Source organism: Python bivittatus, unplaced genomic scaffold, assembly GCF_059951505.1.
Source record: "Python bivittatus isolate LINGU-HERP-01145 unplaced genomic scaffold, Pbiv_v1 ctg000530_np1212, whole genome shotgun sequence".
In the NCBI taxonomy this organism is placed as follows: Eukaryota; Metazoa; Chordata; class Lepidosauria; order Squamata; family Pythonidae; genus Python; species Python bivittatus.
The window spans coordinates 7,007,531-7,143,148 of record NW_028277085.1 but is presented as its reverse complement, the minus strand read 5'-3'; the positions used below and the strand labels follow the sequence as shown (position 1 = coordinate 7,143,148).

At 42.2% G+C, this 135,618-nt stretch overlaps 3 protein-coding genes and 1 long non-coding RNA gene across 10 annotated transcripts; 1 reads left to right on the top strand and 3 right to left on the bottom strand.

The window, feature by feature from the left end:
* Window positions 1-47,976: 47,976 nt before the first annotated feature.
* BCL2L10 (BCL2 like 10) lies at window positions 47,977-57,030 on the bottom strand. The gene is made up of 2 exons (XM_088148532.1): window positions 56,483-57,030; window positions 47,977-49,133 (listed from the first exon to the last, which is right to left on the bottom strand). The coding sequence occupies exons 1-2, from the start codon at window positions 56,885-56,887 to the stop codon at window positions 49,002-49,004; spliced, it is 537 nt and encodes a 178-aa protein (XP_088004658.1). The 5' UTR covers window positions 56,888-57,030; the 3' UTR covers window positions 47,977-49,001.
* Window positions 57,031-62,177: 5,147 nt separating this feature from the next.
* Window positions 62,178-81,604, bottom strand: GNB5 (G protein subunit beta 5). Of its 2 annotated transcripts, none has more exons than XM_088148530.1 (11): window positions 80,827-81,604; window positions 77,014-77,150; window positions 75,536-75,577; window positions 73,833-73,909; window positions 72,640-72,772; window positions 70,370-70,513; window positions 69,476-69,567; window positions 69,065-69,113; window positions 67,212-67,308; window positions 65,919-66,085; window positions 62,178-64,786 (listed from the first exon to the last, which is right to left on the bottom strand). In XM_088148530.1, exons 1-11 carry the CDS (start codon window positions 81,086-81,088, stop codon window positions 64,775-64,777), a joined length of 1,212 nt encoding a protein of 403 aa, XP_088004656.1. In that variant the 5' UTR covers window positions 81,089-81,604; the 3' UTR covers window positions 62,178-64,774. The 2 variants fall into 2 exon arrangements, with proteins under 2 accessions (XP_088004656.1, XP_025032414.1); XM_025176646.2 differs by lacking the exon at window positions 80,827-81,604 and adding an exon at window positions 78,302-80,090.
* A 127-nt stretch (window positions 81,605-81,731) lies between these two features.
* Window positions 81,732-92,058, top strand: LOC148214789 (uncharacterized). Of its 3 annotated transcripts, XR_015797490.1 has the most exons (5): window positions 81,732-82,326; window positions 83,931-84,006; window positions 84,171-84,257; window positions 87,021-87,106; window positions 88,729-88,845. It is a non-coding gene; the product is annotated as an uncharacterized LOC148214789 (long non-coding RNA). The 3 variants fall into 3 exon arrangements; XR_015797492.1 differs by lacking the exons at window positions 87,021-87,106; window positions 88,729-88,845 and adding an exon at window positions 91,515-92,058; XR_015797491.1 differs by lacking the exon at window positions 87,021-87,106 and having other exon boundaries at window positions 88,729-88,867.
* MYO5C (myosin VC) lies at window positions 84,276-131,545 on the bottom strand. 4 transcript variants are annotated; one of them, XM_088148526.1, is made up of 41 exons: window positions 131,287-131,538; window positions 123,364-123,474; window positions 122,263-122,428; window positions 122,029-122,173; window positions 120,676-120,832; window positions 120,461-120,604; window positions 119,245-119,326; window positions 118,223-118,330; window positions 117,865-117,971; window positions 116,452-116,717; window positions 115,731-115,812; window positions 114,713-114,853; window positions 113,730-113,855; window positions 113,099-113,182; window positions 111,954-112,088; window positions 110,384-110,481; window positions 109,329-109,415; window positions 109,132-109,243; window positions 108,140-108,351; window positions 107,767-107,932; window positions 106,211-106,357; window positions 104,985-105,149; window positions 104,727-104,820; window positions 104,003-104,066; window positions 103,021-103,201; window positions 102,319-102,412; window positions 101,565-101,628; window positions 101,375-101,455; window positions 98,244-98,424; window positions 97,825-97,918; window positions 96,804-96,867; window positions 96,081-96,243; window positions 95,510-95,597; window positions 94,262-94,360; window positions 92,940-93,094; window positions 92,053-92,142; window positions 90,506-90,656; window positions 88,735-89,017; window positions 87,812-87,986; window positions 86,898-86,978; window positions 84,276-86,639 (listed from the first exon to the last, which is right to left on the bottom strand). In XM_088148526.1, exons 1-41 carry the CDS (start codon window positions 131,311-131,313, stop codon window positions 86,487-86,489), a joined length of 5,223 nt encoding a protein of 1,740 aa, XP_088004652.1. In that variant the 5' UTR covers window positions 131,314-131,538; the 3' UTR covers window positions 84,276-86,486. The 4 variants fall into 4 exon arrangements, with proteins under 4 accessions (XP_088004652.1, XP_088004653.1, XP_088004654.1 ...); XM_088148527.1 differs by lacking the exon at window positions 92,053-92,142 and having other exon boundaries at window positions 131,287-131,539; XM_088148528.1 differs by lacking the exons at window positions 88,735-89,017; window positions 90,506-90,656; window positions 92,053-92,142 and having other exon boundaries at window positions 86,504-86,639; window positions 131,287-131,543.
* Between the last annotated feature and the right edge of the window lie 4,073 nt (window positions 131,546-135,618).

Here is a 135,618-nt window from a genome sequence, read left to right as displayed (position 1 = left end):
TAAGATGTTTGGCTAGATCTTGTCGCTTCCTGGGAGAACACCCAGAAATCTTTGATGTGGGGATGGGGGGGGGGGACAGGGGCTACTTTCTGGCACCAAGAGGAAAAGCACATCCAGATGTCTGTTTTGAAAACACGAGAGTGACAGAATCACATCTGAAAAAGGCCTTCCTCTGTCGTTTACTTTAGGGTGTTTTTTTTTAATTCCCATCTATGAATACACAAATGGTAACTGGGTGCCTACATTTTGTTTATTTTCTCCGCCTGAAGGTAACAGCATTGTTACGGATTGCATGCAAGCATAATTTACTGCTGTGACAAACTCCCATTTATGTATTTTGGCAATATATAGTTGCAGTCTAGGTTTGCAGTTCCAGTTAATTTATTGTATCGCTGGGGTGGGGACCTACTCCATGCTTCGGGAATTTTTATGAGCAAAGGAAATCTAAACGGTAATGGAATCACTGCACAACAATGCGAGGGGTTAGTTTCTCACCAGCCTCATGCCCCACCATTGGGGTGGTCTTTGCTGGGAGTGAAAAGTGAAATGTCACCCAGGCCAATCATGAAAGCCAGTTCGGTGCAGTGGTTAAGACACCAGGCTGGAAACTGGGAGACCTTGAGTTCTAGTCCTGCCTTAGGCACAAAGTCAGCTGGGTGACTTTGGGCTGGTCCCTCCTCTCAGCCCTAGGAAGCAGGCAAGGGCAAACCACTTCCAAAATTTTGCCAAGGAAACTTCAAGGACTTGTCCAAGCAGTCACCAGGAGTCGAGACTGACTCAGTGGCACCCCTTTCCCCCAAAAAAGTCCAATCAAGAACTTTCAGAACTATAAACCATGGTATTGATAGATGCAGTGCACTCCTTTAACCAGCAAGGAAGTTCTCTCGCCTTAGTTTCCTTTGAAACAAGATAATCAGTGGTTAATTTAGGGCTACCAGATCCCGGTGACCTCCAGATGGTTATCTATTGTTATCAAAAACCAACCCTTTGCTGCCACCCCGTGGTGGTCTCAGGTTGGCAATCCAGAACTGGTAACTTTATTTAGCGCAATATGGCTGTCTTAGTGTGCTTACCCATGGTTAATTTAATCACATTTTACTCAAGTAGCTTTGTTTTCTGGGCTCGTACAACACTGAGCCATAGATTAACAATATGGGCTTGATTTATACAACCAGATAAGTTAAAATGTGCTTGGCTAGTTTGTGGCTTACGGAATGACCCTGGATCAGTCTCTCTCTCTCTCAGCCTTTTTTACTCTGTCATGAACTCTTGGGAAGAAAGGTGATAGCAATTCAACATAAATGGAAATAACAAATAAAATAAATAAATATATTTTCCAAAGAAAAAGCAGAGGTTGGTGGTGGCTTCAGGGAGAAGCTGCGTCCCGTTTGAGTCCACAGGACTTAAAACGCTTTCAGCTGAGTGCAAAGTCACCACGATAGATATTCTTACACAGCTTAACCTCTCTACTAGTTTTCCACACAGGCAGCCAAGCTGAACTCCATTTGGTTAATAGATTATCTTAAAGAAATGCATATGAAGGGAAGATGATTCATTTACCATAGCATGGGAAAAGGCTTCAGGCAATTTTAAGACATGTCCACTGACAAGATTTAAATGGCCTGGAAAACTGTCACCCAACAGCTGTGTTGAGTCCCAAAACCTTTTGGGTTTGTTTTTTTTTGACACTCCTGGAACTCTTTCTGAAGCTATTGCTGGCATTCAGATGTGCAGTTTTTTTGCTCTTCTGAGGCAGGGAAGACATAAAAATGGTTATGTGACTCCTCAAAGAAAGAACATCCTCCCCAAAGCAATGAGAAAATATTAGCAGGAGAAGCAACCAAGCGGGAGAAGGGTTTGTACAGCTATTTCAGTGTTACCAGCTGATTCTCTTGGACACATCACTGCCCTCGGTAAACTCTGGAAAGTGCCAAATCCTGATGTCACAGGTTGACTGAGGTCATCTTCATACAACCTTTAACTTTTGAATGAAAACAGCCTGAACCACACCCCAAGAAATGACAGGGGAGTAATTTCTGATTAGCCAGTCTCGGTACAAGTTCAGGAGTTAACCCAGTTTTGATGAACAAGACAAGGAGTGTGCATTTATTTAACAGAGCTATGGGCACAATCCTCTTAACTGGATCAGTTAAAGATTTAATGGCTGCATTCAGAAAACATGTTGAGCTTGGTTCCTGTTAACCTGGGTTTGGGGGGTGTGTGTGTGACTGTTGTGTTGTGTAAGCTTCCATTTCCTCAATGTGTTGACAAATGTGGGAAAAGGATTAATTTGGCAACTGAGTTGTGTGTGTGTGGTATGAAGCTACCCAGTGTGTCCCATCTGATAAGTAGGTTGGAGGCCACACACATATATACACACATGCACAGATCAGACATTTTTAGAAGGCATAAACAATCTCCCACACACAGACACACACACAATCTCTGATTTTTCAAGGAGCTGCAGACTCAAACTCACTCAAGTTTGCAGAGCAAAAGCTCTAGCAATGTTTACAAATTTTATCAATCTCTGTCCATGTTCAAGACCAGATTTATCCAAGCAGCAGAGCATACGGTCAGCCCAAACCAGACTTTAAGAGGAAATCCTCTATACATCACCTCCACTTGGTTTTATTTAAGGCTACACACACACACACTCGATCTTAGCCAAAAGCGATTTTTAAGGTGATCATAAATGGGCTGCAAACATCTGAATGACCATTAGGTGGCGTCAAACAGATGCAGAAAGCTAATCCTTAGGCGCCCTCTGGTGGATGGCTAGAGTTTTCAGCCCAGCAGCGATGCCCTATTTATCTCTTTTTTGCCCATACGAAGCAGACAGGTATGTGAAACCTCCAAATTCATGTGGGATTCAGCCTCTTGTCAACTCTACAGAGAGGAAAAGCCCTACAGAGCCCACGTTTAGATAGAAGCCTCTAGTGAGTATTCATTTTGCCCTTAACATAATTCTGTTCCTCTGTTCTCTTGGAGGGAAGGCGGGGGGCTCTGCTTTAAAAGATTCAGGCAAGGGCGACCCCTGCTGTGAAATGGTTGAAAAGCACCCCTCTGTACCAATTCAGAAGTAAGGCCATGGCATTCAAGGAGACCTGCTCCCTGGGGTGAATCTGAACTCTGCATGTAAGTTGCTCTTCAAATACAGACAGCAGCAGGTCAGCTGGGATCATGCAACCGTCTAAACCCAGGACAATAAAGCTGAATTCCTGGGCTCCCCTAATAAGCAGGACCCAAAGAAATAAACCACTTTATGTCTTAAGAATGGGATTATCTGAGTCCCATCATGGCTGGATTCCCCATAACCCTGAACCCCGGACTACTCAACCCATTTTATCCAAGTTTAAAAAGTCGCGTGGAGCTAGCCATCAAGACCAAAGCAGATGCAATGAGAGCTGACCGAAATTAGAAGCTGCTGATTTTCGGACAATGTGACATAATTTCATCTATTAAATCTTGCACCTTACAGCAGCAATAGATAATGCTAGTTGTTTAAACAGAGCTTGCTCTCCAGACATAGTGGATGCATTTTTAATCAAACCATCCTTTGCCAGAAGGAGCAAAATATTTGTCTGAGTTTATCCCTTTCTACACACTGCAAACTATCTTAATGCCATTTTTGTCTGTCGCAGGGGGGTCTGCAACAGACAAAAGGCCTGCCCCTTTTTCTGTGTGCGGTGCTTGCCATCTTGGCTTTTTTGACCCTCCCCCTGCAGACACCCCTGCTCCCTTGATTTCTTTCAACTAACTTGGTAGCTTAGTAAATGAGGAGGCATGAAAAAAATCCAGAATTCTGAAAATACTTTCAGGATTTGCATCAATTTGTTTATTACCCTGAGTGACCAGATTGGTCCGACCCATCAGTTCCAAGGTGTTTTTTTTTTTTTAATTATCTAAGTTTTACAGAAAGAAATAGAAAAAATACAAAATGCCACGATTGAAATTGAATGGACACAGGCCAGGGCAATTCGTAATCCCTGCCCACTGCAAACGGAGGAGCTCGCTTATTTTAACACCTAGCTATGGGAAGGGAAAGTCAAAACATTTGGGAGACACCAGGTTGGGGACAGCAGGCCAGCCCAGACTGTGGCCTTTCCAAGTGGGATGCTGTGAAGTCGTTGTGGAGTTTTTTATTTCTGTGTCTTGCCACAAGAGGGCAAACATGGACATCAAAAGATGCAGGTCTCTAAATATGTTGGAGGAACATCTCTGCAGTGGAAGGAAAGAAAATACTTGAGAAGGAAAAGAAAGCATATCCAAAGCATGGGAAATCCATATTAATATGCTTTTAAAGCTGATTATTCAAGGATGACAGGTAGAAGGACTAGGTTTGTGACCTGTGATAAGCCCCCTTTGGTATAACCACGATTTACTGAATCAGCCACAGTGCTTGGGTTGGGTTCAGACCAAGGATTAGCTGAATGCATGCAACAGCATTAGATTTCCACTACATTGATTAGCCATGGTTTATTGGATAAATCACAATGGCCGGGTTCATGCAAACAGCCAAGTTCTTGCAATAACCTCACATTTCTAGCCCTACCAGCTCCATGGGAGCCAGAGATTTAGAAATCTCTTCACCCCCTTTTGATCCTCACCAGCATCAGCTGTGAATGCAAACCCTACATCTTGATGCATGGCTACAGCAGGTCTTATTCTAATCTGTGCAAAGCCTGATCTTGAGAAAGTCATGTCAGCTTGTCTTTGAAGCGAAACAGAGCGATCTTTTCATGGGACTCCAACTTAAACAGATAAGTACTATGAAACACCCTAATGATGGGAACACAGCAAGACTTGTTTGAGTGCCATAATTATGGCCGATTCTGGAGCACGGGATGGGGGAATGTTTACATTGCGGATAATGTATGTAGCCACACACCTGGCCTCACAGTTCAAACACTTGTGCTATTGAAAACAAACTTTGGGGCAGCAATGTTAGGGGGGTAGCAGAGCTTAGCACCAAAGGCAGATTGGAGTCCCTGCTTCCCCCCCGCCCGGCCAAAAATGCCAGTCACTCAGCCCTGCTTTGCAAACTAAAGGTAAAACACACCCTGTTCTGTGCAGATCAGAGCAGAACTAGAAAGTCACAAAGGATGGTTGAGGACTGGAAACATAGGAAGAGAGATTGAGGGAAATGGGGGAGTTTGGGAAGAGAAGCTCAAGGAAAGGGTTTTTGCGGGGAAGAGAAGCCTTTGAGGCAGTTTTGACTCCTGGCGACTGCCTGGACTAGTCCCTGCAGTTTTCTTGGCAAGATTTCGGAAGTGGCTTGCCATTCTTTCCTTCCCAGGGCTGAGAGAGAGTGACTGGCCCAAGGTCAGTTTGGCAGTGAAAAGAGAGGTGGAAGTCTCCCTTTCATTAAACCTCAGTTTAAGCAGAGTCTGGATGGGGCAAAGATGCTTTGGTTTAAATTCCTGAATAAAGGCTTGGGCCTGGGATCCTCAATGGGCCCTCCTGAATCAAGGATTCTATGAAATCTAGATTGGGTGACTAGCAAAGGGGCTTCTGAGGGCCTTTGGTCAGAATAGATGGCTTGTTGATGTTGACATGACAAGGAGACATCACATAGTGTTCAAAAATTGTTTAAACAGTATTGGGTCTATGTGAGTGTCTTTCCTCCAGGACTTCAGGATGACATGAATATTACCCCTGTTCACAACATCCCGGTGAGTGAGGGTTAGTGGCCAGGATCAGACCATGCAATGTACCATCATGTGGTTTGCTTGGCTTCCGCAAGGTGTATTGGGTGAATGCTACCCTTGTGATTAGTCAACTGGGATCTCTGGCTTATGTGTGAACCTGACCATTGTGGTTTATCCCATAAACCATGTTAATGCACTGTGGGAACCAGGTCAGTGACTGCCCAAAGTGAGTTTCACAGTAGATGGAGGAACTTCAGTCTACCCTATGCTAATTAAATGATGTGGTAGGACCTACATGGTTAGGTTTCTTGGATTTATATTTTAAATGCATATAATGTGTAAGTGTCTACAGTGACTGCCCAAGTAATGAAAGAGTAACTCCACAGGAAGGCAACTTGAAGCTGTGGAGTAACAGCTACTCCAGCTTGCGAGAATAAGGACACATTGGAATTCCAGAAGCGAGCTGCCATGAATGCTTACTGGTTCTGCAGAGTGGAAAAGAAATCTGGAGAGAGGAGAAATCCCCATCCTTGTATTGCCCATCTAAACTGCACCCCCCGCCCCAAATCAGTGCTTTCCTTTTCAACAGAAAGGGTTTAATTGCACACATCTGCATGTAAACACTTAGCTCAGCAGAGAGCAGGAACAGTGGGAAATCACTCCCTTTGTCAAAACATTGGAAGGCATCATCTGTCCCATAAGAATGACTGGCAGTCAGTTTAAGAAAGACGAAAGAAGCTCTTTCTTCCCGCTGTGTGCAATCAACTGATGGAATTTGTTTGCAAAAGTGGCAGTTGTGATCACTCTTCATTTAGATGTTTGTGTTTGGGGAACATAGACAGGAAGGGTCTTGGGCATCTTAAAGACCAAGTGATAGATACCACATGAAGCGGTCCAGAATGAATGTATCTCCACATTCAGAAGTGGCCTGTATTGGCAGAGGCTGGGAGTCTGCAGGGGGTCACCTGTTGGGGGGCAGGTGGCCACACACACATTAGGACACCATCACACAAATGTGTATCATTTTCATGAGGACATTATCAGATGTGTAATTCTATTGTGGCTTGGACCAGATGCCTTTGAAATGGGATGACAAGCTACATCAGCTTCCCCCAGTGGGCTGACTCTAGCTGGGCCCAGTTGCAATGCCCCCCACCTCTGAATTCTGGTTCTAATCCAACCCACAAGGTACTGTATTAACAACCACTTCAGAGACATTCACCTTGCCGTGGCTATAATAGGATGGTACCCAACCCTGCCACCATACAAAATTCCTATTGTAACAAACGTCCAAACCAACATGTTTAGCAAGCAGTAATATTCCTTGTAATGAAACAAGCATTGTGCAGTGCAAGGAAGGTTGATTTCAGCTTGTAGTGTAAGGCTTCATATTGTCTTCTGCTCAAGGTAAACAAAGCTATTTTGCTCTATAAGAAAAGTTCCAGGTCAGGTGTGTTGGTTAAACATTTGGTGCTATTAAAGTCAACTCCCTTGTTCAGCCATGATAGTTGGACATGGACAAAATGATTTGTTCATTTTTGTGGGGTGGGGGCTAAATGCCAACACAAAGCTAAGTCAAACCTCCAGGCTATTTACCATCCCATGGCTGCTTAAGAAGGCCTCACGAGTTCACACAAAGTTTGATATTAATCATTCACAGGTCCAATCCAAGAGACGCCAAAGTTCTAGGAATGACCAAGTACCTACAGAATAATTGAACAATGAACCAGGTGCACAGATTATTGGAAAAAGAACAATGCTATTTCTCCACTGGCCTGCTTCATACAACATGAAAACGCAATCTTTGGTTTGACCTGACAAGTCATCCAGACCTAGAGCAAGGGTCCAAGTTGAGAATTTAAGTCTGAAGTTAGTTTTGGACCCAGATAGGCTGCTTATTCTGAAATTATCCACCTGTGTCTGACCTCCAGATTGGAAGATGGGATGCTAGAGTGGCTACAAAACGCGGCATTTCTAAGCGCAGAGTCTCTTCTGTCCCCTTATTTTCACTTTTTGCACTTATGTTGGAGAAGGCAATGAGGGCATAAGCAACAGGGAAGTTCAACCTTCTTCATCTTCTCCATAGTGGTTTGGAACACTAACTTGGGCACTGTTTTCTAAAAAAAATACTACTAAAAAAGTAAATAAGGGAAAAGTTGGCTGGACAACCAGCCAGCCATTGCAAAGTTGACTGTGGTATTGGCCAAAGTGGCTATTAACCCTAAGTAAGGACTAGGTTCCATTTGCTGAATCATATGGCGTGAGCCAGCCACCCACATGGCTGAGCATGGTAAGTGCTCTCTTTGTTCCTTGCCCCTGTTTCATCTCATAACCAAAATACTGTATTTCAGCATTGAACTCTCTTTGTGCCAAAGTTCGGGGCCATTTTTGAAGACGTGCTGGGCTGACTTGTGGACAAGTTGAGACACGTATTGCTTAATGTCTTGCGAAAAGCAGATCAGCTGGCACTGGACTGTTGACCTGTTTGCCCAACACCATAACTGCCCTCCAGGTCAGAGTTGACTCCTGCGTTTTTCCAAAACAGTCTTCCCCTTGTCCAGGAAGTAAGGGAGAAAGAAAGAGAAGGTCAGTCCGAATTCAGTTTGACTGAAAATCACTTTTTTCCACAACTATATCCCTCCCACAAAAATTGAAAGCATGAACTCTGTATTTATTAGCTATTTTTAATGCCATTTACTTAGGTTACAATCATCATTGACAATTTTTATTCTTTTAATATAACAAGGAGAGAAACAAAGAAAAGAAGAAGAAAACATTAAAAAAGGAAAAAGGAAACAGAATAAAAAAAAGCAAACATATTACAGCAAAACACTGTTCTAACATGACATAACAGCATTATTTTCGTGAGCTGCCAAAGCTGTGTTCCAAGATGTGTGGTTATACAAATCTTAACAATAATAAAGATGATGACGATGACGATGATGATGATGATGATGATGTAAAGTATAATAAAATAAAATAAAATAATAATAGTGTTTGTTACTCCCAAATGTCCATTAAATGCAACGGTATGTAGGCACAGAGATTTATGTCATATGTGTGTGGATGTCATGACACAAATTAGATTTATACATTACACAAATGGTGTAAACGATGTCATTTGTGAAATGTGCGTCAATATGCAAATGACATACATTGACCTAAATGATGTAAATCATCTCTGCTCATAAAATTAAGGTAAAATTAATGTAAATTCAACAGCCTTCTCCAGATTCTTTCCGAGTTGTAACTATAAAGGTGAGCATTTAACAGTGCTCACATATCTGAAAGGCTGAGAAGCACATTACTAACTTGGATTACCATTACTACTAATAGTAGCACCACTACCGCCATCATCTTTTATATTTCTGTTAACTATAATAAGGTATGGTTGGGTTCAAAAAGATCTGTAGGGTTGGTTTCCAATGCTTCTGTCTTCCTCAGTCGAGCACCTTCCAAATGGGTTGAAACCACAACTCGCCAAAATTCCAAGCCACGGTGGGCAACGGGGTCTACAAGTTCTGGCACCGAACTCAAGGACCACTAGAGGGGGCCAATTCCGGGAAAGCGGTGCGAAAGGACAGCTGTCTGCAGGGTCTCCGGCCCATCCACTTGGGGTGGGAGGGGTCCCACCAAGCACCTGCTCTGCAGGCTACTTTCCAAGTTCCCACCTAGTTTTCTCCACTCTGTCTGGCTTGTAATCTGGAGAGCCCCCATAAGTGACTTTAGGCCAAGCTGAGCTAACACTTCAGCAGAAGGACGTTTCTGGGGCTCCTAGGACGCCGTTCTGTTTTTTCAGGTGAAAGCAGCTCTCCAGTTCCCATGAAGCTCAAGGCTTCAGGAGCGAACGGAGAGTTGCTCTCCAGAGCCAAGACATGCATGTTCTGTCTCGGCTACCCGGAGATTGTTGCCCAGACATTTTTTTTTTCTCGCTTATCCTTTTAAGTGCCTGCTCTTTGATGAGGCCGGGATGAGATCAGAACAAATGGTAAAGCTGCAGCGCGAGCAACTTGCTCAGCTGCTGCTAGACAAATGCAGGCTTCCATTATCTCATTCAAAGGCCAGCAGGGAAGCCAATGTGTTTGCTTCCTTCCTTCCTTCCTTCCTTCCACAAATCTCTCTTGTCATCATTTGGCCTATAATAACCTTCCACTTGAACTCTGGCTTCAAAACTGGCAATGCCGAAGAGCCGCTGAATTCTTGCACAGAGCGAAGGGTAACTCCCCAAGCATCATTCATGTTTCTTTCGGGGGGAGGGAAGGGGAGGATCTGTCAGCACTATGTGCCTTTGCAACCAGCAATGTTGCCCAGCCCTTCCCAAAATAATCACGTTGCTTTGACAAGCAAAAGTAGCTTCAGAAGGGTGGGATGTGCACAAGGTGATATTTGGACAGGAACCTCCTCTTGCTGGTTTCCAGATGCAATTCAAGGTGCTGGTTATCCCAAAGTCTTTCATGGCACAGGGCCAGGTTATCTGGGGTGAGCCTGTCTTTAAAGGGTTTGTTTGAGTGATAAATTTGCGAGAGGCCTCCAAGGCAAGGCATTTTGATCTTTTTGTCTTTTGCTTTTAATCCTGATGTTAGCCACCCAGAGTAACATTTGTGAGTTGGACAACCATATAAATTAGATGGGTGGGTGGGTGAGTGGGTGGAGCCCTGTGCTGCCTTTTGGATAGATGTATAACTTTCACTCTTTGGGTGAAAGCTCCAGAGAATTCACTTCTTTTGTATCAGCCCCAGAGGTAGACCAAATCCGAAAATCAGCTCAAAGGAAGACTAGAACTCTACTTGAAGGAAATAGAGTATAACAGAACCTTGCTAGTTTAACTGTGCTTTTCCTCCCCTCCCTCTTCTACCCCAGTGTTAGGTATGGGCCAAGTTGAGTCTCTTCTTAATACTATCTCCATTCACAGAATTTAAGAAATGCTTCTGCCTTTTTTGCTTACAGAATAGTTTCTGAAGATTTGCTTCAAGGCTGCCTCTCTAGCCCTCTCCATTTCGTCACTGGAGTCCAAACAGCCTCTAAAGACAAATATCATTGTCTTGTCATCATGCATTCCAGGGGTATGAAAGTATCAGCCTCCACGGAAGGATTCAGTACAATCCTTCTAACAGCTTTAAATTGCAGGTTGGGTATCTAAGTGGGTTCTGGATTGAACTGGTTGGGAATGGAATGTGCATAGCTTCTATCAGTTCAACAGGTCACTTGACCTTCCAGGGATCACAGATCCAAAATAGTCAAGGCCAAGATGAAGGAAGTTGATGGAGCCAGGAAGTTTGATTTGATTTTTTTATTTATCTGTTATTTGATTATATGAACTTTTCCCCCTTAAGTCACTTTAAAAGTCACAATTTAATTGGAGCCTTAGAAGACTCTATGGGAATAGAAAATCCACCGCTGCTGAATCAGGTTAGCAATGAAGCAATGGCACTAGTAGCTGCACATGACAAGGACAAAAAGTGCTCAATGGGTGACATTCTGGTAATCAGCCTAAAGCAAACAGAAATTAACAGCTTCTCTGTACTGCCTGACTGAAGTCCTCTGTCCTTCTGGAATGGAAATATCTTATCTCCCATGCAAGACAGTCCTGCTGACGATACTTTCTGCAGTTTATATTTTACCTTGGAATTATGGAGAAATTATTTACCCTTCTCTTTTAAAAAATGTTGACCTTATATTTTCCATAATGAAATATTAATCTGGGTTTCGGTATCATAATTTCAAATAAGAACCTAAGAAACCATCTTGTATCAAGCCAAACCCAGCAGACAGTGGAATGAAGTTAAGAGCTGGATTGCTTTTTTTTTAAGGCCTACCTACATTTACTCTTCATTTATCTATCTATCTATCTATCTATCTATCTATCTATCTATCTATCTATCTATCTATCTATCTATCTATCTATCTAATCTATCTATCTGTCTGTCTGTCTGTCTGTCTGTCTGTCTGTCTGTCTGTCTGTCTCTGTCTGTCTGTCTGTCTATCTATCTATCTATCTATCTATCTATCTATCTATCTATCTATCTATCATTTCAGTCACCTATTTGATTTTTCTCTTTCATTTCATGCACTGGCCAGACCTTTGTTCCTCTATTTCTATTCTGTGTCTGCAGCTCCAAGATTTCAAAAGTATGTCAGTATTACGTGTCAATCTATGAAGTACATAAATAAAATAAACTGGTTTTCATTAGTGCAATTCCAAAAGGCTGTTTTGCAAAAACAATTAGGATCTCTGGCTGGAAAAACGCTTAAAAGGCTATACTTCCAAACTCCAAAGAGAATATTCACAATAACTAAACAGAACTTCAAATTCTAATGTGGGCTTCTTCTGAACACAGTTCCACAAATCTTCCTATTAGAATATTTTAATAAGAATACATCTTTCCTCCCAGTGACTTACAAAGGTTCTTGACAATGTCCCTATGATAGGAACATGCTTAGAACATTGACTAGAGTAGGGGAGATTCAAGTTCAAAGGGTTATTCAACAATGAAGCCCATCAAGTAATTTTGACCATTCCCATTTCCCAGCCCCATCTATCTGACAAGGTTGTTGTGAGAATGAAATAAAGGGGAAAGAGAATCAGGTATATCATCTTAAATTTGGGAGGGACAATTGGATACCAATGTAATAAATAAGAGCCTCCATAAACTGTAAGTCAAAAACTGCCTTCTCCAACCTGTTGCTCTGCAACTTGGCTGAAACTGCAGGAGGTTGAAGTCCACCCTATCTGGAGGGCATCCGGATGGAGAAAGCTGTTGTCCTGAGGGTTTAGATGCTAAAAAAAGGCACAGGGAGGAACACGTCAACAAGTACATCCAAGCCATTTCTATCATCACCAGCACTTAGGGATTAAATATCACATTTAAAGGCCAGGAGATACAGCCAGATGCTAAGCTACTTTATCTTGGTGCCGTGCATCTGAATGGAGGTTGACCTTTCCTGGTCACCTGTTTCAAACAACATTAGAAGCGGGCAATAAACAACTTCAACACTGCCATCTTTCCCAAGGAAAGACATGAGAAAACACATGGGTCTTGGGTCCTGCTTCCCTTGCATCAGGCCAGGTGAAGACATACATGTGCTTTAGATCATGAATGCTTTGCAGGCACCGCAGTCTGACTGTTGCTATTAGTTCTGGGTTGGCCAACTTCTTCTAAGGCAGCGTTGAAGCCATTGCCTGAAAGATGCAGAAAGACAGTTTTGCTTCTTTGTTTTCATGCGTTTCACCTTCTGAGCGCAGATCTTCCTATACGGGTTCTTGCTGACATACAGGAGTAGATTAATGAGAAATACAGAAATTCCTCATAGCTAAGGAACCTGACCATTTTGAGCCCTCTCAAAAATATTGCAGAGAAAACAAGGGGGTAAATGGCAATTGTCCTACCTCCTTTTCTGCAACTATGTGAAATCCTCTTTGTTAACTATGGATGCACGGACGCATATCCCTCAGCTTTGCTTTCCTGTCTGGTTTGCAGGAGCAAATGTCCTATCCAGAGGGTTTCTTCTCTGGGTTTTTAATTAAAAATCCAAGGGGAAAAAGTCTCAGACGCATTCAAGGGTGAAGATCTATGCTATTTATTAAACCTGGATGGTGCAGGCAGTTCATGTTGAGCCTAGGGGACCAGAAAGCTGAAGTTCACACTCCACTGTGGAAGTTCATTAGGTGACAAGTCAATTGCTCTCGCTCACAGGATTGTTGTGCGGATAAAAGCAGAAGAGAGGACTATGTATGCTACCTTTAGACCCCGGGGGAATCAATACATTAAATCAGTGTTTCTCAATCTTGGCAACTTGAAGATGTATGGACTTCAACTCCCAGAATTCCCCAGCTAGCATGGAGTTGAAGTCCACACATCTTCAAGTCGCCAAGGTTGAGAAACACTGCATTAAATAAATAAAATACAATGAGGAAAAGCACCATTCTCCCCTATTTCCAGGGGTGTCCCTAAAGTGTGGTCAAAAAGGTCAAGATGGTAGCTGTGAAAATGTGATCAAACCTCCACCCACTTTTATGTACATCGCCCAGACATAAATACAGGCAGAGGTTCAACTGCACTCTTGTAGCCACCATCTTGACTGTTTTGACCACACCCTGCAGACACCTCTGCCTATTTCAGCCATTGTATCTTTCTCTACAATCCGTGTTTTATTTATAATTTATGTATGTATGTATGTATTTAATCACATTTGTATAGCCACCCATCTCCCTTAAGTGACTCTGGGCAGCGTACATTGTAACAACCCAACCATATAAAACTGTTAAAACAACCAATTTAAATTAAAATAAAAACAAGATAAAAACTAATAAAAAACAAAACATATGGTAGGGAAACATACAGAGGGTGCATTCCATTAATTGTCATATAACCATCTAACAAGGTCCACCCTACCACGGGATCCCCAATCTAGTCCACAAAGCCATGTTTTAAGGCCTTCCTGAAGGCCAACAGGGTTGGGGCCAACCTCACCTCAGGGGGAGTGATGTTCTGCAGGCCAGGGGCTACGGCAGGAAAGACTTTCTTCCTAGGTCCCGCCCGATGACATTCCCTAGCTGATGGGACCCCCAACATGCCTCTCCTGCCGGACCTGAAGGGACAGGTAGATGTAACTGGTGAGAGGTGGTTCCCTCAAATATCCAGCTTTCCTCCTTCAAATACAAAACATGATATCTAAAATATGTCTGTATTGTGTCCTAATATTTCTTCCACTCCCTGTGTCCAAATAATCTGGTTAAAGCAATGTCTTGGCAGGATGCCTTTCAAATATTGACAGACCCCTCCGAGCTGAAGTGCAAGTTCATCAGCCCGATGACATCACATACTTTATTGCAAGACAAGTGGGCAAGGCCAGCGTCCCTCTAGAAAATAAAACCCCCATCTTGGCACGATGACTCATAATTGCTTGTTGCATGCTCCAGGACTACAAGGCTGGGTGCATTTTCACTTTCCATTTTCATGCCATGCCCATCATTCATCCGTTCCCTTCATTCACTGTTCATTCATCAGATTTCTCATTGCAAAATCAGGACTGATTCATGCCAAGAATGTTGGGATTAAAACATGCTGCAGGAGGTGTGAGCCATGCCACTGCAGGAGCCGGTGACAAGGTGACATCCCCAAAAGCTCTAATTTTCTATCTGCCTAACATGAACAGCCAGAGGACCCTGGAAAAAGGCCGTCAACAATCAAATTCATATCAAAGCGAGCAGGCCTTAAAACACAACCGGCTTTCTGTTCGCTGGGATCATACATGAGACATCTCCAGTGCAATTTGTTTGGGCTCTCCTGACCTGCTGGCTTTCCTTGCACCTTGCCATTCTTCAAGGAAGAGCGTCTTGCAGAGAGGAAGCGGGCACTGCAAGCCAATACCATGTAATGTGCCTTCCTGTGTACTTTCCACAGATGTGGACTTCCAATTCCCAGAATTCTCAGCAACGGCCATAGTGGCTAAGGAACTGGAAGTCCAATTGAGTTGGAGTTGGGTTTATCCATTTGGAGGGCACACAAGATAGGAAACGCTGCCTTAATAGGAGGCAGATGGAGACTGCCATTTTCCACTGAAATGTTAATTCTATTGGACAGCTTGACGCTGAAGTTTTGGTAGCAGTTTTTTTGGTGGGATTCCCAACTTCAAGAGGACCATCTCAGATTACCTGGCTATCTCAACAGCACTAAAAGCTGCCGTTTCCCCAAATGCCTCAGAGTATCTGAAATGGACCCTTCCCTCCCTTGCATCTAATCATGCCATAAACATGTCCAGCAATTTCTCTAGGGACCTCCTGACATGGTCTTCATCAGATCCCTAACCCTTCCTGAAGGGCAGCCTTTCATCAGCCTTAGCTATTGGTTTCAAAACAATTGTTTCCTTTTTTCTCAACACAGGTTTTGCTGTGATATCATCTGGTGTACTTCATTCATTCCATTGGTGGAGGCTACCCCTAAGAGGCGGGAACAGCTAGCAACTATTGGCCACTTCATGCTGGGACAGACAGCAGCTGTTTGGCCCCTGAGCACTGCCCTACAGGTCTATTCTGCTTTGGTCAGCACCTGAATTTGGTCTTTCTCTTTCTCCTTCTGCTGCTCCATAGCACAATATTCCCTGCACCTGTCAGTCATTGTTTGGGCTGTTTTTGAAGGTGGGTTTAGCTCTCTTCTGAAATATCGCAATGTCACAAAGGTTCCTGATCATCAGCAGAGAGTCAGGCTTCCTTCAAACACACCTTTACAAAATATCTGCATGAAACCAGGACATGCTTTGAGAATTGGTTAAACCTGTTGGCCTACCCATTTGTCAAAACCTGTCTCTTCCCCTCCCCACCCCTATTCCTGTTAAGGACAGTGATTAGCGGAGGCTGGCTTGCTGGCTGGTGAAGTTTGTTGTGATGGAAAGGAAACAAGGCAGGGGAATCACCCAATCCATGGCTTAAAAGTGACTATTCCTGTAAATAAGGACAGCACTATCTTCAGGAATCATGGGGTAGTGATCACTGTTTGTGGTGGGTGGGGGGAGAGTAGGTTTTATGCTAGCAACATTTTCTGTTAGCTCTCTAATTCAGCCATGAAACGTCTTCGGGACCAATGGAGAGATGAAAATGGAAGCTCCTGGATCACGGGGGCCAAAGCATCCTCCACCCCCTCCTGGGCTCCTGCAGTCTCTCTGGGGTACCAGACATGGAAGGCAAGCTTGCTGAAAGCTATGCTTTTCCTCTGTGAACAATCATGGAGGAAGCAGAGTACGCAGTTGGTCAAACTGAAAATATCCCAAGAAATTTAGAGGAATTAAAATGTTGCTTACATTAGAGAAAAAGTGGAAATGGAAAGCAGAAGAAAGATGAGATGAGGAATACCAAAAAGAAGAACTTTATAGACCAACAATTGACTGGCAATTTAGATCACAGTGTGAAATTTCCTGCTCGGTATTCATTGCATTTTCTTGGCATGGCAGTGTTTCACAAAAAATGCCTCATTTTCATAATTACACCATTCCATTTATTCGTTCCTTAAGTTATTGTTACTCAGCCCATAGCTGCTATTCCAACGTAACTGTCTCTCTCTATTGCCTCCCCTTAGTCTTTCTGATGATTTCCCTTTTCCTCAATAAAATTGGCATGTGTGCATTCCTCTATGAGGCGTGCATTGTGAGTAACTGGAAGGCTGGTGATTTACATCTGCATACAATTCAGACCAGAGGCTCTCCTGCCACAATCATGGATTAATGCAAACACAATGATTGGATCTATCTTGGTTTTACCAAACACTGCTTCTTGATTTAACACATGAATTCAAGGCAATATTCCTATTAACTAGATGCAGGGAAGCTATAACCTCTCTGATGTTGCTGAACTACAACTTCCAGCAGCCTTAGCCAACATAATCAGTGTTCCTGACCCCTCCTGCAAGCCATTCCTCCTACAAATTTTGCAACTTGAGAAAATCAGAGAATCGCTGAATTGGAAAAGGTTATTTAGGCTATGAAGCCCAACTACCTGCTCAGGGATCCAAATTATACCTTCCCTAATTTGAGGCCCCACAGATCTTTTGGGCTTCAACTCACATCATCCCTCAGCCATGTTGACTGTGAATGGTAAAAGTTGAACCCTTCACAACTTGGTTATTCCAAACACCCATGGTCTTCATCCATAACTGAGCCTGCCTTGATTCCCAAAAGTCATTGGTATAAGAAGATCTCTAGGGTGTCTGTATCTTCACTTGAGTTATTTGCAACAAATGAAACCAGCCCCACATGTACCATAACCTCTACTTAACATTACATGGCAGCCTAGAGAGAAACATAGATTAACTTTGAAATAGGAGCAGCTGCTTTTAAAATAACCTTACTTCAGTTATTCTCTATTTGAGAAAAACAGCTAAGAAGAATCTTATGATGTTTTGTCTCTGCCAGAACTCTGGAGCACATTTGACTATGAGAACATACATTGCTACATCTTGGGGGTTGCAGGGAGGGGGGGAATCTGTTTCAGCAAGAGTAGCATTTAAGAAAGGAATTAAAAAAAAACTTGAAGTGCATGCAGCAAAAAATATCAATGCTAGCAAAGGCACGTCATATATTTAGTCAGAGTCACAAGACCCAAAAAAAATACAGTGAGAAGTAGCCAGAAATTCCTTGAAGAAGAGGAAATTTGGCAGAACTTACTCCTAACCCAATCTACAATGATTGTTCAGAATGTTGTTTTCTTCTTAAAAATCAGCCATGGCCCTTGCTTTTATATATGAGGGTCCTGAGCAAGCCAATTCAAAAAGGACATTTCTCTGTGAGGAATAAGATTGTCACCTAGTGAAAGAAAGCTTGGCCAGTTGAAAAAATAAATAAATGACAAGCCTATGAATTTTAGTTGTTGTGAAGAGTGTTTTTGAATGCAAGCTAAAAACAACGTGCAGGTATCAAGCAGGAAGGATTAGAGTGCTGGGTGGGACAGGATTGGAGACAGACTTGGAACCTCGTGCTCTTCTGGGATGAATCTAAAATTACATTCAGCCATGAAACTATTCAGATGATCACTTCAGGAGAACATTGGTAGATGAGAAGAGAAGATAGTTGAAGGCCATAAGACATAGATGAGTGTGCCATCACCTTCTGATCCATCCATTACACATCCATTGGCATTGTTGGTGCTAAATATCATATCCTTTCACAAAACCTCACTCATCTATGACTTTGTCAGAGATGAGGGAGTCAACTTGGTATTCATTACTAAGTAATTGGTACAGCCCTGATATTCCGGTGAAATGAGCTTCCTTTTGAACAAAGGATGTTGCAACTAGTGACTTGAAATGAATAATGATTTTGGTGTATCCTAGTGCCAGTGATATGGGGTCTGTGGATGGAGAACTGTTGTGTCAAGGCAGCAAATGCTTAGGAAATGGCAACATCTCACTGCCTTCAGCTTGGTATGGTCTATGTTCTCACTGGAGGAAATTCTTGACAGATTCCACCTTACATTCCTGGGATTCCACCAAAAGGGTGCCTTAGCAGGACCCCAAATGCAGAACTGCCCATTTGCTATCCTTAGGTGTTTTGAAGTCCAGGGAGATTTGCCACCATGGAGAACACAAAAACAGGAGGAAACGCAAGCAATATATTCTGTTTCATTTTTGCAAAATGTGGGGAAGGGATATCTGTTTAGGCACACTCTTAAGGAAGTGAGGTAAGGCACTCAGTTATTGGCTGGGCACTGATTGTCAGTTTTCTACCCATGTTCAGTTCATCTGGTTTTTCAGTGTAACTTTGGGGTGGTGGGGGAAGGATGAAGTCATCAGAAGCCATTGTGGTCCAGGGAAGAATTTGGTAGCGCTTTTTCTGACTAACAAATATTATTAGAAGGCTTTAAATAAAAACGTGTTAGTCAGAAAAGGTGCTACCTAACACTTTCCAGTTTCTTGCAGCCATAAACTAACCCAGTTCTCCTCCAAGAACGCAGCCTGTCACTGTAGTGATCTTGCTCATCATAAACATCTCCAGACTGAGACAGACTAAGTCTCCTATCCCTGATTACATCAACATTTTCAAGTGGCAAACGTTGCTGGAAAAAAAAAATCAGTAACACAGTTTTGAGACAGGAAACATGAAAACAGCAAAGTAAGCCATAAAATTGGCTTAGTGCATTTTAAAAGGCATACACAAAGAAAACACTGCTTACACAACATTAAAAACGGGAGTGTATTGGGGGGGATGTTTTCTTTTTAAAAAATCTAGCTGGAATTGAGAGAAAGGGCACTTGCCTAAGCATACGTGAGAAAAGATCCTAACTAGGGTGCTGAAATTTTTGGGGTTTCAAGATACTTCTTGCTTTATCATGAAACTAGAACTCATGGACCTTCCAGAGGAATGACTGTTCAAACAATTTACATTTATGATGTAAATTCACCTGTATTTCAGGGTAAGATGCTCTCAACTGGCACTGTTCCTCTATAAATCATCAATATTTGCTATAAATCACACAACTAGCTTGGATGTGAAACCTGCCTGCTTTGTACATGAATCAAACTTTGCATTACAGCGGACAAAAAAAGCTGGGAAATTGAAACATCTCCTCCATTTAAACCAAGCCCATTTCTATTAAGAGGGGCCAAAATTCCTTTGTTGGATGTTCAGAAGCTCTACTGGGTTTTTCACAGTCTCCTTGCTACACAGCCAAAGTGAGGCAACATAATACTGTTAGCTGCCCAGAGTTACGTACTTGAGATGGGCGGCCATATACATCTACTGAATAAATAAATAAACATAGCTGGCACTCTTACAAGTGGTAGGTTTGGGATAGAGGGAAGGCGGCTACAGATTTGTAGGAGCACTTAGCTCAAGACTTGGTCAAAGTGAAGGATCTCCTCATAGATCGCAGCCTACAGAACAGAAGCTCGACCTTCTGCACCAAACACGATTTCAGCACATTCCTATTCTCCTAACAAGCATTAATGATCAATGACCAAGGACATTTGGGTCCCACTCAAGGGCACCTGTCAAACCCCTTAGAGCATGGCACAGCCAAGAAAGCAAGAATCAAAGATGCTTCAATGATCAGTTTGAATGTAAGGATTAGAGGTAAGGTACAAAATCTTGGAAACTGTGATAGGAACCTCCAACCTGTCTTTATTAGGTCAATTCATTAAGTGAAGCTCATCAAGGTGCAGTCTCCTTCAAAGTTGTGAATCTCTTATGCCCAGGATTTCTACAACCTGGACTGAGCTGCTGTTTATTAAATAAATCACTCATAAACTCCTCTCCTATCAGTTGATTGTTCATATCTAAAGGTTCTTCTGCTTCTTTCTCAGCCTCTCACAGTAAGGCTCGTGGCAGGAGGGACTCATGACCATTTGCTGCCTGAGACATGAGCCAATATGGTGTCCCTCTTCCATTCTATGTGCAGAAACCATCTCACATGATGGCTGATACTTCAACATACTTTCCACCATATCAGACAGCAAACGATTAGCTTAGGAAACCCAATATAAGTCCCCCATCACTGTTGCTCCAGCATCTTCTGCTTCTACATTGACTATATATTCCATACATATCTTCTCATTTCGCCTAGCCTATATTACAGGCTCATAGCAGAGATAAAAAGAGGAGACAGGACAACGTGCAGATTGAGACAGGATAGATGAGTAATTTCATCATCATATAATTAATCTGCCTCGCCAGTATGCATGGCTGGCTTATTTCTACTGAAATGACAACAATAAAAGCATGGAACCAGCCTGCAAGTGATACCAATCTCATTGTAGATTTGTCCTTGAGATAAAATTACCCAGACTGATATTGATTTTGGAGTGTTGAAAGATCAAGCCAATTCGGTCATCCCATTTCTGCAAATCAATGCTTTTCTCCTAGTGACTCTAACCCCTTCCCCCAAACCTGGACTTCAACAACAGTCCAATAAAACCTCTTTTAACCAGAATTTCCATTAGTTGTTACTCCATCCCTGTCTGAACAAGCCTTAAACTGCAAATAAGTCACGTTTACAAACACCCATATTTACCTTCACGTTCTTTCTAACAGCTTCTTGGGTTTTCTTCCCCCCTCCCCGCCCCCCTTGTTTCTGCTGTATTTTCTCTTTTCTTTTTGTGCTAAACATCTCTTGGGTAAGGCTTCCCCCCACCCTCAGGAAAATAAGCCTGTCAAATGCCAAAACTTCATAATTCAAAACTGAATCAATCCTTTGAGGGGGAAAAAAAACAGAGAAACAGGTTTGGGGGAAAATGTTTTAAATGCTTCAATACAGAGGAGTTTTGCAAGATAGGTGTGTTGGCTGTGCTGCGATGTTCACGCCACCAATTATATGTCTTTATACGAAGTCATCAACCTCATTCCTATTTCTTTCTGACTCTGTATTATTCTTTGTATTATTTTAAGGAATGAAAGGCCGTGAACCACCCTGCCTCCCAGCCCTGTGGAAGACAGATCTGTGACCTGTCATAGATGAATAACTTTAATTTACCCTTACACATTTTGGTTATTGTTTTATCCAGCACAGCACAACACTCAGAGGAACTTCCCCAGAGTTCTCCAAATCTGCCTCAAGAATTGGAAGACTATTATGGGGGAGCAGCAGTTGATCACTCTGATGATATATCTATGTCTGTCTGTTTATCCATCTATCTATAATTACATCGCACGGGGGCAGGCGTTTTATATTAAAACAAAATGAGCTTCGCTTTTTTTTAAGGAAAAAGAATAAGGTTCAGTTCTATTGTTTTCCTTCTCTTTTCTTTTGAAAAGTGGTGGGTAACTCAGCTCTACAGCCTGCTATCAACTTTCAGAGAAGCCATCTCTGGTGGCTTTCAGGAAACCAAAAAGAAATGGGGAACATCAGCAGCATCTATGTGGGGGGTCAAAAGAGGCAAAATGGCAGTTGTGACATCACAATCGAAACCCCATTTCTTTGTACATGCCTGTGATGTCAACACATGTACAAAAGGGACAGAGCTTCACCCATGCTGTGGCCACCACTTGCCTCCTTTGGCACCTACATGAATTCCGCTGGAAACACATAATGTTGCAAGTGCTGCTTAACCACAGATCCTAATATTCATGCTTACTAACCATGTTGTCTAGGATTGCAGTTCAAGATACCCATTATTTTCCCTAAAACACACGATATTAAGCAAACACGAGAAACCGACACTGCAGGCGTCTCTTCGTTGATGGTGATTCTCTGCTCCCTCTGCCTGTGTGGAAAAATAAATATTTTTCCGATATCCGATTAAACAACAATTCTCGCTTTATTGATCTTCTGACACTGTCATGATCCCCAGTGCCCAGAACGGTCCTGCGTCAAAACCTGGAGGATGTTTGCAAAGACTGATAATTATAGGGTGTGCTGTGTGGCATTTTCTTACTCATATCCTTCGCCTTACTAAGGAAAAAAAAACACACTTATTTTAACCCAGCACTTGGTGTTTAATTCAGTCTGCAACCTGGAGGGGTGGTGCTGTGCTCAAATTTATTTTTATTTCTTAATTGCACAGCTTTTATAGCACCTGCTGTAGACTCAGTTGAGGATCAAGGGATGCTCTGTGGCCAGTCACGGTGACGACAGCGCCGGTGCCTTTCCTGTTTCACATGTGATAATGTGCGCACATTAACACACACCCACTTAGACTGGAAAGTGGACATTACACTCGTGTGGCTGCATAGCAGACTGATCCAAGGCCACATCTCCTCAATCTCGTTCTCCTTAGCCAAGGCCACTGCGTTCGTCCCATCTCAGCTGATTTATAACAGAAAGCCACACACCTTTAGCCAGAAGTGTGGCTCCCCGCCTTGAGTTCATACAACACATTTAACCAGAGTACTGGAGCTCATTTTCCACATTTGCACAAGACACTGAACTATACACGGAATCATGAAAAAACCTTAAGCATGCTTTGCAGCTCCAGCTTCTAAGTATGTTGTGCAAACACAACTCTTTTGCTCAGTGTAGGGTCATTTCTAGGAACGTATGCATTAGAAGGGTCATCTCAAGTCAAGAGTAACAAATTTCCTGCAGGCAGCGTCACACTTTTTTCTTTTTCTTTTAATATGACGATGATGCTAAAGCTGCAGGGTTTATGCAAGTGGTGTCTAAAAGGTTGAGTTCAGAATTTGAAGACATTTTTATTATCTGGTCTTTTGGATTTCACACATCTCCAAATTTTGCAATGCAGTTCTTGGCCAAAACCTGCATGGAAAAAGTGCACATTAGGGAATGATCCATGCAAAGACCCGTAGGCTTGGAAAACTGCCAGAAATGGCTATAATTGGGTAGGGGAAAATACCACCCCTGTGAATTCTCATGCAATGTTGTTTTTTAAGGGGCATTTGTAAGGAAATTGGCAAAGGAGATTGCAACTGTTTGTAGCACTTGGCCCACTTTATGTCACATGCAACTCGGGATCCTGTCCTGTTGCCAACATTGTCAGCTGTGACTGAGTATATCCATGGTGCATAGAATCAAGGACAGGTAAAACTGACCATTTTTACATCCAACTTCAAAGGTTTTTAGTCCAATCCTGTGCTGTACAACAAGGATGTACAACTTTTTCCAAGCTGAAGGCTGCCCTTGGCCGGAGTAGCAAGGCAGTAACTGAATGGGGCCAGGAGAAAAACAAAATGTAATTTTCCATGACTATTAAATAGTTTAGGTACAATTCTCCCATACCACATTAAATATTACCACTTGCAATTAACTTTTGGAGGTCTCTTGGGGCTGCACTGAGGTTTGGGGGGGCTGGATTTGGCCTTGGGATCTCCTGTGGTTTTCCTCTGATCTTAGAAAGCTAAACTTCGGCCCATTTCTTCCGATAATATTGATACCCTTGGGAAAAAGTACAGATGCTCAGTAGGATTTGTTCCTCCAATAAACATGTTTCTAAGAGAGCTACAAAGTCCAAGAAAATCATTAATACTGATACTAATCTGTGCAACTTCCTGGCCTTGCAGCTCCCTCATGGAGAGCACCAGGAGGTGAACACAAGCAGAAAAAAAAATTGTGTACAAATTAGGACCGAAACAAAATGCAAACAAAATACAGCGATAGCAAGGAAGGACTCAGCCCACTCCAGGCAGGAGATGTCTAGAACTTTTCTTGTCCAGAGGCCCTCCTGAAACCACAAAGTTAGCATTGGCTTAAAAAGTCCCCAGAGCTCGTGAAGGCAGCCTTGATGCTAACAAGTAGGCCATTGAAACAGAAAGGGAGCTCATGGCTCATGTTGGTTTCACAGAAATATAATACAGAGTGTTGCTCCTTTGCTTGCCCTGTCCACTGCAAAGATGGAATTGCTGTCCTGCATAGTAAGTTGTAATAAAAAGAACTGCATGCAGGGAACCTGTTTTTCAGTGTGATTTGTAACCATTGCATTCATGCATTGAAGATGATGGAAGAGTTAGGTGCCCCACCATTAACCACAGTTGCATAAGCACCTTAAGGCCCTAACTTGGTTTGCCCACTGAGGCAATGCACAGGTGAGTTGTCCATAGTTTTCCCAGTGGGAAGAAGCTGGGACAGATTATTTTTAGAAACACTGGTGTGAGACGCATGAAATAACACTAGTGATGTCACCTTGTAAGATGTGGCACTTCTAAAGGGTGTCACCTTCCTGTCACCATTTGTCACCAAGTCATCTAAGATCATAGACCAGTTGTTTCAGAAAAAGGAAGCTTAACTCGGTGTTAAGAAGCCAATCTTCATTACATTCTCTTCTTTCCATCTCCCCTTCCCACTGTGGGATAGTGATTCTGTTCCGCAGCTGTTGGCACCTCTAAGCAGGAGAGAGATAGATTTCAGTATGGGATGAAACCATCCCCCAATATTCCTTCTCAATCCTGCAGGCACATTGCTGAGAGGTTGAGTTATTTTAGGGCTGCAGGGGTCCTGCTATGGGAAATCCGGTAAAAGGATACAAAGAGGTGGAGAAGAGATCTTTATGGGGAAACTGAAGAGATTGTTCAGTTCATGTAAAATGATGGGGGGGCTCCCCTACCCAAATGTTGCTTGTTTGTTGGCTCAACTTTGTATGCCACTGACTCCTTGCAACGCTAGGTGGGCTACAACCTATATAAAAACACCATTAAAAATAAATAAAATTATTAAATACCCTCCTTAGGTATTTAATCTTCTTACCCAAATGTCATCTGAAAGAGGACTACCTTAATCACTTTTTTAAGGATCATAACGATAAGGACCTCTGGGGCATGGTGTTCCAGAGGGTGGTGGTTGCTCTTAAGAATATGGTTCTCTGAATCCCACCTCTCTTAATTTCTTTTGGGGCAGGCACCCAAAGTATTCTCTCCCTACTAGACCATGGAGGACAGGCAGATTCTACTAGAAGATGGTTCCAAGGCCATGGTTTAGTTGTACCTTAGGGAATAAGCTGCAGTGGCTGGCATCACACAATATATAGAACATGGTTTATAATCTATAAGAAGTGGGTTTCCATATCACATTCTAAGCCAAACTCAAGCAATCCAAAGTACATCTTAGATCAGCCTTCCCAGAGGTATTTGGACCATAGCTCTCAGGATCCATAGCCAGCTTACCCCAAGGATGTCATAGGAAGCCTGAGAGCTGTAGTCCCAATACATCTGGAGGGTCCCTGTGGCTAGGGAAAGTGATGTGTGAACTGAGATTTCGTATCATGTCATGCAGGCTTAGAGTTCTGGCATTTGAAGTCTGGAGAGTGGAACTGCCAAACAGCTGAAAAATAAGGAGGAGAAAGTTACAAGGGTTAAGGAGTTATTCCGCAACAACAAAGAGGGCCCCATCAGTGGAGAAATATAACAGATGAAGCAGGGATGCAGGGTTCCCCCACCCACCCAATTTTGTCATACTACATTGAGTGCTGTTCTCCAGATCAATGAACCAGAGGTCCACTGGATGTTTCCAGAGCTAGATTTGCAAAGTGTTTGTTTATTCTAGAAATGATCGTCTGGAAGCTTCGGAAAAGTCCAGAAATGCAGCAGCCAAAACTCTGAGTCACAGGCTACACACAGACAGGTTTTGCAAACAGCAGGCTCCCTTATGCTGTAGCAATTCTGTGCATACAGTACATGAATGGCAATCATGTAAGTTACAAGCAAAGATCAGATGTTGGGAAAGCATAGGAGATCTCCCTAAAGTCTTGTTTGATGCATACATTGTGGAAGAGATTGGTACTGTTCAATTACCTTTAGCAAGAAGTTCAACAAATTGGATAAGACTTACTTCCATCCCGGAATTTATGGAAAAAAGAAATCAAAGTATCCTGAAACCTAGACCAGTGCAGACAGTTGGGGCATGACAGAAGCAAGGCCTACAGGAGCCTGAAGGACCAAGTTGTCAAGCGCAGTAGAGTCTACAAATGCAGGCCTGCTTTGACATCAGCACAGGTGAAACAGTGGCAGGAAGAGAGGTAGAAAAGGAGAGAAGATAGAAGAAGAGGAGACAGCAGCAGGAGAAGAATGAGCAGGTTCATATAATCTCTCACCAGACACTCTTGATTCATCTAAACCATCTTGATAGAACCCAAGAAGGCATTTTTGTGGTCTGATGAAAAGGAACCAAAATCAGGTTACTTAAATACATAGAATTAGTACTTGAAGACCACAATCTTATGCAGGCTTTTGTAAAAGTAAGCCTTCCTGCTCATAATGGAAAATTGTGCATAATCAAGACAGAGAAATGAGGTGTGAGACATCACCACAATTCAATGGGCTGATATACTCAACGAATCTTTCTGACAGTTTGCCCATTGGTTGTGTAAAAAAAAAGAGAGAGAAAAAGATGATATTTGTTAATCAAGAAGACTCTGAACTCTGTTCTATAACTGTCTCGTTGGCCAAGCATAAAGCCACTGTTGTTTACAATGCTGGTAAAAGCTGTATTTTTCCAGATGAATGTAAGAGAGGTATTTTTAGCTGCTCCCTATTTTATAAAGCCACTTCTTTGCACAAGGTGAACCACAACATTATTCCGTTTCCTGCATTCTGCACCTAAGCCACTGTCTGCCCAAATCAGCCAAGAATATGAATGAGGTCTAAAACAGAGAAGAACGTTAGTTTCTTTAGTATCACCAGTAATTGCCACAAGACAATTCGGTGCAATGTAGATAAAGGTCTACTTTTAAGAAATTCCATTCTATTGGACCCAGATGTAAGCAGGTTTAAGAGTGAACCCACACAAAATCAATAGGATTTACGTATTTGTTAAATTCCACTGGTTTCACTAGGTCTTGGGTGTGACTTGATCTGCCTCTAATGCAGTGTTTCTCAACCTTGGCAACTTCAACTCCCAGAATTCCCCAGCCAGCAAGCTTATCATCTCATAAGATCTCAGCTTATATGATATCCTTCACTAACCTTCACACACACACACACACACTTTGCATACATGTTAAAACCCTGCCTCAATTTTTTTGGCTGCCGGCAGAAAAATAGAAAAAAGAGGTAGCCCAAGTTTCTTTGACAAAGCTAGGAAAAAATGCATTAAAAATATATTATTTATGCTTTGAAATGCTTATATTAGGGTAATTAAAAAAAAAAAGCTTACATCAGGGATACTTATGTGGGAAAACATATGTTAAGGCAAAAACTGCATGTTAGGGAAAGTTGCAAACAACAAGCAGATTTGGGGGGACAGATTTTTTAAAAGTTCATGCAAAGAAACCCAGTCAAAATGTACCTTTCTAGCACAGGCAGGAAATGTGGAGTCCTTGGGGTTCTCTGAGCTTGGTTGTTTTCTTGCAGACGTTTTGTTACCCAGCTAGGTAACATCTTCAGTGCTAGAAGTGTGCAAACCCCACTCTCTTGTAGCACTGAAGATGTTACCTAGCCGGGTAACGAAACGTCTGCAAGAAAATAACCAAGTTCAGAGATCCCCAAGGACTCCACAGTTCAACCCTGAGCTACACATATTCTCTTCTATTGGTACAGGCAGGAAAACAATTTAGACTCATATCGATGAATGAAATCATGAACTATTATTGCTAAGAAATTGCCAGCCAGCATCTGCATTTCTGTCAGTTTGTGGTATCTTTTTGAAGGTGCCGAGGTCACAACTGTGACCTCATCTGCACACTTGGATTCGATGTCATCATCTTTTACCACGTCAAATCACCGTTGGATTCTCAATGAGGGTTACCAACCCACATACCAGCTAAGTTAAAACTAAGGTGCAGGTTTCTACAAGTGAAAAGATAACCGCAAACAGAAAATTTGTTTCTGTACAACCTTTGTTTACCCAGAGAAAAATTTCCTTGGTGAAAGAATGCGTTCCCATTGTATTCATTTGTATGAAGTCCTGCGTGCAAGAGTGAGATTTTAATTGTCCCAGCAACCAAGTCCTTTTAACAATTGCATCTGATATTTTTAAAGTTCTTTTCACTTTTTCCACGCAGGCTCCAGGTTGAATAGAGTTCCAGAAAGAACACCGAGCCTCAACACTTTGTCCACAACACTCATTGTGTTGGAAAAGGTTAGCGCGTTCAAAAATAAAAGTGAAATCCTAAACAAATTCCTGAGATTAAAATAGTATACGTTTTTTGCAATGCTGATGCTAATCGGAAGCTGGACAGGAAATCTCAATCGTTCCACAATGGATTAGTGGCTACTGAACAAGTTTAATGACATTTCAACTTGGCAGAGAAAGAGAGAAAAAAAAACCCTAACCAGCTTATGTTGTTATATTTAGAGGTGGAAAAACTTGATATAATAGGTTTTGTTTTGAAGTTCCAGAATTTTACATAAACTAATGGAAACATTCAGCCCAGCCAAAGATATGTGACTATATAAGTTTTTATTTGTGGGAATTTCCGCTGAGCAAAATAGCTATCTTATGTGTACCAATCTGGAAACATCATCAGATGTACTGTAATAAGACTTATTTATAAGCACGCGTAGGTTCTATCATTTGCAGGTGTTACTTCTGAGTAGCATCTATAGGCATTCAGACAATATGACACATGGAGTGGAACAAGAAGATCTCGTCCAACCATCTCCTTCACTCACATTCCAAGGAACATCTGCACTTGGCAAAAAGAGTGGACGAATCAATCCTCATGAGGATGCCTCATTTTTTGTGATTGGCACTTTGAGATATAATTCATTCTGTATCGTTTTCTTCTTTTCAAGAGAGCAGGCTTTTATAAAAGATCCTTCTGGGCAAGACAGACAGGAAACCATGATTTTAAAAATAATCTGAACCATAATCATCATCGCGAGGGCTGCCAAGTCCACAATAATGGAATGGAAAATACTATGGCTACACAATGCAATAGGAAAATTGACTGCCCAGCTATCAAATTCTATGCCAGGAAGGATGCCCCGAGTCACCCATCCCATAGCATGGCAAAGATATCAGATGGTCAGGTCTGGAGACCTTAGACTTGCTGAACTGTTTTTCCAGGCTATTCTCTTCCACTGAACTAGATTAGCAGGAGAAGAAAAGATTGGTGTTGAACTACACTTAGATCACGCCACACATCAGGTAACGCTACATAGCAATATAGCAATTGTGCCAAAAATACCCTTCAAAACAGTACTTCTATTAGATCACTTTAATTTCTGGACTTAATAGTCTTAAGAGAGCCCCACTTTGGACTTCATGGTCTCACAGGGAAGCTACTGAGATGAGAATGTGTATTATTTCTATTGGGGTGGGCCCTAATTTGCTACGTGAGCCCTTGATTTCTGCTGTCAAGTCCTGCCTAATGGCATCACTTGGAAACCCATTTGATGAAGAAGATTGGAGACCTTCCCTCATTGTGGAAGCAGGACAGACCTACAATGCTTCATTGCCTCTATGACAAGGAGAACCTGCAATCTGAATCAGGGTAAGCAGATACTGCCTGGGTTCACACAACCTGCTACTTTGTGGACAACATTCACTCCAAACCACAGGTTTGGTTTACAAGCCCCATGGGTAGGGTTCATACCACAGGCTAAATCACATCAGGTTGGTATGAAGCTAACTACTCTGTGTTAGGGCTGTGCAAGATTTGGGATTTGATGGCAAAAGGTTCTTCAGAGGTCAGGGGGATACTAACCACCCCTGAAAGCAACTGAGTCTTTTTTTAGGAACACCTGGCTGCCCTCCACAGCTGCAATAGAATTCCAGGAAAAGAGGGGTTTGGTTGAGGACATGCAGACAGGTATAACTTGCATGGCCCATGTGCTCCAAAGCCTCTTCTGGTGTTTGAATCAAAGCACTGCACAGCCTTATGATGTTCTAGCACTGCTTTGGCTCTTTAAGGTGGCAGCCAATGAACAGCTATGGGATACAACATGAAGCTCTTCAGATTTATTTATTTATTTATTTTTGTGGCCTTCTAGTCAATGTTGACTCCTGATAACCAGCTGGACAAGTCCCTGCAATTTTCTTGGCAACGTGTTTCAGAAGTGGTTTCCCCTTGCCTTTTTCTTCCTAGGGCTGAAAGAGAGGGACTGGCCCAAGGTCACCCAGCTGGCCTCATGACTAAGGCAGGATTAGAACTCATGTTCTCCCAGTTTCTAGCCTAGCGCTTTTAATCACTACACCAAACTGGCTCTCTTGCTTTGGTTAAATTAGAATTCCCCAGGTAGGATGGTGGTCAGGTAGTTCTGCCACGTTTGCAGGGTCACCTGTTGCACAGCCATGCTAGTCCTCAAAAGTGGGGACGCAGCTGTTCCACTTCCATATTATTGCAGCATCTTAATTTTTATTTCTTTCTTTATTCATATTTATATAGCCACCCATCTCACAAAATGTGACTCTGGGCGGCGCCCCATCAAAAAATTAAAAAACAATAATATAAAAAAAGAATCAACAATTAAAAAATTAATATTACAATTAAAAAAGGCAAGGAGAGAGTGACAGATATTTAACCAACAGTGGAGCCACCTCAATCCCTCACCATTCCCTTGGGGCCCCCAAGGGACTTGTGAAAAGTTAACGGGGGGGGGGAATGATGTTCCATTAACAAGCCTGACCATGGGTGGTGGGGGTGATGATGTTCTGCCACAGCAGAAAAGGCATGTCTCTGGGGTCCCGCCAGATGTAACTCTTTAGCAGACGAGGCCTGCAACATACCTCTTCTGTCCAATCTGATGGGACAGGCAGATGTGATCGGGGAGAGGTGATCCCTCAGATAACCCGGCCACAAGCCATGAAGGGCTTTAAAGGTCAAAACCAGCACCTTGAATTGGACCCAGAAGCAAACTGGCAATCAAACTTGCTGTTGATTCCACTGTTGTGGGGCAAAGCTGGAGTTTTCATGCTTCTTCAGAACGTGCTACAGGAACGCAGTACAAACAGCTACAGGAAAAACTAGGTAGGAGGCCCACCAGCTGCCAGCTCCTCTCTCACTAGTTTGGAACTCATAAAGAAACGGCAAGATCTCTCTGCTGACAGCAGCCAAGTCTGGTTGCAAAAGTCTATTGTCCTTGCATTTCATTGGCAGCAGCCAACAGATATTTCATAGCACTCAGGAAAGGCAGATGGGCACATGGCATACTGCCAAGGAACGCAATGGGAGTCCATGTTGCGAAATACCATCTCATCGCCCTGGAGTTTTTAAATCAGCGTACACACTCAGTGCTGAGGCCAGCTGTGGCCGAGCACTCTGGGCACCCTTAGCAACAAATCAAATCTGTCCTATTCTCAAAGTGGTCATCAAGGTGGGACTTGAAGTCAGTCCTCTAGAGCCCCATTTGGCAGGACAAAGAACAGCTTCACTCATCCTACCTTCTGAAGTCACATTTCTGACCACCTAAAAAGAAGACCCTTGGAAGATGACCAGGTAAATCCCACTGAGCTATGAGTAAGACTCAGTGAATTCTCTGGAACTGCACATGTCAAGTTTACAGGATCCTGAGATTTCACAGCACATCCGTTCAGCTGGTTTAATGCATTGTCCTCAGTCTCAGTCCTCAGTATGTTGGCATAATTTGCTGTTTCTGGGTAGCTGGTGTCTGCTCAGCTTTGGTAATGAGGCAAGCAAATATTACTGTCCTAGCAGTTTACTACAGGACTGGTTAAGGTTTAGCCAGTATTGCTAGAGCAGCAGCAAGATCTCATTCAAAGAGGTTAAATTCAGAGGTCAGCAAGTTCTGACCTATTCACTAGTGCATACCAAGTGCCAACTTTCATCTCCTACCCAAACTCTACCACTCTCCCTGGGGATATTAAGAGGCTGGTGACCTCGGTCATTTAATGCCACCCATCCTTTGTCTGGGAAAACAAGCCCAGCTCTGGAGTTGCCAAAGTGGGAAGAAATATCCTGGAAAATCCCAATGGAATGAGTTACCTACCGCAGCCACCAAAGGCCTTTTTAAAACAAGCAGAGAGCTCTACCCCAGCTTGCCACTCAAGAAACCTTCTGCCCCTTCAGCGTTTAGATTTCATTCATGACCTCGCTGAACAAATGTCTCCAGCTGCAAACAGCTGTGAAGTCTTCCTTTAATTACATCCACAAGCTTTTTCATGGGGAGGGAGGCCTGATTTAAGCTGCTGTGGGGAGGTTGGTAGATAATGTCAAGCAACCAAGCCAGGAAATTTAAAAGCTATCACTCTGTCCTGGGTTAAATGCTTCCCCCCCCCCCCCCCCCGCTTAAAAGGATCTCACAGGGATGGCAACCTCCCCTGAATTTCCTGGTTTTGTCAAGTTGGGTGGCATTACCCTGAGAAAACATGCTTTTTAATCTTGAGAGCTTTCTTTTGACCAAAAGTCAGTTTAAATAAAGATAACAATTTTGCAAAATTGTAAAACAGCATGTAAAGCTAGAATATGATTGGCTTCTTTCTAGCTATCGGAACCTGCTATTCTGGTATGAAAACGATGGTTAATGCCATAAAGTCAATATAGCCAACTGGGGTTTATTTGGTAAACCATAGTTAAGCTAACTGCAGCTTGGGGTCATGTGTGAACCCCAGTCATTGTATTCCATTTCTAAAACAAGCAGGGGTCTAAAACAAGCAGGGCCCTACAAGATTAGGGCTAGCAGATGGGGTTGCAAAGCTTCAGATAACCACTAGATGGCAGCAGAGATCAGACCCCCCCCCCCGGGGCTCTCTTTACTGCCATCTAATGGCCAGCTATATTTTCACAGCCCAGAACTGTAGCCCTAACCAAATGGAAGCGCAAACCTGCAACCATTTTGTGAGAGGTTCTTAGAGCTTTCAAAGAAAAAAAAAATTCAGTCCCAAAGCCAATCCTATTTGCTTCGTTTGGGATGTCCAATACCAGCTATCTTACCTCTAGTCATTAATCAACTATAGACATGGCATATTAGTCATTCATCAACCATACAAGTAGCATGTTAATGATGATACTGGGAATTCTGGGTGTTGAAGTCCATCACAACTGGAAAGCAGTGGCCCGTGGTTCTGTTTCTGAGTAGAAATAGAGCTTTGAAAGATAAATGGTAAGATTCATAGCTGCTGTAATGTCTTTCTACCATAAATGAGCAATCTACATTCATTGCATACTTTTGGATACTCAGAAGTCATTTCTTCACAAATAAACTCTTATTGCTAAAGGGAACATCAGCAATAACTTGCCTTGGAAAAACCTAGACCCTTTGAAGCTTCAAACACTTTCCTTGCAACTGTTGAGATATGCCTACATATTTCTAACAATATTCCATTGTATATGACCTAGAGGAAAAGTTCAGTGGCTGGGAGGATTTTAAGAGCCTACTCATAGATGGGAGTCTACCCTGAAGAAGATAGAAAACAGTTGTTCTGCTCTGAAGGTTAAAGACTGTTTTCCACATTGTTTTTACAACACCCACAATTCTCTCCTGTGTCTGAAATGTCATCGCAGAGGGACTAACGCACATAACTGTTTCCAGCTAGGCAAAAGATCCATGCATCGTTCAGGGGTGCCAACCGTGAATCTGCAAGAGAGTATTTCAGTTTCCAGAAATTGTGGGGGTGGGGGAATTGCTCCCCCTCAAAAATCCCAAACATTTGGAAACATTTCATATTTTTAACTGATAAAATGCAATGGAGATTGGGGTTGAGCCAGACCCAGCAGTTTACATTCTGAATTCCCATTCACAATAACTCTATTCGGGGAAAGTTAGAGAGGGAAATTAACTCTTTGAAATCGACTTCTTTCCTAGATGACTTTTAGGGGCTCTGGTTCAGATCTAACAAAGTTGGGGGGGGGGGTTGTCTGATTCAGAAAAAGGACACAGTGTAAGGCCAACTCATGAATGGCATTGCCGTGGCTGAAAAAGCCACACAGACACAGATTTCACTTTGCAGCCCTGAGGAATGCAAGCTTAATCATTCTCTGCTCAGTGGGAGAGTCACAGAGATTGTATTTATGCATCAACAGCGAATTGGGTTGCCTTTAGTGGAAAATAATTCTGCATTCTCACAGCTCCTTGTGCAATAAGCAAATGCCCCATTTCAAGGCCAGCCCTGTCTGGAGGCTGTCCCCCCCCCCCCCCAATCTTTCTTTCAAGCAGAAAATAAGGTAACTGTTTGGAAGAATAATAAATAAGATGGGTATAAGCTGGTACAAATAATAGATAAGGAGTTGTGCAGACAAGATGGCCCTCACAGCTTGTCACAGAACAATAACCTGCAGTAGTCCCACTAAGAGGACTGATTTTACTATTACTACATTGTCTCCACCCTTCATTCCACCCCCACCAGACTTTTGTTCGGATCACCAGTGGTCCATGCACCATGCTGGGAAACCACTGGTGTGGAGCAAGGATGGGTAAAGTCAAGTCCTCCAGATACTGTTAATTCCCAGAAGAATTAGCAGCAAACAAGGGTAACAGTTGCAGTCCATCAATATCTGGAGGGTCCATTCTAAACCCTAGACTCTCTCAAACACATACATTGCCCTCAAAAGCATATGGAGATAGCATTAGGCTTAGCATTGGTCCAAATTTCCACACATCTTGCTTGCACGGAGACCCAACTGAAAATATCACATGAATTACTTTTAGAGGGTTGTACAAAAAATGGTTGGGCTTCAATCATGATGCCACACCCACCATCTTGCAGATTTTGATCTCCACTGCAGACGGTCTTGAATTGATCCAAGATACTTCCTAATACCTCCTTGAAAGACAAATCTCTGAAGATAAATAAAAATGATTTTTGAACAGTTCGTCATCTTTTGTTTGGCTTTTACCATTGTGCACTTTGTAAAGAGAAAGCAAGTGTAAGACTAAAAAGTTAGTTCTGTTACTTAGAGAAATGGGGTGGAGAGAAGCTGTTTGTTGATCAAGCACAACAGGTAAGGACATGTTTTCATGCATTCTTTCCTTTACCTGCTAGCTAGCTGCCTCTTTTATAGACACCTGTTGTTATTAACAGCCACTTTGGATTTTGGCCTGGGTCACCTGGTGCATTTCCAAGCAGCTGTGGAATGTCAAGATTGTAGCCTAACCTCCTATTTCAGTTAAAAGAAAAAAAATTTAAAGGCCTCTTGTATCACAGATTCATTGAGGTTCTTCTCTCATTTTCTTTCCTCAGTTATGACTTAGTTCCTAAAGTTGCCCATTTTTCATTTCACTTTCTATCTTCAGTTTCTGCTCTGCAGCTCAACTTTATCCCTCTTGCTTTGAAACATGGGAAATTACTTCCTCCATCCACTTTAATATTGTCCATATGACTGTCTGGGATCCTTCCTAGTCCTTGTGCAAATGTTAGCAATTAAACCTTAGACTTTCTAAGTCCCAAGCTTGACCATCATTTTTCACTCTTTGCTTCAGCACCTTAATCTACCCCAAACTACTACAGGTTTCCTCTTTCACTTACAAAATTGTAACTTGGGTTCTCATCTTATGATGTGTTTGATTATATTAGTGTTATTGCCAAAAATGCCCAAGAAGAAGCATTCCACTCATCTCACACTTATTGAGAAGAAGATGCCTCTTCTAATATGATGACTCTGATAGCACATAGATGCATTATCTGGAGGGAAAAACGTTTAGAAGCAGCATACAAATTGTAACTAAATAAAACTTTGGGGTTCACTAATATGTACATTTATGCTAAGCTTTGGCTGCATCACAGGATCCAAGAAATTAATGGAGCTGCTTAAGCCGCTGAATCCGACCCCCTGTTTAGGGCAGGAATCCAAATTAGACCTATCAAATCTGGACTGTAAAAACTCAGATGACCACTAGGTGGCAGCATACAAACAAAGGCTGACTATTTGTTGCTTCCTAGTGGTCATTCAAATTGTTGCAGTCCAAATCTGGTACCTAAGTTAAAGCATTCTTAACCAATGGCTATCTAGCTGCCATTTGAATACATCTAGTGACAGGGAGTCCCCTACCTCTCTGGCTAATTGGTTCCTGAATCAAACTGTCTTACCATCTGAAAAGACTTCCTAACATTCAATCACAATCTGTTCCTAACAGAGTCTTTTGTAGGATCTACAAGTAATCAGTCTATAAATATATTGACTATGTTTAGGCTGGAAGAAAAGTTTAGCAATGGAGCATGTTGACAATGTATAGAGCACCACAGATGGTACATGACAATGACAAAGCATTTCATTACTGTATCCAGAAGACTTCCCTTTGCAAACTTCCTTCTCTAGCTACAGAAATGTCTGCAAAAATGTAGATCCAGATAAGCTAGTGCTGTCCCAACCAACCTTACTGGACATATACGATTGTTCCCTAAGGGGAATATTTAAAATTCCAAAGGAATTCCAGTTGGGAGGGCTCAAGTCAAAGGGACAAAATTAGAGGAAGATATATTTATTTTATCTTATGTAACAGGAATGGACAATATTTTAGGTACTTAATTTTGGCAGAAGTAAAGATCTCAGTGGAGGAGCACATGATGCAAGATGTGTCTTACATTTGGAAGGGTTGGAATTTCCATTTTTATTGGGTTGAGGAGAGGTGAACTGAGTTAAGCCAATTTTTTAGGGCTTATACTATAGCCTCTTTATGTGTTTTCTGCCTCAGCAATGGAAAGATTTGCAGCAGTTAGAGAAAGCTAAAGGATCTGTAGGACAAAAAAGGTGTAGGGATGGTAGTTTTCTCATCTCCGGTGGATGTCATTCAATGAACCAACGTTCTATTTATTCATTTCCTTAATGCAGACATTCAGGTGTTCTCTATGTTATTGAATATAAAGTGCTTCACAACATTCTTACCTACTGTACAAGTTTAACCTAAATAGACAAGGATGGTAGTGATTCTGAAATAATCCCAAGGTTGGACCAGCTTGACTTCCAGGGCAAAAGGCTGATGAAAACTGAAATGTTCTATGAATGGCAGCCTCCTCTCAGTAGCACTTCTGAGAGTGAGAGGCCTCCTCATTACAAGTGAAGGATCAGAATAAACCTTTTCTAAAGGGGTGGAAAAATGAAAATAATTAATGCAATCTAGATCCATAGCAGGGTTCACACAGTGAAGTTGAAAGCTTCATCCTTTCAAGGGTCTTGATGGGGTTGGTATTTTGTTCATAGCCATTTTCATCCTTCCCAGCATTGTGTTCTGAGATTTCTTGGAGTCCTCTTCATTCATAACATGTAATTACTCCATCAGTTGCTTCCTACTTATTTTGTTAAGGGCACACTATGCAAATCTAAAGAAAACTAATGAAAGACCCAGAATTTCCTTAGCGTACTTTGCAACATAGTGTTTTATTCTGTTAGTATGGTGCCGGTTTTCCTGAAATGTAAATAAGGTTAATGGGATAGATGGAGATATAGAAGAATGTAGAATTCTTTTTTGTTGTGTGTAAGGAAATCCCGTGGCTTTTAGAAAATGCATTCCACTGCCAAACTGATTTCTAGCCTCAGTAAAGAGAAACAGACATGTAAAATTGGCATGGATTTATTACATTTCTAACATTTGAACCTAGTCTTTCCTCCATGGAAGCATCCTTGATTTTCCTTTCTTTCAACCACCCATCTGATCCTCACAAACAATTGTGCCCTGTAGACTAGGTTGAGAGACAGGGGCTGGCCCCTTGACCTTCATAGCTGAACTTGGGTTTCCTCAAGTCTAGTCCACCGCTGTACCATGACCATATTGAACTTTAAGCATATATATGCAAGGCTACCATCTCATATGTGTGGTTCTACAATGGTGGCTTGGCCCTGTTTTAGTTCTGCTGTGATATGACAGTTCCTTCAACTTCCAAAAAGAACCAGTAGTGAATGCGTGGGTGTCTGGTTCAAGGACACAAGCAGCTTTTCTCCTCTACCAGTTATTGAATTACAGCTTTCAAAATCTCTCCCATCAACCAAACTAGCCTGGGGCTGCTGTGGGTTGTAATTTAGCAAAGCTGGAGCAGCATTCCCCAACTTAGCCCCTCCAAATTAATAAGCTTCATGTCCTGGAATTCTCCAGCCAATATGGCCATTGCTGAGGATTCTGGAGATTTGAAGGCCATCTGGAGCAGTGTTTCTCAACCTTGGCAGCTTGAAGATGTGTAGACTTCAAGTTGAAGTCCACACATCTTTAAGTTGCCGAGGTTGAGAAACATTGGTCTGGAGGATGCTTAGGCTAGAAAGACTGACTTGGAGGGCTGTAGGTTGCTTCCCTTTCCATGGAGAATCCTTTGCAGATGTCATATTCTTCATACCCCACATGGAATGGTCATTCCCTGCATCATGTTAAAAATGAGAACTCAGTAGACTGAAAGAGGAGGAGGAGGAGAACACAACAAGAAGAACAAAAGGAACAACAAGAACCATGACAACAATAGTGAGTATGGAAAAAACAGTAGGAGTCAAGACTGCTATATTCTTCTTGAGGTGAGAAGAAAGAATTTTAAAAAAAATCTCTCTTCTGTTAAAAGTTTAGTTCCAAAAAATGAAATGTTGACTCTCTATTTTCCACACTGTTATAATCTTCAAAGGATTTCCATGTCCCTGGAAGGAGATTGAATTAATGCCGTACACTTTTCTGGTCAACCACTACCAGCACCACCAGCAGCATAAAGATGTCACAGAATATGTACAGGTATGGATAAGGCAAGGGTTTTCCGCATTATTCTAGTTTATTGGGGGGGTTATATTATGTCTCCTTAAGGGATTATGCTATCATTCTGGGATGGTTTCTTGTCTCAAAATGGGAGGAAATCACTACCAATTTTGGCAATTGTGGTTGGGGGTAAAGAGAAATATGGAGCAATGTCTAAGCTTCAAGCCTCTCCTGCTTTTTTACTTCTTTAAGATGAGTGATTGGACTTATTCTCTTGGGGACCATATAGTTCTTCCTATAGACCTCAAAGTTCATGAAAAGAAATGCAGATCCTGTGGCCATCTACCTTGTCTAAACCCCCAGGCTGGTAGCGAGCAATGTTTTGTCTGCACAAATTCTCCAAAGGGAGGGCACATTCCAGAGCAAAATGAGACTCTGTGGTGGTGGTGGAGGGAGAGCCAATGTGGAGAATATAATTGAAGGCAGAAAGCAAATGTGGGTAAGCGTCGTGGGTTATGGGGTGGGGTGGGGACAAGGAGAGAGAGGAGCGTTATTGGTGCACAGGCAAGGAATTCACCACTGGAATGTACAGTATGTAGCGGTTTTTGATTTACTTCCATCATGACCAGCAACGGAGCAAGTAAAGATTACTGATACTAGGAGCTGGGTGAACTTGCAGGCTGAATTGGCTCAAGCAAAGATCCCAAACCAAACTGAAAGCTTTTAGAGTTCATATTAGATAAATGATAAGTGGATATTATTAACTATGTCTATGGCCCAGAAAGCTTCAATGATAAGGCAACACACGCATATACACAAAAGCAACCATAGATATTAAAGCAAACTAGAAAAGGCTCTGGTGCTTTGATACCTGCCCCAACTAAAATAAATGAATACAGGAATATAAATAGAAAGCACTGGTGATTCAGCCCAACGTTCATCTTGTTCCCCATCATGACCCAACGGATGCCTTTAGGAAGCTCTCAAGCTGGAGACAACAGCAGGAACAACTGCCCACCCCATAGCTCTTCCCATTAGGAAGGAGAAATAGTGGCCAACAGCCTTGATGTCAACTCTAAACATTGAATTTAATTATTCTAATGATGTCTGATAGGTACTGCTAGGTCTACCCTTAAATCTATGCAATCCTTTTAATTCATTTATTTAGATGCTATTTCAATCTATACACTGCTTTATTTCTATCCATAGAGCATATCATTGTTATATGAACAATATGTGTCACTATATACAGGATACATTAAGAGCTGACAAAGACTACTCGAATTGCTAGAAATTATTCTCAATTACCAGGGAGGAGGGGGAAGTGACATCATGGATGTCATCAAGTGTCCCAGTGTGTTAGATATCAATTATGTATTTGGTATCAAGCTCATTGTAACTGCCACAAATTACATCATGACATGTATTGTGCCTTCTACCAGATATCTGTGCCCTCTTGGTTGATAGTGAATTCCCATGCCTTAATTAATTGGTTTGGCTTATAGTGTGAATGAAGCCATTTTGGTTTGGGAGCAAAGCTGCGTGAAGCTACCAATTCTGATTTAATCATGGTTATGCAACCCAGGCTTTAGCAGAATCTGTGAATGCAGGGTCTCTCTGTGTCTCTTGTGGGTATTCCCCTCCCCACTACTGAATCCATGGTGCTACCCTCTGTCCCACATAGAACAGCATTCAGATTGCCTCAGCCCCTACTTGGGAGGTTCAAGGGAGAGAGTACCACATGTTTTGTTACATTGCTCCAAATGCCAATCTTGGTGGCCTATGTAACTTCCATTAGCAGCTCAACTGGACCAGCCAGATAAGGAAAAGGTCTGTTTTCTGTTGGCAACCTCCTCAGCTACTCCAGGAGGGCAGCCCACCACACTGCTGAGGAGCAAAAGCTCTCAGGCAGACTTGGGTCCAAAGCTGGTATTGTCGTCTCGAACTTATTGCAGCTCATGAGTATTGTTAGATATGGCATCGACCGATTGATTTTCTTATTTAACATGTATTTTAGGTACGCTTAACTGTAGCGTGCAACCTTTTTGGCCTTTGACCACAAATGGATAAATTCAACTCAACTCCAGGAGTTTGAAACACTTTCCTTGCCTGAACAATAAAGAAACTATGTCTGTTGTATGAATGCTGTAGAAGGAACAGACGGTGAGAGGTACCGCTGCAGGCAGACCCAGCCCCCAGCCCCCAAATGCCCAAAATATAATTAGGAACCCTCCTGAGTAAATATGGCTTGACCTCCAAATGAGCATTAAGCAACTGGGAACTTTCCATATGCAACACGCCAGATGGTTCAAAGCATGCTTACTAGTTGGACTAAACCCGGCTGTCAGAAAGTAGCTTGTGTGTTGGATTAAAGTTCCCTAGCGATGCAATCCTATGACAGTCTGCTCTGAAGTAAACCCCCCTGAATCCAGTGGGTTTGTTTTTGATGTGAATTGGTTTGGAATTGCAATCTTGGGTGCTTGTATAACCCTCTGTTGCTTGCAGAACCAAGCCATAAACCATTTCTCAGACTAGACCATTCCCCATTCATAAATGCTCCCTGATAAAAGAAAATATTCCTGAAATAAAAGACTGAGAGATGGAAAGGTAGCTAAACCCATCTCTCTTCAGTTACTACATGGATTTTTCTTCTTCCGCAAGCAGGCGTCCAACCGTGAAGCTATTCCAGACCAGCCTGAGACATTTTCTTGCCCGATTTCTCTTTAGACTGTATACAACTTTTGCCTGAAGCAGGCCCCAATATGATGCCCCTTCCACAAACACTCTGGACCAGCCACCAATTTCTGACTTTAACATTGGCAAGAGAGCCATGTCCCCCGCACCTGTGAGGGTAGCAGGCTAATTTAGAGGCTACGTTGCACACAGAGCTACCTTCCAACTTAGGAGAATGGCTAGGCGGGGAGGGGCAGATTCATACCAAATGATTGGGGAGCTACATCTGCTGCTGCCTCCCCAGCATCGATGGTCTGAAGTAGCGGCTGTGCCCTGCCCAGCAACACCAGTGGCCATGATGCCATGGGGTTCCTCCTCCTGCAAATGTTCTCCTCTTGAAAACCAGCTTTCCACCTCCACAGAGCAAGTTCCATCTTCAAAGGTTTCTTCTGGAATGCCATCTAGAGGGAGGATTAAAAAAAATTCCTTCTAGCCTTACATTTTTCCCAAGGCTGCTCACCCTCCCCTCTTCCTATCTGTTTGGATACCCACATCACGCTAAGCCTTAATGTTGGCTTTGGCTTCATATGTTGCATGAACCCCACCACCATGATTTTGCAAGCCAAGGTTCATGACTTAGCAATCACATAAATTTGGGATGTTAAATACACACACACACACAGAAGGATCCATGCTATCATCTCTTAAACACAGCAACTGGACTCCTATGTTCTGCTTCTATATATATAGAAGCAGAACATAGGAGTCCAGTTGCTGTGTTTAAGAGATGATAACATGGATCCTCCTTCTGTTAAGAAGGTCCAGGGAGAACTCCTACAAACGGAGGTTCCCTAAGTCAGATCAGAGCTGAGATGCCAAAGTCCTCCAACAGACCTGGGTCAGCAGAATGCAGCCTTGTTCTAGACGCCAGCTGGAATCCTTCAGAACAGCCCTTGGCAGCTGTTGTATTCATTAGAAAACTGAAAGAATGATCAAGTCTCTACCTTTTTCTGAAGCTCAGATGGATTTTCAGCCATGATTACATTTCACTAATTGACAGCTGAGAAACGGAAGGACAGAGAGAGACACCCTCTCAGCTGCTAGGTTTGGGGTATGTTAAGAGCTTTGGGAAGGCTGTTTCTGTTTCCAAAAGCGAATGCAAATCCCGCACAGCAATACGGTGGCTGTATGAGTTCAAAGGGTCTCAATGCACAGAGCAACAATGGGGCACTGGTGATTATGGGATGCCGCACAGGACATGAGATCAAATGCCCAGCAGATGGTCGAGTGCTCATGCTGAGTTTCTTGTTTCACGTTGTCTTTTGACCTACCCAAACCACACCGTTAACCAATTCCTTCCACAAAAATGCATCAGCAAGCAACCCTCATCCAGATGCTTCAGAAAGTGGATTGTTGAAAATGCAGCTGCTGGTGCATGGGTCCTGGAGAAGCCAGCCCTGCAAAGTATCAGTCTTCTCACATCATCTGGAGCTCTCACCCTGTGTGTTGGCCTAATTTTAGCTAAGAAGCTTACGTGAACACAAGCGTTGTGGTTGTAAACCATGGTTTAGGGCTTAGCATGGTGCTCTCAAGCTACCTATGCATCTGAGGGATGTGCCTGAACTCAGTTGTTGGGAAGCACTTAGATTTCTCAAGCCATTGATGAAAATGAGCAGCAGCAGGTTTTACAACCTGAAAATGTTTGCACTTTTAACTAATGGGAAAAGAGGAACACATTAAATAGTAACTGTTTACAAACAGTGCATGAAAGCAAGGAATTCCCAGGGAACTGCCATTATTTCTTAGCCCCCAAATAGTTAGAACTAGGGGAATTAATCAATTATATTTACACAGCATCCTTCTGCATCACTTGCTAAGGCATAATTTATTGAATAAACCAAAATAAACCAGATTCATAGAACATGCTAAGCCATAAACCATGATTTATATTGCAACTCATTATGGGCTGAGTTCAAATGACAAGCTAAGCCCAGAGCAAGCAGCCTATATTATGGTTTAGCATGAAATATGAAGAAGACAATTCTTGCCACCTAAGCAGGCTTGGGAAGATACAAATTTGCCTAAAGTTTGTGGTGGAAGTTTGACAAGGCCAACAATGGTCTCAGGATTAAAAAGAAAGGGAAAGAAATTACCTGTTGAACTATGGCTCCCACCATGCCTTCCTAATGACCATACTGGTTCAGTAGGATCCAGTTTCCTTATCCCTGACATATAGATGGAACTCATGTTTCAGTCAAAATCCAGGGGCTGATATTACTAATCAAAGGACTGATTACAGTTTACTGAATTAAGGACTAATGATGGCTGAAATATGTTGGGACTTATCCATGTTTCCCTGGAATGGCAACAGAGGGAAATCATGGGTATTCCATACTAAGTGAATTAACTAGGGTTACTCACAAAGCCAACTGTTCCAGATCAATTGTGAAGATGTGCTTCCAACTTGAACCATGGTTTTCGCCTGTAACTTGCAATTGCTATTCACTTTTTGACTGGAAGTCCTCAAGGCAATGGGCACTTCCTGATCTGAAGCAGAGTTGTGGGGTGGACTCTCTTCAATTAATAGCTGTGAACTTTTTTGAGTTTAAGGAGGCAAGCCTATCTCTAGCCCAACCTCCAGGGATCATTGTTTTCCAGCCTTCTCTAATGCATCCTCCAGATGTGTGCAACTTCAACTCCCATAATGCTCCAACTGTGGTATTACAAAAATCGAAGCCCAGCACACCTAAAGGCCTCTAGTCCTGTCTATAGGCTTCGAATCAAGTCTTTCTTGGTTGTTTCATAAAAAAATTCAACAGCTTAGGAGCCAAAACAAAGCCCTGCCTAACTTTACAAGCCAAGAACAGTCCCACAAAGACTGGACCATTGGCCATTCACACCCTGAATGACCCCAAATTCAGCACCATACATATCTTTCATTTTTGAAAAAAGGCCTTGCCTTCCCCACCACATCTCTTCCATTAGCTGGGTGGCTAACTCCTTGCACACAGAGCTGCAGAGGGCATCTTACCTTGGGCCTCCTCCCTGATAGCTCTCCTGGATAAAGGCCATGGTGATGAGAAATGGCCCCATTTCTTGAACTCTAGATTCCCAAGGTGGCCTCCAAATAATTGACCCTTGACATTCCCCAAATTTCATTTCCAGATTTCTTTTTAAGGATGCTTCTAACTAAAAATAAATCCAGTGAGAAACTGGATTACTGCCAGACAGTGTGCTAACCTCCAGCATGATCTTTATTTCCAAGAATGGTCTTAGGCTCCCCCCTTATACCCTGAAGGCCTTCTTAGGAAATAAAAAGATAAATAGCTGCAATCCAGGGCTCTATTTGAAAGGGGCCCCTTTTGTCAGGAAAACAAAATAATAATTTGACATTATCTTGGGAGACTTATGGGGTTAGGGGAGAACTGACTTCCTATTTTGCATTCTGGTACATGAATCTTGACTGGCCAGGCCCACCATGGCAGCCATATTGTGAGTGTCCTTACAACTTGCTCTCAAAATTCCCCTCTCATTGGAGACCCCTACCATAAACCAGCCCCATCTGTACTACCCATGAATCTACCCACCCCCAACATAATACTATCACTATAACACAATAGAAATTATTTGGGGAAGGGAAGGGTGTGGAGTTCCTTTCCTTATTCCTGTTATATCTAGGTTTACAATGGGAGTTGGCTTTTCTGTTCAGCAATAAGCACAAGGTCATGCTAAATTAAACACAGGAACTCCCTAAAGTGGGCGTTGATACAGGTCACAATCATGAAGACAGGGCCCAAAGCAGGCGGCTTTTTCAGTACACGGGATGGCTTCCACCTTTAAAAGAGAACCATTCCTATCACATCGACACAGAGCTGATTCTAGGTCTACCCCATCAGAGCCGCCGTGCAAACTCCATTCATCCTAAGGGGACTTGCTTTTCAAAAGCAGGTAGCTATTAGCAAATGTTAAAAAAAAAAATTAAAAAAATTCAGGGATTGCTATCTGAAGCTGACGGGCCCCACCAATCCACAGCTTCAGGTTGCCAGATAACTTTCAGCTTGCATTTCTTTCACTATAAACAGAGAAAAAAACTGGGACTTCACTGAGGGATAAAAATAGAAAGCAAAAGTGACTGAAATGTTCTCATCTCCTTTAATTGCTTCCTTATTCACTTTTGATTGTACTCTCTGTGGACAGCGAAAGTAAATAAAATATTAGGTACACCTTGACTTTAACTGTTGTGTGTATAACATGTATAGCCAATGCAAACACACGCGCGCGCACCAGGCCTGCTGCTTAGATCTTATTCTTTCTAGAATTGAAAACAGTTCTCATTCCTCAATATGCTATATTGGTTTTTTAGTTCATATTGAGGTCTTTATGTATTGTTCTAGCTGTGAACCGCATTTATCGATCATCCAGAAAGATGGGGCATTAAACAAACAAGGAAGCAGACTAGAAATGACTAACACATTGGCAAACAGTCTAGAAGAGTTTTTCCCATCCTGGCACTCTACAGATAAGATGGAACCACAGCTCTCAGGGTTATCAGCCCATTGAAGCTCTAGCAGCAGAACACTAAGTTGTGTGTGTGGGGGGGAGAAATGGCCCCTAGTCTGTCGGATAAGGAGGTCCCAATTTTCTTAGCACTAAGATGGTCTTAAAGAGAGGGTAAGGGTGCTGTAGGGTTCTTCTATTGGCTTTGCCTTTGTGTCCTATTTTGGAGGATTTTAAACCATAAAGCATCGTAAAGCACCGCGAAGCATCTAATGTATGTCCATTCAGAGGGCAGGAAGACAGCCTTGAATAAATCCAACCAGTAAAACCTGTGCTCACTGAGCTTGCAAATTATATTTGGTCCCTTGGCTTCAAAGGAGCTGAATCCAACCTGCCCCTTTTCAGATACTGCTTCTGAACAATGGGCTGAAACACCATGCCTTCAGCACCCAACCTGGGTTAGCAAAATTCTATGGATTTTTGGTACGTGCCTAAATGAGAAAAGCAACACTTGGTGAGATTCCCTCCTGTGGAAAAGGTTAATCTTGGTTTTCAAGCCTCAATGACTTTTGCGTTAAAACTTTAAAAAGACAGGTGGCAAAGTAAATGGCTATTATCAACCCCTATCCCATTAGTAGTTACAAAGCAGGTGCACTCCTGTTTTAGGAAAGGAGGAAAAATATCAAAGCTGCCATTTTTCCCACCCCACCTTTATTAACTTTTTTTTAATGCAGAAAAGATTTCTGAAGGGCTTAAGGAACATATTGAAAGGTCTAGGTCTCTTTAAAAGCAGACTTCTCTGGGGTCAGTAATCAGTGTCCTAAATTAAGTTCAGCTCCTTTCAGAGAAGACTTTCTAGGCAAAGTAGCAGAACTTCTCTGAAGATTCTTGGGGAGGTGAAGTAAAGAAGCAGAAAGAACTTGGCTCCAGTTTTGTTTCTGTGGGTACACTAAGTTTGTCATCCCCAACCACGGTGCCCTCTAGTGTGCTTTCGTGAGGACATGTACCATGACTGCAAGTCTAACCCAGGTGGGATTGCTCAAATTAAAAAGTAAAAGCAAAGAAGTTAAAACATGGATCTAAACACAAATTGCATTGGGCATGCTTTGAAAATGATTGCACAGCACATTTTTCTTTGGAGCTTCTGTGCAGGCCAGAAGATACATCTGTTTTAATGAGCTGACTCTTTAAAGCAGCTGCATCTCCGTTAATGCAAAAGCCCAGGAAAAGATGTAGCAGCTTTAAAGAGGCGCCGTCTGCACATTTTCACATGTTCTCCCAAATCATGCAGGCCCCCAAGATAACATATACAGCAAAAGACCTGAATGTCTTGATCTTCAATTCACTGTCACTCAACTACAGCCATTTATACGGCCTCTCAGGATACATATGTCCTTTGCGAGATCTGCACCTGACCTACCAAGACTGGCTGTGTTTGTTTCTCCACCTCTGCAAATGCTTTGAATTTGTGTTCATCACACGTACCACAGGCACACAGCCTCACAATGGCCTGGAAGGAGAGATTCCCAAGCTACATTGTTAGACAGAAAGTACACTGTGACATAAGCATCTGAAACATTTGCAAGAAATTTGCCTTGCATTCATAAACATGGCGTCAAGCCTCCCGCTTACTGGAACAAGGAAGCAATAACATTTATCTCCCCCAAGAGCAAACGAAAAGGATTAAAAACCAAGAACAGCTTTTTCCTGAAGGCATTTCCACTCTACCTGCATGTTGGGCCTTTAAAAAAAAAGAAAGAAATCCATGTTAAGTCCACTCATAGACTTGTTTAAAATAAAAATATTCAGTTGTTTATTCACATATTAAAACTGTACAAGCTAAAGGAAAGGACACAAAACACTTCTCAGGACTATTTTGTACATTACACAGTATATCAATTACCAAAACTAGAACTGTTAAACAAGTTATAAGACAGATGCAGCCAAGAAAGCAACTGGAGAGCTTTTCTTTTTTTAAAAAAAATGGAATTTAACAAAAATAGATGTTAACCAGCTACCAGTATTATACAATGATAAATACTTCAAAAATATATTAAGTTATATGGAGTTTCTGGATTTGACAGGAAATCCACAGAAATCCCAGCCTTCAATGGACTCCCAAATATACCAATTTTAAAAAGGTTCTTTTAATAGTTAAACAACTTCAGTTCAGAACTGGTTCTGCAGCCTTAACTGTTTTGGTATCAACATTCTTGACATCTAGTTGTAGTGTAAGTTAAGAGTTATGTCATTATAACAAAAACATGTAAGCTATAATGCTCTGTGCAACATGGAACTTGCAACTTTATGTGATTGAGTGGCCTCAGTATGATTTGCATTGCACCACAAGAGGAGTAAGCTCTTCATTCTTATTAATACTGGCTCACATTTCACAAGGCAATGATCCCTCCCCATCCTCCCCCCCCCACACACACACAAAGAAGAAAGGCAAACACGTCTTCCACTTGGTTCCATCACAAGCCCACCATGAACACGTAGCGTAACACCCAGCACTCCACAGTTCCCAGGACAAATGGTGACCAGGTACAGCCCTCACGCCAAGATCCAGAAGGTGCCCAGTCTCAGGATGAGCGCAAAGAGGCATTCACCGACCACTGGTAGTGCCAGAAGGTGATGTGCTCAACTAAGTTTTGCCCCAACTCTAGTTAAAAATATATATTTATATATAGGTTTCTATCTTCGACCGTTGTAGAAATATAGAATGGACGTTTCGCTGGGACGTTAGCAGTTTTAGAAAGGAGCGTGCCCACCCATCCCATCTCCCTGCAGTCTAAGTCCACCGATGTGTTCTTATCGCACCACCAAGAGGAAAGCCAAGCCCGCTAAGCCAAATCCTGCTGCCGCCATAATAGCATTGCTTATGGTGCTGTTCTGGTCAGCTGCATCCGAATCGTGCTTATTGAAGAAGTGGTAGAAGCCGTCCTAGAAGAAAAGAGAGAGCGAGCAACATTAGGAGTCACGTTCATCTGAGACTCGACCACTGGCAGTTTCAAGAGCTTCTCTGTAAGCCAGATAATTTGCAGACTCCCACAATCTGTTACCCATCAAATGTGCTGGACTTCAATGCCCAGAATTCCAAGTCACCATGATAACTAAGTATGGTGAGAATTGGTCCAGCTGACATGGAACACACCAGGTTAGAAAAAGTAGGTTAGTCTCATATTGGCGCAAAGGAGACATTTAATGGCATTGGTGGGACGTGACGTCAAAAGATAAGAGGATACAAGCAGTCTTAAGTTAGGAGAGAAACGAAGAGGTGCCAAGCGTGTGATGTTCCTCCACAAAGTGAGCTGACAAACAAAGAGCTGCAAATCTGGAAGCAACACTGTGGATGGCACTAGAGATGCTTCAAGCGTCAAGACTTTGCTACTTCAATATATTTCCAAATCAAGTGGAAGGAGGAGAGATCCTGAACACCCATTAGCTGAATATGCATCTTTGATCTTTTTGACCAAGGAAACAGGCACAGCCTTTTGCCAATAGGGACAGATGACTGTACCATCAGCGACAGAAAAAACAAGGGTTGCGCTATTGTGCTTGCAATAAGAACGCGGCTGCCCAAACTCCACTCGGGAAGCCGATATCCCATTCGCACAAAACCAAACATCATTGTTACGTGCGTGTGTGCTTGTGCCAGAAATGAACCAGCAGCTGTGTTGCTGCCTCTTTATTCAGAATAATCAAGAATGACAAGAATATGACTCCAGATGGCCATGTTTGAACTCCTATCTGGCAGATGTCTATGCAAATTGGCCCTGCCCTTAATTTCTTTCGGAACTATGTTCTTTACCACTTTAATTTGGGCAAACATTGAGGAGACGGGAGGGTGGATGTCAGTTGACGCGTTTGCCAGCAGCGGCCACTCGGATCATTAACATTCAGGTGGGCTGCTTCTTGAGCAGGAGAACCAAATGGCACGAGCCACCATTCAGAGCTACTAGGGCAAAGGTGCCGGAGCGATTCCAACCGCAGAAAATATCCAACACCCCAAAATAAGGAGGTTGAGAAAGAAATATGTCTTTCCCTCTTCCCTTTAAAAACAGAACAAAACCCTGCCATTACATTACTGAGCATCACTCAGATTTCTTCTAAGATGGGAGCGTTAGAGGAGGAGCAGTTAAAACAGTAAAGAGGGTTGTAACCAAGAGGAGAAATAGAGGCTCTAAAAGAAATTAAGGGAGGTAGAAAGTCTATATCCATCAATTACTTCCTCTTGCAGTGATTCAGCACGGCCAAAATGCTTGCAGAGCCTTCCCCAGGATTTGGGATTCAAGCTCTGGTCTTATAATACAGCAAGAATGTGTAGAACTACATCCCACCAGGCAGAAGAAGAGCAAGTAGATACACCCTGTGGGCGCATTTGGACTTCCATTTTCTCCTTCCAGCCACCAATACCAAGGGGTCTTCTTATTCAAGGCAGCATTCTCCAACCCAGCACGGTTCAAAGCTGCAAAGGACTACAATTCCCAGAATTCCCAGTTTCAGTCTCTATCCTTCTGGCAGGTCCTAAGAGGGGGAAGGTGGATCTAAGACAAAGCTTAGATGGCTGCCAGAAACCCTCCCAAGGTTATCACCAAATGGTTACTCTTCACGTTCCAGGAAATGAAAAGTTACATGATTGGTATTCATATTCAATAAAATGTAGTTAAAGTAATCAGGGTTTACTTTTTTTTTAATCCATAGCCCGCCCACCCTTGAACATAAAAGGCAAAGGTTGGAAAGATCTTGGAAATCATCTAACCCTACTTTCCATCCAGTGCAGAAGTCCACTATCATAGCAACCTCAGCAGATGAGTCAGCCAGCCTCTCTTCAAAAGCCTCCAGCAAATCTCCAAGGCAGTCTGATTCATTCATGAACCATTTTTCCTATTAGGACGTTCTATGTCCAACCAGAACTTACTTCCTTGTAATTTAAACTCCTTGTTTCCCACTTGTCTTCTGGGATGTCTGCCTCATCTTTTACGTGGTAGCCCTTCCCATCCTTGAAAACAGCTCTCGTGTCTCCCTGCAATCTTTTCTTCTCCAAGCTAAGCAATTCTTCTCCAGCACCTCCAACCATTCCTCACCAGCTGTTTCGTTCCAAGCTCCTGATCATCTGGGTTACTCCCCTCTCTCAACCTGGATAAAGGTGTCCACCTTGATGTAAGGGATAAAACTGGAGACCCACAATCTGTCATAGAAGCCAGTATCACAAATTGTCATTCTCCCCCACCCAAAAAAGAGTTTTCCCTTTTTGGAATGAAGATACCAGTCTTCTACAATAGGATTCCAATTATCAGCTCCTGGGAAAAGCAGCCACTTAAGTGTGGCTGGCAAAATTCAAATACACTGGAGAAGTTAAGTTCCTGGAAATAACTTTTTTTCGCAGTAAAGCCCATAACTACACCACATACCCACCACATGCAAAAGTCACACAAGGCGAATGTCCCAGCCTTGAAGAGTGTTGGGCTTCCAGACCTCTGTAGCCAGACATGACTCACACATGTTCTCATCCTCAAATCGCATAGGTGGGAAAAAAAATCTTATTGCCAGCAGACTTCAGAAAAACCTTATTGCCAGCTTCCAAGAAGATCCTTTTCCCTACCCGGGAAGCAGCATCTTATTTCACCTTTCATGGACTAGAAAATGCACTTTTGTCCAGTTTAAACCTTTGATGCAGCCTGTGGGCACCAGTCAAACGCAGAATACGATCGCAAAGATCCGGGGGTGGGGGCGGAAGGTGGAAACAACTGCCCACAAGTGAAGAGGTGGCTTTGAATAGACTTACTTTCTCTCCCCTGGCCTGTTTGAAAACCGAGAACTGAATGAAGGTTTCTATGTATTCTTTACCCGTAGTACTGTGAGAAATAGTTGCTTTGAAGTTGATTATTCACATTCCTGGCCAAGGTTTACACCCGCACCCACTCAACAATAGCTAGGGTTGGATTTTGCAGAGCAGCAAGAAATCCTACACTGGGGAGTGTTGGCGAGAGAACAAGCTTGTAATATACACAGAGGGAAGTTTCTATAACCTTCAGCTGGGCCAGATGCAAAAAAATAAAAAAAATTAAAAAGTTATCCCTTTGTTGTTGCTGACCTAAAAGATTAGCCAAGGACATTTCTTCTGCTATTAGCAATAACTTTCTCATCTTAGTGACCTCCAGGTGTCTGAGACTACAACTCCCAACTTCCCTAGCCAGTACAGCCAACAGGTTGGGATAGGTTGATCCTCACATCAAAAAAAAAAAAAAGGGGGGGGGTGTTTTGCTGGCAGCCATCCAGTAACAGAGTTACTGTAACTCACGGGGTTCCTAGCTACATTGCCACAAACCTTATCAAGAAAGATAAAAAACGGGCTAGACTTGAGCTATCAGCAAGGGCTAGAAAGATGCCAAGCACTTAAGAATGCAAAAAATTCTCTCTTGTTCTGATTATATCCAAGACAAAGCAACAGCTTTTGTTGGTGGTAGTCTAACTCAAATAGGTGGATGGGAAAGTCCAATAAAAACTTGCAAGAACAAACCACGTTGCTGGAGTTGCATTTGATTTCCCATGGGGCTTTGTAGAATCAGCTGTGCCAGAGTCTCAGGGCCTCGGTTCCAACTCTGCATTAAGCCACAAGTACCTTTTTAATAAATAATAATAAAAAGAAATCCCCCCCCCCAAAGTCACAAGTACCTTGGGGTTGGTTGGATCTAGGCTTTGTGGACCATGTGAACTGAGCCACTCTATATGCTAGCCATTTTGTGGCTTTGCCCAAGATGATGTGGCTTAGTCAATAAACCATGGATTGGCATGTGAAGCCAGCCAATGGAAAGACAGTATTAGGCTGGAGAAGGTCAAGTGCAGAAGAATTTCCACATTGCAGTTCTTGGCCCAGTTTTGATCAGAGATACCATTACAACTACCCAATCTTCACCACCCATAAGAAAAAAAGCAAAGATTTTACTGGAGAAGCCATGAAAACCTACCAGAACTGCCTGACATTCCTGTTTGCCTCAGTTTACTTTAAATAATGTATTTTAACCTTACAGAAGATGACATGAAAGACACTTCCCTGGCTGAACTTAACATGACAAGCTCTGCAGGGTTTATGAGAAGTTCATGGGAGGACAATCAACAGGATAGAATGTAAGAACTCAAGTCAATTTCTCCTAGATTAGACTAAAGGTCCAGGAACTACCCTCCCATGGTAGCCATCGCAGCCTTCAGAGAGCTCAGAAGCAGAGCTGGTATGAAACTGCAGCCTCCTGTTCCTCATTAGCTGGTACTCAACATATTTTCTCCTCTGAGCCTGGACATAATGTATAGTTGTAACTAGTATCCACGGACAGTCTTCTGCATGCATTTGCCTAACCCCATTCCAAGCCATCTAAGTTTGCCATTACACCAGAGTGCTAAAGCTGACGGGGAAAGCCCATGGCTCTCCGGAGGTTAATGGACTCTGATTTCCACCATCTGAACACAGCAACCAAGCAGACATTAGCTAATGGGAGGTGGAGCTCAATGACTCTAAATGTTGAGTGGGAAGTTCCCCACTTCTCCTTCTCATCTCCAAGGCATGCACGTGGTTAATTTGGTAACTTCGGGTCAGTCTCTGTCAGCCTAATATATTCCACAAAACCGTTTCATGGGGGCACTTCTATATATACACCTCTTGGAGGAAAAGTAGACTATACTGGAAACACAACTGCCATCTTAAGGCTTTGGAGATACCCTTCTTTACTACAGATAAAGGAGATACATCCTTTTGACTCAGCCACATTTTTCTCAATCAGCAGACACGAGCATAATTTCTGCTATTCCTTTCTTGCTCTTCATCTTTACTGCCTTTTGGTAAGGATCTGCCCTTGACAGCATCTGTGCAGCTTGAGCTGGTCCAGAATGTGGTATGTAATGGAGGGTGGAGAGCAAAACTTGTAACAAACATTGTAGGTCCTCCTTATGTTTCCCTGTTCCAAAGATTTTGGCTGGGAAATCTGTGCAAGCCTTAGGACACCACTTTCTTCTACCATAAACAAAGTACAGCTGGGTTTCTTTCATTCATCAAGGTTTAGGGCAAAAAGCTATCTTCCTATCAATACTGCCAGAGGAAGAATCCATTTGCTAGAACTCAAGAGTTCCAGATGCTGTCCAGTTTTGTAAAAAAGCAAATCGAATGGAGACCTACAAATTCTACATAAAGTATCAGCTGCATTTTCCATCTCCAGTTTCAAGGGACAGGCTGCTTTCCCACTACGTCAATTAAATACGAGCACATCTTGAGCAAAAAAAAGAGAAAAGAAAGCACTCTTTGGTTCAATGGTCAGGTCTAGGACACCACAGTTACAATCATCTGATGCAGAAATGCATGCACACCCACAGTTGCCATGGTGCACGCTTCCAAACTCCTGGGATTATACCACCCTCCTTCTATTTAACTACACACAGGCTCAATTCACACACCTTGCTAAGCCATAAATTGAGTTGCCCAGTTTTGCCTTAGTATATATGCAAATCCAGCCAGTGGCTTGTAAACCACTGTTTCAGTTCAACATGTTACACAAGCCCAGTGAGCTGTGGTTTATTTTTTGCAAACCATGGTTATCATGGTTTCATGAGATGCACGACTCTAATCTCAAGGTTCTTGATCTGAAGAGTACCATCTGTTTTCCTGCCAGGCTGGACTAGCATAAAGCAAGACAGCTGCTTTACTACCTGCCTGTGAACTAAAATTCACAGGAAACCTATTCCTCTGTAAAGTAAATATTTTTAAATACTGGACAACGTACGGGTCTGTTGGCAAGCAATCTACACTTGGAAGAAGATATCCAGGGGCGGCCCTTTACCTGGTCAGCCCTGAAGACCAGAACGGTCCTGCTTTGTGCTAGTCCCAATTTCAGAGGAGGCCGTTCGGAAGACAAGACCCTGTCAATCCAGAAGAACCAGGGCCCAACTGGGGGGAGGTTCACTCATCGCATTAAGCCAGGGTTTGCTTAACTATGATCTGAACAGGTCCTAGCAGGCTGGTTTCGAACAGCACATTAAACCCTAAGCTACAGTTAGACCACAGTGCCTGGAATGCACTAAAGCCATTAGCAGATGAATCATGTGGCTTAGCAGAACATGGGAAAAGCCACACCAGAGTAGCACGAAACTGTGCAGAGAAGCTCCCTGGGATGTGTCGGGGGACAGGAGGCTACCTTAAGCTGGAGGACCCGCAAGACTAAAGACAAAGAACTCTTGCCCCAATTCTGCCCATCCAGGCGGATTCAGGTGGCCTTCTGAAGAGGAGGAGAAGTTGGTTCGCCTGGGCAAAAGGCATCAACGCTGCAGGCCAAGCAACCAAGTTGGTGTTTTTTCAGGGCACCTTCCTTCGAAGCCCTTCACCCTGGCAGGCTCTGCTGGCACCCTCTGCTTCAAGGGAGGCGCCAGGGCCTCTAGCCTCCCTCGGCCGGGCACAGCTGGGCCCAGAAGCCAGGCCGCCCAGCCCGGCCTCCAACCGTGGGCAGCTCTTCTCCAGCGTGTGCGCGGCATGAATAATGCGGCTGCTCTGCGCTCAAGCTGCCGCCCGGAGCACAATTTAAAAAGAAACAAGCCCCGAAAGAGGGAAGAAGGGAGCAATGGGGGGGGGGGGGGAGGAGAGAGAGAGACCAGCGAGGCAGATTCCAAGGAAAGCGCTTTCTCAGGCAACTTCTCACGGTTTGTCCGCGTTTGCTTCCCTTATATGGAAAAAAATTATCCGGGCCTCCCTGATGCAACCAGCCGTCAGTCAACCCTCCCCTTCCTCGCCTCCTTCCCCTGTAATTCGGCTCCCCTCGTGGTCTGCATCGGGGCGACGGCTGGGAGACGGGCGGGGGGGGCGGGCGAGGAGGGGGCTCGCCAGCTCAGCACCGCGCCGGCGACCGAGCGCGCATCTCAAGCAGCCCGCGAAGCGTTTGCGCCAAGGTCATGCACGCCGCCACGGCGCTGCGGCCCAGGCCGGGGATGGCGGGGGGGAGGAGGGTCGGCGGCTGCCGGCCCTGCCTCTGCGGCGGCTCCCACGCGAGGAACGGGGCACCCGGCGCCGGGCAGGGTCTGGGCAGCGGACGCGGGGCTCCCTCCGCCAGGCGCGCGAGCGGGAGCGGAGCCCGGCTGCGCCGCAGCGGCCGGCCAGGCGTCTCCGCCGGAGCGGAGCGGAGGGGGAGGAAGCGCGGGAGCAGCAGCAGCGGCGGCGGCGGCCGCCCCGGTTGCTGGGTCGGTCCCGCGGGCGCCCGCGGAGGGCGAGGGGCCGGGGTCCGCCGCGCGCGCGCTCGCCCGCCCGCCCCGCTTACCCAGCCGCCATGCGCCTCCAGCCAGTCCCGCTGCTCCTCGGCCAGGTAGGCGGCCAGCGCCTCGACCAGGGCGCCGGGCTCCTCGCGAGCCCCCCGCTCGGCCAGCGCCGCCGCCAGGTTGCCCGCGAACACGACCAGCGCCACCACCCGGCCCCAGTTGAGGCCGCCCTCGGCTTCCATCTGCGCCGCCACCCGGCCCAGCAGGGCGGCCGCCTCGCCCGGCTCCGGCAGGGCCGCCGCGCCGCAGGCGTTGCGGAAGAAGAGGCGCTCGCGGCTCTCCAGCTCGTCGGCCACCCGCCGCAGCGTCTCGGCCGTGCGGCTGGGCGGCAGCGCCGCGCCCCCCAGCCGGTGCTGCACGTAGTCGCCCAGCAGCTGCGCCGTCTCCTCTCGCAGCGCGCCCGGCATGGCGACCTCTCCTGCCTGCCTGCCTGGCTGGCTGCCTGCCTGGCGAGCGCTTCGGGGCGGCGCGGCGGCGGGCGGGGAAGCGGCGGCGGCGGCGGCGGCGGCGACCAACAAGGCCCAATACCGGCGCCCGCCGCTGCCTAAGAAGCCGCCTCCGCCCCCGTTTGCCCACGTGTCGGCCGGCTTCGGCGGCTCCGCCTCCCTTCCCTTCCCTTCGCAGGCGCGGCGCGGCGCGGCCGGGAGCTGCGCCGCCTCTCTCCGGAGGAGGGGGGAACTGCAACGGGCGGGGGGCACGGGGCTGTGGGAAGGGGGGAGCCACCCGCGCGCTTGGCTGCGCTCTCCGCGCCGGTCGGAGGGGCGATTGCGGCGCGCGCGGGGAGCCCCCGAGCGGGAGCAGAGAGGCGCGGGCTGGGGTCCCGGGCTGGGGTCCCCGGCTGGGGCCCGCGGCCGGGGCCCGCGGCCGGGGCGGTCGCGCGCCGAGGACCCGGCCGGTCGGTTGACCAGGCAGCCCTGGGGCGGCTGGCCTGGGTGCTGAGCGCGCTAAATCAGCCGAACGGCCGGCCCGGGGCGTCGCCTAACAGGGATCTCTAAGGGGTGAGTTGATCGCAGAAGCCGCGGAGGGGCTCGCGGGTCAGCTAGTCCAGCCCCCGCCAGAGCTGCTCGCCCACCTCTCGAGATCCGCAGCGAAGGAGACCGCCCCGCTTCAGGTGCGGGCTGCTCCGGGGGCTGACCGCGGGATAGCCAGGAATGTCCTCCTGAGTCCATCCTAAACGGGGATAATCAAGCATTTCCTGCCAATTCCGCCCTAAGCCTACTTCTTTGTTTCTAACTCGCTGGTCTGGCCCTCCCTCTGGGCCAGCTGAGAACCTCCATACCTACATGACAACCCTGGCATATCCGAAGGCTGCCATCTTCTCTCCCCTCAACTCTTCTCCTTTGCCGAATAAACACCCCGAGTAATTCTTTCCTCCGTTCCTCTTAAGAGCTTGGTTTCTAGATCCTTCAACCCCCTTGATCTTCTGAACTTGCTGGAATACCATTCACAGATCAGAGTAATGTGTAAGTGGCTTAACCATGATTTTTGGATAAGCCACAGTTGATAGCATTCACACGTCACATTAACCACAATGATTGAGTTCACGCAACACAATCGGCTGAAACCACGGAACAAGCCATAGCTCTGCAGGAGTTCAGGCTGGAGTTTTTCTGATCTTGCAGGCGCTGGGATGGAATAGGCCTTGCGTGCGCAAAACTCCATCCTTGAGGTCTTCCTTATTCAATTTAGTTTTTATTTTGGGGTGTGTGTTATCTTTTTATTTTGCTTTCTGCTCTATTTGTACCCATGGGAGGGGGGTCCTAAATAAACAGAAAAATTCTCTCTTTGCTGATAGAGGGTTATGAAAAGCTAACCAATAAATATTTTTTACTTCCAGGGAAGGGGAAACTCAGTCACTTCGTTGGCTGTGCTAAAGCACACTGCGGTCAGTTCAATTGCCCTCCTCAGCTACAAAGGCTCACAAAGAGTCAGGAAAAAAAAATTAAATAGCATCTTCAATATCCCATTACAATAAACCTATCTGGAAAAACCCTAATTTTTTTTACCTTTATAATTTTTGTTCCACAGCTTGTTACCGCAAAATGTTCTGCTTTCCTGAAGATAGCTGGGTTCTGGCCTATGACTGAAATGAAGCAAGCTAAACCAAAGATAGCTGGTTTGTTCTACACACCAAACCAACAACCTTCATCTGTCACCCACAGCTTACGTTTCACAGCTTAATGAACCAGGTTACTACAGAACCTAGTGGCTGTAGCCATGGAACATGCTGCACTAGGTTACTTTTAACCTTGGTCGCATAGGGGTTTGTAGCAAGCCACAATCATGCCAGAATGGCATGTGCTTCCTGACCTGTTATGACACATGGCACAAACATCATTTGCACGCTGACACCATGGCACACCTCATCACTCCCTTCCCTTGCAGATCCCTGCGCTTAGCATATTTGCACGTGTGCGTTTAGCGGCTCAGCAAGCTGACAAGCCCTGCTGCTTCGGATAAGGTGGCCCGATGCATTCCGTAAACCAGAACATGGGTTAATTCAGGAACCAAATGAAATGGGTTGTGCCAACATGATCACTAGGCCATAAACTCTTGTGAAGACTCTGCCATTACAACAAGCCATCATGTGACTATTTCGGCATAACCTTTTAGGTAAGCACAGACCACGGTGGACGCAGCATGTTGTACAAACATGGCTTAGGTTCATTTCAGATCCAGTTGAGTTTTATCGAAGCCCTGTTCAGCTACCCAGACATAAACCCAGTGAGCTGAACTGATTTAATGCAGTGTTTCTTAGCCTTAACCACTTTAAGATGTGTGGACTTCAACTCCCAGAATTCCCCAGCCAGCTGGCTGGGGAATTCTGGGAGGTAAAGTCCACACATCTTAAAGTGGCTAAGGCCAAGAAACATTGATTTAATGTATGGCTAAGGAAGTATGGGTTTACTGTAGTCAGAAGTGCCCCCAAAGTCAAGGTGGTAGCCACAACCACGCAACCAATTTTTCTGCACGTTTACATTTTCTTCCATCTTTCCCAGCGTGGTGGTTTGCGATTAGAGCTTCCCAAATTCTGAGTCTATATGGCATTGGGAAGGCTGGCTCACCTGCTGATATATCAGAAATACTAAGTTGCTGTTCAGTTCATAATAAATCCAGGACATTGATAAATGGAGATGTAAAACACCAAAAGGTCACTTGCAAACATGATCATCTCTCTCAATTATGGATGGCTTTAATGTGCTGGTCATGTTATTACCCAAACAACTGAACTGACTCTGAAATGACGTGCATATTTCCAACTTTTTTTTTTTTTTAGAAATCCCAATTTCATTGTATATCATGCCACCTATTTGGAAAGAAATGAGGACTAGAAGTTTGATACCTTTTGACAACCTTGTGGTTTACGATATTTGAACGGCTTTCTTCTTTCATGCAACGATTTTGTCTGCTTTAAAAAAGTATTACCATATTTGTACAATGTTTTGGAAGGTTTTAGATATCAAGGGATGGCCTGGAAGCCTTTGAAAGAAATGAAAAGATTTGGAAAGCTAACCGATTTCTTCCCCCCCCTTCCGGCATCTTTCTCCAAAGTCAGCGTTTTCAGAATGACTACTGCTTCTTTTGATTGTAGCTTGGAAGATGGATTCTTCCCCTCCTAAGCTTTCACCAGCAATGTCAACACGTTTAATGAAAGCTGAAGCTGTTCCCTGCACTTCAGTATTGAAATGAATTGCTAGGTTTGAGGGGGGGGGGGAGAATTGGGAAAGCTGGTTTTGAACACCTCAATTATAATAAATGATTTATATTAAAATTGCTTAACGTTCATCTCTGTTGAAGGTGGACAGATGCAAAGATATTGTGAAAAATGGCTGTTTTCCCCTTTGTTCTTCAGTTATTCACACTCTGGTTCTTTTCACATCCCATCTTCTGTCCTGTGATTTGCGGCGCGAGCGATGAAATCAGGGCTAGACGGTCCGTGTCCTGGCTGTGAGCCCCCCTCCCCCTAAATTCACATTTCAGCTGCACAAGGGAGAGGGTTGTAGTAAAAGGTGCAAAATTGGTCTGTGAAGCCCCCCCCCCCCCCGGCTTCCAAACCAAGTAAAAGAACACCCTGACATTTTCTACGTTCACCGTCTAGTGTTTATTCCAAACAGCCTTTGTGAAGCTTCTGTGCCCTAGGAAGATACCCCACTGGGCAAAGTGTATTTCCTCCTTAGCCTAGAGAAAATTCTCTGCTGAGAGACCATCTGCTCCTATATTGATTTTTCCGTACTTCTTGGTCTAAAGAAGGCCAGTTCCCTACTGGTGATTTATAGCGTCTTCCTAGCGTCACCCAGCCGTCGCAGGAGTGATAAAACCTCTCCTTGTTACAGTTACACTGGAATAGCGATAGTTGGGTGAATCTAAAATATGCTGTAAGTCACCTACAGGGGAATGACCTTTTTCAAAAAAGGATCCTCTATCTCCTTGACATATTGCTTTCCTTCAAAACCATTTCAACATGGAGATTTCACAGACACAGCCGAGACCCACCACGCAGCAAACTTCTCCACGCCATTGAACAGATCCTTGGCTTCTCCAAGGGACTCGCATGGCGGTGTCCGCAGAGAGCCCGGGTGGGTCAGGCAGATGGAAGCAGCTTCACGACACCAATCCCACCCGTTTTGTTCATGCACTGTGGTGTCATACGCATGTACAAAAGGAGCGGTACTTTTGTTCGACTGTGGAAAGCAGCGAGATGCTTTGCTACCCCGTATCAAAATGACGGACAGCCCATTTTTCAGGGCGACCATCCTCCCAAACTGGTTGGCAAGCAGTATCAATTGTAAATAAAACATATTGCAAATATTATTTAAACAGTCTATGATTTTAACTGTGCCCAAACAGCTTCCTTGAGAGCTGCTACATATATTTCTGATGAACTCGGGAGCAGAAAATCCCAGCCTGACCATTTCTTCTGCTCAGGTTCCATCGAGGGGTTCTTTGGAAGAGAAATTCTCCATCCTCTTCCATACAGGAAAGGATATTGGTCCAGCCAAGACTCCTTGGTACAGCCCACGCCTTCTAAGACCAGCCCCCAAACAACAGTACTGCAATTCTGCGTCAGTTTTCTTGAGAACATTGAATAAAATTAGCACACAAGGCCTCTGATGATTCTCCCTTGGCAGCCCTGTTTTCAAAAATAAATACATGCATACATTGGCTAACCTCTCCCCGAAGGGTTCAAGACTGGCCTGACATGGATATGGTATCGGAGGCATCTATTAAAACAAAGTACAGGTAGTCCCCAGGTTAAGAACACCCAGTTTAAGGATGACCCATAGTTAAGAACAGAGCCTACTATAGCAAAATTTGAGTTAAACACACAATGATTCGAGTTAAATACACAATGGTTCAAGTTCATTACACAATACTGTACTACTTATACAGTATTATTCTGTTCTGGCTTACATTCAAATTTGACTTAAGGACAGATCTTGGGAATGGAACTCATTCTTAAACTGGGGACTACCTGTATTTCTGATCTGTCAATCAAATCAACCAAGGGATGAAACACCACATGGTATTTTGGCAAAAGGGTCAGGCTCCAATTTGCTGGAGGCAGCAATTCTGAGCATATCTAGCCAGCCTGTCCATATTTCCAAACAGTCGTGCACCATATCGTTCTGCATGAGATCCAAAGCAGTCTTTAGGCTAAGAACATGTGCCATAATGAACTCAGCATGGTTTTGTTTGAAATCCAGAGAGACAACCCAGAGCCAACAATCCTCTGTATGTAAAATACAATTTATTATAGTGAAGCCATTCGTAAGTTAATCAACACCACATATTCCATTCAAAACTCAAAATATCTCACCAATAAATACTGCATCAGAGTGTTCGGTGTGTCAGTTCGTCATTGCATCACAAGCTAACAGTGGCAATTTCTATAGGGCACCCCATTATTCAAGGGGCAAAATTGGCCGCCCATATCATAAAAGGGCACAGATCCATTTTCCAAGGTGAAAGTGCAGGCAAGCTGTTTCCAGGAATGGTGGAACATCAATACCTAGAAACATCTTATGGAATCCCTAGAAATATTTACATCTCTTCCTTTAAAATCTAGGCCTGTGCGTATGGATTCAAAGAAGTCCCATGAAGTCACTTTAATTAATCCTTCTTTCTAAAAAAAAATTAATTCTATACGCTGCCTTTGAAAACTTTCCAATTTAAAGTCACCAGCTGAAGGGCAGTAACTCTACTTGAAAAACAGCCCATTGCATTCAATACAAATTTTCTTTTCTTGGGGAAGGAGTATGTTTGGAGGAAGCCTAGGAGCAGACAAGCGAATCCTGCCTCTTGGCACTACGGTTAAGTTTAAACTCAGAAAAAGCTGCCAATGGCTTGGTCACTTATGTTGGGTTGTTTTTGGTCAAAAATCAGATGGAGGTTGCCTTGCTCCCATATATCAGTGGTGTGATTTGAGAAGGTCCATCTAAGGGGAAAAAAGGAATTCAGGGCACACTGGCTTGCGGACTGCCCATCTGCTATGAGGAACTCTATTCTCCTGGGAAGGATTGCAGTTCCTGTGAACAGAGCAGATGACCTCTTTTTCTTTCACTTTTTTTTCCTGCCACACACGCATCATCCCTTCCTCTCCATCCAACATGGGAAAAATCAGTTTTGTTGACCAAACACAACACTTGCAGATGGTCCTTGAAATTAGGCCAACAGTCAACCCCTGATAGCAATCCCGTCTTTCCAGACTCCAACATGGCTCTACACCGATTGCTAAGAGAGTGGAAGGAGCTTTTTCCACAAGGAGAAATACAGAAATCTAAGCAATAGAAGCTGCTTTCAACAGGAGAAGAAGAAGTCTCTCTTGAAAGAAGAGCTTCAAACACAGTTGGGGAGCTCTTGTGCCTATTGTGTACCACTCAAGCTCCACATCTGTCTAACTGAGACTTAAGCGCCTCCAAGTATTTTTTTCCAGACTGTTATTTTCTGGACATCTTCACCCTGCTCCCCATTCAAAGCACTTTTGCCCCAGGACTGGTTCTACTGGGCAGAGTGGAAAGCAGCTGCAAGACTGGAAGAGGTCTACAATGGAGAAAACAGACATCTGGATCTTCTGTTGAACTCTGTGAAAACTTTACTGTGCCTCGTTCATGTTTTTCACAGGGAAAAAAACCCAGGAAGGACAGAAGAAAGATGGCACAGAAGTAGAGTGGAAGGATGCTGTGGCTGGAAGTATGCCAAAGTTAAGCTACGGCCAATGGTATTCGGCACCACCTGTATCCAGCTCACAGAAATGGCAAATTAAACCCACCGATTTTATCTGAATTACTTTTTTGTTAAGGTTATGATTCAGTTAGGGTTGGAGCAAAGAGGGTTTCAAGTCAGGGTCAATGCGTGCATTCCATAAGAGCCAAAAGCAGGAAGTTAAGAGGGTAAATACAGCAGGCTGTCCGTCCCCCCCCCGCCAATCTTTTGGTTGGGGTCTCAAGTAATCAGGAGATGTCCTGTCACCAAATCAGATCCCACCTAAAGGGCTTTGCACTCACTCCTATTACGACACTTTCATTTTACAGCTTATATTTCTATCCCATATTTACCCCAAGGTAATCAAGGCAGTGTAACTTGTCCTCTGCACCACTGTTTTTTTCACACAACAACCTTATGAGGTAGGCTAGGCTGAGAGATAGTGACTGAGGCCATGGGCACCCAGTGTGCTTCACAGCTGAGCGGGGAGTTTGAACCCAGCGCAAGGGACTCCTACCCGCTGCACAGCACTGTCTCTCTCTGTCACCTGAGACCTAGAAGAACACGGAGAGGACTTCACCTCTTCCTGCTTCTATTATGGAATGTGCAAACAAACCCTCAGATACCCTGATTTAAAAAAAAAAAAAAAAACAACCACCCCTACACTGGTGTCTATTTTAATTCCAAGTCGACTTTAGGAAGGAACGTAATTTCATGCAAACACAACACGTACGGCATGATTTAAAATGCTAAAGTCCTCTTAACCGGTTATGATTTTCCTCAAAGTCTGGCTTTAGGAGGATTAATCTCTATTTAAGGAAAAAAGGTAGTTTCAAAAACAGAATTAAAAACATCTTACTATAGCACACATACACTCCCCCCCCGCCACCACATGATAAAAGTATACTTTTCTACCTAGGAGTAGCTTTTACTGGGGCAGCTATGTGATAAATACTTGTTCAATCTTTTCACCATGCCTTTAAGGTCTGCAGAGTCTTTGCGGTAGACTTCCCCCCCATAAACTGATGTTCCGTGGGGTGCGTGATCCTATGATGCCTATGTGAATACATGTTTGGAAACAGCCCTGCTGTTTAAGCCCAAATCTGTGGAGAAAAATATCAGACAATGATTAGCTTCTTTAAAGAGACTTCCCTTTGGTGCCAAGAACTTGGTTACATGACAACAGGCATTTCACCTTCATGTTGGGTTTATCCCTATATCCACTCAGAGATGGCTTTATCTGATTGGCTTCACTGCACACAACCATCGGTGAGAGATGCTGTACTCCCAAGATGGCAGTGAGGTATCTACAGGATCTGATGATTCTGTTCAAAATGATGCAACAAGCATCATGACACGAGCTCTGTCCCCTTATGGGCATGCATTACGCAATGGTGTGACACGCATTTTATCATATTCACTCTTGCAGAGGCCTCCGCTGGAGAAAACCTCACGTAGTTTACATGGGTTTGCATCTACCCAGGCATTGCTTGTGAATTGGTGTTTCCGGCCTGCCTCTTTTCCCCAAGCCTGTGGCCCAGAACAAGATTGGAAATGATGCTCTGCTAGGGGATTGTGGGAAAGTTAAAACGGGGAGCCAGTCGTAGCCTCCCACTTCTTTAGCCTTCCGTATTGAAACTTCCAACAGAAAGGAGCTGGGAAACGTAGTTCAGCAAGATCTGGAGGCTTAAAGCATGATTTAAGCCAGACTTTCTAACCTGAAGCACTTTTAAAAGGATGGCTATATAGTTTCCATCCTCCAATGGCTGGAGATGATGGGAACTATGATTTCACACAACCAGAGGGCACCACAGTGGGAAACCTGACTCAGATGATCATCTGCACAGTTATTTGACCGAAATCAGAAGAGTGTGCCTGGGGCTCAACTGATTAATCTAATCCCCTTTATGCAGGTAGATGCAACAGTTCTCAGCCTACATGTGCCCTCTGAGTGGTGCACTGGGGCCACAGTCTAAAAACTGAAATGAGCAGGATATAATCAAGTAGCAAGTGGTGTCAGAACAAACACGAACCATAATTCTGAGTTTAACTCAAAATGATGATTTGGTGCTCTGGATCTCGCATGGCAGGCTGAAACTAAACATATATCCTAGGTCACTAATTGCTTGAATCCACTGATGTCAACATACTGATTTCTGTACAAATCCTCTCAAATGCACACCAAGAAGACAGAGGAAGATTTTTTTAAAAAACTGAAGAGGATATAGTCCTTACCCTCAAAGTGTGATCCCATGATCCAGAACAAAACGCAGTCCCATCGGGCGAAACCCTCAAAGTGCTAACACGGTTCTCGTGACCGAACAAAATAGAGACGCGAGACCCTTTCAGAACATCCCAAACGTTTATGGTGTAGTCGTTGTAGCCCGCAAATAATAAACGCCCTGTGGAGAAAATGCTGCTCGTCAGGAATCACAAGATTATGCTGATGACACAATCTAGCAATCAAAGCTCCCAAACAGTTTCACAGGTAGAAGAAAACCAACTGCAAAGGAAAACTGAAAACTGTAAAGGAAAAATAGATCTTCAGCCAGTGACCATAATGCAGAACATTATATAATATATGAGATGTAATTCTCATTTAGTGGTGGCAGATGGATTTAGGTATATCTGACTTCCTTTTGAGAGGAAATATCAAAGGAGCTTCAGGAAAGGGTAGGAACTCATCCACCCTCTTGAGTGGTGATGAGAAGGTAGGAGATCAGAGGCACTCTTAGTCAATGGGAACCCTTTCTAGTGCTGTTTTAGAATGTTCTTCATCCCGTGGCACATCTTACAAGCCTCCAGAACCCCTTCAAAAGTTACCATGTTATTTTCATTTTTAATGGGACCAAATTAGATAATAGGACAATCACATAACTGAACTGTCATGGAGAAGATGGGGCAGAATTGTTCAGGGCTGTAGAAGACAGGACCAGAAACAAAAGGTTTAAATTAAAAGGAAGGTAATTTTGGTTGGACATCAGGAAGAATTTCCCAATGGGAAGAGTTGTTCAGCAATGGAACAATTGTTTGGTGGGACATGGTAGGGTGTCTTCACAGGAGGTGTTTAATAAGAGGCTAAAGATCTCTGTAGAAGATGCTGTAGTAGTGGATTCTTGGACTATATGATCTCCAAGTTCCCTCCCAACTTTTCCATCTTATGACTCTCTGATTTTACTACAACGTAATAAATCTCTCCCTGCTCATCTAGCTGAGTGAGTTCACTGGACTAAAGGAAAAGTTGCGCACCCCTCCTTAAGAGTTAAATTCAAATCAAGTAAATGCTGCACCTCTGGTTAGTCAACTTCATTTTTTTTTTTTCTAAATGAGAGAGCTGAAGCAAACCTAGATTTGGAGGACCAACTCAGGAGCAACTGTTTTAAGTCTCCACATCGGGAAGAGTTTACTTCACTGATGGAATCAGTTTGCTGCCACAGCCAGCCAAGTTAAACTGGAAAGAGATCACACTTGCGCTTCTTCTTGTTAGTTCCCATGAGAAAAGAAAATACATCAGGATTCATATCTCACCGCTAAGAGAAAAATCCACACTGGACGCCCCAAAGATGATGCTTTCTTTGGAATAGATGGCCACCTCTCTGTCTGCTCGGAGGTCATATAAACGGCACTCAAAAGGAAGGGAAGGAAAAAAAGCAAAATTCTTATCTGGAGCATTTTTTTAAATAATATGATCATGCACAAGATTTCAGCTATGCTAGTAAACCCCCATAAACCTGAACACTATACCTTACACACCAGTAAGGCACTTTAATGTTCCCCAGATGTGTTGGATTTCAACTTCCATGAATTGCGTGATCTTCTTTGATCATTCTAGAGCCACCTTCCCTAACCTGTCTCTCTTCAAGCTGTTTGGATATCAACCTCCAGAATTCTCATGTGTGGCCATGCTGTCCAAGGAATTCTGGGAACTGAAGGCCACACATCTGGAAGTTGCTCAAGCTGAAGGAAGCTGCTCTAGGAAACTGATGTTTGGAAGCATTCGGCTAGTGAAAATCTCTGATTTGATACCTCAGCTAATTCATTGCCTTATCAAAGCAGCCCACCTTGGTCTTTTTGGTGGGTCAGCTAAATTATGAAGCAGCTTCCCAAGAGAACGCACCCTCTTTAAGAAAGCACAAGGATGCATTTATTTCAACAGCACTTTTTCCCTGTTCAAATCCCTCAGTCACATGTGCTATAGATTTCTTTGCTGCCTTTGGAGATTATTATTTTAGTTTATTTTTGTTGTGATAGCATTTTTACACCACCTTGGAATAATCTTTTGGCATGGAAAGATGGGGCGGGATGTCCAAAATAAACAAATAAACCAATAAATAACATTTAAAATTCTCTTCCAATAACATTCCATCCTTCTTCTACCTCATTTGCCATTGTAACTTTTTCCTCCCACACACATTCCAAAGCTGTGGTTTGGCTTGTACAGATTACATTCAACCCATTTGTTTAGGATATTTCTTTAGCATATTGATTTGTCACCCTTCCTCCAGGAGCTTAGGGCAAAATATGTGTGGATTATTCCATTTTAACCCTGCAAGAACAGTTAGGCTGAAAAGATCTGAGCCAAAATCACTGGAGAAATTTCAGTGCTAAGCAGGAATCTTAACCTCAGGTCTTCCTGGTTCAGATTCAGCAAGGACAGAGAGTTAGAGAAGTTCAACGTCCCTCTACGTAAGCTGGGCAAGAAAATGACATGCCCTGTATCTTGAACTACACTCCCAGAAGTCTTACCCAATCTAAGTAGGGGATGCTGGAAGTGTAAAAGCAACATCTGGAAGGTCAAAGGCTGTCCATCCCTATGTTTGGGTCTGGTAGATCCATGAGGTGGTAATAGGAAACATATTCATTGACCTAGGAACTTGGTGTAAGACAGGGACATGAGATCTCAACTCCTTCAAAGGATGCTGGAATTCTCCCTCTCATCATGCCCAACTACTGGCTAGCTTGGTTGAGGATGATAGAAGTCAGAGTACAACACCAGTTACAGGACTACTAGTTCTCCTATGGCAATGGTGGACAATACACAGCTAATGAGCACATGTGGCTTGGCAGCAACCCACCTGTGCCCTCCAAACTCCAGAGTTTTTAGAAGTAGAGATATTCCATCAGGCTGACTGTGGATTCCAGATGACCACACATCCCAGATAGACAATCAGTCATTTCTCTGCACACCACTGAACCATCTTTCCTCCTCACACATTAAATACAAGCAAACAGTACATGTGGTTGTTAAGAGTTGACCGCAACCTCATGGTACTTAATCAGTCACTCAAAATGCATCCAAGAAGCCAGTGGGGTCATATTTAGGTCCGGTCTTCATTCATGGGAAAGGAATGTGTTTCTCAAAATTAAATAATGCTACGTACTGTGGCATCATCTGAGCCAGAGGCAAAGGCATCTCCGCTTGGATAGTACCTACACAAAGGGGAAGAAAAAGACGTCAGTGCAATTCTGAAGCAATATCTGGGGATCCTTGCAAAACACAACTGCACCTCGTCCTTGGGCTTCCTCAAGCAACGGCCCTGACCGCATGGTTCATGTAAGGGGGATTCTCCTATTGACTCGCACCCAGATTTTCCCTGACCCTGGGCAAGCCAAGATAATTTGTATCAGTCCTTCAGGTACATCCTGTTTTGTGTTGGCTCCAGAGGGTGGCAGACTGGCCGAGGTATGGCACAAGAAGCCCACCCCATCGCCCTCTCCCTCTTCTGCCCTCCTCCCACAAAGGCTTTTTTGTCAATAGGCCCCGAGGCACCATTTCAGAATAGGAGTCTGACCTGACACCATTAATATCCGATTCGTGGGTTTCAAAGGATTGAATGCACTGACCGGTCCGCATGTCCCAGATCATTGCTTTTTTATCACAACCCTAAACAAACAACAACAAAAAATACATATAATAATAAACTCTACCTCAAGAAGGAAAGAACGAGCACAAGGAATCATAAAACCGGCAATATCCTAAAAGATGCTATTTGTTAGAAATATCTGGGTATGTTTTTCTGCCGTGTGTTTGTTGGTTTGCTTTTAAATTGGTTGTTAGAATGGAGGGAGTTCAATAAACCATAGTGATTTCATCAGCTCGATTCGTCACTGCTATTTATTCAAACCGAGTTATTACAGTTGCACAAAGGGGCAATATTTGTACGAGCGAACAAGCATGGAAGAGGAGCACAGAGAAGACAAAGAGAGATGTCAGCAAAATGTTGCAGCGCAGAAAACTCCTGTTCAGGGCCTCTGTCACTCTATCCTTTTCCTGTTCCTAAATTCTCCATCTCCTCCCCGAGGCAGCTGCATTTCATGCAAAGGTCGGCCCTCACGGAGCTTATCCGAGGAGTATGCTAAAAAATACTCCTGCAAATTTTGATGGCGTATGTCCCCAACTTGGCGGTATGTGTGGAGTATAGTACTATATAAGCTTCAGCCCCACCTGAAATGCTCTAAGCCAGTGTTCCTCAACCTTGGCAGCTTGAAGTCCACACATCTTCAAGCTGCCAAGGTTGAAGAACCCTGCTCTAAGCCACCTTTGGTCCAAAAAGGCCACTTAGTCTGTTGGAACTCCATGATCCTTCTTCATTTCAGACACGTTCTGCTGGCCAGTGCCCATTCTCTGTTTCTTCTGCTACCACAGACCCCTTATCCCCATCCTGCATAAAGATAAGCCCACTTACCCCCGACACAAACGTGTTTCCTGTTTCTGAAGGAGCAAGATCCAGGCACAAGACATCTGCCCCGTGGCCATGAAAACTCTGCAGAAGCTGTCCGCTTTCCACGTCCCAGAGGGCACAGGTACCATCACCACTTGCAGTCAAGATCTTTTGGGGGGAACCAAAAAAGCAAAGAGGTCATTCTAGAAATGGCAAGGGTCATTCCAACAATTTGCATCAAATCATGGGTTCACTTGACTTCTTCCCTATTGATTCACGAAATCCACATTCATCCATTCCTTTGATTCATATTAAAGGACCATCTCTCCCCCCCCCCAAATTAATTGATTTACTAAACCTTCGGTCTTCAACTAAGGCACTAGAATTCAGTTTGGGGGGCTCAGGGAATTCAGTGGCATCACATTTTAATTAATTAAACTTCCTTAATCCACACTTCTCAAATCTCTGCCTAAACTAAAAAGAAGTTATACTCTATTTGTCCTTTCTAAAGATGTTAAAACACAATTCTGATATCTCAAAACAGACACAGCATGTGCATTAGAGAAATGGACAGGAAAAAAATACACATTGATGAAAATAAAGTACGCATTATATCATGGGAAATAGCAAACTTTCAAGATGGGGATGGTATAAAAATTCTGTTAATAACTAAATAAATATGCAAGACTGGACATTATTTCTATGATTATAAGCTGAAGAGGGGCATTCTCTTCCCTTTTAATGTTTTGCTCTCTGTAGTACACCTGAGTACAGAAAACCATGATTTAGTCATTTTTAAACAGAGAATTCTTCCCTTTTCATCCAGGGAGGGGGGAAAAACAGCTGGGACTGCAGATTTGCTAAATGCCTACTTTGTTTTCCGTTTTCATCAGCAGCTCAAAAGACTGGGCTTCTAGTCTGAATCATTCATAGCCCTCTACTGGTAGCGATTTTCAACATTTTGCTAGGAAAAGGCCTGTGTCAAGTGAACAGAAGACCTTAAAAGTATCAGGGCTGTTTTGCTCTTTTGTTCCCCCATCTGTCCCATCAATGCTGTGATTAAGTCCAACACAAACATGTAAGAGCGAGAACGTAATCTTCGTGGCTTCAGATCCCATGATGGAGCAAGGGGATGCATCTGACAATTGATGAAGAAAGAACGGGATAGACTCTTCTTCGAAACGGGAGCAGCAGACCACAACAAGTGCCATCCATTATACAGGACTTGCTCCCTGAAATATTAACTAATTAAAAAGTTTTTTTGCTAAAAAGAAGGCAGACTTCTAGAAAAATGGAGGCCTTTTCATCCAGAACTCTCTTTTCAGTGATTTCTCGTTCCTTGTAGGCCACTTCTATAACATCTTCCAAAGCAAGACTGGGCTTCAGAGTATTCACTGCCTCCTGATTCTGCATCATGTTTGCTTTAATTATTCCACCAGCCTCCTATCTCTCAAGGCTACAGTTTCATATACTAAAAGCACCACAGGTAGATGGGTGACTTTGGTTTCCATGGCAATAGACTTGCACCGTCATCTTGGACTTATTCCTGGAAACTGCAGAATGGGAAACAGCAATTTCCTCCGAAGCCTCTCACATCCCAGAATAGACTCCGCTCAAGCTGATATTTCACTAACACAAATAACTGAAAGAAATCTAACGCTGCGCTCAATTCTGCACCAAGGGCTGAAATAGCACTGTGGACATTTCTTTCAGAGAAAAAGAGGATGTGAGTGAACATTCGCACGGGTGGAGCGTCACTGGATTTAGCAACAAGGTGGCCGAGGAGTTTGTGTGAACATCCTCATACAATCAACTGTTCCTTGGTCCACAGCCTCCCTGGTTTCATTCAGTCCCAAGGAAGACAAATATGAGAATCTTCCCACTGGGGTTTTCCAGCAGTAGAGTGACTTCATCCCAGAAGGAGAATTCTGCCCTTCAGAAATCGCTGAAGAATTTCTCCTCCTGCAGAAATTTGGAGAAACCCTCCACCCGATTTCTCTGCCCACAAATTGAGTGGAGGATCTTAAAAGGTCATAAAAATTTGTGTCCGCTTCCTTTTCCATATTTTCCTTTTCCGGAGGGTGGGAGTTTGTTAGGTGGACCTCAGTTCTGTGAGGCGAGAAGGGGGTGACTGTGGTTTTCCCCTATGAAGCATAAAGAATATTTTATCCATCCCTACCCCAAAAGAAACAAATGAGCATCTTTACAGGGGTGGAGAAAACCGTGCTCACTCTGAACTACACAACTTTTCCAGCGCAAAGAGCAGCAACAAAATGCAGGTTGGATGTACTTGCCTGCATATCAGAATTAGTGAAGCTGCAAGCTGATAAGTAGTTAGTATGCATGGCGACCGATTTCTTCTTAGCGGCCATATTCTCGTTTTTTTCAAAGGTCAGGGGGTATACAGAACATTTGTTATCCAGACCGCTAGATTAAAAACAGGATGAGAAAAAGACAAGGAAAGTCCTTTTTGAAAACATCACCGGAGCATTCTACCCATGGTCTCTTCGGGAAAGAGGGCCATGGTAGCAAGTGCCCTATTTCCCCCCACCCCACAAAGGGATCTTTTCCAAAATACAGTTCAGTATTTGGAATAATCAGATGGAGCGCTCCTTTTCAGGTCGGGTAATAAAACTGACCCATTTAATCTGCTAGTATATCTGACCCATGCTAGTTATATGGGCCATGCAACCTTGAATCCCTCAGAGCTCCTGGGTAATCAATTTACTTCTGGACTAAATCGAAAGTCTGGGATTGGAACTTTGAATCCCTGAACAACCTGGGATATAAGATATGGAAAGTCATCTCCTCAATTATCTCATTTCCCCCAGGAGTCTACTAGAGATGCACATCTTCAGAAGATGCATCACGGGAGGTCCTTCTAGAGACGACCTGCTCTTTCTGTAAATTTTGTTTAATTAACTGGTAATCATTGCTTTACTTTTGCTGAAAGCTCCGTTGAGGGCCATTTGCTGGAAAGGTGGCCTATAAATAACTAAATATAAAGGACAACAGGTTTTCTCAGTGATAGCCCTGGTATACCATATCTCCAGCGGTGGGCCTGGCCCATTTACTCCAAACATTTCCTTAAAATCTGCCTGAATAAAATTGTGAATATAATTTTATTCAGGCAAGCTTTTTGAAGCTTAATGGTGATTGGTCTCCCACTGTTCTTCTTCTACATGTTTTTCTATTTGAGCTGAGTTATTTTACTGAATTACTGTTTTACAGCATTTCATTATATAGGTTCCTTTTTTTATATATATAGTGCCCAGAGTCTGGTGATAGGGGCAGTATAAACATATTGTTAATATGCATTAATACATACATGCACACAAGCCATTTCTCTTTCAACCAATATGAAAACCTGGCCAATATTAAAATTTTCCATTTCGGAATCATGCGGTTTAACAGAACAAGTAGTATCATTTTTCACGATCAAAACACTGATTTCCAAATACCTTTGGTTAAAGAGGCTTCTGCTTACCCACATGCAATGGCGCATCCAGAAGGAGCATAGGCACACGCCATTACCCATGTGCAGGGCATTGTCACCGCATGCTCCTGAAATACAAAACATTTCTTGCATCTCCCAAGTCAACATTCAACCCTGCCTTGTCACCAGCCAGCTAGAGGCTGCCTAACTAATTCCCCCTCCTACTTTCTTGTGCTAGAGTGGAAAAAAAGCCTACTTGCGATCAAGCCATGTTTGAAACTCCGTTCACCATCTCAGTACCAAAGGTGGCGGGTTTATCCCATCTGTCTCGGAGATTAACAGGATGTTGAGAATAATTGGGGCAAATTTCCTAGTATTGGTCTACCTGTGACATAGACCAGGGTTCCTCAACCTTGGCAACTTTAAGACGGGCGGACTTCAACTCCCAGAATTCCCCAGCCATTCTGGGAGTTGAAGTCCACCCACCTTAAAGTTGCCAAGGTTGAGGAACCCTGACATAGACCACTGGGGCTGGCTGGTTAAGGTGTGGGATTAGGACTAGGAAGATCTAGGTTTAAGTCCAATTCAGCCATTAAAGCTTCTAAGACTTTGGGCTAGTGCCTCTTCTCACCCTAATCTTCCACACAGGTTGCAAATTACAGAAATTGATTCCCTGCAGGAAAGGTAGGATACACATCTAAATAGCAATTGTTATTATTACTACTACTGTTATTATCCCCACCAGTTCTTTCTTTATTAAGCATCACTTAATATAGTTTGATATATCTGAATAGTATCAACCTTGACATCTTGATTGTTTGTATTAATATTATTCCAACACTTTTTTCCTTTGGTGAGTTTAATTAACCCCTAAAGAAAAAAGGAATCAAAATACGGAAAAGGTAAAAGGACTCAGACATGATTCCTTATCTCAGGGGTCCACAGCAGCAGCACTGTAGAAATAGACAGAAGGACCTACAGATTAGAGTTCCTCCAGAAACAGAGTTTTCCTTTACCCATTGGGATGGACAAAGGGGAAGAGCCACAAGTTTGTCAAAAATGATACAACATGTGTTGCAATGCCAAAGCAATCTTTGCCCTGACACAGTTGCCCTTACCCAACAGAGGCCAAACATATATTTCGTGATTTTCCCCCCATGGACACCCATGGAGAGGTAAATGTGCAAGGGAGTGGTCTGAAATACTATAAGATCATTGAAAAGTTCTAGCAGCTGTTGAGCTGATGTTTCTAGATTTCACATTGTAAAACTGACATTGTTCTACCCCCTGCATTGCTCTGTCCTCAATTCTTCTCTTTGAGCTTGGCTCAGAGGCCCCATAGATCTATCCTATCCAAGTCAGTGCAGTATTTCCTATCGGAAACTAAGGTGGGAATCTAAAACAAGGAACGACAACAAGAATCCCCACCTTAGTTTCTCATTTTAATATACATAAAACTGATCTGTGTAGGATACTCTTTCCAAGGCTAGCCCAGTTCAGATCCAGGACAGAGATCAAAGGAGACTCCTTGCACTTATATGGGCTGAGGAAGTGCTCAGGAAGTGCCCCAGAATCATAAATGGAGAACCTCTTAAGCAGAGCACAAGGACCACCTCGTTCTTGCAACCTTTCCTGACTCTCCCTTAGGACTCTGATCCAGTAGGATGTTAGAGAAAAGACCCAAGGGCAAACCACAGCCAATGCCATCAGACTTTATCCAATCTTGTGGGAAAAGAGGTTCTAAAGCAACTCACCTTATTGGTGGTGAAGGCGTCCCAAACTATCACCTTCCCATCCTACAGAAGACAAGGAAGAATAAGACACTCTGAAATGTGTGAGTTTATTTTGAAGCTACGCTGCAATTGAGTCATGCTACTGAATTCTGCTTATGCCTTGTGCCTATAATTACGAGGGCTTATGAGGCAGGGGAGACATGGCTTAATTAAACTGGTGGTACATAAACTTTAAAAAGACACATCAAGTCTAGACAAAAGTAAACCCTTCTGAGATTTCACCATGAAGTCAGCCTACAGATTCTGCCTTGGTCGGTAAAGCTGGTCTACATCTCCCACACAGCTCTCCACCAGTTCCTAAAATCCTTTCCCTTGGCAAGGAGAAAAATAGACATTTACAGGAGCAGAAAAGTAGCAGCATGTGAACTGCTCAAGGACACAAAGAGATAAATTAGAATGTAAACAATCTGCATGGAGAACGGTTGCTCTGCAACGGAGAAGAAGCCAGGTATGAAGGAATGTAGATCTGACTTGGGAATGGGGAAAAAATGAGAAAACTGTTATGGGGGGACTTTCAGAAAAGATTACTCAGTCCTAAGAAAGAAGAAAGCATGAAAAAGAAATTCAAAATGACACAGCTTTGGTTGTTTGATATAAGATGGGGCAGAGAGAGACTCTGACAAGCTTTCAAGATTCTGTTATTCTATCTTAAAACAAAAAAAGCATTCTTGGAATCCCTGCCTTGGCTGTTTCTTGACCTTGCCTATTTCGAAAAGCTGACCCCAGGAAAATTTGATCTTAGTGGCAGTCAAGGAAGGTGGCATTGTTATCCCATGCTGTCACAATGACTCATGAGCGACCCCTGGTGTACATCAAGTGGGCCTTGGTGGGCAACCACCAGTGGTTTTTTTCCTGCAGCTTCCATGGTGTTCTTAATCACCATGAACCTGGGCTTCTTGTTCCTACCCAGCTATGAGACCATCATCAGGATCCAGTTCATGCCCTTTAGTGGTCCAACCAAAACCAATCAATGCTTATCTAGATGTACTTCCCAACTGGTCAAGCATTTCTCCATCCAAAGGGAGAACATCAAGGACACTTCCACCTCCTTCATGATCATGGCTGCCAGGAAGGCAGGCTGACTCGATGTTGAGGTGCTGGCCCTAGACAAGGCAATGCATGGGTCAAGACCCCCAGGTTCTCCTTTGTTTTGGCCTTTGCACTTACAACAAGGGCTCTTACTGTAGTACCAATGTTGGAGAGCATGGTAAAACTTATCCCAGGCCTTATATCTACCCTGAACAATAGAGGTAATAATGAACTGTTTGTAAACATACAAATGTCCTTCTCAGAAAGAATGGGCACTTGGTTTCTATTGTGGTAGAACCCCAGTTCTTTGACAGAGGGATGGGTGGGGCAGAAGATACAAAGGCTGAGAAGCACTGGTCTAGAAAGGTGCTAAAAAAACAACATAAACAAATAAATAAAACTCCCATTACCTGGGAAGAGCTGACAACTCTTCTTTTGTCTTTGCACCAGTCCATACAGAGGACTTTATTACCATGGCCTTTCAATGTCCTTCGTGTCTTCATCACAAACTGTCCCAAAGCCTCCACGCGCTCAGCCACCTGATGCACTACAAGAAATTCACCACAGCATTGGCACAAGAGCCACCATTTTAGCAGGCACAGGCAGGACCCCGTGCAAGCTGTCAAGCTAAGAAGGGGATTATCAGAAGACCAGGAGGAGAAACATGAACCCAGAGAAACAAAGCAGGCATGTTTGCATCCCAGAGCAAGGATCAGAAAGATGGATAGCCTCACCAATTCAAAGCCCTGGTCTTTGATTTCAACATTTAGAATTGCACCTCATCTGTTGAAAGGCAATTTGGTAGTGAAAAACCACTTTCCCCCAGCTGGTACTCTCTAGATATGTTTGGACTTCAGTGTTCTTAATCTCTAGCCAGAATGGCCTTTGACTGTGAATTAGGAAATCCAACTAGGATGGAGAAACTAGCCTAGCATTGATCAGCAGCTCAACATCTATTGGCCACTACACCTGAGAACAGGAACAAACTTATTTCTAAGTGGTTGTGGAATTCCGCAAGTGTTGTTTCCTCCCAAACTCCAACCTCTAGAAACAGAAGGACTATTCATTTTATTTACTCACATATTCATCTAAAAGAGGCTCTAGTTGACCCACATGGTTCTTCTCTCTCCTTTCCATTTTATAACCTCAACAAACCTGTGAAGTGGGTGGATGGAAAAACAGTGGTAGCTCCAAGGTCACCCACTGAGCTGATAATTATGTGGACACTTTCCCCCCTTCTTTCCCTTTTTTGGGGTGTGCGTGTGTTAATTTAAAACTAAACATTTGGGAGATGCCTGAAAATTATCTGTGAGCTCCCCAGTGTATTTCTCACGTAGTATGTGGACCTGCTAGCTTGTAAAAGCAGAAGCCACAGTCCACTAGTACTGCTGTGGTGAAGAATACTCCAAATTTGGGGTGGGGGAGGAGTTTTGAAATTTCTGTGCTGGTTATTTTATGCCCATTGCATTTCAGAAAGTAGATATATATTTACTTATTACAGACATTTGGGCAACATTTTTTATCAGGACCAACAAAATCCCACAAACCCCAGCTGAGATTTTTCAAATTCTACAGATCTCTTCATCAGGCTGGGCGATCAGCCTTCTCGGAGTTCTAGGTAAGGCTGGTCCTTAAAAGGGTATCTTGGATCATTTATTCTCGTGGCCAACACAGCCATATTTATTAATATTTTATTACCGGTAAAATGCCAAATTGTGATCCTCTCTTCTCGGAAGAGAATAAGCTTCCTTAAAAGGCATCAACTCTCATCCTAAAAAAAGATGCCCAGTTAAAACCATGTCCAGTCTCCTTCAAACTGCAGTTAGAGGAGCAACGGCCATTCAAACAAGCATCAACAGTCACTTTGAAAAGCAAACTGAAAAACTTCACTCTTCCTTCCAAAATGCTTCCAATGAGAGGGCCAGTAAAAAAGCTGAATTAGGATTTATTTTTGCCATCAGGAGTGTTTTGCTCAGAGCGTGTCCCTGACAAGTTTCAGGACAGACCTCTCCTTTGCACAGATGGAGCACTTGCAGGCTGAAAAGGCTACGAACTCCCACGACCGGTCTCTGTCTTCGCTGGCAGGGTCATTTTTTTTGGCAGGACTCCTGAACCCGGTATTGACGAGCAGTGCCTTATGGCTTATTTGGCTACCATTCAAACAACGCATTTCTGCCTCTTTAGTCCTCATGTTGATGGATTGGCTGTTCAAAAGGCAGCTACTCGCATCGCACAGCAGAAAGCAGTCTCCTCTTTATTCTTTGGAAGAACAGGAGCTGGTCTCCTTGCAGGCAGGAAAAGCTAATTCCCATCAGCTGGAGGGCCAAATATTGGTGAACAAGCCAGGAATTTTTAAAGCATTTGCTCCCTTTCCACAACTCCTATCTTACTTTCAGCTCTGGGAAACGGGTCCACCAGACATTGGGGGGGGGACTGGTGGGTTTTCACCCTGTTCTTCACAACCAAAGACCTCTCAAACTTTCAGCAAACTAAGAGTTCCTTGGAAGATAAAAAATATCAGTGAAATCGACTTTTCTCTTTTGCAGTGAAATAACAAGTGGATTTCACTGATATTTTGAGCACGAGAAAGGGGACAGGAACAAACTTCTTCATAAACCCCCCTTGGCTTTAATACCCTTAAATTGACATGAGTCCCCAAAGTGCTCCATGCCTCTGAATTGTTTAACAGCCCAAAGAAGTCAAGCTTTTTAAAGAGAAAAATAAAATGCATTGGCCCAGAAAAACAAGTAATGCAGCTTTAGACTAAGAGCCCCAAAGGCCAAGGGGTTTTCTTGTAAAACCCATACAGTGTCTAATAATGCAATGGTATACATCAGTGTTTTTCAAACTTGGCAACTTAAAGATGGGTGGACTTCAACCCCCAGAATTCCATGTGCTGGCTGGGGGATTCTGGGAGTTGAAGCCCACATCTCTTAAAGTTGTTAAAATGCTGGCTGGGGAATTCTGGGAGTTGAAGTCCACCCATCTTAAAGCTGCCAAGTTTGAAAAAAACCTGGTATATATCAATCTTTGGCAAGTCTATGCCCTCCAGATATGTGGGTCTCCAACTCTCCACCAGCACTGGCTAGGGATTGTGAGAGTTGGAGGGGATGGGTCAAGATGGCTAGGAAAGTCTACTCTGGTCACCTAGGCCATCTCACTGGATTGTTGTGATAAAATGAGAGGATGTCCATGTAGTCCTTAGAGCGGTGTTTCTCAACCTCAGCAACTTTAAGATGGGTGGACTTCAACTCTCAGGATTCCCCAGCCAGCATTTTAGCAACTTTAAGAGATGTGGGCTTCAACTCCCAGAACTCCCCAGCCAGCACATGGAATTCTGGGGGTTGAAGTCCACCCATCTTAAAGTTGCCAAGGTTGAGAAACACTGCCTTAGAGGAAGCAGCAAGACAAAACTTAATGTATTTTAACCACCCAGAGTCGCTGGGAGTTGGGCAGCATATATGTTTAATAAATTAAAATATTTATTATTATTAAAATAGATTATGATTCCCTCCCCCCCCGCCCCATTATGCAAGCGTCTTGATGGCAACTGCTAACTCCAGCCAAGTTTAAAGCTTCTTTACTTCCTTTCTGGCTAGCAGACCCTCCCCCTTTTTCCGAAGAGAAAACCAGCAAGGCTCCAAACTCTCAGATCCAGGGGCGCCTGGATGCCGGACTGAAAGCCCCCCCCCCGCCCCCGCCCCAAGACCGAGCAGTGGATCTGCCTGGCAGCCCAGCCTTGCCCAAGCGCTCCCCGCCCAATATACCGAGCTACCGCCTCCAGGCTGGCTGGGGTCCTGAGGGTGGGGGTCCACCATATCCAGAGGGCGCCAGGTTGCAAACGGGGGCAGCCCGAGCTTTTCTAGGGCACCGGGAACCCACTTTGCTGGCTGGGTGGAGAAGAGCAGGCGCGGGGGCCCTCCCCGCCTTGTCCCCGCCGCTCAAGGGGCGCGGGTCCCGCGGCCCCCCCGCGATGCCCCTCGGCCGGGCGCTGCTGCCGGCCGGCTCGGCCCCCGGCGCCTCCGCCCTCGGACCCCGTTGTTTACGCTCGCCAGCCCCGGAGTGCCCGCGCCCGTTCCGCGAAAGCGCCCGCCGCCGCCGGGCAGGAGTCCGTCCCCCCCGCCCGCTGCCCACTGCCCGCGGGAGCCCGGCCGGAGCGGTGCCCGAGCGCCTCCCTCGGCGGTTCCCGGGGCGCAGCCCAGCCCGGCCCGGCCCAGACTCACGCTCCACGTCGTGCAGCTTGGCCCGCTCCTCCTCCAGCTTGCCCTTGAGACTCTCCGCCTCGTTCTTCAGCACGGCCAGGCTCTCCTTCTCCTGCAGCCCCTCGGTTGCCATCTTGGCGAGAAGGGGAGAGACGCGCGAGCGAGCGAGCGAGCCTGCAAGCCGGCGATGGGGAGGGGAGGGATGGGGAGGGGAGGGAGGAGCTTCCGCCCCCGCCGCGCTACGCCGGGGCAGCCCTCTCGGGAGCGCGCGGCACGGCGGCATCCCAGCTGTCGGTGGGGAGCGGGCAGGAGACGCGCGGCGCGGCCGTGCCCGACCGGCGCCCTCCAGATGCGCCCGAGGACCACCGCTCCCTCCCCCGCCCCGCCAGCGGGGCCAAGGGGAGGCTGGGCAGGTGCGGCCCCGCCACCTGGAAGGCGCACCTGTCCAGCCTGTCCCCTGCCAGGCTGATTCGGGGAAGCGCAGCCTCGCCGTATCTGCGGGGGCACCCGGTTGGGGAAGGCTGCGCTACGAAGTTCCGCCAGGTCGAAGGAGAGATGGAACGGCTGGGCCCGGCCTTCCCCAACTGGGTGCCCCTGGGCGACGATGGGACTGTTGGCTGCGCAGGGGGGATTGCAGGAAAAGCTGCTCCAGAGGTCTGGAAGGCGAGGGGGTCTTGGGGAAGGAAGGAAGGTATATGAAGTCCAAGGGAGGAATTGTAAGGTTGGGAGCCAGTTTGCTTTCCACATGATCTCTTTTCAGTTCTCAGAAGATCCATAGCAGAGGAAAAGAAGGTCCCTCTAAAGCAGTGTTTCTCAACCTTGGCAACTTTAAGATGGGTGGATGTCAACTCCCAGAATTCCCCAGCCAGCCATGCTGGCTGGGGAATTCTGGGAATTGACGTCCACCCATCTTAAAGTCGCCAAGGTTGAGAAACACTGCTCTAAAGCAATTCTCCAGATGTGGAGGACAAGACGACATCATGCCTCGCTGGTTAGCCAGGGTGATGAGAATTGTAGCCCAATTAGTGGAGGGGATAAGAGCAAAAGAACCAATGCATCTGGAGCTTGGTTCCCACGATCATGCTGAGTGGGCAGTGATGGGAATTTAGTCCAATGCAACTGAATGGGAAGGGTTGGGGAAGTGTGGTCCAGATCGGGGGAGAGAGATTCAGGTCCTCTCACTGATGAGCTTCCTTGGTTGTCAAAACATATCTGACACGTTCTGGGTTACCCCAATGCGCTGAATCTCAAACTAGCTATTAGGACTGGGTTCACACCATGTGCGAAGCCACAAAACAAAAAATTAACTGAGGTTAAGGCTACCCAAATGTAGCACATTGTGAGAATACAGCCTTTGGATCGTAACAGACCCAGTGACCCAGGACTTCTCATGCCTCACCCAAGGGTTGGGAGGATTTTATTTTTGAAAGGAGGATTTTTGAAAGGAAGATTTTTAAAATGCATCAGGAGAAACAAATAGCATGGGATGAAATCCAAGTTGGTATCTACAAAGACCCACAGGTAATCTGTGACTGGGTTCAGAGATTTTCAGCTCCGCTGTATCAGGGCCTTTGAATCATATTGTGGAATTTATGGAGCTATTTTACAACCTGACCACCCTTGTATCCATGCCTATCAATTCAGGATTATGTATCTTGCACTGGAGAAGCACATTCTGGTCACTGATTCCATAACAATTATGGAAGCTCGCCCAACTACCTCAGAATTTATAGCAGTTCCCTCCTGGATTGATTTCGCTCCATTTTTGTCTCCTGAGACATCCAAAACAGAAGGGCCCCACATCAGATCCAGCTTATTCCCCAGAAAAAGCCTTCAAACAGTTGCAGGCCATACCAGTTTCACGCACAGCGAGCAGCAGCTGCGTTTCTCCAATTTGCAGTATACTTGCTGGAGAACTTTCTCTTTGGAGCAATTGTCACACGGCCCAAAAATATTGACCGCGAAGGTCTGGTCGCACATCTTTGCAGGGAGCTGAGAGAGAGAAGAACGCAAAATGGGTGGCGGTGAGAGGAATGGTTTTCTTCATGACTTAAAAAAAAAATTAAATAATAGATACGCAACAGGAAGTTGTTTGATTAGAGAAAAGACAATAATTACATTTATTAGTGACTGGAAACCCCTTATGGAGTTTTTCCTGAGAAAAAGAAAAAAATGAACTTGTGATTTACGGGTTGGATGATTAGAAAGGGTAGACTATGGAAAGAAGGAAATGAGGTTGTAACCTTAGAAGGAGAGGGTAAAATATAAATGTACGTGTAACTGCTGTTAAGGAGATGGGAAGCCATTCTTTGTAACGTTTCCTTTTTTTCTCTCTTTCTTTCTTTGCACTTTTTTTCACTTATTTCTTTTCTTTACTTTCGTTACTTTTTTCTTCCAAACTTTGTATGGGTTTCATTCTTTTCAAAATTTCTTTGAATATAGAATATTCGGCTTTTTAACTAAATGAATGTGTTATTTATATTTTTAACTGTTTTTGAGGTTTTATTTTAACTGTGAGCCACCCAGAGTCACCCTCTGGGGGAGAGGGGCGGCATATACATTTGATAAATAAAATAAATAAAATAAATAAAAAAATATTCAAAGCAACAGGAAGCAGGGCAAACTGTTCTGTTCGCACACAAAACTTGGACCCTAGCCATCTGCTGATGCCCAAAAAGGGCTGAAGAGCACAACAGACTAATAGCAGGGCAAATGAAAGTGAGCCGACTATTTTATTTATCAAATTTATAGAGCTGCCCATCTCACAAATGTGATTCTGGGCTGTGTACAATAACAGAACAATTAAAAATAAAATGTTAAAAAACCCATTAAACAATTAAAACATAAATGTAACTAAAACCATTTACTAAGCACAAAGACATCTGCCTCTGAGCAAAACAATATTTATGAAAACATTGGTTTGATCTGTAGGCAATACAAGAACTTGGTTCACTTGCTCTTATTGCAACCATTTTAAAATTCTTGTACTGCGTGTAACATTCTTGGAAAGGCCTGCTTGAGCAGGGTACCAAACCAAACTGAAAACAAAACAGATTTTATATTCTATAGTTAATTTATGTTTGTAATGAAACACAGTAAGGGTATTTCTTACCTTTTTTCACCAGAGCAAACCCCTTGAAGCGTCAGGAAGGCAACAGGCTAATCAGTGAGCTATTTAAAATGCCGGAGAAAGAACTTAAGGTGAGTTAATCTACTTAGAGGGAATTACCAACAACCCTCCACTGTAGAGAAGCACCTCACGTGGTTGGTTTAAGTTCCAGAAACTTGTTTGAAACAGTTAAAGAAAATTCTAGGAAATGAATCATTAAATGTGGCTGGAACATGCTCCTTTCTTTGGCTTTCAGGTTTCAAATTCTGAACCTCTGCAATGCCCAACATCCTTCATCACTGGCTATGTGGGAGGTTCTCCATTCCTCCTCTAGCCAACATGGGTGAGTGCGATTTCTAACTTAGAAAGAGGCTGTTCCCATGCCGTTATCTGATGACCTATATGGTGGATGCACCTTTTCCCCTGAAATCCTCCTCCAGATAAACCTCCAAGGTTTAAAGAAAACTTCTGAGAAAACGAGAGAAGAACAAACGAATTCTTCTCTCTCGCATTAAGGTACATATTTTACCAGGAGTGATAACGCCATTAGTCCATGTAGAGAGGTTTGTAAGTTTAGGCATGAAGAGGAGGCTAGGAGTGGAAACCTCTCTGCTGTTGCTCCACCTTCAAAGGATTGGGTTTTTTGAATGATGAGAGTTGCAACAGATGGCCCACTGAGCCAGTTTTGGATGATCTAGAAAAGTTAATCAGGAGGCAGGGTGCTTAGTATCTGGATAGGAGACCACCAGGATGATGGACGGGGAAGCTGAAGGTAGCAATCAGATCCATATTGCTGCCATGACGACAACAGAGATATCTCTATGAAGCCACCAAAGGTTAACTTGAGAGTCACCAAGAGACAGCTTACCTAGATTTTACTTAAAGGATGGAAGAACCAAGCATACTCAAAATAAGATCGTTTGTTGCAAGTCCTAGTAAATGTGTGCTTGTGTGTGACATTAAATTCTTGCAGACAGAAGTGAACACCTCTTTTTTTTATGTACACTTCTTCCCTACACATATATACCGCACTGCAGCATTACACTGCTGTCATTTGATTACATAATAATGACAAAATATTATTTTTATGGTTGATGCCTACATAATGCTCCTTCGGAAAATCAGATTTCCTTTCTGGCCAAATAAGAATTGTCTTATCATTTTCATTAAAAATAACATTTAAAAAACAAATGCCAAGATTTTATTAACTGTCACACAGTTTGTTCGTTCTTTGCTTACAAAGAGATTCTGCTAAAGGAAACAAAACCTACTTTCCAGCTGAATTTGTAGATCAACAATTGCTAAATTGATATCTAGTTGCCTTTAAATTTACAACATCAAATCAAAAGCAAGGAATCATAAAATTCTTAGGCCAATTCTGGAAAACATAAAAATCAAAGTTGAGCCATAATTTCTCAAAATAACTTATTTCTTTCTAAAAGAACTTCCTGAAAGTTTTTCCCACCCCCTAGAAAAAAGGCGTGTCTTTGCCAAACTGATGGAATGGAATTATGAAGGCCAGGCTCAGGGAGATAAACATTTTCTTAGTTCCCCAGAACAGCGTGGGAGGAACAAGAGGATGAGGCTGGCACCTCCCTGAGGAATTCACACTGTTGTGGCTGGATGACTTTGGGAGCTGGGGTTTTAGTCTGGGAAGATTCTTGCTAGAGGTTGTAGCTAATAAACATAGCTGGACTGAATTGGCATTGTCTCTTGAAGTTCCTTGGGCTAGGCCTGACACAAACCTTCTATAGAGTAACCCTTCTTTTGTGGTTTCTAACCCTAACCCTAACTCATCCTGTATATGTGTGAGCATAATGTAATATAGAATAAATGAGTGGAAAAATGATGTAAAGAGAAAAAAGCTGTAATGGAAGCTTTGTGTGGGTCACATGGAACCCCCTATTTTACAACATGGGCCTTTTTTATATATGAGAGATTCTTTGCAAACTTGTGAGGTATTAGCCTATCTGCGTGGCAATGATTTGACATGTTATCTAGTGGAACACTGTCATTTCATCTGTTGCATCATCTATCATTATACACACACCACACACACACAAAAGATCCAACACAACTACTTTCTTAGACCATATATTTACAATGATGCCATTCTACAAACAGAATTTCAAATACCATAGGGTTAAAAGAAGCTCTTCATTAGTCCTTCATTACAGAAAAGGTTTAGCATCTGAAGGGATCACCAACCAGGACTGTGGTTTGAAGTACGTCTAGATTTAAATCTGAGCATCTATAGATTAAAATCAGGTCCATGATACAATATGGAGGAATCTAGATCAGTGCTTCTCAAACTTGGCAACTTTAAGATGTGTGGACGTCAACTCCCAGAATTCGCCAGCCAGCCAGAATTTGCCAAGTTTGAGAAACACTGATCTACAGGGAGGAAAACAAAATATGCAGTATTCCATTTCTCACATTCTGAAGTCCATATTTCTCCCCCAGAAGTAATGCCCACTTTACGAAGCTTTAGAGTTAGTGTGGAAGCCATAACTGAACAGTACATATCTGCTCTTTGGGAAAGAGTGGATTTATAATCCGTTAGTTATTGTAGCTATATTCTAGTGAGAAAGCCAAGTTTGAAACTGCTGGGGATTTCTATCATTTCCAGAGGATGTGGTGAAGGTGTAAAAGGAAATGTTACTTGAAAGAGGTGTTTTGTATCAAGCATCAATTGTGTGGAATTCTGTCTATTGTTCAGCATCGCCTGAAATTAGAATAAAGAGAAGGTTAACAATTGCCCGGGTGCATATATGTGTATAAGCAGTTATCAGGGGGTATATTCTCCTACAGAAAGCCATCTATTACATTACAGCTCGTTTTAATTTATCTATTCCCTTGATTTATATGCTACTTTTCCAACAGAAGAGCTCTCAAGATGTTTGGCACTTAAAAATAAATTCAAAATTCAAAAAATATGAGGGGAAAAATAGGGTATTACAAGTAATACAATTAAGAACCATACCTGGACTTTACGAACAAAGGATGGAGCTATTCTTTTCTCAAAATCATCAATGGGAGTGTAGGAATTGAGGATTTTTACTATCTGTAGAGAGGATTAAAACAAATTATGACTTGCAATCTGCAGTCTGAAAGGGAAGTAAAACTGCACTTGAGGCCAAGGAGAAGAGAGCCGGCGGGAGAGGCTGATGGTGGGAAGAATACAGAATACAGGTAGTCCTTGTTTAATGTCCACTCGTTCAGTGACTAAGTTATTGAGATAGGGAAGAGTGGGTGTGCTTTGGACCCCTTTGATTAAACAGTGTCATTTACTGGGACCTAGGAAGTGTGCCTTCTTGGCTGCGGCCCCTGCCTCTGAAGCAGCACCCCCTCCCCCAAGATTCATACTGTATGGTTCCCATCACTGAAAACTTGACTGTTCTCCTGGGGGGGAGGGGGCTTGTAGGATGTTTCCTTTCTTATAGAGAGTTGAATGCCTATGGCAGTGTTGTCCAAACTTGACCACTTTAAGATGAGTGGACTTCAACTCCTAGAATTCCCCAGCCAGCCATGTTTGGACAACACTGGCCTATGGAGTTGGGCAACCTCTAAATTATATAAATAAATAAGGAAAACATACTGATGTACATCAACTGAAGGAAGAACTGCATTCTCAATGTATATCAGATTCCAAATGAACTCAGCAGTCTGATCCGCACACTACAATCAGACAAAGTATGTTTTTTGGGGTTTTGGCTTAGCGTATGGCTTAAACTCCCCCACCATGGTTTGTAAACCAGTTTATGGCTCAGCACGCTATACGGACTAGCCTAGTTGTGCCTCTTGCAACAAACCTAGCTTAGCACAAGGTAAGAAATGACTCTGTACGCAACCAAGAAAGTTGCTTTAACCCTTCAGATCCTGGAAGGAATTCGATACCTGCACAGCCGAGAGGGTTGTGCAGCATTCCGAGATCTCTTTGGCGTCTTCCTCTGTGATCTTTTTGACCTGAAGGAGCCAAGCGGCTTGTGAAAGAGGCTCTAAAGTCTCCTTTGCAGAACTGCTTTGCAGGTTCTTCTCCTTCAGCCATTCTTCTAGGTAGCTGATGTTGCACCTGAGAGGAATGAGAAAATTGCCATTTTATTTAAAACATCCTTTTGGAGGCCTGGGGTATCTGAGCTGCAATGCTTTGGACCGCCACCAGAGGGCGGCAAAGGGATCCAAAACCGCTGACATGTTGCTGCCCCCTAGTGTTTGTGCAGATTTCTCAGCCCAGATAGGGTAGGGCAATCCTCTTGTTTAAAAGCCATGAACACAGGAGCTGCTTCAAATGTATACCTCCTAAATGAAGTGGCCGCAAAGCAACACACTATTGACCACAGACTCAGAATGGGCTTCAAGGGGAAAACATTAAACAGGAAAACTGCTGTTCATGTCATTCATTTGTGTATAGAATGACTGGGTTCATACAATACCCTTCATTTGTGTATTTGCATGTTACATGAACGCAGCCAACGCTGTTTACAAATCCTAGCATGAGGCTTAGCATGGCTTCTAAACTTGTTGTGTGTACTTTTTTCAATAATCTGCAGTTGAGCATGTTGTATGAACACAATCACTGGGTTTAACCTCTAAAGACCTGCATCATCTGGGTCTAGGTTATCTTAAGAATCGTTCTGGTTTTTTGTGTTGAGTTTCATGTCATATCCAATAAACCCTGGTTAGCGTAGCCAGTGGCCCTGCTAGTCATGTTCTTATGGATATTATAGCTTAACATATGCAGAAGATTTCTTTCCCCACCTTAAATCGAAATGCAGAGTCCTAGATTCCTAATGATTTTTTCCCCCAAAATACAGGTTTACCTTATTTGCATTCCTTTTCTGCAAGAGCACATATCCTTGCGGAGGAAGAGACTATTAAGGGTAACTGCTCCAATCAGGAAGAAAAGCTGCCTCACTGTCTGCTTTAAAAGCTCTGGGTCTAAGCCATTCTGACACATGGTAGTGTAAAAATAGCTGAGCTGTTGCAAGATGGAGGTCATAGTGTAAGCATCTGTGTCATCTATGCTAGAAGAACGCTTGCGAAATCCGGTTGGTTTTAAGCCAGAAATCCCCTGGAGACTTTCATATTCCAGCATTCCTGGCACTGCAGAAGATAACAGGAAGCGAGCAAAAAATGTAAAAATAAGGGTTTCATTTGACTCTGGAAACCAGTTGTGATTTGAAATCTGCTACACGTGCTTTAAATATCAGTTTCCTTATTCTGATTACACTGAAAGAGGAGGATGCTTCCTTGGGAACTGCGTTTTTAGCATCCTGTCATCAGTGTAGCTTTTGATGCTAAAAATGGAGATACAGGCAGCTTTTGAAATTGATAGGGTCTCCATTCACCCTAACATATGCAATCTTTTGACTAGTAAATAAATTATTCAAAATGGGAGGACTGGGTTCAAATTCATGGATGCAAATTTCAGTTAATGACCGACATATACATTTTCTAAGTACTCTAGACTTAGTACTTGGATAAGAAACTTGTTCTTGAGAACAAGGTTCCTATCCAAAGCTGCTGCTGTTGATTTTGGCTCAGCATGATTTATGTGCCCAACTGTCATGGTCTATAGGTGAGCACTGTCTATGAACCATGCTGGTCTGTTCTTCAGGCAGTGTGGTGCAGTGGTTAAGGTGTAAGACTGGCAAGATTCCAGCTCAAGTCCTTCCTCAACCACGGAAGTTCCCTGAGTGACTTTGCACCAGGCATTCTCAGCCCACTTAAGTTCACAAGGTGGTGAATTGAACAGAAGGTAGAATCTAAATCTAACAAACAAAATCTAAATGAATAGTTAAAATGATAAATCAAGCAAAGACTTTTCCTCATTCCTACTAACACTAGACAGCCTGTCATTCAGCTACTATGATGTATGGCTAGTTATTGCTCCAGTTAGTTATTGTTGGCTGGGATCTACGTTCGCTCCAAGTGGATTTCTCTTAGTATTCTTTGCAAGGGAAGAAAGGTCTACCACATTTGGCAGGAGGAAGTGGGCCAGAGACACCCAGAAAAACGTTTCTGTGACTGCTAAAATATTCTGGTTATCGTTACTATCATAGATCTGAGAACAGGGGATACATTCTTGTCGGTGTCTGGTACAAACCCTGATAATGTGTATAACCTTACTTGCAGACACCCATGATTGCAACTGTTTCATTTCATTGTTCACGTTTCCCTTCACTTAGACAGTACATGGACCTTCCGTATTGATCTCAAGTTCCATCAATGATTCAATAGCTTAAACTGTTAAGGTCACAGATAGCCACCATTTCAGCTTTTCAGAACAATAGCACAATTTTGTGGATGTTAACCTAGAAAAAAGTCTCATGGGATTTTAATCCCAGGGCAATGAGTAGAAGATCATAGTTTAAAACTCAGCATACATAACACTCACAAGGAAACAAAGAAGGAACTATAATTCGCTCAAGAAGTTTGTAGTCACACATACATTTGAATTGTTTCAGAATGGCCTTCCCCAATCTGACATACTCTACATTGGACTTGTAACTCTCAAATTTCCCAGTAGGGTTTCAAATAAGGAGAGGCTTTATGAAATACGTTATTTCTAACCTTTATCTATCTCCTTACCTATCATTGGCTGAATATTGTTCTCCATTACAATGATAAATTGATGATATATACGAATAGCCAGATCGCTAAGAACCTGCCTGTATTCAGACAGATCAAAGTGTATCAGATTGTTCTTATTTTGTTGTGGTGTGTTATGCTTCATGAATTCCTGAAAGTCAATTGCATCATTATCAACATATGGCAATTAAGATCACAAATAAACTATAGGTTTTACACAATTATACTTTTATCAGACTAGTACTAACGTGTGCACATCCTCAGAAAAGCACAGAGCTTTTAATACGGCTTAGCCAAAAATATCCATGTGCATATTTTTCCTCTAGTACAGTCGAATATAAGCAAACTACAAAGCTAGCCATTCAATTCTATTTTATTGGAAAATATTAGGGACTGGTTTTTGTTTTGTTCTTCTGTAGAATTCTTAAATTAAGTGCATTCTGCTGAACATCGTGCAATGAGTGGTTGATGAATTCAAGAATTACAGTAGGTTATTTCTAAGACATTTCCCAATACCTAGCAACAGCTAAAAGGGGGGTGGGGGAAAGAGGATGGATACAACTATAGGTTAGAATTACGCTTCTTACTTTTCAGAGAAATAAAGCAAAGCCAGAATTTCTGTATATGGGACTGCAGAGACTAATTGAATTATTAAACAGAATTAATATCAACCAAGGATGTAAGAATTAAGTAAAAGAAATGTAAAGTCATTTTTAATATAAATAGGTAGCTCCCATATTTTCTTGTTAAATTAAAACAAAGAAGTAAATCAAACAGCAATTAAAAACTTGTTGGTTGTGCTACTAGTGATCAGCTAACATCCACCAAGGTGAATTACTCAGTAACTATCTTGGTTTTGTTACTATTTCCTTTACAGACTTTAAAGGGAATGGATTCAGAAGGATATGGATTAAAAGGATAAGTTTAAAACAGATGATACTTCTCAGACTTATCACTGTGAAATATAACCCAATATTCAATGCATTTAAGGCCTTTTCTTCCCTTGCAGTTTAAACTGGTGTCACTGGGTCCTGGCAATCCAAATTCTTCCCTTGCATTTGATGATGACGGTCTCATCTCCAATCCACAACTGAGATGGTCTTAAATCATTCCCATCCCTGAAAACAATTGGTTTGTCCTGCTTACACTGACAACTTCCTATTACAGTTAGAAGCACAGAAATCACAGCACAGAACTCATCCTCTCTTTGGAGGGGCAAGGCCAGGTGATCTCTTGTATGGTGCGATCAGAGATGTATCCTGAACCTATAGGAAGGTATGGCCCTGCCCCCTTCCCTCAGCTCATTAACTGGCAGGAAATATCACCCATGCCAGAGACTGACATTAATCAAGTACCAGCTTGAAAATCTTGGCACCCAGTTTATAGGGACAAGGCACTTGGCTAGCCAAGTGCTATGAACACAGGATGGTGACCACAAATGTGGACTACCTAACTTATGGAGGCGGTTCTTTTTAGCCAACCAACAAAGGCAGTAGGATATATGAAACCATTAGTGAGGACAGGCCCTAGGATGAAGTTAATCTTACCTCTTCCCCACTGTACTGTTTCAAACAGTTAAGAAAATGACATGTATTGGAAAGCCAGAAAGATAACATCTCAAAGTCTTCAGCATGTTCCTAAATAATGAGATATTTTTCTTTAATGGTATATTTTATATGTATATATCTATACACATAAATAGCTTACATGATTCATTCAATTAAGGAGATCTAATGGATCAGTTCTCTCACGGCAGAAAACTAAATTGTGATTTGATGGGTTTTGGTTTAGCATAGTGTTATACAAGCCACTGTGATGTGAAAGATGGTAGGGAGGCTGGGGAAGGAATGGAAAGGAGAGAAGACCCAATCAGTCAAGAGATAGAAGGCAAGTCCATTGGTAGCTTATCTCATAAATGGCAACTCAGCCCAGGTGGCAAGGAATCTTGCTGGCTGGGGAATTCTGGGAGTTGAAGTCCACATGTCTTCAAGTGGCCAAGGTTGAGAAACCCTGTACTAGACCAACCATTGGAGGATTTGTGTTTTGAAAATATCCCCATAGATTTGCCATACCATCCATTTGAAAAGAAAGTTGTACTCAAGGGATCCTCCCTTTTAGACTTCAGAAAAAAACTGAAGACCTGGTTCTGCCATTACGCATGGGTGGGGATGGGAATAGTCAGTTTTGGGGTTGGCTGGTTCCCTAGTCTTACCTTTGACCGATATTATCTGGTCACAGGCTGAAATAATATCACCATCTCTTGGATTTTATTGTATTTAATAACTGTATTTTATATTTGTATTATTTATGTTTTTAAATTGCTTTTAAATTGTTTTGTTGTGAACCGCCCAGAGTCCCTCCTTGTGGGGGAGTTGGGCGGTGATATAAATTTGACATATAAATAAATAAATAAATAAATAAATAAAATCCTTACCTTAATGACTTGTTTTATGCCATTGATTGCCATGTTCATAAAGGATTTTAGCATGCTGTCATCATTCAGATAATCTGCATATCTTATGCACATAAAGAGGATATGGGCTGGCAGGCCAGGAATCATATTAACTACTACTCCACGGGGTTTCAGATCTGCAGGAATTCAAGAATTAAATTTATTATTTAATGGACACTAAAGTAGGGTTTTTTTTAGTTTTTTAGATTCTTTTAAGGAAAAGGCCATCTTCAGTTAGATTGTCTGGAATTCTACAATACAGAAGATGTACAAAGCAACCAGAAAGAAGGAGAATAGTTCTAGGTATTCACTTTTTGAATGGGGTCACTTTGTACTTTCTGCTCATTGACAACTCCCATCAGGCAGAACCGTTTTTGGACAATCACACTGTATAGAACAAAACTGCCTACAGCTAAATAGGTAGCCCCAAATATTATTAAAAAAAACTTTTCAGAAGGCACAACATTGCTTGAAGTGCTTTGGAATTGTATCACCAAAGCAGTACTAATACTAGAGAGGAAGACTCAGGATATGAGTAGAGTAAATATGTTTGGAAAAGCACAGGTAAATACAATATCTGTACTATTAGAAAAGGATGGAAACAATATATGAGGAACAGAGGTGCCTGCGGATGAATAACACCTGCACAGAAAGAAAGGAGAAGAAAGATGTAGAGCAAACATGCTATGGTATCACCGTGCCATTGGTGTTGGGGAAACAATAAATGGAAGATGTGGTTTCAATTAACTACATAATTGATACAGGTTCTACACTGGAAAGATAGAGAAGGGTACAGTACATAATATGGTTGTCTTTGAGATGAATTTGGAAAAGCTGTGCCACCCACCCAGATATTGTTGAACTACCAGCATCTTCATCATTAGACAGAGCGATTAAGGCTGCTCAAACTTGTAAGTTCACAACAAGGTCTCCAACCTTTGTGAACACCGTTCAGGAAAGAATGAATGGAGGGAAAAGGTCTCAGTAACAATTTGATTACAAAGAGTGTTTCTCAGATGCGACTTACAGTAATGGTAGATCAGAGAAGGATAGGGAAATTCAGGATTCTGGAGTCTTCCAAGGGTTTAGCTTGAAAAATTAACAGTTTAGAGAAGTTACAGAAAAGACAAAGACAGGAGAACCAACCCCCCTACACAAATATAAGACTCCTTTAGGAGGACAGACCACAAGAAAGAAAGAGAAAACTCTAAGTACTGATCACAGCCCAAAGTCTTTAGTAACATTAACTTGTTTGGTGTTGTCTATGACTACTTTCACTGAAATTCAAAATGTTACTGACGTACCAAGGATCAGATTTTGAACAATCTTTGCTTCATCCTCCTTTCTGTACTGCAACATTCCCATGTATTCTCTCAGCACAGAAGACAGGGATTCTTCATTGACTGTTCAGTATCAAAATATAGTTACTTCCAGAAAAGAACTCCACTAGTATCACAACATTGAATTTTAAGATACAAAGCATTATGTGTGAAAAATTCATTCACACACGACTCCTTTGCCACAAGGCTCCAAAACAATGATGGTTCCCTTCATTCTTAACCCTGTGAGCCCTACTTTTAGGCATATGCTACAGTATCAGAATTATTCCGATTATCAAAATAGAGAAGCTATGCTACCATTTTTCAGCAAGTGTGGTCAGAGGTGGCTCTGGAGGCCTCAAAAGAGATATCTTACTTGCCGCACTCTGTTTTAAATTTTGAAACACGAGTTTCTGCAAAAACAATGGAGATTATACTGCAGTATTTTACAGAGATGCTGTTTGGTGGTCACCACAAAGATGCAGACACAGAACACTGCGCTCAAAACTAGGGTTGGAACTTCTGCTTATATATAAACTCTGTAGGAACTCTAGTTTAAAAGGTAAGTGCAACATGTGGGGCTATTACGCTAAGGATATTTTTGTTAGCAGAGGAATTAGGCAAGGATATCTCTTGGAGCCATACTGTTCAATCTGTATATTAATCCTCTTGTGGCCAAGATTAATAATCTAGTTCACCATCCCCCCAAACTGAATGACAGACACTTTGCAGTCCTCCTATATATGGATGGTGCTGTGCTGCTATCCCAGACACCAATTGGTCTAAAGCAAGCTTTACATCCTTTATCTGCCTACTGTAGTACAGAAGCACTCAAAATTAATTATGGAAAAAACTAAGGCATCTGTATTTGCTAAGCATCCTAAAATTCATGTTGAATTTGTTTGAATTGAATAAGCACCCAATCAAACAAGTCAACATCTTTAAGTATTTAGGGACTGTGTTTCATGCTATTGATTAATGCAGAGCACACATGGAGTATGTTGCCCACAATGCACAGAAGTCAACCACAGCCTGGCAGTCCTTTTATTACACTAGAGATGCATTATTCATAACTGCTGGTGGAAGGTCTCATGCAGAAGACAATGCAGAAAAAGGAGTCTAAAAGCAATGGAGGTCCCCAGATGGACCATAATTTTGGCCTTATTTTCCACATAGTTCCCAATGTATCATGCTTTCCAACAGTTTTAAAACATATACATTAAATGTTCTCACCTGTTTCAATTGACTTTCTAAGGGTCCTGATCTGATCCTGAAGCTTCTTTATTAATCTGTCCTTCTTATCTAGCTCTTCTTCTAGATCCTAGGATGTCAATGGAGTTGAGGAAGAAAAATGCCATTAAAAAGTCCTTCCTTCCTTCCTTCCTTCCTTCCTTCCTTCCTTCCTTCCTTCCTTCCTTCCTTCCTTCCTTCCTTCCTTCCTTCCATCCATCCATCCATCCATCCATCCATCCATCTCAGTTACAGGAATGGAATCACCCAACTGCATCCTTACCTAACGGACAACATTTGGGTTCACTATTGACCAATAGCAAGCATGTTAGAAAGCCACCACCTTTCTGACATGGAGTACCAACAGAGTAGAGGCTGAATTTGCAAACCTTCATCTCAGGTCGATAGGTATTTCATCAATTAAATCCTTTTTTTCAAAGAAAGTAGTTAATGTAAGCAAATGTATGAGCAATCATCTCCTATCTAATTGCAGTTAAAGGAGAAGAATAGTGAGACTTGCTTATCTTTTAGTAGTTTATAATAAATTATTTCTAAGAATCTGGATCTTCCTTACTGTATTTTCCAAGGTAAGATACATCACATCCTGCCATATTTTACTTCCAGTCCCATTTGCTCTTTCAGGCTGTTTCTCCAGATGATCATTGTCCCCCTGGAATTCTAGAAACGTGGGTATCATCTTTCCCTTAGTATACATTTCCTTTCGAAGTGGCAGGGCTCTAAAAAGCATAAAATACATTTTAACATTTTTTTTCCTGTGCACAAAACTAATCTTGCTAAGTCTTATCCCAGGGTCAGGAAAAAACAAAAAACAACCCTCCTGGCCTCCTTTATTTAAAGAGGGGGTTGTTCTGCAGATATCAACAAGGAAAGCTTTCCACAATATTAAGCTATACAAGATCACTTTCTAAGCAGCTATTAAATGAAACCTTTCGGTTGCAAAACATAGAAAGCCTTTCTGAAATAAGTGGTAATTTCTTACAAGTTGCCAACAAAACTACTCATTTTAGATCTTCCTTTCCCTTCAATCTGATTGTGTTTGCACAACATAAGTGAGCACAAACTAGCCACCCATATTTTAGACTACCAAGTTATACAAACTCAGCCCCATATAAGCCAGTTTAAGGTTCAGAATATTGTGTGAACCCAGAACATATAATTAATAGAGTAAACTGTGGCTAAGTTAATCATGGATAAGCCTGTTATGAAACTACTGCTTCTAAAGTTCAATGCCCAGATAAATCTAGTTTATCATTTTTTCAGATTTAAACCTGCTTACTGTTTTTGTGTTCCCTCTTCATCTGGGTTTTGATGTGACCAATCTTTCATGCCTTCCAATTTCTCTTCAACAATAAAGATGAGAGTTTTAATCAGTGAACTCACATTAGAATTTAATACCTTTAATGTGATAACAGTAATCATATTTTTACATGCTAGAATATTTAAAGAGAGGCTGGATGGGATATAGGAAGAATATGAAGCAATATAGGAAAACAAAGGAGTGAAAGAAGAGAAAAAAACTAGGCATTTGCAAAGTTCATCAAATAGGCCATCCAGATACATAGTATGAATGATACAGCAAGATTTGCAATATATAATATGACCTCACATTTAAAAAGAGAAAACAATTTCATAGAACATGAATAATTAAGACTTTATAAAGTACAGCCTATCATCCATCATTGGCTGTTACTAGGCAACAGTTTATGGATGGGAGAGTTTTAAAGCCTAATAAAACATGAAGATTATATAGAACTAAAAATCTTCCAATAATAGCCCTCTTTTTTTAATGATAGGCAAAATGAGAAACAAACCCCACTTAAGGAACCTGGAGTCTCTCTCCTGAAATACCTTTGCCTTCCTGGAAGATAGTATTCTAAGAAAAAATTCTAATGTATTTAATTAATTTATTCTAATTAATTAATATATTTAAGTTATTCTACAGTTATGCTATTTTGTTCAGGTGTACAATTTATCCTGGAAAAAGTTTTTTCCAGACCAGTTCCATCCAACAGGAGCATGGGTGTCTGCAGTAGAGGGAAGGGGGAGGCAGGAATAATGTCCCACACAAACATGACATCACTGCACAAATGACATGCATTACATAATCCAGGGCAACTCTGTGATGACATCATGACATGCAGGATACCATTCTGGCTTCCATCAGATGAGCATGCCGAAAACTAAAACGGTGACTGAGCCTATGCACTTCACTCAACCATATTCCTATCTCACCAGAGTAGAATATCCATGGCAAAAGAATGAGTGTTTGCAGAAGTTCTCCCCATTGTTCAAATTACCATCATTCTTTGCACGTTCATCTTGAAGACGATTCTCAAGATCCAACTTCTGTTTCTGAAGTTCAGAAACTTGCAGCTTAAGACTGGGCATCATCTTCAACAAAAAAGGAATGGGGGTGGGGAAGAGTCCAATAACTATGTCATTCAACAGCTCTATTTTTATTATTATAATAATCATAATAAAAATATTTCTTTCCCCAGTAATTTTTATTCACTTTTTTTTGAACCGTTCAACGAGATCTCACACAATCAAGCCAGCAGTCTGGGAACTGATAGTTAAAAACAGGCATCATGCTTGCATGCAAGAACTGCAGGCCAATTTGTAGTAGCTACAACTGGGTTTGCTAACTGCTTACCTGTTTCTATTTGGAAGCCATTTGGTTCTAGAAGATATTTCTAAGTTCTATAATAGTCCTCACCATATTTTCTGAGGTTAGCCTGGCAACTTGGAGACGGATACTTTCATTAGTATCATTTTCTTCTCTGAAGAGTTTCTGTAAGTGGGTGATTTCTTGACCAAAATGGTTTACTTTAGAATTCAGATCTTCTATCTCCCTTTCATAGTTCTCTTTCTGATCCTGGAAATGTCTTTCCAAAACTCTGCAGGAGGAACAAAAATAAAGTACTGTACAAGAAACAGGATAGCAGAATGAATACAATGCGTATCTCTGCCAAGAGCAAAAGCAATCCAGAAAAAATTCTTTGGCACCGATTTGTGAAAAATTGACTTGTTAACAAGGATAGAACTTTTTAGTTTAGATAGAAATTCTGGCTAATTGTAATTCTGACATGATTCTTATTATACCTTTGCTAATTACTGAATACTGACTTGACATTAATAATGGTTTTGATCACTTTTATACACAGCACTAATGTAATGTTACTTCAACATTTTTACTCAGTTTTATATAGCTTGTAAATCTCTTTTCCCCCTTCTTTTTGTGTTTCTTGCTTCTTTGCTTTTTCTCTGGGCAGTGCTTTCAACTATCTATTAAATAAAAGGAACATTTTTTTAAAAAAAAAATCATCCTATACAAGCATTCACTTCTACAGTATGTGTGCAGAAGAATAGATCACTTCCTTCATCAGCCATCCTCAGTTTGGTGCATCCAGAAACACTAAGCTGGCAACTTTCAAGGTAACTTGAAATACTAGAAGATGCAGTTTCATTAATTCTTGGTAGTATCAGGCCAAGAAATTTGGATTAAAACAGTAGGAATCTGAATTATACTATAAACATGTTGAGGAACCTCTACATCTGGAAGTACGGAGACCTACGGAAGTTTGAAGTCCCAACTTTCCTTACCACTGGTTATTCTAACTAGAGCTGGTGAGAGTTGAAATCAACAACATCTGGAGGGACATAGGTTCCCCACCCTGATATACAGCTAGGACAGAAAAGTTATATTGAAACATAAAGTTGGAAGGAGCTATTCAGGCCATACAGCTGAACCTCCTGTCAGGGCAAAAATCCAAATTAAGGCATCCATGACTGATGGCTCTATAGCATCTCCTCGAGCATCTCCAAAGAACAGGAGCCCACCAACTCTCTGGATAATTGGTATTGGTTTAAAAGACAAGTTTAAATGACTAAAGTTGCTTTAGACATTATTAGGGTGGTTTCCCAGAAAAGTTCTTCATCTAATGGAATGTACTTTTCTTTGTTTACTTGCATGAGAGTCAATTGGTCAAGGAGAGTTTAAGATTTAGCCCGTGACATCAAACCCTTAGTATCTGCAGACCAAATACCCAGTATTAAAAAAGAAGAAAGTTGAGATAGAGTAGATTTAAACCATGTCAAAGGTAAGCTGCTGAAATAAAAGCTCTTAAATTAAGCCTTGTAGTAAACAAATCCACAGAACAGAACTACTGACCTGCATTTTTGACAGTCAAGACACTGCTTTTTCTTTCCCATAATGTCTGAGATTGACTTATGCTGAGTCAGCTTGTGGATATCTACCCCAATGCTATCTAACCAGATTGGGTGTATCTCCCCAAAGATCTAAAAGTATCCAAGACTTAGTTTTATGAATCTAAATATACAACAAAGTAATCTAAGGCTTAGTTCTAGGAGTTTTCAATTGATGAATTGATTTCTGCTGCTGTTCTCGTAAACAGAGCGCAAACTACCAATGTTTTAGCCAAAAGAAGGAGAAACACAGTTTCTGCTCAGTGTCTACTGTCAAAAGCCACTGAAAGTCAAGATTGACAATTCACATTGACCACATATTTGGATTCCAAGCCAAAAAATCAGGAAGAGTCTGGTAGCATCTTTTCTGACCAAGACATTTTATTAAAAAGCATAAGCTTTTGTGAGCTGAAGCTCACTTCATCAGATGCATAGAGTGGCTAGATTGATGGGGGATTTGAATTGGGATGAGGTGGGGAGGCAGCGAAGGGAAAGGAAGAGTTGGTTATGCAGGTTACACGATTACAAGTCCCCTATCAATTAACAATTGTTATATGTTAAAAAACAATTGCAATATGTTAAACACTATCACAGGCCCTGACAAGTACACACACAAGAGTAGAGGTACTTAAACATGTTGTTCCTCTAACACAGTGTTTTTCAAACTTGGCAACTTTAAGATGTGTGGACTTCAACTCCCCAGCCCCAGCCTGGGAGTTGATGTCCACACACCCTAAAGTTGTCAAGTGTGAAAAACACTGCTCTAACATGATATATGCCATTATCTGCCAGCAATGCCTCTCTGGATTCTACCTAGGACAACAGGACAAACTCTGCACACCATAAACCTTTCCAAGCTGGTAGCCCTTTAAAGCAGGGTCAGGCAATTTTCTTTTTATGGGATAAATAGAGAATGACTCTTTTTTCCTTGCTGCTGCTACAATAAAACTCTTTTACACACAAGCTGTCTCCACATGAAAGCAAAATTGTTCTGGTTTTCCTCAGGATGATCTCACCCAAAGCATTTGGAAAACTACTTTCCAGAGATCATTGAGCCAATGATGGTTCCAATCAGAGGGTAAAGAACAGGAGCAACATAGAGCAAAACCTCAATTTGATGGCCCTCCATTTACTGGAATTCAACGCAGTAGACAAAACGAACCTCCAGACATCTCTCAAAAATAATGGCTTAAGTCCACTGTATGCAAAGTAAATTGAATGATCCACTTAAATTTACATAGTTAGTCAATTATGTCCTTACACAGATTACATAAAATGACATAAATTGATGTGAATGATTTCAATTTGGATTTAAAAGATACTTGGGATAAACGGAAATCCCTTCTGTTAAATCAAAACTTTACTATACAAGCAGAGTTATCGCTTCCAGTTATGACAGAGGACTGAAAATCCTGCCTCTCCCTATCTTTTGCTCCTTTGTCATCCCTATACTAAGGGAGACATCAATTTTAAACACGAAGAGCGTTCCCCCACTCTACTAAAGTTCATAAGTTACTGCTGCAGAGCAATATATATCATCATCTGACAGCTTCATGATACCTGAGGTAACCGTTGTGCTTCCATTATTCCTACCAATATGTGACTCAAGGCTGTATCTAAACAAATGAGAACATAGCTCACCGTGTGGCTTTTTTCAGGCCTTCATAAGCAAACCAGAGTTCACCATCTTCATTTAAATGTTCCAAGTCTTCAGCAGACAATCTGTTTATAAGGCAGAAAGGGGGTGGGGGTGGGCAAAGGAAGCATGTGATTTGTGAAGCAAAATTGGAAACTACTGCATTCAGGAAAGCCAGCAAAGGTACATCAATACCTGTTCCTCACGTCTGTGAAGTCATAGCTTTCTAAGAGTTGCTTCGTAATGTCGGACATCTTCTCTAAACGAGAAAAAAAGAAAAGTTACATGCATGTTGGGTTTCCACTTTGACCACACAGTCTTAATGACTGCATTTCCTGATTTGCTTGCAATTGGTTGTTTTGATTCACCAATCAAGTTTCACTTGACAGCTACAGGTCAGCTTTGCCTAGTTTGTGGCCTTCCAGATAACTTGGAATTGCATTTCTGGACTTCCATTACCATTACCTTGCATGCTGGCTGGGGGATTCTGGGAGTTGAAGTCCACACATGTTAAAATGGCCACGGTTGAGAAACACTGACCTAAGGAATTGTGGGAATTGGAATCCCAACATGTGAAGAAGGGGCCACCTTGGGAAAAGCTGCTGTAGCTAATAACGCCTATGGTCTTCATGCTAGGCCATGAACTTTTCCACTTTGTCCTTCACAAAGCGGTCACATTGAAAGGGTTGAATATCCCACCAATGCAGTATATTTAGTCAGAAAGCAGCCTTGAGAAATGCTCATTCTGAGTTTTTGCCAGTTAATTCTCCCAATTTGAACTCCTTCATTTCCCCCTTTTTGTGCAAAATACCTCTGTGTTTCTAGGGTCATTGTGTAAATGTACACAGATGAGTTCAAGATGGAAGGGGACATAATTATAGCACTTGGAATGTGAAATCCACTCACCAGCACATTTTAATTATGGGAATGAGTGATGTTTTCAAATTACCTCTCATTTCACGCTTCTGGTATTGTAGTTGCTTCTCCGCATCCAGTTTTTGAATCTGAAGGAAGTCTATTTCTTTTCGCAATTCAGAGATTGTCTAAGTACATTAAACATTTATTGAATGAGATACAAATAATGAGGAAAAAGATGCTACAATAGCAGATCAAAGCACACTTGTTCTTCCCATAAATGTATTTTGAATTAAAGTGGAAGACAGAATGATGATCTTTAGTATGAAATATTTTGAGAGAGTTCAAAAATTTCATGCCTGTCAGTGATACAGGTTCCTTGTCATTTCCTAATCTTAGAATCGAATGATCTTATCTGTTGTTACTTTAACATTAAAGAAATGTTTAATGCAGTGGTCCAGATATTGACATTACATCTTTTGTTGACTATTCAACAGCCAGAATGTGTGTCTCCTGCCTCTAGGCTGGTGACAAATCCCGACCACTAAAGGATTTCTTTCCTTCCCCACTTGAATCCCCATTCAATCCCAAACAAGAGATGAGAGCCAATAATTTGGAATTATTTTTAAGTTTCATGATTAATTGGGCTTAGGCAGGAAGACCTTTTAGTGTAGGCAATGACTGGTGAAAATAAGAATGAAATACATTAACAACATGCAGCATACGAAACTGGGATTTTGTATAATGTAAGAAACAATCCAAAATTAATATGCATGTGTTTCATTTGTTATCCTACCTTTATTTGGTTTGTAAGTTCCTCTATTTCTGTTTTTAAGCCATCTTGAGTTTGTTGCATTGACTGAACCTGATTTTGCAGCTGGATGTTTTCCTCTTTTAGAAATATTATTTCTGCACTGAGTGACTCTATCTTTTTTTCATAATCTTGTTTCTGGCTCTGGAAATTTTTCTCAAGTATTCTACAAAGATTCAGAAGAACATCCTCATCTCTCTAGAAACACAATTCTATAAATCTAAGATGCAAGTAAATTACAGATGTGTAACCTCTCTCTTGTATATGTGCTTGTGGAATGTAACGACAATATGAAAAATATCTGAAAATATGATATTTTAAAAAAGGAGATAAAAGAATAGAAACAATAAACTAGCAGCATTACACATATACATTTCACTCCTTTTTTCCAGCACCCATATTTTAAGTGGAAGATATGTATGCTAATGACTTTTAAAAAAAAGAAAGAAAAAGAAACACCCTCCCTGAATGACAGGAATCATGTGAAAATCCATGGAGCTGTCTTATTCCAACATTATGAGATTGCAGAGGCATAAAGCTCATGTCATTATTATTAAGATGTGGGTAAATAGTCTATCCACATGATTAGGAGGTCATTCTAAAAGTCACAAAAGTTGTGTTGTTATTGCTCCCCCTGGGGATCTGGAACTGTAATGGCAGGCCTCATTAAATACTTTTAATTTCTAAATTTATTTTTGTACACAGGGTTGTGAAAAAAACACATATAACACAGCCCAAAGTATTCTTAGCAAACTTTCCCACTGCATGCAATGGAGGGACTCATGCTAACGTTTTCAGGATTCTTAGCAACTGAGGATGTATACGGTCTACTTACAAATCCTACTTAAATTAATACCTCCTGCTAGAAACATCTTCACTCCTTTTAAAAACATTCACTTTCTTTGTAGAAGAGAAAATCAAAATTGTAAGAAAATGGCAATTTGAAATGAGAAGTTAAATTCCGTACATTCGCTGCCTCTCCTCTCTTTGAACGTCAGAGAATAGCTGCTTTGTCAAATTATCCATTTTATCTGAAGGAAGATAATGTTTACATTAAAAAAACTTTTAGGTAGAATAAAATAATTAAAATCAAGCCAGCTGTAATTTGAAAAGACTAACAAACAAAGCTTAGAAAGTTTGATTTTATGTGAAGTAATTTTACATAGCAGTCTACGATTGGGAGAGACATTATACAAGTTTTAAAAAGCCAAATCTGTATTTACTGTAAAGTGAATTTAATGTTAAAGCATTAAAGATATTGCTTTCCAGTTATACTGAACTTAAAACTCATATATCTTCCAACCATCAGGGCCAAAGGCATTTTGTTTTGACAGATTAAAGGCCAAGATAACATAAACTTTTTTAAGCACTGTTATAAAAAAATTTGTACTGTGAATGTCTTCTGAACTCTTGTTGCTTTATTACTGGCTACTATCTTTTTAGGATAATGAACCATGGTTTGTCTTAATCATGATTTGTAAGCCCTAAGTCTTAATTCACATAATATATATGTGAATTATGAACTATAAACCAGAGTTTACAAGGCAAAATGATAGGATTCACTCAACACATGATGCCAAAACTGTGTTTGTGTACAATAATCTGGTTTGTAAATTCTGGTTTATATTATGAAGCTAGTATGAAAAGATCCAAGTAACAACTGTAATTCCCAGAATAATAGTAGGTCACACCTTTCATTTCCTCTGTTTTCTCTTGAAGTTCTTTTTCCAACTTCTTCTTCTGTTCTTGTAGCCCTGAGTTGTGGTTTTCAAGTTCTGAGACCCTCTACAAGGAGAAGGTAAAGCAAGAAAAAAAAATCTGTTAAAACTCATATTTTTTAGAGCACCATTTATTTTCTATATACGGATGGCTGAATCACACTGCTTGCAATCTGAACTTTTTTTGCTGGCTAACCTCTTTATTTTGTTATAAATCTTCTTACGCCTCACCTGTTCATAGCCAATCCTGTACTTCTTTTCATTTTCTTCAGATACTTTTCTCTGCACAGCTAATTTTTCAAGATCCTGTTGAAGTTTCTGAATTGTCTCTATATCACTGGAGTGATTTGAAGCAAGGATGGTCAGCCTTTCCAACAAAGCATGATTTTCTTTATTCTAAAATCAGGATAAAGTAAACATTAGGGAAGATAATAAAAATACACTGATCTGTTATTTTATAAAGCAATTGACTAAATTGCCCCTTTTAATTGCCAAGAGACCTATCCAAAAGGAAAGCTGGCGTGCCTGCCCAGATTAAAATACCCATATCTAGACATATTTATGCAACCTTAGGCATGGAGATTGACTGAAGCATGGATATTCTCCATCAGAACCACCATCTGAGTCTATAAGCATGGGCGTCCACAGAGGGAGGAAGGAAAAGCAACTCCATATGATGTGAATTGCAACATGGTGCCATGTTGCACATGATGTCACCATGGATTGTACCAACTGTACACAGTTTGGAATTTTGACCTGTAACACTTACACTGCTTGTGAACGGTTGGCATAAATTTCAACTGACACATTGGGTATTAAAATATTTGTGTCCTCCCATCATTCAAGCTAAGAAGCCTTGGACACATTCTTAAAATCAAATAATAAACCTAAAAATCCCTCCCCAGAACATCATGCCAATAAATAAGCTAGCATTTGAATTATCGAACACTTGGGCAAACACAATTATTTCCATTTGGTACTGGAAATAATAACAGTAATGATGTTGGCTGGCAACATATATATCTGTCAGGAAGGTATCTGTCAAGGAGGAGACCAACACCAAAAATTGGACCCTATTGTCCAGGTGCCAAAACCAAACTTCAGAATACAGTTCCAAGGAGCACAAAAGTGTATTATTGAACAATATATATTTAACTGTAAGGACTCTTGTGACACCGAACATATTCATTATCATATATTAATTATCCATGAAACTTTACATAATGATAACTGTGATAGGCTCGAAGATGCTACAATATTCTGCTATTTTTCCTGCAAATGACCAACATGGCTATACCTCTGGAATATATATGGATGATTGACTCTAAAGAACTCAACTTTCTTTACACAGAAGTTACTAATTCTTGCTCAGTTAGCCATTACTTCATGTTCTGAAACTTGTCACTTGCATAAAAATTATAGACAATTCAAAGCACAACTTGATACTTCCAAGCTACCTGCTCTTCCAGCTTTTTCTGCAGTCGCTGGACCCTGTATGAAAGCTGGATGTTCAGGACAAAACGGCGAATGTTCTGGAATCGGCGTCTTGCAAGCCACGCTCGTGCGTATTTCTGGAGAATTAAAGCTTTCTGTTCTTCAAGCATCTTTATAAGAAAATTGAGAGCATGCCTCATCATATAATAACCATCTGTTCAGGGAACAGTTTACTAATTTGCTTAAATAGTAAATTATGTTCATCTGCAAAGACTGTAACAAAGGTAATAAGTAATGTAGCCAGTATGTAAAATACACAGTATACACAGCTTACAACTGCAATGGTTAGTCTTAACAGCAGTCAATGAGAAATGAGCAGTACACTCATACATTCTTACCTATCACTTCCTCATCTACAATTCATATAACACATGTTCTGATTCCACTTAATCAGAGGCTGCTGATCAGAATGATAAACCCTCCTCTTACAGCTTCAGTCTACAGACTTCTGCCCCTAGTTTTGAAAAGGATCAGCTTTTTCTATCTCCAGCAGAAGGAGGTGCTGGAGTAAGCTGACTCATTAGGTGACCAAGAACAATGTCTCACTCGTGGATGCGGATTCTCGCTGAGATGAGAAGATGATCTGTATACAGAATGTCGGAGTTCTGCCAGCTGGAGAAACTACATTCACAACAACAGGCATCTCGTATATGAATGATGTGGTATACAACTATCTCTGTCTAGAAGGATAGGAGCTAAATCTAGAAGATTTCTATGTTACTTTAAGGCTTTAAAAAAATCTTTGTCCACGAATCCATGAATCATACATAGTTAAAGGAGCAAGAGAAATCTCTCCCAAATTCTGAGTCATACTGATGGTCAACAACTGGGTTTTCAATATATAATTGGAAGGGGGTGCCATCCTGTTCTTCACCAGTGCTAATGGAATTCTGATTCTACAGCCAACCAATTTCAAAGAACATATTAAGAAATCCAGCACCATTCTGGTTTCTTCTAAAGCCTGAAGGATGCTGACAGCCCTCTAGGTAGACCAGACCAAGAAATCAATTCCAGCGGAAGGCTAAAACTACATTTATTGAGACTGGCTATAATAACAGAATCTTGCAAGTCTGATTGTGCTATACCGTCCCTCCTCCTTATGCTCTGGTGGATTAAGGAAATGTCTGCCTGTGTCAGTTCCAGATGTTATCTTGTTGTTCTGGACTTAAAACATGTTTCAGCCCCTTTTGCTGAGGCAACGGATCCTGCACATCTCCATCAAGGTCATCTCCCTTACTCTTTACGGGTGCTTCACTTTACAAGGAATTTGAGGGAAGCCCCTTCAAAGTTCCTCTTCACTTAGCAACAGGGGAATGGATTGGTCAGGGTAGATTGAGAGACCCCTCTTCAACTTCTCCCTGAGGCAGATGCCATCTTGCCTCTGCAGGATGCTTCCCTGCATTGAGGCGTTGCAACATGCTGCCATGAAGTGAAGCCCCCTCATCCAGAGGGACCTACATTCATAAATATGAAACATCGATTATGGGTCCTTGGTGATCTCTGTTTCAATGACTTGTACCTTTCTGTATTTCTTCCTTGCTAGAAATCCCCGGGCAAAGGCTTGGATTGTCAAAGCAGCCACACGGATGAGTTGGCAAAGTCTACGTACTAAGTATCCTCGGCTGTATTTCTGGATAACTATGGCAGCCCAGGTTTCCTTTAGGGCCCTGGCAGTTACAGCTTTCCTGGAGAAAAAGGAAGACCTTTAGTAGTGAAACTCTTTCTTGAAGTCACCTTCTCAAGAAGGTGCTTTCTACCCAACCATTTGCCTTTACAACTAGGGTATATCTCATGGATATATCCAATCACTGGCTTATTTTGATACAAACATGACAGCTGGGAAGCTGCCCATTAACAACTGGGGGACCAGCACAATTGTTCCTTGTAAATACCGTACAGTCCTCTGTCCTCGGAAGTATTGTTGTATGATGACCGCTGCTTGTCTAATGCGGAGGAATTTCTTCCTCTGAAGCCAGCCTCGGATATTCTTCTGAACCATAATGCATGCTTGCCTCAGTCGATCTGACCGCACCTTCTCCAAATAAGCAACCTGCCCCGCTCTGAAAAAAATCTTTGTCCTGCCAGATTGATACTGGCTTGGATCCTGGGAGAGGAGAGGAGAGGAGAGGAGAGGAGAGGAGAGGAGAGGAGAGGAGAGGAGAGGAGAGGAGAGGAGAGGAGAGGAGAGGAGAGGAGAGGAGAGGAGGGGAGGGGAGGGGAGGGGAGGGGAGGGGAGGGGAGGGGAGAGGAGAGGAGAGGAGAGGAGAGGAGAGGAGAGGAGAGGAGAGGAGAGGAGAGGAGAGGAGAGGAGAGGAGAGGAGAGGAGAGGAGGGGAGGGGAGGGGAGGGGAGAGGAGGGGAGATGTATGTGTGTATGTGAGTGAGTGTGTGCGTGTATATGTGTGAGAGAGAGAGAGGGAGAGAGAGACTTAAAATCAGTTCCTGCATGATACAAAATGTTAGTGCTAGTTTCCGTAAGTAATTGGGACCAAATGCATTTTCAATTTGAGAAGGTATCTGGGTGCTTAATTTGCTCTTCTGGTTATTAAACATCCAGATATCTTCTGATACTAGAAGGGCTGGCACCTTGGACTGGTGTCTACCCTAGAAGACAGACCAGACTAAGAAACTAATGCCGTAGCTATTTTTATTGTAACAGCTATATTAACAGAATCTTGCAAGTCTGAATGTGCTTCCCCCTTCCCTCACTTTATCTTCATGTGAACTAGGGAGGGGCCTGTCTGAGACACTTTCTCAATCGAATTTCTTGGAACAGGCTCAAGTCCTGTTCATCTGACTGTTGCTTTAGTAGTGGGTTTTCCTTCTGTCCTTCAAGGCCATTCCCTCTTCCCCCTACAACCGGGGATAGTTACAAACCCCCTGACCTGGATTAGCCGCTGCAAAACCATCTTGCAAATTTGTTTCTTGTCTGTTAGAGAAAGTTCATATTGAGACATGAGAATGCTGTAACGGCTGTAAAACTCAATATAAGTCCATCTGTCAAAGGAAAAGAACATTTGAATTGGTTAACCAAACAGATGAGAAGTAAACATCTAAAGCACGTAGGGATGTGACTACATACCTTGATGGGTAACTCTGAGAGCTAATACGAATTGTTTCTAACACCCCACATGCTCGTAACTGCTGGACTACTCTTTTGGAATCAAATCTAAGGAAGAAGAAGAAAACAATTGGTTTCTGTCAGATTGATTAACAAATGTGTCCTGTCTTTTTTTTAGCTACATATCACATTCAGTGGTTTTAATAAGGAGCAAACTAGGACTGTTGATTATGAACACCCTGTTAAAATAAACATTATTTTCTTGTAAAGCATAGATATGCCATCTTTACAATCCAGGTACCACACTTTGGAGGCTGAGGGCCACAGTGGATGAAGTGATAGCTCACAGTAGATAGCATCATGCTGTCACTGGCAAGACCTCGCCAATATTTCCTGGATTCTTAACTCAGCACAGTTTCACTAAGTTCACACTTAGCTAAAGGCCAGATTAGGCATTTTGATGTATACTAGAAAGAAACCCCAGTCAATTGATTATCTTTATCACCATGAAGGTGCAATTTCCTTTTTATATCCACGGTAGTTTAATGCTGGTGCTTCTTTCTTGCAGCCTTCCTATTCTCTAATGGACCTTTTGCTCTGCACTTCTCAACTTTGGAGCTAGCCATCTCTTGGTAGTTGACAGAACTGACATCTCTGTCCTGAGAATCTCTAGCTACCAACTTAACTCCCAAACATATCATACTGGGATTTTCTATTTTTTAATCTACTTTTTTTTATATTTGGGGGAAGTTGAGATTTTTTATTTATTCATTTTTTTATTATTGAGAAGAAGAAAAAAAAAACCCACATAGGGTTTTTAAAGGAAGTTGTTAAAGGAAGTTGAGATTAATAGGTTTGGTCAGCTGGATATACCCAAACCTGATGTAAGGGACAATTTATATAAAATAAGTCTATGATTTTATGAAACGTAAACTTTCTACTCATTCTAAATATGAACCATATTCCACAGGAATTTTTCTAAGAACAGGCACATAAACATCTATCAAATCAATTCTGTACGTACTCATATAATATATATTTAAAATAACATTGTTTTCTTTCATAAATATACTCACTCAAATGCTAACTTTTGATCATTTGGCTTTATGCACCTGACGTAATGTGGTGTGGTCGCATTAAGAGTCTCCATTAATAAATATAAGGAACTGCGGAACTAGAATATAGTAAAAAAGAAAAGAAAAAGGCCACTTGAACTTTTAGAATAAAGCAACACCTTTCATGAACGGAAGCTATGGCAGACTCTTATTTATTACAAACTTCAAACTAATGACAGCCCTGGCTACTGTCAAAACAAGTGAGCATACAGCAACTCAATGTTCCAGGTGGATGGATGTTTGGGGTCCTTGTTCAATATCTCTTTTCAGCTCCCTCCTGCTTTCAACCCCTCTTCACACAACCCTTCAACTGAGTCCCAACTTCATTCCTAGCCTAAGATTGTTCCAAGGCAAAGTAAGAAAATGGATCCAAGAACCAAGACGATCCTACACTTGGTTTCTTTATCTTCTCTTTAATGACCCATAGAAGATGAACATGTTCAGAGGCAGGCAAGAGCAGAGAAGGTTAAGTCAGCAAGGCAGGCCAACACATTTATTTATTTATTTATTAATCAATCAATCAATCAATCAAATTTATTCGCTGCCCATCTCACTATATAAGTGACTCTTTTCAAAGAGGGAAAGATGGCATCTAATTCAAACAAGGATTAGACACATTCACAGAGGGAAAGGTTACAGTGGCTATTTGTCATGAGACTATTGAGTTCCCTATATTATCCACTCAGGAATAACCCTTGTTGAGCCTTGATGGGATACCACATGGTTCTTTTCATCTTTCTTAGGCAAAGGGCCAGCTTCAAACCCCCATTCAACCACAACACTCACTAGGTGATACCAGAGCAATCAAAGGCTATACTAATACATTAAGCCAGGATGTTTTAGCTAGGATTTGTTGAATAAGCTACTATGATCTGGTCTGCACATAAACCGAAGCCTGGTGCCCTATGGATGTTTTGAAATTCAAAATTCATCAGTACCAGTCAGCACTGCCAGTGACAAAGACAGTGAGAGTTCCCTGCACTAAACCATAATAGCTGGATTCATACAGAATAAAAATAAGGCACCAGTTATTTTTATTTATTTTATTTATTTATCTATCATTTATATTGCTGCCCATCCCGCACAAGGTGACTCTGGGCGGCGTACAACAATTAAGAAAATAAATACATAAAAACAACTACATATAAAAAACAGTAAAAACACACAAAACAGGAGGGGATAAAATTAATAAGGGAACCATCGTAAAATCTGCCCGGTCCCCTGGGAGCCCCAGCCCTAATCACACAGCCAGGTCTTGAGGGACTTACAGAAGGTTAAGAGGGATGGAGCTAATCTCACTTCCAGGGGAAGGAGATTCCACAAGGCAGTAACATCTGGTAAATGTACACCATTACATCTTAGTGCAATGTGTAAACTCAGTCATTGTTCCTCAGTGTCATCTGCCTTTCGGAAATGCTCTGAAGGTAAAATAGAACTGGAAAGGCTGCCTTGAACTCCTTTGGGGTAATAGAAACAAATGAATGCATCAAACTAGGTTTCTCATCCCAAAAGGAATCTAAAATAAAAATACCTTACTTCCAACAGTCGCACGGAACTGTTTGTTAGGTGCCACGATCACTGTTTTTGCAGACTTAACTTTGATTGCTGAATTGAATGGGGAAAGAGGGACTGGACCATCCTGGAAGAAAGCTGCAAACAGCTGAAACTAAAAAGAGGTGAAAGTTAAATTTAGATAGCATTCATGGGTCTTCCTGCAAGGAACTAGAACTTCCAGTCTGTTTCAAGAGTTTAATAACAGATGGGGCTGAATTTGTTTTTATGGATAGCCTACCACTGCCTTCTACATCTGGTCGTCTTCCAGATATTTATTTTATTGTATTTTATTTTACAGTATAACCCCCTCCAACCCCAAAGGACTCTTGGTAGCTCACAATAGCAAATAGAACAACAACAACAAAACCTCATAATAATAAATAACTAAATCCAACTCAGTACTGAAAACAAACATTAAGCGCCAAAGAAAATCCAAGATAAAACCTATATTCTGTCAACAGGGACTGAAAACATGTTGGAATAAAATAGCTTTAACTTACTGACAAAACTGTAACAAGGTGAGGGCAGCACATACTTTTGGAGGGAGAGTACTCCATAAGGTGAGGGTTATTTCAGAGAAGGTCTATCATCGTACTGTGACCTCATGGTATAATGGTATGTGGGAATGACCTTGTGAGACAGGGCAAGGAGACGCTGCCAAGGGAATGGTCAGATAAAAGGCAGCTTAGCCCACAGCAGAAATGTGGAAAGGGCAAGAGGCTCAGAAGAGATCCTCCCTAGTTTCTTCGGCTGTAAAGGGGATGGGAGGAGAAATGTCCTTTCAGACTTGCAAGATTCTGTTAACGCAACCTTACAATAAAATAGAATTAGCTCATCTAGCCATGCTTCCTGTCTGGTCTACCTTGCAAGGCTGACACATGGCCTGGAGGGGCTGGTGGAGGGAACTTTCCACTCCCAATGACCAGACCAGATGGACAAATTCAATTCTGGCCAGCATTGCCTGATGCATCCCTGTGTTGTCCCATTTGGGGTTTTCAAGGTAATGACCAGCATCAGAAAGGTTGGAGTTTAGCTTCCATAATTCCCAGACAGCTTGCAAGGTTGTGCTTACCACAACTATAATAGCTAAAATACTATGGAATCATAAAATAATATATTTACCTTACTATTTCTCAAGATTTCAATCAGTACTTCATATACAGTGTCTCGGTTTTTTTCCAGAAATCCTTCACTTTTATATTCTACCTGTATAAGGAAGATTACATCAATTATGGAACAGTAAAGTTATAAAAAGGAAATGCATTTTATCCATTCTCAAGGTATATCAGTAAAGCAGACAAAAGGGTTATCCATAATTTTTAGATTTCTTTGGCTGCTAGTGCGCCAGGTCCCACCAGATCAAACAAGAGTGGGATCTCCAAGGGACACAAAGATAATTCTGTGTAAGCAGACATCATCATGAATTTCAGAAGGGAAGGAGATCTACAAACATGTTCTTTAATTCCCAAATGAAATGTTCTACCTGTGCTGTTAGAAAATCCATGGCATGTTTGGACTAAGATGACAATTCTACAGAAACCAAAGTAACTTGGTGGCAGCATTGTTTCTGAAGCTCACGTTGCTCATTCCTTTTAAATCATGACCTGATTTATACAAATAGCATCAATTTTCTGGATAGCTGCTACATTATTAATTCCATATAGGTGAATAAATCATTCATTAGGATGACAAAGATGAAGGACCATTCTAGAAAATAGAAAGATGTCATTTCTTTGCATGGTGAACATCTTACCTTATCGGCAAAGTGCTGGATTATAAAAGAAGTATTTGACATTCTTGGCTTTTCAAAGAGAGGGTTCTTGTTTATAAAATTGTTATATAACTTCTGGAGCCAATTTTCATCAGTTCCTTGAGGCAGCTGTTTTGAAAAAAAGCAAAAATGGCTTATTTGAAATTAAAAGTGATAAATGAATATACTTACTGAATTAACAAAGTTGTTGATTGGTGGGTTGGTTGGTTGGTTAGTTGATTTAATAACCCACTTTTTTTGTACAACTCAAGACTGTGTTCCCTCCTCCTATTTTCCCCACAACCACCACCCTGTAAAACAGGTTGGGGTTCTTGTTCTATAATATAAGATGGATTGCAAACTAGAGCACCCCTATCATTCTCTCTGGCTGGATTCAAACTTCGTACTAGGCCACAGCATTTTGCATCATGATTTACCAAATGGCTGAGCCACAACTGAACAAACAATACACGACAACTTAATGCAATATCCAAAAATAACTAGTTGATAGCTTCCCGCAGGAAGGAACACCTGCTGTTGCTGCTGCATTTCACTACCACTCTCCTGAAGTTATCAGGTTCAGCTGGAGTTGCCAAACACAGTTAACCGGATTCCACACATTACAATAAAACATTTGACTCTGGCTTGACTCATCAGTCCAAGACATTTTTGGCTCAGATGCAAGCACTCTAAAATTGACAATCCCTGCATCTCTGTTTAGGAGCCTGCTGGCCCCAAATTGCCCATTTCAAGTGTATTTAGCACCCTATTTTGATGAGAAATAACATCTGCATAAATAGCCTTAAGTGAAAGAAACTACATATCAAGTTTTGCATTAGCAAGGCATCTTGCTGACATGGGTAAGGAAGCATTAAAATTGCAAAATTGCCTTTGCGAGAATAATAGTTTTAAGAAAATAAGCAAAAAGAGGGTAGAAGGATAGATTGGGCTTGTGTTAGGAGTGAAATAAGAAAGCTGAAACTTACCAGGCACTCTTCATCCAAAAGCTCTAGAATCCCCATTTTAGCTTCAATAAGATCAATGACAGGTTGATTGTCATAAAAATCAATTAATGTCCACGGGATGTTTTCTTTCATATATTCTTCTTGTTCAAGTTTAAAGACATGCTAAAAACGACATTGCCAATTTAGTCTCAACAAAAGCATTTGTTTCATGAGGCGTGTCAAAACTCAACATTGCTTAACAATATTGAAGTCCTTTGGGGGTCAAAAGATGAGAGACATTTAATACATCTACACACCATGATAGGAGTATCCAATCTAATATCCAGGTTGGATGTAAGGCTGGAGAAGATACAAAGATTTTACTTCTCGGCTCGAAGTTTCAAAGAAATGACTCTCAGTTCCTCTCAGTACACAATCTTCCCAACTGTCAACCATAATGGATACCTGATGTTCCCCATCATTCTTTGACCCACTCTCTTCATACAACCAAATTCTCCTCATTCAACTATTACTGCTCTACCTTACTGCTCCATACTAGTCCCCAAATTACTTTTTCCTCTTTGGTTCAAACAAACAAATCTATATCTCTCTTTAGTCCATATGGTTGAAGTATTATGGTTTCTTTGGACATATTTGGTGGGGCTTCTGAAGACTGTTCTATTTAGAACACGTTAGAAAAGATGCCTTAGTTGTTTGCCTTCAACTTCCCACAAGCTCAGGATAATCAAGCCGTGTAGAGATAGGCATTTCAAGGGAATGTTACATACTTGAGATTGAAGTTAATAAAGTTAAAGCGTGACTGGGTTAAAATTCCATACTCATTCCCACTGGAGCTGTTTTACATGCAAAATAAGTTGCTTGCACGCAACCCTGTACAGAGCCTTTTTAAAATTCTACACACACCAACACCTTTTTTTAAGGTGCCTAAACTTTTAAGTATTGAGTTTTACTGCAAAAAATAAGATAATACTTTTTTCTGGACTATAAATACAATGCAAACTTTAATCCAAACTAATTGACATCCATAAAAAGATCATACCAGGTTAAATTGTTGCTGTAGTTTTTCATTGGCATAATTGATGCAAAACTGTTCAAAGCTATTCAAATCAAAAGTTTCAAATCTGAAATAAATGGTAGAAAGTTTAATCTTTAGATTAAAAAAAAATTCTATGACATGAATTATTTCTGTAGTGAGTTGGGGAGGCAAGGCATAAAAATCATTTTGGGGCAAAAAATATTAACAATATTCTTGTACTTCATCATGTTAGAATTATAGATTCGTAGACTCTCAAGAATTCAAAGAGGTTACTGAGTTCAACTTGCTGTTCAGTGGAGAAATCCACATTAAGGTATTAAGGAGCAGGGTCCACATGAATATCTCCAATGAATGAGAACCCAACTCCTCTCTGACAATTCATTTCACTGAAATGAAAGTTCGCTAACTGGGGAATTCTGGGAGTTGAAGTCCACACCTCTTAAATTTGCTGAGCTTGAGAAACATTGAAATAGTTGGTCATCTAAAGCAGACATACTGGGGAAGTAATTGCTTCAGTTGTTTGCCCATTATAAAAAAATCCAGCGAAACTGAAAGATTATGCAATCTCAGCGAGAAGGTAAATGCTACTTGTACAGCACTCTGCAATTAGTCTTCCTGAGTAATTACTCAAGATTAGACAGCACAGTGTTTTGATTCATTTGTTTAACTAAAACAGAGGATTTAATACAGATGCAAGGTTATTTCTGAAAAAGGATCATCTTACCCATAGATGTCCAGAACACCAATAAACGTATGTTGTTTGCCTGAAAACTGCAGCGCCTTGTTGATTCGTTCCACAATGTAATCAAAAAGATGAGAATAGATCTTCTTTGCCAAAGCATCCCGGGCGTTCAGAGCTTGGAGTTTTGTCATCGGCTTTACTACAGTTTCAGAGGTAGTAATAATTTTCCTGTGACAAAGCCATTGAGCCATTTTATCACTTTCTACTCCCAGGAGTTCACAAAATATATTAAGATGTTTGTCGTCCACCTTTGAAGCACCAAGAAGAAACTTATCGTCACGGGGTATTTCAATAACAAAAACAGCTACTGCTTCAAAACGCAATATCCTTTTTAATATAGAGTGGGTAGCTTGTCACCCCACAGAGTCTACTTTTGCAGTTCTACTTCCTAGAGTATCCCAAGGTTTTCACAATCCTGAAACATAGTGCCAATTTACCAGAATTTAACAGCACAATTTTCTGTTCTCCTCTCTACATTTGTAATGGGCTGGAGAATAATCTTTAGAAATAGGAGTAAGAGCCGCAGCCTAGAAAATGGTCTGATAAGAGAAATCTGAGTCCAAAGCAGGAATGGGGATGGAGAAAGTGTCTCAGAAGGGACCCTCCCTAGTTGTCTGGAAAGTAAAGGTGGGGAGGGGGGCCACACTTTCAGACTTGCAAGATTCTGTTACTGTAACCTTACAATAAAGGTAGCATTAGTATTCTTGGTTTCAGTTTCCTGATCTAGACTATCTTGAAGGGCTGACAAGATTTAACACAAGGGGCTTCTGCATGAAGGGTCAAAAATGTCAAGATGCCAGAGCGAAGACCCATCTTTTTCGCTCGTGATGCATGTAAAAGCAGACAGGGCTTCACGTGGTCACAACCACCCTCCTGACTTTTTTTTTCCACTCCCCCTGCAGACTCCCTTGTTTAGCACATATTTTTCACTTTAAAAAATAAATTGCAGGTTTCCTCAAAACAAATAAATAAGAATTTCAAAGAATATAAAGTTTGGGGACAGACATGCCTCCCCCAAAAAACTGAAAGAAAAAAAAGGACAGCCTTGCAAGAAAAAAAGTTGCTTATTCTTGCAACAACAACAAGAAGTAATAGTAGTAGTAGTAGTAGTAGTGGTAGTAGTAACAGGGTGGAACAGTAAGCTAAAAATTCCACATTGGAAAAAGATCACTAGATTCTTACTCAGGTTGGAGGTTAGAATTTCAAGATTAACTTAATGAGAATATGGAAGTACTACAATAACAATATCCTGGAAGATCATGATGGATAATATAAGAATATACAGTAGTTCTTGCTGAATGTGCTAACTACAAGCAAAAGACTAAGAGAGTTTAGGGAAAAAACATAACAAAAACTTGCAATTGTTCATTAAAACATTCCGCCAGTAATTCTTACATCAACAAAAGATTTTTCATCACCAACAGAACTGATCTGCACATTGCCTAAATGAAGAATAGCAGAGAGTACTTTAAAAACATCCATCTGGAAATCTTTCCTAAGGCCTGCAAAGAAAAATGAGCAAAAATTATCTTCCACCCTGATGATAACATTACAATTAATTTTACATTAACAGTGTGATCTACCCCACTAAATTCAGCGACTCCTAAAAAGAGGTGCATCAAGCAGCATGCTGAATTTTTCCAAAGTTCAACCACAACAAAGCCAACAGCTGTCAGAAAGTAAAGGATCCACCAGCACTTCATAAGCATTAGAATTTTGTTAGCTTTTTAAAAGCAGACTTGGTTGATCTTACCTAGCAGGTTGAATGTATTTTGAGTCTCCTTCATATTGGCACAGTCATTCACTCCTTCAATTACAGTGTTTCTACCCATGTTAGTATAATTAAATTCTTCAGCACTTGCTGCAGGTGGAAAGAAAACACATCAACCAGACATGCTAAATATGGAGACAACAGGCTTCTAAGAATGGGTCATCAGTAGCCAAATACTGCAGAGATTTGAAAAACCGAGACTCTTAAGATTAATTCTTAGAAACAAATGAACTTTTGTGGGAAAGAACTTAGTTCATAAGTTGCCATTACACAACCCTTTCCTCAAATACTTGCCATAACACCTTGGACATGTGTGGAAATGTATCATATATTGACTGAATTCCTAGAACTTTGCAGGTAGAACATCACATAGCTTTGCTATCATTCATCACCATCTTATTTTATTTATTTTTATTTATTTAAATGTATTGGATGCCCAACTCCAGGGGACTCTATATGTCATTTAATAGATTAGAAATTGTAGGTAGCAGGATTGGCGCATGGGGGGGACCAATAAAACCATGTTGTGGCATTCTTATTGGGTTGAACAAAGATATTACTTAATTGTAAGAAAACTTTTACATCAGACTATACATTCTTTTTTAAAAAAGAGGAGTAATTAGGCATGATGTCACTGGCCTAATAATTTCTCTTATCTAATTTGCTTTCTGAGAAGTGGTCTCTTCCATTATGGGTTTTGAAATCATGGTTAATGCTGGACCAGTATGTCCAATTATTCTTCCCCATCTATAACATGCTTTCTTTAAGATCCAGATTAACCTTTAATTCAACAGGTTGTTTACAACTCTATGATGCTTTAGTGAATCATTTTAAGAGTTAGCACGGTGTGACTTACTAAACTAGGTGCATATTTTGACCACATGAGAACATTCTATCCTGTAAAGATGTTCCTGAAGAAAGAACAGAACCCTTTCCTGTGAATTATATGCCAAAATATTATAATAAAGCAATAAAAATAGATTATAAGGTGATATGCAACATACCCAGCTGAAGATGTTTAAATTCTGGCCTCTGAGCTGATGCACATAACTGATAGAATATGTGATAATTTCTTTCATTTTCTGACTGTAAATGAAAGGAAAAGAAAGACGCAACTAGAAATAATTTGGACTTTTTGCTGAAAGAAGAAAGAAATGAAATGATTTATGAAATTGAAGATTAAGAAAGATGTAAATTAAATGAGAGGCTGAAGGGACTTATATAATATCTAAGAGGAAGGAGGGAGCATAAAATTGTAACTATCTGTTGAAAAGAAGGTTGGATATTTCTTACCGTTTTTTTCCCTTCTTTTTTTGTTTCTTGCTCTCCCTCTCTCCCTCCCTCCCTCCCTTTCCTTCCTTCCCTCCCTCCCTCCTTTCCTTTCTGTTTGATTTGTCTTTTATTCTTTGATTTTTTTTAATGAATATAAAAAAATACAAAAAAATAAAAAAAACTCTAGAAATAATTTGAAAATGTAGACACAGAAAGTTGCCCAAGTTTCTATGATGTGGATTATAACTGATGCTGTGTGCAGTGTGATGGGAGGCTTCTAAAATTCAGTCCCAAAAATTTAGCCAAATTGCTGAACTATGTAACCTACGCTTCCAGACAAAAGTAGCTTTGTGTTTTAGCCAAAGCTCTTGCTCTAATATTTGTTTTAATTTCTCAGTTAAAAAACAAGAGGAAGTGCATTGAATCATTCTATCTGAATAGAAATGCCTCTGAATAATACTAAAAATGGCACACAGAAACACTGAAGTAATTTTTTCCTCTTTCATTCTGATTTCCTTTATGTGAAGAAAAAAAGTTTCTTTTTATTCCATCTCCGAAACACTGGGGCTTAGCAGCAAGTTTTGTTGTTGTTCAGTCGTTAAGTCGTGTCCGACTCTTCGTGACCCCATGAACCATATTGCGCCAGGCCTTCCTGTCCTTCACTGCCTCCCTGAGTTTGCTCAGTTTCATGCTCATTGCTTCAGTGATGCTATCTAACCATCTCATCCTCTGCTGTCCTCTTCTCCTTTTGCCTCCCATCTTTCCCAGCATCAGGGTCTTTTCCAAAGAGTCCTCTCTTCGCATTAGGTGACCAAAGTATCTGAGCTTAAGCAGCAAGTTGGCTAGCCTAAAACGTGGAGAGCATCTGCAGAAGGCAGGACGAATAGGAAGACTGCAGAGTCTGAAGTTAGCAGAAACACACTGATTTCACTGCAAAATTTTACTAACCTGAAAAACAACTCTGGATTTCTCAAGCAGATATGTTCTCATATTTGCCCCAATGATCTGGTACTTCTTATCAAAACTGATTTCTGTGTATTTTCCAAAGCGACTGCTGTTGTCGTTGCGGGTAGTTTTAGCATTCCCAATCGCCTGAAAAAAAGGTGGAATCGTTTTAGATAAGTGGCTATTGACATTAGAAGACGCAATCAGGAAACACTTACCTCTGTTATCGGATTACACGCCAACACTTTATCCTCGACTTGAGCGTTGCTGCTAGACTTGCTGACGGTCGCAAAATATCTCATGGCATATCGAGCAGAAACTGTTTTTCCAGCTCCTGATTCCCCGCTTACGATAATAGATTGATTTCGGTTGTTCCTAGTGTAAGATCATCATCATCATCATCATCATCTTCATCATCATCATCAAAATAAGGAAGTTAAAAAATATATATGTCTCTTCAAATGTCATTATGCTTCTTTTATATTAGATTCCAATTTTGTCTAAGGAGATATCAAAATGATACAAGGATATATCACTGTGGCTAACGTGATTCTCTGAAAAGTCTCTTAGAAACTGTAGTTCTGGGCTCCAAAAATCAATGATGCTTGTGTGATGATGATCACTTTACTGACTAAATCAAGAGGAGTCTGGTAGCACCTTTTCCAATCCACAAATTTATTGAAAGGCATTAAGCTTTTGTGAGCTATAGCTCACTTCATCAGATGCATGGAGTGGCTAAACTGATGTGGGATTTAAATTGAGGTAAAACAAGGATTGAGAGCCAGTTTGGTGTAGTGGTTAAGGCACCAGGCTAGAAACCAGGAGACCAGGAGTTCTAGTCCCACTTTAGGCATGAAGCCAGCTAGCTGGGTGACCTTGGGCCAGTCACTCTCTCTCAGCCCCAAGAAGCAGGCAATGGCAAGCCACTTCTGAAAAACTTTGCCAAGAAAACTGCAGGGACTCATCCAGGCAGTCTCTGAGAATCAGACATAATTGGACAGATAAAGATAAAAGAAGAAGACAAGGATAAGGGAGCAGAAGACAGGCTAGTTATGCAAACACAGGTTACATATGAGCAGATGTACCTTATCAATTGACAGTTGTGTTAAAAACCCATTGTGTTGTTGAGACACTTAGGGATAGCCTGAAACCTTTTGCTGTAAGTTAAGTGCCATAATCTCTCACTCAGTCATGCTGATAAAACCTTGTTTTTGCAAATGGTCACTCTGAGATCTGCAAGACTGTCCTCCAAGGGTGAAGTGCTCTTGTCCTTGTTTTGACTCCTGATGTCCAACTTGGGCCCATTAATTCTTTTGCACAAAGTTTGTCCTATTCTGACAAAGTGAGCTGCAGTTGACCAAAGTGTACCCTTTCAATACATTTTCTTAGCCCAAAAATGTGCTATCAGACTCCTCCTGATTTTGGGCTACCATAGACTAAGTGGGCTCTCCTCCCATAATCTCTTATTGACTCTTAAGAGTCTCTTCCTACATCCTTCAAACCTTAAAGGGAGGGGCAGGCAGGTGGCAACATTTGCAAAGGTTAATCACAGGATACTTATGAGAACATACCTTGCCATTTGCTTGTAAGCTTCTTCTGCTACCGCAAAGATATGTGGATCCATATCCCCCATATTCTGACCACTATAAGCATGGATAATGGCGTCCCCATAAATTGGCAGCTGTTTGTAGGGGTTCATGGCAACCAAAATTATCCCTGGGGATGACACACAGTACAAAATTAAGAGTTGTATCGTGCTTTCTTTAGAATCACAAGTGCTGTGTGGGTCAACCCATAGTGTTTACCGCTATAGGTATATATCAGCTTGGATTCCACAAAGCGAACTCTAAGATTGTGTAGAACGGCTGGTTCATGGAGGTAGCTAAGGGCCGTGAGATCATTTTCTCCAACAAGAATGTCTGGATTTCGCAAAGGTGGCAAAGCACAGGGATCTACGGGGTAATCCAACTCCTGTGAGTAAACCAAGCAAAAAAATAATGTTAAGTGATACCACACATTCTTTATTTATTCTGAAGATGTATCCACCATCTTTTAAGCAAAAACACATCCAGGAAATTTACAAGCAATAGGCAATCATACCAAATCAATACAAGCAGCAGTAATATTATTTTTAAAATCCCTATGTGTTTCTCATACTGAGGCAGGGGATTAATCTCCTGGAAGAAGGATGAGCCCAATACATTTTGCCTGTAGCATTGTAGACTGGCATGGAATTGAAAAACAATCTCTTGCAAGCTTCCTACTTTGGCCAATGAATACAAGGCTGAGGTTAATGTTTCCCTTCCTGTGATATTCTTCTTGAGAGCAGTAGATGAATCCTCCTGGTAATCGTTCTGATATATCTGCATACACACTGGAACTTCCATATGCACAGTTAATCAATGGACTGGGATAATATATTTTGATTTTAGGATTATTTACTCTGTGGCTGCTTTAAAGACTGAATGGTACCAGGATTGGACTGGAACACTTCTGATCATGGAGTGGTCTAAATCAGGGTTTATCAAACATGATGGGGTTCCAGGAGATATTCAAGGTCCCACCCAAAAAAGTTCACTCAAACACACTCCTGTTTCTTTGCTAACATACACTAACAAGATTCTCCTCCTCCAATCTCTTATGTTCTTAATCATCTTCTACTTTTAATAAAAACCCTCTGCATAATACCTATGCAAGGAGAAAACTAGCTTGTAGTCCTTTTGGGGGATGTGAACCGAGAGCCTTCATTTAATCGTAAGCAGTATATAAACCCAGGCTCTGATTTATTCACTCAGTAAGAACTAGGATGGAATCTGTCAAATGCAAAACCAGATCCAAATGTCTACATTTTAATGTGTGGCAAGTCTATCACTGCCTTTTTAAAAACATCAACTCTTGATTCTCACTGTGCCATCTTCCAGCTGGAGGTGAAGAATATGGTCTCCAGGCCTGTAATTAGCTGTAATTTCAGCAGACTGCCACACTTCTTCAGCATCAGGGATCCAAACTCGGTTGTACTACAACAATAAAGCAAAAATATAAACATCATAGAGTGTTCTGTGGCTTAATTCTTACAGATTTGATGAGTTCTTCATTTTGTTCTCAAATAAACATGGTAGGATCAATCAAGCTCAAGCTCAGATACTTTGGTCACCTAATGCGAAGAGAGGACTCTTTGGAAAAGACCCTGATGCTGGGAAAGATTGAAGGCAAAAGGAGAAGAGGACGGCAGAGGATGAGATGGTTAGAGAGCATCACTGAAGCAATGAGCATGAAACTGAGCAAACTCAGGGAGGCAGTGAAGGACAGGAAGGCCTGGCGCAATACGGTTCATGGGGTCACGAAGAGACGGACACAACTTAACGACTGAACAACAACAACAGGATCGTGGAATCAGCAAAAATTTAAAAAGCAAACACTGCCTCCCTTAATGCATAATTGCAGCTGAAAGTTATGTACTCCTTTTAAGAATCTTGTTGCAGTGAGTTCCAAAGGAAAATATAGTAGAATTTTCTAGGCTGCAAAAAACAGAACTTTTTGCATGGGATAAAAAAATGCTCTTTCCCTACTATGAGAAATTTGGCATTTACATCCCATTAATTGAAGTGGGATAGAGTTATTTATCTTTAATTGTTGCTTAGAGTCTTCTTAAAAACAACCTGTATTATATGAATGAAGTTGTGAATGTTGCCACTTGAATTTGTCAAGTATATTTTATAGCAAACTAATGTTTTGTTTCAGATGTGATCAAGTTGAAGGCATTGTTCGCACTGAGTTGTGCTGTGGGCACAATCTGCAGCAGTAAAGCGTCAGTTAATTAAACTAGATGAATTAGTTTTGGTTGAATGGGGCAAGCATACATAGTTTGCTTTTGAATGTGCAAATGCAAACATCTGCTAATGTAAAAAAGGCCGTTTTTTTCCTTCAAACATCGTTTCACCAGCTAGTGCATTTGAATATTCTTGCTTTCCCCAAGCAACTACCATATCCATTGGGTTTGCAGGGAGTGATGGGATCCGTAGTTCATCTGGAAAGCACCAAGTTGGGAAAGCTGGCCAACTATCCTTTGCTGAGATATTACCATCTGTGTACAGAATGAATCATATGTGCTGCCCTCTTCTATGCAGGAGCATCCAGGTCAGTGTTTCTCAACCCTTGGCCACTTGAAGGTGTGTGGACTTCAACTCCCAGAATTCCCCAGCCAGCCATGAGAGTTAAAGTCCACACATCTTAAAGTTGCCAAGGTTGAGAAACACTAATCTAGATGGAACACTAAATGTACAAGATGGTGAGTGTAGTATTGTAGTCAAGGGATGTAATGGTCTATGTCCGTGGGAATGACCTTGGGAGAGAGGAGGAGGAGCCGCAGCCTAGGCCACCATCATGCAAAAGATATCTCAGCCCACAGAAACAGAAGGGACATGGGAAGTGTTTCAGAAGGGACCCTCCCTAGTATTCTGGAAAGTAAAAGTAAAGGAGGGGTGAATTACTTTCAGACTTGCAAGCCCTTCGAGGTGGTTCAGCAAAGAAGCACAACAATGAATACTAGATCTGTCTTTATTGTAAGGTTACATTAACAGAATCTTGCAAGTCTGAAAGTACTTCTCCCCTCCTCTCCTTATACTCTCCAGAAAACTAGGGAGGGTCCCTTCTGAAATACTTCCCACGTCCCTTCTGTTTCTGTGGGCTAACATACCTTTTGCATGATGGTAGTCTAGGCTGGGGCTCTTCTTCCTGTCACCCAAGGTCATTCCCACAGACCATTACATCAGGGCAGCCTGCAACTGCAACACCACGTCCACCACCTTGCCCATTTTAGGACCTCCTGCCAATACGCCTGCTTTTGCAGTCCATTACTGTTCTTCCACTGTGGATGGCATCGTTTTCAAGATTTATCACTGGTCTTACTGCCTCTGCTTTGTTCACAAGGCACCTGCAACATAATTGTTTTTTTCTGGAAAGGCCCTGTGCTGAAGGACAAAGATACCTTCAGAGAGCTTCTGTGATTGTGGGAGTTTAATAGAGCTGGATGATTTACTTGTCAGGTTCTGAACTGTTCTTCACAGCAGATGTACCTTGTTCACTTATCCAAAGACCTTCCTTATTCTGAAATATTAGCAACTACATTCACGTTGAGTTGGCAGCTTCCTTCCTTCTTTATATAATCTGTTGGCTCGTTTACTGCCGTCACTTGACTGAGAAACAAGTTTTACAAAGGGAGACCTTCTCAATTACTCCAACCTTCAACTGCATTATTCCTTCTCATTCCAACAGCTGAGCTGATAGGAACCCTCCCCCAGTTCTTGGTTAACAAGGTTTCAGAAGAAAAAACAAGCTATGTAAAGACAAAGGCTGGCTGGTTTTTCATAGTGCGCAAAGCCACAATTTTAACAATGTTTTGTTGAATGAACTGGCTGGATTTGAACAACACACAATGCCATAAAACATGTGGTTTTGTAGCAGCTCACAGCTTGCTAAGCCAAAATCAAACAAGCCGTTTGATAGTATTGTGTGATGTATGAACCTGTCTTTCTTCCTTAGTGGTTTATTGTCTTCTTGCATTACACAACTGTCACTGAACTGTTCCAGCAGTAATGGTGACAGCTTGATATTGCTACAATGGCTAGACAATGCTTACAAAGACTTACAGTACCTATATACCACTGTCTAGCCATTAACATCAACCTTTATTACAGTCATTAAGCAGCACAAAGCAAGTTACAGAAGAAATATAAATATAGACCTATAGACCAGTAGAATCAAAATAAACAAAAGGGGTACATACAAGAAACCATTAAGACTAGCAAGTCAGAATAATATAAGGGTAAACTTAAAAATGGGCAGAAAAAAGGAAATTAAGATACAATTTCAGTTTTTATTTATTATAGCCTTTAGCCAGCAGAAATTAAGATAACTACCAAAAGATACAACGGTAAAGTCAGCTAAAAAGGATTTCAGAATGGTAGCATTCACTTAATAGGCTTCTTACAAACCTAACAGAACAATAATACAGTAACAAGGTAATTTAAAAACAAAACGCAAATTCCCTTAAAAGGCAAGAAGAAAAATAATCGGTCTTAGACAATGTTGGAAATAAATCCTTGTATACAAGAGCTCTGAATGAGACTATCCCTGATTTATTCTCTGAGACCACTATATGTAAACAGTTTGAAATTTAAGTTGAAACTAATATTGCATTTGTCGTATCAATATTCAGACAGGAGGACTGTCTGCCAGAAAAGGGATGGACAACCTTGTCACCCCCAGGACAGTACCAGCTGTTTGACTGAAAGTTAAAAGCATGCGGTCCTTGACGTCTGCATCCCTTTATGGACCAGACTGATTTTCTCTTTGTTCTTCTTTCTCCTTGCAGTCCTCCCTGGGGTCCTGCTCAAGATCACTGGTTTAAACAGAATGTGTTTTGGAGGTGTTTTGGAGCACCTGTTTGGTGCATTTCTTGGTGAATCCATAAAAAAGGTGTGTCTTTTCTTGGAGTCGCACATTAGAAAGAAAGGTCTTTGGGTGAAGGAGGTACTGAGAAGGCGCAACCAGGTGGTTTGGAGTGGGAATGGCCGTATTGTTAGTGTGTCTTTAACGCAAGCACTTGTTTTGCTAGGATTGTATGACTACCATGCAAGGTCAGGAAAAGGTGCAGCTCCTTTTAGGAGGTGCAGCATGCACACTCCTGAATCCCCAGAGCACCTTTTCAGCTGTTCACCTTTCCATTACTGTTCTTCCACTGTGCTTTTGATGATTTTCAAGACTTATCACTGGTCCTACTGTCTCTGCTTTGTTCACAAGACACCTGCAACAAAACTGGTTTTTTTTCCTGGAAAGGCCTTGTAGTGAAGAACAAAGATACTTTCAGATAGCTACCATGATCGCAGTAGTTTAATAGAACTGGATGCTTTCAACTGCTAGCCACCACATAGATAGGTTTTTTCTATGAAGTTTTTCATTTGGCTCCATAATATTACTCAGTTATTATGGCTCCATAATATTCCTCAATCTGTTATTTTCTCAACCGTGTAAACTGTGGCATTCTTTGCTCCTAAATAGTGATGGCTTCCTACTGGATGGGAGACTACTAGGGAATCCTAGGATGGGAGGCTTAACTGAAAAGATGAAAAACTTCCTAGCAGAAAACAACTGTTACCCAGAAATCAGTCCATGAAGTCTCCAGGAGTCATGCATGATTTAAAGATGGCCTTATATTACAAAAGGGGAGTGGAAAAATCATCACCAGGCTATCAATAGCTCTTTGTATTAATGGTTGATTGCTAGCCCACAAATCATAGGCACTATACCTTAAACCAGTGTTTTTCTACTTTGGAAATTTTAAGATCTATGGTCTTCAACTCCCAGAATTCTCCAGTCAGCTAAGAAATTCTGGGAATTGAAGTCCACAGATTTTAAAGTTGCCAAAGTTGAGAAATACTGCCTTAAACACCAGCTGCTGGGAGTGCCAGAAACCATCATTCTTCTGTCCCAGTTATAAGCTTCTTAAATCCACTATGTGACACAGAATAACTGAACTGCTTTTATATTTTTCTCTCTCTCACCAGCAGGTCCAATTAGTAGGTTTTGCCCCATGTCAACCTCTCTGGCTCTGTTTTCAGGTGAGAAATCCAATCTCAGGGTTTTCTCCTTTTGTAAAGGAAATAGGAAACTATATAAAGCAGTGTTTCTCAACCATGGCCACTTGAAGATGCGTGGACTTCAACTCCCAGAATTCCCCAGCCAGCCATGGCTGGCTGGGGAATTCTGAGAGTTGAAGTCCACGCATCTTCAAGTGGCTAAGGTTGAGAAATACTGATATAAAGCAAAATACTTGGTCACATTACAAACACTTCTACATTCATGCCAAGCCACAATGATATTTTTGTACAGAATATGGGTTATGTGTATCCAGGTCTCTAATGCAAGAGTAAAATCTGCAGAAACAGAAATGTTTATTTTGTTCTAAACTAGCAATAATTCAGTGACGCCTTAAAATCATCATACTGTAGTCCTAGGGCAGGCTTAAAATCTGGCACTCAGTGTAAAATGACTCCCACTTTCTTTCCAATTCATATAAATTATACTCACACGTAGCGTATAAACACCACAAGGATGTTTTAAGAAATACTGATGTCAGTTATTGTTAGATAAGAAAGGGTTAATGGAAGCAGGTGTGCTGCTAAAAACAGCCTTAATAACCCTGGGGAATTTACTAAATACCTTCCAATTGTCTGGGAAATTGAATCTCATTAATGGCTTTTCTCAAGGATCAGGAATTACCGAAAGGCTGATATCTCTCCCCCTGCCACCATCCAAAAAATACCTCCTGTCTGGAGTTGCTGCAATGTAAGTGTCTCCAAATGAAAGACAAATGATAGACTGCATTCTGAATTTTGATATGTAGAGGAGAGGAAGGGAGACACAGACATCTACAAAAAACTGAAGCAGTCCAGTGGCACCTCTGGTGACTGATGATTTTATTAAAAGATAGAAGCTTTTGTGAACTATGACAGATGCACGGAGTGGCTTGACCGATGTCAAATTTAAACTGGGAGGCTAAGGTACCTGTAACCTGCCTGTCTTCCTCTCCTCCCACCCCTGCTTTCTCCCAATTTATGTCTTACATCGGTCAAACCATTGTATGCATTTGGTGAACTGAATAACATTTTTTAGTCGGAAAATGTACCAACAGAATTCTGATCACTACGCTCTGATGGGGTTCACGTGTCATGGTTTGTTTCATAATAGTTTTGTAGGTGGCTTTCTACATTGTGCTAAGCCATAACCCATGGTTTGCAACCCACATCTAGCTAAGTGCACACCACACACTAAACCAGTGTTTTTCAAACCTGGCAACTCTAAAATCTGTGGACGTCAGCTCCCAGAATCCCCCAGATACCGGGAGGTGACCTCCACACATCTTAAAGTTGCCAAGTTTGAAAAACGCTGCACTAAACCAACCCCCAAGTACACAGACACAATGTTGTGTGTGACCCCAATCAATGCTAGGCCACGTAGATGGTCCTGCTCAGCTTTTAATGATTCTGAAAGGAATGGAGAAATCTTTGCACAAGTGACACCTTTGGATTTTCATCCAAGTGTGCACAAAAGAGGTTATAAGCTGAAACACTGCAATATAAGGTGGATTCCTTCTTATGATTTTGTCACATAACTTTTAAATCTTCCAATGTGAACTAGATCTGGTTTTAAAGCAGACTCTTCCAGGAACCTCCATCTGCAAATATTACAAGCCACTAGAGATCAGGGAACCTGCCTTACAAATAAACACAATAAGTTTACTTTCCTAGTAAGGCACACCCAACTTCCCCCCTTCACCATTGCAAGCTGGAGAATTCCTTGAGTCATTGGGGAAATAATATAGATTCAGATTGTTCTACTGGTGCATTACAGCATGGTTACATGATACCTGCCTGAAACTGGAGAATAACACAATCCTATACAAAAGTCAGTGAGTACGTAATGAGGCATTCATACATTAAGTAATCTGGTTTTTTTCTTACAATAATTTTCCAAGGTCCTGCAAAGCACTTCCTGATCTCTTAAGTATGTAATTCTGTAAGAGGAATTCTGCAGATGAATTATGCTATCTGCTCCAGTATTTGGGATCACACAATAAACGGCCAAATGCGTCCACAAAGTTCACAAGGAGGGACCGGAAGGTGACAGCCTCTACCACTGTGGGTCCCTCATAGTCTTCAGATCCTGGAAAGACTAGCAAATGTATTATGGGATGAGGTTTCCCTCCGTAAATCAACACAGGACTGCAGACAGCTTCTGTGGTTCAGTAGTTCTGCCAGCTGGGTTGAGATTTAACTTTGGGTTTGCTGGGACTGTGTGGCCCCAAACTATTTTGCTGAAATTGCTTTGAGGGAGTTTTTAACCCATCACCATGTCTGTATAATGTGTTTAATCCAGTCAGGTAAGAAGCCTAGCAGATGGATTCACACAACATACTAAGGTTGGCTACCTTGGTTGGGTTCTTTCCCCCCTGGTTTAGCATGTTGGGAAAAGCAGCAGGTGTTGTTACTTTATGGGCCAGGGGACTGTGCAAATTTAAGGGTTTATCTGGGAAGCAGGTGAAGTGCGTTGTGTGAATGTGGCCGGTGGGTCGGTCCCCTGAGGCTGCCCTGTCAAGTCAGTCGGTCGCAGCTCCTGAAACACCAGTCCTGAAAAAAGCCTGGCTGGACCTGCCATGTCTAGACAGTGGCCTGATGCCCAGGAAGGGGAAGAGAACAACGCAGGGTCAGACGCTGCGAGGCACCGGCGTCTTTGTGCTCTCAAGGCTGACCCAAGAGGCGCAGAATGAGTCTACCTTCTGCGTTCACGCCACGCGCCGAAACGAACCAGCCGGGCCGGGTTCGCACCAACTCGCCTTAAAACTCCGCAAACTCGGCGCGTGGCTGCCGGCGCCGCCGCCGGCGGAGTTCAGCGGGCCGGCTCGCGCGTCTCGGCGTCTGGCCGCAGCTCCACCTGTCGCCGCGCCCGGGGGGCCCTGCCCGGTTCCGCCCGGACGGCTCAGCCGGCGGCGATGCGCCCTCGCCTCCTCCCCCGGGCAGGGAGGCGCCCGCTGGCGTTTCCCCCCCCTTCTCGCCGCCGCCGCCGCCACGGTCCGACCCCTTGCCCGGGGGCGCCGGGCGGCCGCCTCGCCAGCTGGTGGGGAGCGCCGGGCGCGCCGGCAGCCGGTGCCCTTCGGGGGGGCCCCGCCGCGGCTCCCTGGAAGGCGGGGCGGCAGAGCCTGCCCGGGGCACGCGAGCCCCCGAGGCCCAGCCCCCGGCGGCGCCGCCGCCGTCTCGCCGGCTGCCTCCTACCTGCGTGTAGAGGTCGGCGAGCGCCATCGCCGCGGCGGGGAAGGTGCGCGCCCTGCCTGCTGCCGCTCTGCCTGCGCCGGGCCAGAGGTGGGGCTCCGCGCCGCCGCTTCCCGCCCCCCCAGCCGGAGCGCCACGTTTGTTTGCTCGCTGCCCTCGAGGAGGGAGCTGTCCTCGGGCCGCCGGTGCCCCCTCCGCGGGCGGGGAAGGGGGTCTCCCCGGAAACTTCCAGATTGGAGCCGCCTGCCAAGGCTGCCTTGTTTTGCGCGGACCTGACGCGCTGGGCTTTGCGTGCCGGCCCCACCCCGAGCCCAAGTGGCTGGATTCGCACAACATACGAGGCTGGGGGGAATGGGGGGGGGTTTACCTCAGTGGCCTCTCGCTGGAGAAAGGCTGGCCTACCACGCCCTCCCCCCGCAAAATGGCACAAAAAGTATGCACGTTTTTTAATCTCCCGGAATTCATCAGGTTAGGCGTTCAAGCGAGCATCCAAAATTGCTCCAGATGTTACAACTACGAGGCCTGTAGTTTAAAAGCCATCTCAGAAAAAGCTGGAGGCGGGAAACTGAATGCTCGGGCTCCCTCTGGGATATTTTTCTCACACGCTCCTTTTAAAACAAAAGGCCATTCTTCTTGCCAGCTTTTATGTACTGTACTTACTTTCCAATGTAGAAATGGCTTGAAAAAAATGCAGGTATCAAATACAACGGATGGCATTTGGAAATATAGTTTTCTAAAGCAACTTCAGCACAAGAGGGTTAGGTTGATATACTGTACTGTACATGAGCACAAGTCATTTATTGGGCCCAAGACATATTGAGGTGATTTAATGGATAGGATACTGAGGTTATCATTATGACTAATTCATCCCTTCAAAAATAGCCTTTCATACAAGAGACTGACAAATAGACTTTTTAGCATTTCCTTTTATTTGGACATTTCTTCTAAGATACAGCATTTATGAAGCATACATTTATTAATTATGTCAGACACCATGACAATTCCAAGCGTAAGTCATTCAGATAACATTTTGGTTTCTATCTACTCTGGCAATGTCTAGTGGGGAAAAGACCCTACACCCTGTTGTTTTTGCTTCAAAAGGAATTGCAAGTTTAAAAGTATAATGATCGATTAAAAAAAAAAAAATTGAAATGTGTCCAGTTTTGAAAGTCTTCAAAGGAAAAAGACATGAGGGTTTGAGATAGCAAACTAACTCAAAAGTCAAAAGAGAGCTGCTTTGAGAAAAGCTTTACAGTATTGGAATCAGGAGGACTTTGTATCCACGTATGGCCCTGAAATTATTGTTTCCTTTGCCAAAATCTGCTGCGTATGAGATCAGATGTCATGGGAGAATCTGCCCCACAAAAGCAGACATCTTTCTATCAGGAGAGACCTCTTATGAATAGTGCAAATTTACTGAGACTGCTACCAGATGCACACAGCTTTGTACACGTGGAAACAGACAAGTCAATGACCCCAACCTACCCAGGATACCCTCATGATGGTGGGATTCTGTGGGGGAGTGCACTGAAAACAACAGGTCCAGCACAAGCAAGAAAGAAGCTGCATGATCAAAACAAGCGTGTTTTAAGTACAGTGCATTAATCCTTACCTGCAACTTTCTTAGGGCTTTAAAAGTGTGCACGGGATTGCACAACTGATTAACATTCCATAAAACAAAATTGTTCCAGACAGAAGCTAGAGAAATATTCTTCCAAATGCGGGGCATGAGATTATGTTGAACATGTCATTGGAAGAAAAGCAAAAACTATCTGAAACAATGAGGTAATATTTGAGGAATACTTCGGGTCTATACATTTCAAAAGCACTTCTTTCAGCACTGGGGAGGATATAGCATATCAGTTAAAATTAGAAACAGCAACACTTCCACATTAAAACAACATGATCATGTTTTAAAAGGAAAAAAAATAGCAAAATGAGAATTGTTAGACTCTACAAGTTCTAACTTGAAAACAGCTGGTTTTATAGCATGTAACATTAAAATATTAAACCTATGAAAAGTGCATGTAAAATACTGATATGTAAAGTATTTAATGAATTACAAAACACAGTTAAACTCAGAAATAGCTTCCTTTAAAACATGTAAAGCAGCATTCGGTTTTAATGTGACAGAAACATGTATTAATCAGACTGCTCAGTATGAGGATAACGCCTATAGGCATCTATCACTCTAATTAGTAAACAAGATACAATAAGGCTTTTATACAAATAAAATGAAAATTAAAAACTATACATTTAAACAATATTATCACTTCTGGAATTGTTAAATTCTTGGAAAAAAATTCAGTTGAAATGAAAAGGCAGAATTCCAGTACTTCTAGAGAATCAGTAGGAAGATGTCCTGGGAGAAAAATTAGTTGGGGTACTAGATTTTAAAAGTACTGCTGTCTTCTTAAATCATTTCTGTTATAGCCTTTTCATGATACACTAAGAATCCCGTAAAAGTTGAGAAGTTAGTGTACTTCGCCATGTAAGTAGCTGTAAACATCCCAAGCTGACCAATCCAGGGCCTTCTAAGGTTACTCTTCTTAATTTGTTCCCCACAGATTCTGAACATAAATGCTCATAATCCACAAACAGTATGGCAAATCTTGCTGGGAACATGAGTTTGGGGGGGAGGGGACAACAGGGCACATGCCCTCTCCCAGGTTCTCCAGAAGGGGCACACCCAAGTCAACCTCCAATGCCAATTTAACTGGTGTCACCAGTTCAGCAAAGCATATTCAGTGTCTCTGAAACATTCTCAGTTTCATTCAGGTGCTCCATTATAGCCCTAAAGATGACTGATTAAAACTCTATTGTTATTGTTTTGTATTTTCACCTGCTCTATGAAGATATTCATGGGACACATATTATTTGATTGCAGCCCCCGCACAGGAAATGGACTAGTTTACACCTGTGGCTGGGAGATTACGATAACAGAATCCAAATAACTTAGGAAGCCATCAGTGTGGCAATGGCCACTCTAGGACAGCAACTTTCATCTCTTTCATGGTAACAAGCCCTAACTGGCTACAGCCACAGAGGAAGTTTGCCTTTTAATAGGAGGAACACATCCTCTTAGTCATTTTTGTAAACATGATGCCAGCTATAAAGTAAACACGTTCAAGTAAAGACCTATTAATGTACCATAAATAAAGAACACACATTAAAGGCTATGCTTGAGTGCAGGTACCTGAATGTTTCTTTTTTTTAAAAAAAGAATCAATTAAAGAGCATATACTTCCCTACCCACAATAAAACAAAACAAAAATGGGGGAAGGGTATCCCAAACGAGCTATTAGAATATTGGGTTTGTTTTATTTACCTCAAAAATGACCCTGTCAGTCACATCTCTTTCTCACCCATGAAAAACCTATTTAAACCTGTTTCTTTCTTCAAGCGAGAGCATCTTTTAGGTGCACAGAGAAAATTAAGTCCAGTACCAGACCATTTTAATAATGTGCACTTACAGCAGAGATATGTTTGAAAATAAACATACGCTTCAATTTTTATGATACATTAAAATATTGCACACAGCAGTTTCAAAATATGCAGCGTCTTCCAACATATGTCTGATCATCACTGACCATATCTGTTTTTTATTATTATTATTTTAAAAAAGGGTCTGGAAAACAAGTGAGGGCCCACAAACATTTCAAAATGTCAGTTTCACACTGAGGAAAATCATGACAAGTATCTGCAACCTGAGAGATTCTGGAAAAATCTTTTCCTCAAATGATATCCTTGTTCATAATGTGTCCAAATGAAATGTTCCCAGAGAAGCAGAAAGGGAATATTTCTTTCTTTTTTAATAAAGTAGGTCCAAATTAGGGATAGTATTACATTTAAAATAATGAATGTGTAGCAAGGTCTTAAGAAAATCATAGGATTGGGAGTGGGGTGTTGGTAGGGGAATAGTTTCTTTTCCAGATAAATATTTGAGATGCATTTTAGATGAGCCCTTTCTCCACAAAAAAACTCCCCCCAAGCCCCCAAAATAAATATTACACGCTGTCATTAGACATGTGGCAAATAAAAAACCAAAACGAAAAGCCAACATACACCAAAACAATAAATAAATATAAAATATAATATAGTTGGGTTGTTCTTTGACTTTAGAAAACCTCAAATAATCCTTATCCGGGTTCCAGTTTCTTAGATTGTGCTTAGTTATAATTTCCTATTACCACTTATGTTTCTTGACACTTGCAGACCGGACTGTTAAAGTTGTATTGATTTTATAAACCTGCATTTCTGCTCCTTAAAAAGTATTGTACATTTAAAAGAACACAGTACACCGCAACACTTCTGATATATTTTGAAATAGTACTA

What these genes read in the sequence shown, in the direction of transcription:
- BCL2L10 (XM_088148532.1), bottom strand. Translation starts at nt 56,887, where the DNA reads ATGCCGGGCGCGCTGCGAGAGGAGACGGCGCAGCTGCTGGGCGACTAC. An exon ending in TGGAGGCGCATGGCGGCTGG is followed by an intron (nt 49,134 to 56,482) that starts GTAAGCGGGGCG and finishes CTTTTCTTCTAG; the next exon opens with GACGGCTTCTACCACTTCTT.
- MYO5C (XM_088148526.1), bottom strand. Translation starts at nt 131,313, where the DNA reads ATGGCGCTCGCCGACCTCTACACGCAG. An exon ending in TAGAAAGTCAATTGAAACAG is followed by an intron (nt 94,361 to 95,509) that starts GTGAGAACATTT and finishes GATACTGAACAG; the next exon opens with TCAATGAAGAATCCCTGTCT. An exon ending in CAACCCTCTCGGCTGTGCAG is followed by an intron (nt 86,979 to 87,811) that starts GTATCGAATTCC and finishes TCCTCTCTACAG; the next exon opens with ATAGTAAAAATCCTCAATTC.
- GNB5 (XM_088148530.1), bottom strand. Translation starts at nt 81,088, where the DNA reads ATGCCGCCGTGCCGCGCGCTCCCGAGAGGGCTGCCCCGGCGTAGCGCG. An exon ending in ACGCCTTCACCACCAATAAG is followed by an intron (nt 73,910 to 75,535) that starts GTGAGTTGCTTT and finishes TTTGTATTTCAG; the next exon opens with GAGCATGCGGTGACAATGCC. An exon ending in TGTGGATTTTTCTCTTAGCG is followed by an intron (nt 66,086 to 67,211) that starts GTGAGATATGAA and finishes TTTTCTCCACAG; the next exon opens with GGCGTTTATTATTTGCGGGC.